Here is a 144179-nt window from a genome sequence, read left to right as displayed (position 1 = left end):
TATAGTTTCCGTCATGTTTTACTAATTGAAAAAAAAATCTGAACTTTTTCGAATTTTTTTAAATGCCTTTTTTTTAATATCCCTGTAGCTTTTTTTTAAATTGTTTTTTTCACATACCAGGCTGTATAAGGGCACATTTTTTGCTCCATAATCTGTCTTTTGTATAGGTACCATTTTGGTATTGATCTGACTTTTTAATCACTTTTTAACTTTTCTTTCTTGGATATTATAAAAATTTCAATTCTGTGGTTTAGCATTTTTTTTTACATTTACGTCATTTACCGTATGAGATATATAATGTTATATTAATAGTAGTAATCATACAATTACGCACGCATCAATACTAAATATGTTTATTTTTATTATGTTTACATGTTTTTATATAGGGAAAGGGGGTGATTTGAACTTTTAACATGGAAGGTGTTAATTTGTGTCTTTTAAACTTTTATTAAAACTTTTTTTTTTTTTACCCTTTATTAGACTTTTAGGAGGAATCATTAGATTCTTCATACAGATCAATGAACTCCATTAATCTGTGTGCTCTGCGATCCCTTGATAGAGCCCAGTCCAGCCAGGCTCTATCAATGACAGAGCCACGGACACCAGGGAACAGAGATGAGCCCTGCGGCTACCACTATAGTCGATCAACCCCCCCCCCCCTCGCACTGTGGGGGGGGGGCGATCCACCCCACTAGCCCACCAGGGAGCATTCACATGTCCCTTTAGACGCCGCTATCAGCTTTGACAGCGGCGATCTAAAGGGTTAATAGCCAGCCACATGCTGGCTATTAGCGGCGGCCCTCGGCTACTAAGAACAGCCGGGGGGCTGCAGAGTATGGAGCGGGCACGAGTTGGGAGCCCACTCCATACAGACTGCTGAGTGTCGCCGCGCTTGTCAGGTCCGGCCCTGCTTGCCCGAAGCCGGACTAAGGGCCGGAAAAATTCACCTGCCCGTACCCCAGAACTGCATGTCCCGGGCATCGGGCGATAGGAATTCCACATCCCTGGTAGATAAGCTTGAATATCTCACTTTTGTATTGTCTCAAAGACGTTCAGCTCAGGGAATCACATTGTTGCCTTGCAGCGTTGGGGTCCTGGATTCAAATTTGACCAGTGCAGCATCTGCATGGAGTTGTGGTAGAAATAACATTTTCCAAAATCCAATTTTACAGATATAACTATACTGTCGAATAGTGTTGCTCGCGAATATTCGCAATTCGAATTTTATTCGCGAATATCACATATTCGCGAATTCGCGAATATTCGCGAATATAGCACTATATATTCGTAATTACGAATATTGTTTTTTTTTTTTGTTTTTTTTCACAGTACACATCACAGTGATCATCCCTTTCTGCTTCCAGCTTATGTGGTGTAAGAAAGCTCTAATACTACTGTGTGAGACTGGTGTGCGAATTTCCGCATATGCGAAAATTTACATATGCAAATGTTCGCATATGCGAATTTTCATTTATGCACATTTATTTATATGTAAATTTTCGCATATGTTAATTTTCGCACATACGAATATTCGCATATGCGAAAATAAAACGAGAATATTACGAATATGCGAATATTCGCGAATATGACGAATATTCGTCCGTATATTCGCGAATATTCGCGAATTCGAATATGGCCTATGCCGCTCAACACTACTGTCGAATAGACAGCAATGGCTACAATCCGACAGGCAAGAGAGTTTATAGAAAGAACGTAGAACTCACCATGGGAGAATCTTCACCGCTTCTTTTTATTTTTCTAGTACAGCTGCTTCAGGCAATACAAACAGAGCTGTGTGCGGCTGATAGATGCAAGGAGAGTGAAGGTGCATGCACGGCAATCACATAGGCAACAGGCTGTTTCACGCCACACTGAGGCTTCTGCCGGCCTCAGAGGTCGGAAGAAGTGTCACTGTGACGTGAAACAACCTGTTGCCTCAATTGACTTTGTTTCTCTTGCAGTTTGTGATTTAGCAATGGCTACAAACTTTCAATGTTTATATGTTAAGAGGCAATGGATATTATATTTTTCCTCAGATTGAAATTGCTTAAGACCACAGCTGTAATATTGCTCTTGCTCGCTGCCACACATGAAGCAAAATTCCTGAAAAATTGTGCGCTCCATTCATTAGGAGAAACGTCTGTGCATTTGAAACATGGGGATGTAATGTTGGCCGGGATCTTTCAGCTCAGTTATGGAACTGCATCTGTTGAGAAGCAGGATCTGTTCTCCCCTCCAATGGACCAAGCATGTAGACTGTATGTATATCTGTGAATCTTTTTTCTTCTATTTTTTAATGACCTCCATGTAATGTTTGTCTTGTTTGCATATATCCTGTATGTTACGCCGAGCGCTCCGGGTCCCCGCTCCTCCCCGGAGCGCTCGCAACATCTTCGCTACGGCAGCGCCCCGGTCAGATCCACTGACCGGGTGCGCTGCGATACCGCCTCCAGCCGGGATGCGATTCGCGATGCGGGTGGCGCCCGCTCGCGATGCGCACCCCGGCTTCCGTACCTGACTCGCTCTCCCTCGTTCCTGTCCCGGCGCGTGCGGCCCCGCTCCCTAGGGCGCGCGCGCGCCGGGTCTCTGCGATTTAAAGGGCCACTGCGCCACTGATTGGCGCAGTGGTTCCAATTAGTGTTTTCACCTGTGCACTCCCTATGTATACCTCACTTCCCCTGCACTCCCTCGCCGGATCTTGTTGCCCTTGTGCCTAGTGAAAGCGTTCCCTTGTGTGTTCCTAGCCTGTGTTCCAGACCTCCTGCCGTTGCCCCTGACTACGATCCTTGCTGCCTGCCCCGACCTTCTGCTACGTCCGACCTTGCTTCTGTCTACTCCCTTGTACCGCGCCTATCTTCAGCAGTCAGAGAGGTTGAGCCGTTGCTAGTGGATACGACCTGGTCACTACCGCCGCAGCAAGACCATCCCGCTTTGCGGCGGGCTCTGGTGAATACCAGTAGTGACTTAGAACCGGTCCACTAGCACGGTCCACGCCAATCCCTCTCTGGCACAGAGGATCCACCTCCTGCCAGCCGGCATCGTGACAGTAGATCCGGCCATGGATCCCGCTGAAGTACCTCTGCCAGTTGTCGCTGACCTCACCACGGTGGTCGCCCAGCAGTCACAACAGATAGCGCAACAAGGCCACCAGCTGTCTCAACTGACCGTGATGCTACAGCAGCTACTACCACAGCTTCAGCAATCATCTCCTCCGCCAGCTCCTGCACCTCCTCCGCAGCGAGTGGCCGCTTCAGGCCTACGACTATCCTTGCCAGATAAATTTGATGGGGACTCTAAGTTTTGCCGTGGCTTTCTTTCACAATGTTCCCTGCACTTGGAGATGATGTCGGACCAGTTTCCTACTGAAAGGTCTAAGGTGGCTTTCGTAGTCAGCCTTCTGTCTGGAAAAGCTCTGTCATGGACCACACCGCTCTGGGACCGCAATGACCCCGTCACTGCCTCTGTACACTCCTTCTTCTCGGAAATTCGTAGTGTCTTTGAGGAACCTGCCCGGGCCTCTCTCATCAACAGGTTCAACATCCCGGTAACCAGTCTCGCCAGACCCCTCTACATCAATTGTGTTAACAATGAAAGATTGGACTGTACCATACGTTACCGCACGGAGCCCCTTCTAATGTGCATCGGACCTCATCAAGAAAAAATTGAGTTCTTGGTCCTCCCCAATTGCACTTCCGAAATTCTCCTTGGACTACCGTGGCTCCAACGCCATTCCCCAACCCTGGATTGGTCCACAGGGGAGATCAAGAGCTGGGGTATCTCTTGTTTCAAGGACTGCCTTAAACCGGTTCCCAGTACTCCCTGCCGTGACCCTGTGGTTCCCCCTGTAACCGGTCTCCCTAAGGCCTATATGGACTTTGCTGATGTGTTTTGCAAAAAACAAGCTGAGACTCTACCTCCTCACAGGCCTTATGACTGTCCTATTGACCTCCTCCCGGGCACTACTCCACCCCGGGGCAGAATTTATCCTCTGTCCGCCCCAGAGACTCTTGCTATGTCTGAGTACATCCAGGAAAATTTAAAAAAGGGGTTTATCCGCAAATCCTCCTCTCCTGCCGGAGCTGGATTTTTCTTTGTGTCCAAAAAAGATTGCTCCCTACGTCCTTGCATTGACTACCGCGGTCTTAATAAAATCACGGTAAAGAACCGCTACCCTCTACCTCTTATCTCTGAACTCTTTGATCGCCTCCAAGGTGCCCACATCTTTACCAAACTGGACTTAAGAGGTGCTTATAATCTCATCCGCATCAGGGAGGGGGATGAATGGAAAACGGCATTTAACACTAGAGATGGACACTTTGAGTATCTGGTCATGCCCTTTGGCCTGTGCAACGCCCCTGCCGTCTTCCAAGACTTTGTTAATGAAATTTTTCGTGATCTCTTATATTCCTGTGTTGTTGTGTATCTGGACGATATTCTGATTTTTTCTGCCAACCTAGAAGAACACCGCCAGCATGTCCGCATGGTTCTTCAGAGACTTCGTGACAATCAACTTTATGCCAAAATGGAGAAATGTCTGTTTGAATGTCAATCTCTTCCTTTCCTAGGATACTTGGTCTCTGGCCAGGGACTACAAATGGATCCAGACAAACTCTCTGCCGTCTTAGATTGGCCACGCCCCTCCGGACTCCGTGCTATCCAACGTTTTTTGGGGTTCGCCAATTATTACAGACAATTTATTCCACATTTTTCCACCATTGTGGCTCCTATCGTGGCTTTAACCAAAAAGAATGCCAATCCTAAGTCATGGCCTCCTCAAGCGGAAGACGCCTTTAAACGGCTCAAGTCTGCCTTTTCTTCTGCTCCCGTGCTCTCCAGACCTGACCCATCTAAACCCTTCCTATTGGAGGTTGATGCCTCCTCAGTAGGAGCTGGAGCGGTTCTTCTACAAAAAAATTCTTCCGGGCATGCTGTTACCTGTGGTTTTTTTTCTAGGACCTTCTCTCCGGCGGAGAGGAACTACTCCATCGGGGATCGAGAGCTACTGGCCATTAAATTAGCACTTGAGGAATGGAGGCATCTGCTGGAGGGATCAAAATTTCCAGTTATTATTTACACCGATCACAAGAATCTCTCCTATCTCCAGTCTGCCCAACGGCTGAATCCTCGCCAGGCCAGGTGGTCTCTGTTCTTTGCCCGGTTTAATTTTGAAATTCACTTTCGCCCTGCCGATAAGAACATTAGGGCCGATGCTCTCTCTCGTTCCTCGGATGCCTCGGAAGTAGAGCTCTCTCCGCAACACATCATTCCTCCTGACTGCCTGATCTCCACTTCTCCAGCCTCCATCAGGCAAACTCCTCCAGGGAAGACCTTCGTCTCTCCACGCCAACGCCTCGGAATCCTCAAATGGGGTCACTCCTCCCATCTCGCAGGCCATGCGGGCATCAAGAAATCCGTGCAACTCATCTCTCGTTTCTATTGGTGGCCGACTCTGGAGACGGATGTTGTTGATTTTGTGCGGGCCTGCACTGTCTGTGCCCGGGATAAGACTCCTCGCCAGAAGCCCGCTGGTCTTCTTCATCCTCTGCCTGTCCCCGAACAGCCTTGGTCTCTGATTGGTATGGACTTTATTACAGACTTACCCCCATCCCGTGGCAACACTGTTGTTTGGGTGGTCGTTGATCGATTTTCCAAGATGGCACATTTTATTCCTCTTCCTGGTCTTCCTTCAGCGCCTCTGTTGGCAAAACAATTTTTTGTACACATTTTTTGTCTTCACGGGTTGCCCACGCAGATCGTCTTGGATAGAGGCGTCCAATTCGTGTCAAAATTCTGGAGAGCTCTCTGTAAACAACTCAAGATTAAATTAAACTTTTCTTCTGCTTATCATCCTCAATCCAATGGGCAAGTAGAAAGAATTAACCAGGTCCTGGGTGATTATTTACGGCATTTTGTTTCCTCCCGCCAGGATGACTGGGCAGATCTTCTACCATGGGCCGAATTCTCGTATAACTTCAGAGTCTCTGAATCTTCTTCCAAATCCCCATTTTTCGTGGTGTACGGCCGTCACCCTCTTCCCCCCCTCCCTACTCCCTTGCCCTCTGGTTTGCCCACTGTGGATGAAATAACTCGTGATCTTTCCACCATATGGAAAGAGACCCAAAATTCTCTCTTACAGGCTTCATCACGCATGAAGAAGTTTGCTGATAAGAAAAGAAGAGCTCCCCCCATTTTTTCTCCCGGAGACAAGGTATGGCTCTCCGCTAAATATGTCCGCTTCCGTGTTCCCAGCTACAAATTGGGACCACGCTATCTTGGTCCTTTCAAAATTTTGTGCCAGATTAATCCTGTCTCTTACAAACTTCTTCTTCCTCCTTCTCTTCGTATTCCTAATGCCTTTCATGTCTCTCTTCTTAAACCACTCATCATCAACCGCTTCTCTCCCAAACTCGTTTCTCCTACTCCTGTCTCCGGTTCTTCTGATATCTTCACCGTTAAGGAGATACTGGCCTCCAAAAAGGTCAGAGGTAAAACTTTTTTTTTTGTGGACTGGGAGGGCTGTGGTCCTGAAGAGAGATCCTGGGAACCTGAGGACAATATCCTAGATAAAAGTCTGGTCCTCAGGTTCTCAGGCTCTAAGAAGAGGGGGAGACCCAAGGGGGGGGTACTGTTACGCCGAGCGCTCCGGGTCCCCGCTCCTCCCCGGAGCGCTCGCAACATCTTCGCTACGGCAGCGCCCCGGTCAGATCCACTGACCGGGTGCGCTGCGATACCGCCTCCAGCCGGGATGCGATTCGCGATGCGGGTGGCGCCCGCTCGCGATGCGCACCCCGGCTTCCGTACCTGACTCGCTCTCCCTCGTTCCTGTCCCGGCGCGCGCGGCCCCGCTCCCTAGGGCGCGCGCCGGGTCTCTGCGATTTAAAGGGCCACTGCGCCACTGATTGGCGCAGTGGTTCCAATTAGTGTTTTCACCTGTGCACTCCCTATGTATACCTCACTTCCCCTGCACTCCCTCGCCGGATCTTGTTGCCCTTGTGCCTAGTGAAAGCGTTCCCTTGTGTGTTCCTAGCCTGTGTTCCAGACCTCCTGCCGTTGCCCCTGACTACGATCCTTGCTGCCTGCCCCGACCTTCTGCTACGTCCGACCTTGCTTCTGTCTACTCCCTTGTACCGCGCCTATCTTCAGCAGTCAGAGAGGTTGAGCCGTTGCTAGTGGATACGACCTGGTCACTACCGCCGCAGCAAGACCATCCCGCTTTGCGGCGGGCTCTGGTGAATACCAGTAGTGACTTAGAACCGGTCCACTAGCACGGTCCACGCCAATCCCTCTCTGGCACAGAGGATCCACCTCCTGCCAGCCGGCATCGTGACACTGTACTCTAATGTCTACAGCTACCCACACTGCTCAAACCTAATCTCTCAATAAACTGACCAAAAGAGATAACTTATCTTGGGGGATCCTGTAGGTGGGCAGGACATACTGTAAATTAACTAAAAGCTTCATTATATGGTTGTTGGATATTTTTGGTGAGCTTGAACTGAACAAAAAATTCTGAGGATGTCCCTGTGCCGATACCGGACATTTGCGCGATACCAGACATTTGCACAATACCGGACATTTGCACAATACTGGACATTTGTACTTGTGGAAATGTCCCCAATACCCATCCTGATACCAGCTGAATGATGTCATCACGTGGCTGGCATGAGACGGTCCTGGTAACTAAATGGAGGATTTAAAGGCCTCAGCGTGGGAGCCGAGCAGAGGGGAGTGGTTTTATTTTTGAGGGGGATTACAGGGGGAGAATACTTAGAGGGTTACTCCGGTGGAATTTGTAAATTACTTCTATAAAAAATCTTAATCCTTCCAGTACTTATCAGCTGCTGTAGACTACATAGGAAGTTAAGTTGTTATTTTCTGTATGACCACAGTGCTCTCTGCTGCCACCTCTGTCCATTTCAGGAACTGTCCAGAGTAGGAGCAAATCCCCATAGCAAACCTCTCCTGCTCTGGACAGTTCCTGACATGGACAAAGGTGTCAGCAGAGATCACTATGGTCAGACAGAAAACAACTCAATTTCCTCTGTAGTATACAGCAGCTGATAAGAATTAAGATTTTTTAATAGAAGTAATTTACAAATTTGTTTAACTTTCTGGAGCCAGTTCATATGAATTTTATTTTTCCACTGGAGTACCCCTTTAACCCCTTAGGGACATTGAGGGAGATTTATCTAAACTTGTTCAGAGGAAAAGTTGCTGCAGATTTCTTCTTTCATTTTTAAAAAGGCCTCTGCAAAATAAAAAAATGCAATCTGATTGGTTGCTATGGGCAACTCAGCAACTTTTCCTCTAAACAGGTTTTGATAAATCTCCCCCATTGGGTATACATGAACACCCTAGTCCCACTCCCACTGAGCACATTTCACACAGAGCGGGTCCTGGCTGCTATCAGCTGGGACCCACGGCTCATGCTGAGCATCACAGATCTAGCCAAGGACTGACAATGACCCATTGGAGGAAGCAATACAAGTTGATTGCGACATCTAAATACACAGCGGATTACTCAGGGACCACCATTACAAAGTTGTGGGGTCTTGATTAGCTGAGAGGATGGGCGAAGGGCCCTTTTTGCTTCTATTCTGTCAAAATTGGCGCTCTCTCAGTGCAGGAAGCTATGGCAACATGTACTAATGGAGCACCTATAACAATGATCAGTGCTGTGCTATGGCACTGCATTGTTTAGTATATGCAATTGCAAGATTACATGTAATAGTCTCCTACAGGGACAAAAAATTGTGAAAAATTGCATACAAAAATAATGATAGTGAATAAGTCCCTCACCTAATGAAAGTTTGAATCACCACCCCTTTTTTCTTTTTAAAATAAAATAATGTAAACAAAAACAAACATAAAGTATGTAGTATCGCTGAGTGCGTAAATGTCTAATCTATTGAAATATAATGTTAATTAATCTGCACAGTCAATAGAGTAAACGAAAAAGAATACAAAAGTCCAGAACTGATAATATTTGGTGACTTAACCCCTTAAGGACGCAGGACGTAAATGTACGTCCTGGTGAGGTGGTACTTAACGCAACAGGACGTACATTTACGTCCTAAGCATAACCGCGGGCATCGGAGCGATGCCCAAGTCATGCGCGGCTGATCCCGGCTGCTGATCGCAGCCAGGGACCCACCGGCAATGGCCGACGCCCGCGATCTCGCGGGCGTCCGCCATTAACCCCTCAGGTGCCGGGATCAATACAGATCCCGGCATCTGCGGCAGTTCGCGATTTAAATGAACGATCTCCTGCTCTGGTCTGTGATCGAGCAGACCAGAGCAGGAGATGACCGATAATACTGATCTGTTCTATGTCCTATACATAGAACAGATCAGTATTAGCAATCATGGTATTGCTATGAATAGTCCCCTATGGGGACTATTCAAGTGTAAAAAAAAATGTAAAAAAATGTAAAAGTAAAAAAAAAGTGAAAAATCCCCTCCCCCAATAAAAAAGTAAAACGTCTGTTTTTTCCTATTTTACCCCCAAAAAGCATAAAAAACATTTTTTATAGACATATTTGGTATCACCGCGTGCGTAAATGTCCGAACTATTAAAATAAAATGTTAATGATCCCGTACGGTGAACGGCGTGAACGAAAAAAAATAAAAAAAGTCCAAAATTCCTACTTTTTTAATACATTTTATTTAAAAAAAAATTATAAAAAATGTATTAAAAGTTTTTTATATGCAAATGTGGTATCAAAAAAAAGTACAGATCATGGCGCAAAAAATGAGCCCCCATACCGCCACTTATACGGAAAAATAAAAAAGTTAGAGGTCATCAAAATAAAGGGATTATAAACGTACTAATTTGGTTAAAAATAATATAATAAAATAATGCAATAATATAAAAGTATATAATAATGGGTATCATTTTAATCGTATTGACCCTCAGAATAAAGAACACGTCATTTTTACCATAAATTGTACGGCGTGAAAACAAAACCTTCCAAAATTAGCAAAATTGCGTTTTTCGTTTTAATTTCCCCACAAAAATAGTGTTTTTTGGTTGCGCCATACATTTTATGATATAATGAGTGATGTCATTACAAAGGACAACTGGTCGCGCAAAAAAAAAAACTCATACTAGTCTGTGGATGAAAATATAAAAGAGTTATGATTTTTAGAAGGCGAGGAGGAAAAAATGAAAACGTAAAAATTAAATTGTCTGAGTCCTTAAGGCCAAAATGGGCTGAGTCCTTAAGGGGTTAATATAGCAGAATTTTTTTTTTTATAAAAAGCGGCCAAAAAGTCCCATCTAAACAAAAACGGTACAGATAAAAAAATTAGTCCTCATAGAACCCCGTATACGGAAAAAGAAGCACAAAAATTTTCATACAAAAAGTTATATCTTGTAAAAGTATTACAGTAAAACAAAACCTATATAAACTGGGTATCATTTTAATTATATTGAACCACAGAATAAAGATAATGTGTACAGAAAGTGCACTGTCTAGAAACCAAAGCCCCTAAAAATACTTCCATATTATGACCCCAACAGTGCTCACTGGAACAACAATTAGGTTGTGAAGGTCTGGAGACAGCTCTTTGCTTCTATCATGAGATGTGTCTTGTGTGAAACCTCGGCAATGAGACCTTTTTGTAGCCATCAGTTGGGACTGAACCAAGTTATATTAATTTGTTCTGACAAAGGGCTGGATTGCTTTAACCATAGGCGTGCGCACAGGGTGTGCCGGGTGTGCACAGGCACACCCTAATCACCGCGGCCCGCTGCTGCAGGACTTTTTTTTTTTCCTCACTACTAAACCCCAGCCCCACCAGACATCCCCAACATCACCAGCCGGAGGACGGGGGATAGACCGGCCGGAGCCGCAAATTAAAAAAAAAAAATGCATTTTTAAGCTTCCGGTGTGCCCTGAAAGACTTTCAGGGCACACCGGATGTTTAAAAATGCATTTTTTTTTAATTTGCGGCTCCGGCCGCTCTATCCCCCTATCCCTCTATCCGAGTGTCCATTCCTCAGCATGAGGAAGAAGTGGGCGATGGTACAAAGTGTGCAGCAGATGGGAGTGGACGCGCCCGGCCTCTGACCCCAACATGGCTGCCGCAGGTAAGAAAAGTGCACAGACCGAGGACGGGAGGGGGTGGGATGTATGATGTGTGTAATATGTATGTATGGTGTGTGTGTAATATGTATGTATGGTGTGTGTGTAATATGTATGTATGGTGTGTGTGTAATATGTATGTATGGTGTGTATTATGTATGTATTATGGATGTATGATGTATTATGTATGATGTGTGCATGTGTATATTATGTATGTATGTATGTATTATATATGTATGTATTTATGCATTATGTATGTATAATATATATATATATATATATATATATATATACACACACATAATGCATAAATACAAACATCATACATACATATATAATACATACATAATACATACATATGCACACCATACATAATACATACACAAATCCATTATATATACATACACATCATACATAAATACATCATACATAAACACATCATACATACAGAACATACAGTACATACATACCATATATATATGTTATGTATGTACTGTATGATGTATTTATGTATGATGTGTATGTATATATAATGGATTTGTGTATGTACTATGTATGGTGTGCATATGTATGTATGCATATAGTATGTATTTATGCATTATGTATGTATGTGTGTATATATATATATATATATATATATATATATATGTGTGTGTGTGTGTGTGTGTGTGTAGGTTATGCATGTATGATGTGTGTATGTATGTATGACGTATGTATACATGTATCAGAACAAAAGAAAAAAGAAAGTTTCCTCCGGCTCTTCCAAGGATAACGGTGCAGGTAGAATATTGTATCTGTATACATTAAAAATAGTGTTGAGCGGCATAGGCCATATTCGAATTCGCGAATATTCGCGAATATATGGACGAATATTCGTCATATATTCGCGAATATTCGCGTTTTATTTTCGCATATGCAAATATTCGCGTTTGCTAAAATTAACTTATGCGAAAATTTGCATATAAGAAAACCTGTGCAAGCAAATATTCGCATATACATCCCTTTCCCTTATCCCCTTACATCCTTCCCTTCAATCCCCTGGTTGGACTTGATGGACGTATGTCTTTTTTCAACCATACTAACTATGTAACTATGTAACTATGAAAATCCGCGCACCAGTCTCACACAGTAGTTTTAGAGCCTTCTTTACACCACACAAGCTGGAAGCAGAGAGGGATGATCACTGTTATGTGTACTGTGAAAAAAAAAGAAAAAAAAAAAAAAAGAAAACGAATATTCGTAATTACGAATATATAGTGCCATATTCGTGAATATTTGCGAATTTGCGAATATGCGATATTCGCGAATAAAATTCGTATTGCGAATATTCGCGAGAAACACTAATTAAAAATAGAAAAAGGTGGACATCATAAAAGAAAAGTGAAACTCCAGTGCGTTTTGGGTCATTTTTAGCGCTGTGATTTGTAGTTTTTATCGGTACCATTTTTTTTTTTTTTGCTTTTTAGATATTTTTTATGGTATTTGAATCTAATTAGTGCACTATTACGACTTTTGGGACCCCACTTCTGATTTTGCCCAGGGCCATGTTAAGCCTAAAACTTGCCCTGGATCCAATCCTCCTACACTATGCAAGCAGGAGTGTGTGTGTGTATATGTATGTATTGTAAAGGGTTTCATTCTGGGATCGTCCTTTGCCGTAGCCAAAGGACACGTTTTTCCACAATAAACCGTCAAACAGCGATCCCTTTCTGCAATTCTGGCTCCTCACCAGGTTTATTAAACGGGGTGCAGGATAAACAAAATAAACAAAACATAAAAATAACTCCTAGGCCGTCTAGCCACTCACTACACATGTAGCATGCCCTGACTAATAACTGATGGTCTTTTCCCTGCCAGTTTAAACATAATAAGTTCTGCAGCCTTATAAGACACAGTTCACATTTGAACATAAAGTCCCATTCGTACAGCCACCTGCTATATGTTACAGGAGCCGCGTCTCTCACTCCGGGAGTCCACGCTTGTGTCCTCAGCAGCCCTTGCGGTGCCCGCCTGGCACTGGACACGGTGTCTCCCCCCTCTAACAGCCACTTCTGTCTAGGGGAGAGCCCAGATTATTCGGTTTCTCATTCTTTTAAAGACCCTTCCCCTTTCTGCTGCCTCATTGATTAGTCCACAGGTGGAGATTTCTGCAGGATCAGTGTGGGAAATGCACCCTTTCCTTGCCACACTGTCACATATCCCCCCCCCCCCTCTGCTCAGACCACCGGGGATTAGCACTTGTCTTCAAAAGACAGTGCACACATGACCATGCATATGTCCTTCTCTTTGGTCGAGTTAGCTGAAGTTGGTCCACTTTCTTCAACCTTTTGAGGTGGTAGTCCAGTAGAATGGTTGCTTTAGTAACACTGTCCTTTGTGCCCAGGAATACAAAGGGGACCATTCCCTCGTCTTGGGAGCTCTTCTTATCACTCTCAACTCTCACTCTAACAACCGCTGACTGGTCGACAACCTTTTGAATTTGCCTTCCTTTCTTCCCAATGACTTTTCCCACCAAGTTTCGGGGAACCCAGATTACTTCCTCAGCCAACTCCAGGTAACTTCTTGCCTTCTTCACAGCATCTTGGTTCTCACCATACACATGACACGTACATGTATCTTTATCAAGAACAACAGCAGTCACCCCAGGGATTCTCCTTGCTTGTTGTATATTTGTGCCACGAGTGCCGATTAGTGAGCGCATCAAGTCTTTTCGTACATCAAATTGCACATGGAATCTAGACACTGACAGACATAAGCTTTCCAGATTCTTTCTGGCTTCTTTGATTCTCGATATCACAGACAATTTTGTCCGAAGACTTTGGAAATGGATGTTACCCAACATGTTCACCCTCTTAATGGTAACTTCATTGTCAGACAAGATGACCAGCTGGGCATTCTCTGAGTCATAAGACACCGAAAAGGCTTCCACTGCCTTTGAACAGTCTTTATGAGCCGATTCTTTTACGCACATCTGCTGTAAGTCTTCAGGAACTTTCAGCTTCACTTTATAGAAACTGTTCATCACAACTGGTGTTCCAAAGACTTCCTTGGAGCCTCCTACCTTCTTCATGTTGCTCAAGGCAATGCCCTGGACACTGACTGCAAACAAGGTAGTCCTTTCAGGCCTCTGCCTTCTCTCACCAAAGGCTGGACTGTAGTGTGAGCTTCTCTGGCCCCGACCATCCAAGTCTGTACCGCCTTTATTTTTCTGACCACGGACTCTGCATCCAGACTCCGGAGTTTCTTGTGAGACTTGCTTCAGCTGCTTTGTTTCTTGAGCCCTTCGCTCAGACTCTGACACTTTTACAGAAGGCATCTCCATCTCCAGCAGCTTCTTCTGCAGACTCTCGGTTTTCATTCTGAGTTCTTCATACAACCGAGCAATTTGCGCTTCAAGTCTCCCAAGTTTCTCTTTGTGCAGTTCTTCTGCAGACTGGTCACTGTTTTCTTTTAGGACCTTCATGTCCCCTTCCAGCTTTAAGTTTTTCTGCTGCTCACTCTTGAGTTCCTAGAGGAGTTCACCTTCTCTCTTTCTAGCAATTCTGTCAAGTTATTGACAGTATCTTCCAGGGACAGCAGTTGTTGTCTCATCTGCTCATTGTCTTTACTCAGTAGCTCCATCTCGGACACTTTCTGCTCATAGACTTTTAGCTGAGCCTCTTGTTTGGAGATCTGCCTTCCCAGCAAATCCAAGGTAGCTGCATGAGACTTAATGTGCATTTCATTCTGCGCCTCCAGGCTCTGCACCTTATGAGCCATTACCACTTTCTCCTTCTCGAGCTCTTCTATGGCTACCAACCTAGCCTGGTGATCACTTTGTAGAGCCCGATATGCCTCAGACAGAACATTCACCTCTTCCTCCTTGAGTGACAACTGCTGGACCAGACTCTCCAATTCGCTCTCCTTGCTGGTCACATGACCCTGGGAGCGGAACAGTTCACCCTGCAGAGCCACAAGCTCACTTTGGTGGATCTCCATATCTTTCTGCATCTGAAGATTCGCTTCTTTCTCTTTCTTCAAGTCTGCAAGCGATTTTTCTTTGTCCTCCATCAGGAAATACACCTCTTCTTCTTTTTGTGCCAATTTTGAAGAAACCATCTGTAAGGTTTCTTCAAGATTCTGGATCTGCTCTCTTTTCTTTGAGCCAACTTGATCCAGCTCTTCTCCTCCTTTAGGAGTTGTCTTCCTGTTTGCAAGGGACTTGGTCCCATGGGCCTTAGGGTAGTTCCTGGACAGTTTCTCGCTGTCTCTCTGCTCACTCGCAGACTTCTCTTTCACTTCAACATTATCTCTCCACTGTCCAGCAGAGACATCAAGGGCCTTGGGGTCTGCAACAACATCTGGTTTAATGGTTCTACCTTCCCAGTCAGGATCCATCTCTGGTCCAGATGTCACATTTCCTTCACTCAGGACTCTGTCCGTGACAGTAAGCGCAGCACCCGGCTCCACATGTACTTTCTTCAGCACTTTTGCTTTTTCCACAGCCATCACTGTAGCTTCCTTTTCGGCCACCATCTTCCCTTCTAGATGACCATGCAATTTCAGCCCCCCTTTTGGCTCATCTTTAACTTGAGGATGGAACCTATGTTCCAGAACCTGCTCCGTTTCTGATTTTACTGAAGACTCTGTTTCAGTCAGAGGCACACTCTTCACTTGAGTCTCCGGATCCTCTTGGACTTGACTCACAGTCAGTTCTTCAGCTCTCCCAGCAGTCTGGCAGACCCCTACCTGACATGTGTCTAGTGACTGCTGATACTCCCCGTCCTCAGCCTCTGCTGAGTGACTCAACTAGTGTGCGATGCAAGTCAAGTGTTGTGGGCCTATCAGGTGTACCTGCTCTAGTCACCTGACAGTCTTCCCATAATTGCTGGAAAAATTGAAAATTTGTCCTCAGTACTACATCATTCTCCAAGGAGGGCGCTATTGCAACCTTGTGACTCACTGTACCATAGGGAGTAGAAAAACAGACGTTAACAGTTTTATAACCCCAAAAATCAGCCTGTATAGACACTATGTCAGGATCTGGCTTTCTGCTAGTGGTCTTTACCAGACTTATTGCCATCCTTGGGTCTAGAATAGCCGCCATCTTTTTACCATCTACAACCAACTCACACAAGTTCTCTTTTGTCCTGTCTGACTTGATAGCAGTACACATTACTTCAGAAGACATAGGCATGAATGTTTCACACAACACAAAATCACATTGCACATGTTCAGAATTGACAGGACAGTTCATATCTACATGACCTAACTCATGCAAATTGCCTTTTGTAATATTTTCTCCCAGTGCTGCATTTAACCTTTTCTGTTCACTAGACTTTTTTAGTCCAACCTGCAGAGTGTGAACAGTCCCATCAGCCTTCATGCGGGGCGCCCCACCCTCACAGGATTTTGCACTTAGACACAGGTTGGAGACATCTTGGACAGAGTTCACACAGTCATCTAGCGAGACAACGCCAACCTTTACCTCAGCAACCTTTGTGTGCGATTTCTCTGGCACATTCTCCCCATTCCACAAAGGCCAAAAATATGGGAAGTCTCTGCCCAGTATAAACTCCACATTAAGCTCTGCATACACCTCCATAACATGGCTTACTGTCCCATAACAAGTTTCAAAGTCAATCAGAACAGTCTTACCAGTCTCTGGTCGGGTCTTCAAAAAGGATAGTATGTCCGGCATGACTCTGAATACAGCCTGGCGACAATCCAATTCCACAAACAGCGGGATACCAACTACTATCATCTCACGAGTCCTCACGTCCATCTTTTCTGACCTCCTGGCCAGAGACTTATCAGGTGTGAAGACATCTTCTTGCTGAGCTGCCGCTGATCTCTTTAAGGTGCTCACCACTCCATGCCTCTTGGCGATATCCGGTTGCCGTCCTTGTTGGTTGCTCCTAGCAATGGCCTTGCGACGTCGACCCATCTTTGCACAAAATCTTGCACAGCTCACCGCTGCTTTGACACACTTGTCAGACACTCCTGCTGTACCAACAGTCACTTGTCGGCAGGATCGTTGCCCCTAGCAACAATTCCAACATGTTGCGATCCGTTGCCCCTAGCAACGCCTTCACCACAGGCTCAGTCCTGCTCCACTTGTAACACGCACAGTTGGTTGTTCCCGGCAACAACTCCACTGCAACTTGACCACTGGTTGCTCCTAGCAACATGTGCCTGCATCCTACACCAATTGTAAAGGGTTTCATTCTGGGATCGTCCTTTGCCGTAGCCAAAGGACACATTTTTCCACAATAAACCGTCAAACAGCGAGTCCTTTCTGCAATTCTGTCTCCTCGCCAGGTTTATTAAACGGGGTGCAGGATAAACAAAATAAACAAAACATAAAAATAACTCCTAGGCCGTCTAGCCACTCACTACACATGTAGCATGCCCTGACTAATAACTGATGGTCTTTTCCCTGCCAGTTTAAACACAATAAGTCCTGCAGCCTTATAAGACACAGTTCACATTTGAACATAAAGTCCCATTCGTACAGCCACCTGCTATATGTTACAGGAGCCGCGTCTCTCACTCTGGGAGTCCACGCTTGTGTCCTCAGCAGCCCTTGCGGTGCCCGCCTGGCACTGGACACGGTGTCTCCCCCCTCTAACAGCCACTTCTGTCTAGGGGAGAGCCCAGATTATTCGGTTTCTCATTCTTTTAAAGACCCTTCCCCTTTCTGCTGCCTCATTGATTAGTCCACAGGTGGAGATTTCTGCAGGATCAGTGTGGGAAATGCACCCTTTCCTTGCCACACTGTCACATATCCCCCCCCCCCCTCTGCTCAGACCACCGGGGATTAGCACTTGTCTTCAAAAGACAGTGCACACATGACCATGCATATGTCCTTCTCTTTGGTCGAGTTAGCTGAAGTTGGTCCACTTTCTTCAACCTTTTGAGGTGGTAGTCCAGTAGAATGGTTGCTTTAGTAACACTGTCCTTTGTGCCCAGGAATACAAAGGGGACCATTCCCTCGTCTTGGGAGCTCTTCTTATCACTCTCAACTCTCACTCTAACAACCGCTGACTGGTCGACAACCTTTTGAATTTGCCTTCCTTTCTTCCCAATGACTTTTCCCACCAAGTTTCGGGGAACCCAGATTACTTCCTCAGCCAACTCCAGGTAACTTCTTGCCTTCTTCACAGCATCTTGGTTCTCACCATACACATGACACGTACATGTATCTTTATCAAGAACAACAGCAGTCACCCCAGGGATTCTCCTTGCTTGTTGTATATTTGTGCCACGAGTGCCGATTAGTGAGCGCATCAAGTCTTTTCGTACATCAAATTGCACATGGAATCTAGACACTGACAGACATAAGCTTTCCAGATTCTTTCTGGCTTCTTTGATTCTCGATATCACAGACAATTTTGTCCGAAGACTTTGGAAATGGATGTTACCCAACATGTTCACCCTCTTAATGGTAACTTCATTGTCAGACAAGATGACCAGCTGGGCATTCTCTGAGTCATAAGACACCGAAAAGGCTTCCACTGCCTTTGAACAGTCTTTATGAGCCGATTCTTTTACGCACATCTGCTGTAAGTCTTCAGGAACTTTCAGCTTCACTTTATAGAAACTGTTCATCACAACTGGTGTTCCAAAGACTTCCTTGGAGCCTCCTACCTTCTTCATGTTGCTCAAGGCAATGCCCTGGACACTGACTGCAAACAAGGTAGTCCTTTCAGGCCTCTGCCTTCTCTCACCAAAGGCTGGACTGTAGTGTGAGCTTCTCTGGCCCCGACCATCCAAGTCTGTACCGCCTTTATTTTTCTGACCACGGACTCTGCATCCAGACTCCGGAGTTTCTTGTGAGACTTGCTTCAGCTGCTTTGTTTCTTGAGCCCTTCGCTCAGACTCTGACACTTTTACAGAAGGCATCTCCATCTCCAGCAGCTTCTTCTGCAGACTCTCGGTTTTCATTCTGAGTTCTTCATACAACCGAGCAATTTGCGCTTCAAGTCTCCCAAGTTTCTCTTTGTGCAGTTCTTCTGCAGACTGGTCACTGTTTTCTTTTAGGACCTTCATGTCCCCTTCCAGCTTTAAGTTTTTCTGCTGCTCACTCTTGAGTTCCTAGAGGAGTTCACCTTCTCTCTTTCTAGCAATTCTGTCAAGTTATTGACAGTATCTTCCAGGGACAGCAGTTGTTGTCTCATCTGCTCATTGTCTTTACTCAGTAGCTCCATCTCGGACACTTTCTGCTCATAGACTTTTAGCTGAGCCTCTTGTTTGGAGATCTGCCTTCCCAGCGAATCCAAGGTAGCTGCATGAGACTTAATGTGCATTTCATTCTGCGCCTCCAGGCTCTGCACCTTATGAGCCATTACCACTTTCTCCTTCTCGAGCTCTTCTATGGCTACCAACCTAGCCTGGTGATCACTTTGTAGAGCCCGATATGCCTCAGACAGAACATTCACCTCTTCCTCCTTGAGTGACAACTGCTGGACCAGACTCTCCAATTCGCTCTCCTTGCTGGTCACATGACCCTGGGAGCGGAACAGTTCACCCTGCAGAGCCACAAGCTCACTTTGGTGGATCTCCATATCTTTCTGCATCTGAAGATTCGCTTCTTTCTCTTTCTTCAAGTCTGCAAGCGATTTTTCTTTGTCCTCCATCAGGAAATACACCTCTTCTTCTTTTTGTGCCAATTTTGAAGAAACCATCTGTAAGGTTTCTTCAAGATTCTGGATCTGCTCTCTTTTCTTTGAGCCAACTTGATCCAGCTCTTCTCCTCCTTTAGGAGTTGTCTTCCTGTTTGCAAGGGACTTGGTCCCATGGGCCTTAGGGTAGTTCCTGGACAGTTTCTCGCTGTCTCTCTGCTCACTCGCAGACTTCTCTTTCACTTCAACATTATCTCTCCACTGTCCAGCAGAGACATCAAGGGCCTTGGGGTCTGCAACAACATCTGGTTTAATGGTTCTACCTTCCCAGTCAGGATCCATCTCTGGTCCAGATGTCACATTTCCTTCACTCAGGACTCTGTCCGTGACAGTAAGCGCAGCACCCGGCTCCACATGTACTTTCTTCAGCACTTTTGCTTTTTCCACAGCCATCACTGTAGCTTCCTTTTCGGCCACCATCTTCCCTTCTAGATGACCATGCAATTTCAGCCCCCCTTTTGGCTCATCTTTAACTTGAGGATGGAACCTATGTTCCAGAACCTGCTCCGTTTCTGATTTTACTGAAGACTCTGTTTCAGTCAGAGGCACACTCTTCACTTGAGTCTCCGGATCCTCTTGGACTTGACTCACAGTCAGTTCTTCAGCTCTCCCAGCAGTCTGGCAGACCCCTACCTGACATGTGTCTAGTGACTGCTGATACTCCCCGTCCTCAGCCTCTGCTGAGTGACTCAACTAGTGTGCGATGCAAGTCAAGTGTTGTGGGCCTATCAGGTGTACCTGCTCTAGTCACCTGACAGTCTTCCCATAATTGCTGGAAAAATTGAAAATTTGTCCTCAGTACTACATCATTCTCCAAGGAGGGCGCTATTGCAACCTTGTGACTCACTGTACCATAGGGAGTAGAAAAACAGACGTTAACAGTTTTATAACCCCAAAAATCAGCCTGTATAGACACTATGTCAGGATCTGGCTTTCTGCTAGTGGTCTTTACCAGACTTATTGCCATCCTTGGGTCTAGAATAGCCGCCATCTTTTTACCATCTACAACCAACTCACACAAGTTCTCTTTTGTCCTGTCTGACTTGATAGCAGTACACATTACTTCAGAAGACATAGGCATGAATGTTTCACACAACACAAAATCACATTGCACATGTTCAGAATTGACAGGACAGTTCATATCTACATGACCTAACTCATGCAAATTGCCTTTTGTAATATTTTCTCCCAGTGCTGCATTTAACCTTTTCTGTTCACTAGACTTTTTTAGTCCAACCTGCAGAGTGTGAACAGTCCCATCAGCCTTCATGCGGGGCGCCCCACCCTCACAGGATTTTGCACTTAGACACAGGTTGGAGACATCTTGGACAGAGTTCACACAGTCATCTAGCGAGACAACGCCAACCTTTACCTCAGCAACCTTTGTGTGCGATTTCTCTGGCACATTCTCCCCATTCCACAAAGGCCAAAAATATGGGAAGTCTCTGCCCAGTATAAACTCCACATTAAGCTCTGCATACACCTCCATAACATGGCTTACTGTCCCATAACAAGTTTCAAAGTCAATCAGAACAGTCTTACCAGTCTCTGGTCGGGTCTTCAAAAAGGATAGTATGTCCGGCATGACTCTGAATACAGCCTGGCGACAATCCAATTCCACAAACAGCGGGATACCAACTACTATCATCTCACGAGTCCTCACGTCCATCTTTTCTGACCTCCTGGCCAGAGACTTATCAGGTGTGAAGACATCTTCTTGCTGAGCTGCCGCTGATCTCTTTAAGGTGCTCACCACTCCATGCCTCTTGGCGATATCCGGTTGCCGTCCTTGTTGGTTGCTCCTAGCAATGGCCTTGCGACGTCGACCCATCTTTGCACAAAATCTTGCACAGCTCACCGCTGCTTTGACACACTTGTCAGACACTCCTGCTGTACCAACAGTCACTTGTCGGCAGGATCGTTGCCCCTAGCAACAATTCCAACATGTTGCGATCCGTTGCCCCTAGCAACGCCTTCACCACAGGCTCAGTCCTGCTCCACTTGTAACACGCACAGTTGGTTGTTCCCGGCAACAACTCGACTGCAACTTGACCACTGGTTGCTCCTAGCAACATGTGCCTGCATCCTACACCAATTGTAAAGGGTTTCATTCTGGGATCGTCCTTTGCCGTAGCCAAAGGACACATTTTTCCACAATAAACCGTCAAACAGCGAGTCCTTTCTGCAATTCTGTCTCCTCGCCAGGTTTATTAAACGGGGTGCAGGATAAACAAAATAAACAAAACATAAAAATAACTCCTAGGCCGTCTAGCCACTCACTACACATGTAGCATGCCCTGACTAATAACTGATGGTCTTTTCCCTGCCAGTTTAAACACAATAAGTCCTGCAGCCTTATAAGACACAGTTCACATTTGAACATAAAGTCCCATTCGTACAGCCACCTGTTATATGTTACAGGAGCCGCGTCTCTCACTCCGGGAGTCCACGCTTGTGTCCTCAGCAGCCCTTGCTGTGCCCGCCTGGCACTGGACACGGTGTCTCCCCCCTCTAACAGCCACTTCTGTCTAGGGGAGAGCCCAGATTAGGCTGGGTTCACACTACGTTTTCTCCCATACGGGAGCGCATACGGCAGGGGGAGCTAAAACCTTGCGCTTCCGTATGCCACCGTATGCGCTCCCGTATGTCATTCATTTCAATGAGCCGGCCGGAGTGAAACGTTCGGTCCGGTCGGCTCATTTTTGCACCGTATGCGCTTTTACAACCGGACCTAAAACTGTGGTCAACCACGGTTTTAGGTCCGGTTGTAAAAGTGTATACGGCGCAAAAATGAGCCGACCGGACCGAACGTTTCACTCCGGCCAGCTCATTGAAATGAATGACATACGGGAGCGCATACAGTGGCATACGGAAGCGCGAGGTTTTAGCTCCCCCTGCCGTATGCGCTCCCGTATGGGAGAAAACGTAGTGTGAACCCACCCTTATTCGGTTTCTCATTCTTTTAAGAACCCTTCCCCTCTCTGCTGCCTCATTGATTAGTCCACAGGTGGAGATTTCTGCAGGATCAGTGTGGGAAATGCACCCTTTCCTTGCCACACTGTCACAGTATATATATATATATATATATATACATATATATATATATACATACATAAACACACACACACGCGTGTGCGGAGATAGTTTGTGCTTTAGGGTGCACACCCTAATGCAATGGGCTGCGCACGCCTATGGCTTTAACCTGTTGGGGACGGAGGGCGTAAGGGTCGGGCACGGCCTCTAACAATGGCCGGGACCTGTGGCTAATAGCGCGCGGCATTGATCGCGGTGCCGCGCGCTATTAAACGGTGTTCAAAGTTGAACGCTGTGTCTAAAGTGAGAGTAAACTAAGGCCGTTAGCTCAAGATGCTGTTCGGGATCGCTACAATGAAATCACGGCATCCCGAACAGCTGTAGGACAGCAGGAGGGTCCCTACCTTCCTCCTCACTGTCCGATCGCTGAATGACTGCTCAGTGCCAGAGATCCAGGCATGAGCAGTTCAAGCGGCAGAATGATTGATCAATGGTTTCCTATGAGAAACCATTGATCAATGTAAAAGATCAATGTGTACAGTGTTATAGCCCCCTATTGAAGCTATAACATCGCAAAAAAAGTGGAATAAAAAAAGTGAATAAAGATCATTTAACCCCTTCCCTAATAAAAGTTTGAATCACCCCCTTTTCCCATTTAACCTCTTGGGGGCGCAGGGCGTATGCATATGCCCTGCATCCCCGATCCTTAAGGACTCAGGGCGTACATGTACGCCCTGATAATTTCCGGTCCTCGCCGCTCACCGGACGGGGACCGGACCGGGATGCCTGCTGAAATCATTCAGCAGGCAACCCGTGCAAGTGCCGAGGGGGGTCCTGAGACCCCCCCATGTCGGAGATCTGCGCAAATCGCCGATCAATTCAGATCGCCGATTTGCGCAATTCTGGGCTGATCGGGTCTCTGATGACCTGATTGCCTGGAAAATAGCGATGATCGGAGCTGTCAGTGACAGCCCCGATCATCCTAAGGGATAGGAGAGAGGTGCAGGGTGCCACCTCCTCCTATCCCCTGCGATGGGCCGATCAGCGGACTGATCGGCGAATCACAGGGCAGGGGCGGAGGGAACGTTCATTTCTCCCTGCTCTGCCTTCCCTAGATGTTGGGGCAGATCGGGGGAAGATGGCGGTGAGGTGCGGGGGCCGTTGATGCGGAGGGGACCGGTGGCAGTCATGAGGGGACCAGGACCGGCAGCAGGCAAGTGGTGCGGCTGCAGTGTCAGATGCTGCAGTGAAGATTGCCTTGATCTTCAATGCAGCTTCTAGGAGTTTCAAAACTACAACTCCCAGCATGCCCAGACAGCCTTTGGCTGTCTGAGCATGCTTGGAGTTGTAGTTTTGCAACATCTGGAGGACCACAGTTTAGAGACCACTTTGCAGTGGTCTCCAAACTGTGTCCTTCCAGATGTTGCAAAACTACAACTCTAAACATGCCCAGGTATGCTGGGAGTTGTAGTTCTGTAAAATCTGTCCCTTCAGATGTTGCAGAACTACAACTCCCAGCATGCCTGGACAGTCTCAGCACTGTTTGGAGACAGTTTGGAGACCACTATATAGTGGTCTCTAAGCTATAGACCTCCAGATGTTGCAAAACAACAACTCCCAGCATGCTGAGACTGTCCTGGCATGCTGGGAGTTGTAGTTCTGCAACATCTGAAGGGACAGATGTTACAGAACTACAACTCCCACCATGTCTGGGCAGTCTGGGCATGCTGAGAGTTGTAGTTTTGCAACATCTGGAGAGCTACTGTTTGGGCACCACTGTATAGTGGTCTCCAAACTGTGCTCTTCCAGATGTTGCAAAACTACAACTCCCAGCATGCCCGTCGGCAGTCTGGGCATACTGGGAGCTGTAGTTATGAACAACTGGAGGCACACTGGTTGGGAAACATTGTCTGTTTCCTAACTCAGTGTTTCCCAACCAGTGTGCCTCCAGCTGTTGCAAAACTATAACTCCCAGCATGCACTGACAGACCATGCATGCTGGGATTTGTAGTTTTGCAACAGCTGGAGGAACACTGGTTGTGAAACACTCAGTTAGGTTGGGAAACATTGTCTGTTTCCTAACTCAGTGTCTTGCAACCAGTGTGCCTCCAGCTGTTGCATAGCCACAACCCTCAGCATGCACTGACAGCCAAAGGGCATGCTGGGAGCTGTAGTTTTTCAACAGCTAGAGGTTTGCCCCCCCCCCCCCCCCCCATTCACACAGGCGGGGGTTTACAGTTAGTCTCTCGCTGCAAGTTAGAGATGCAGGAAATTTTCAGCTGCAGCTCAAACTCCCAGTGGGAAGCTCGCAGTAATCCCCCGGCAGTCTCAATGTACCCTAAAAACACTACACTACACTAATACAAAATAAAGGGTAAAACACTACATATTCACATACCCCTACACAGTTATCCCCCCCCCCCCCAATAAAAATGAGAATCCTCTGGTGCGGCACGGTTTCTAGAACGGAGCCTCCAGCTGTTGCAAAACATCAACTCCCAATATTGCCGGACAGCCATTGACTGTCCAGGCATGCTGAGAGTTTTGCAACAGCTGGAGGCACCCTGTTTGGGAAACACTGCTCTAGGGTAATTTTGGTATCCGAGGCAAGTCTAATTCTTGCATCCAGGTCCATCTCTATGCAAATATCTAATTTAGGCCTCAAATGCGCATGGGGCTCTCTAACTCCGGAGCCCTGTCGTATTTCAAGGCAACAGTGTAGGGCCACATATGGGGTATTTCCATACTCGGGAAAAATTACCCAACAGATTTTGGGGGCTTTTTCTCCTTTTACCCCTTATGAAAAGGTAAAGTTGGGGTCTACACCAGCCTGTTAGTGTAAAAAAAAAAAAAAAAAAAATTACATTTACATTCTGGTGTTGGCCCATGCTTTTCATTTTCACAAGAAGGAAAAGTAAAAAAAGTTGTAAGGCAATTTCTCCTGAGTATGGAAATACCCCATATGTGGACGTAAAATGCCCTGTGGGCGCACAACAAGGCTCAGGAGTGAGAGCGCACCATGTACATTTGAGGCCTAAATTGGTGATTTGCACAGGGGTGACTGATTTTACAGCGGTTCTGACATAAACACAAAAAAATAAACATCGACATGTGACCCCATTTTGGAAACTAAACCCCTCACGGAATGTAACAAGGGGTATAGTGAGCCTTAACACCCCACAGGTGTTTAACAAAAATTTGTCAAAGTTGAAAGTGAAAATGAAAATTTTTATTTTCTTCACTAAATGCTGGTGTTATCCCAAATTTTTCATTTTTATAAGGTGTAATAGGATAAAAGCCCCCCAAAATGTGTAACCCCATTTTTTTTGAGTATATAAATTCCCCATGTGTGGACGTAAAGTGCTCTGCGGGCGAACTACAATGCTCAGAAGAGAAGGAGCGCCATTGGGCTTTTGGAGAGAGAATGTGTCTGGAATTGAAGGCCATGTACTTTTACAAAGCCCTCATAGTGCCAGAACAGCGGAACCCCACCATATGTGACCCCATTTTGGAAACTACACCCCTCACGGAATGTAATAAGGGGTACAGTGAGCATTTACGCCCCACAGGTGTCTGACAGATTTTTTTTAACAGTGGTCCGTGAGAATGAAAAATGTAATTTTTCATTTGCACAGCCCACTGTTCCAAAGATCTGTCAAACGCCAATGCGGTGTAAATGCTCACTGCACCCCTTATTACATTCTGTGAGGGGTTTAGTTTCCAAAATGGGGTCACATGTGGGGGGTTTCTGCTGTTCTGGCATCATGGGAGGTTTGTAAATGCACATGGCCCCCGACTTCAATTCCAGCAAAATTCTGTCTCCAAAAGTCGAATGGCGCTCCTTCTGTTCTGAGACCTGTAGTGCGCCCGCAGAGCACTTTACATCCACATATGGGGTATTTTCTTAACCAGGAGAAATTGATCTTCAAATTGTGGGGTCCATTTTCTCCTATTACACCATGTGAAAATGAAAAATTTGGAGTAACACCATCATTTTAGTGTTAAAAATCTAATTTTCCATTTTCACGTCCAATTTCAACTCAAAGTTGTCAAACAGCTGTGAGGTGTTAAAGTTCACTATACCACTTGTTACATTCCTTGAGGGGTGTGGCTTCCAAAATAGTATGCCATGTGGGGGGATTTTTGCTGTTCTGGCACCCTGGGGACTTTCTAAATGCAACATGCCCCCCAAAAACCATTTCAGCAAAATTCAATTTCAAAAAGCCAAATTTTGCTCCTTCTCTTCTGAGCACTGTAGTGCGCCAACAGAGCACTTAACGTCCACATATGGGTCGTTTTCTTAATCTGGAGAAATTATCCCTTGTGAAAAAGAAAAATTTGAAGTAACACCATCATTTTAGTGTTAAAAATTTAATTTTCCATTTTCACATCCAATTTCAACTCAAAGTTGTCAAACAGCTGTGAGGTGTTAAAGTTCACTATACCTCTTGTTACGTTCCTTGAGGGGTGTAGTTTTCAAAATAGTATGCCATGTGGGGGAATTTTTGCTGTTCTGGAACCCTGGTGACTTTCTAAATGCAACATGCCCCCCAAAAACCATTTCAGCAAAATTCAATTTCAAAAAGCCAAATTTTGCCCCTTTTCTTCTATGCATTGTAGTGCGCCAGCAGAGCACTCAATGTCCACATATGAGGCATTTTCTTAATCAGGAGAAATTGAGCTTCAAATTTTGGGGTCCATTTTCTCCTACTATCCCTTGTAAAAAAAAAGAAAAATTTGAGGTAACACCATCATTTTAGTGTTAAAAATCAAATTTCCCATTTTCACGTCCAAATTCAATGCAAAGTCGTCAAACACCTGTGGGGTGTTAAGGCTCACTATACCACTTGTTACGTTCCTTGAGGGGTGTGGCTTCCAAAATAGTATGCCATGTGGGGGGATTTTTGCTGTTCTGGCACCCTGGGGACTTTCTAAATGCAACATGCCCCCCAAAAACCATTTCAGCAAAATTCAATTTCAAAAAGCCAAATTTTGCTCCTTCTCTTCTGAGCACTGTAGTGCGCCAACAGAGCACTTAACGTCCACATATGGGGCGTTTTCTTAATCTGGAGAAATTATCCCTTGTGAAAAAGAAAAATTTGAAGTAACACCATCATTTTAGTGTTAAAAATCTAATTTTCCATTTTCACGTCCAATTTCAACTCAAAGTTGTCAAACAGCTGTGAGGTGTTAAAGTTCACTATACCTCTTGTTACGTTCCTTGAGGGGTGTAGTTTCCAAAATAGTATGCCATGTGGGGGAATTTTTGCTGTTCTGGAACCCTGGTGACTTTCTAAATGCAACATGCCCTCCAAAAACCATTTCAGCAAAATTCAATTTCAAAAAGCCAAATTTTGCCCCTTTTCTTCTAAGCATTGTAGTGCGCCAGCAGAGCACTCAATGTCCACATATGAGGCATTTTCTTAATCAGGAGAAATTGAGCTTCAAATTTTGGGGTCCATTTTCTCCTACTATCCCTTGTAAAAAAAAAGAAAAATTTGAGGTAACACCATCATTTTAGTGTTAAAAATCAAATTTTCCATTTTCACGTCCAAATTCAATGCAAAGTCGTCAAACACCTGTGGGGTGTTAAGGCTCACTATACCACTTGTTACGTTCCTTGAGGGGTGTGGCTTCCAAAATAGTATGCCATGTGGGGGGATTTTTGCTGTTCTGGCACCCTGGGGACTTTCTAAATGCAACATGCCCCCCAAAAACCATTTCAGCAAAATTCAATTTCAAAAAGCCAAATTTTGCTCCTTCTCTTCTGAGCACTGTAGTGCGCCAACAGAGCACTTAACGTCCACATATGGGGCATTTTCTTAATCTGGAGAAATTATCCCTTGTGAAAAAGAAAAATTTGAAGTAACACCATCATTTTAGTGTTAAAAATCTAATTTTCCATTTTCACGTACAATTTCAACTCAAAGTTGTCAAACAGCTGTGAGGTGTTAAAGTTCACTATACCTCTTGTTACGTTCCTTGAGGGGTGTAGTTTCCAAAATAGTATGCCATGTGGGGGAATTTTTGCTGTTCTGGAACCCTGGTGACTTTCTAAATGCAACATGCCCCCCAAAAACCATTTCAGCAAAATTCAATTTCAAAAAGCCAAATTTTGCCCCTTTTCTTCTAAGCATTGTAGTGCGCCAGCAGAGCACTCAATGTCCAAATATGAGGCATTTTCTTAATCAGGAGAAATTGAGCTTCAAATTTTGGGGTCCATTTTCTCCTACTATCCCTTGTAAAAAAAAGAAAAATTTGAGGTAACACCATCATTTTAGTGTTAAAAATCAAATTTTCCATTTTCACGTCCAAATTCAATGCAAAGTTGTCAAACACCTGTGGGGTGTTAAGGCTCACTATACCACTTGTTACATTCCTTGAGGGGTGTGGCTTCCAAAATAGTATGCCATGTGGGGGGATTTTTGCTGTTCTGGCACCCTGGGGACTTTCTAAATGCAACATGCCCCCCAAAAACCATTTCAGCAAAATTCAATTTCAAAAAGCCAAATTTTGCTCCTTCTCTTCTGAGCACTGTAGTGCGCCAACAGAGCACTTAACGTCCACATATGGGGCGTTTTCTTAATCTGGAGAAATTATCCCTTGTGAAAAAGAAAAATTTGAAGTAACACCATCATTTTAGTGTTAAAAATCTAATTTTCCATTTTCGTGTCCAATTTCAACGCAAAGTCGTCAAACACTTGTGGGGTGTTAAGGCTCACTATACCCATTGTTATGTTCCTTGAGGGGTGTAGTTTCCAAAATAGTATGCTGTGTGTTTTTTTTTTTTTTTCTTTTCTGGCACCATGGGGGCTTCCTAAATGCAACATGGGCCCCAAAAACCATGACAGCAAAAATGTTTTCAAAAATCCTTGTTACGCCGAGCGCTCCGGGTCCCCGCTCCTCCCCGGAGCGCTCGCTTCTCTCTCGCTACCGCAGCGCTCCGGGCAGCTCTACTTACCCGGTGCGCTGCGATACCGTCTCCAGCCGGGATGCGATTCGCGATGCGGGTAGCGCCCGCTCGCGATGCGCATCCCGGCTCCCGTACCTGACTCGCTCTCCGTCTGTCCTGTCCCGGCGCGCGCGGCCCCGCTCCCTAGGGCACGCGCGCGCCGGGTCTCTGCGATTTAAAGGGCCACTGCGCCGCTGATTGGCGCAGTGGTTCCAATTAGTGTGTTCACCTGTGCACTCCCTATTTATACCTCACTTCCCCTTCACTCCCTCGCCGGATCTTGTTGCCATTGTGCCAGTGAAAGCGTTTCCTTGTGTGTTCCTAGCCTGTGTTCCAGACCTCCTGCCGTTGCCCCCGACTACGATCCTTGCTGCCTGCCCCGACCTTCTGCTACGTCCGACCTTGCTTCTGTCTACTCCCTTGTACCGCGCCTATCTTCAGCAGTCAGAGAGGTTGAGCCGTTGCTAGTGGATACGACCTGGTCACTACCGCCGCAGCAAGACCATCCCGCTTTGCGGCGGGCTCTGGTGAAAACCAGTAGTGACTTAGAACCGATCCACTAGCACGGTCCACGCCAATCCCTCTCTGGCACAGAGGATCCACTACCTGCCAGCCGGCATCGTGACAGTAGATCCGGCCATGGATCCCGCTGAAGTTCCTCTGCCAGTTGTCGCCGACCTCACCACGGTGGTCGCCCAGCAGTCACAACAGATAGCGCAACAAGGCCAACAGCTGTCTCAACTGACTGTGATGCTACAGCAGCTACTACCACAGCTTCAGCAATCATCTCCTCCGCCAGCTCCTGCACCTCCTCCGCAGCGAGTGGCCGCTTCTGGTCTACGACTATCCTTGCCGGATAAATTTGATGGGGACTCTAAATTCTGCCGTGGCTTTCTTTCCCAATGTTCCCTGCACTTGGAGATGATGTCGGACCAGTTTCCTACTGAAAGGTCTAAGGTGGCTTTCGTAGTCAGCCTTCTGTCTGGAAAAGCTCTGTCATGGGCCACACCGCTCTGGGACCGCAATGACCCCGTCACTGCCTCTCTACACTCCTTCTTCTCGGAAATTCGAAGTGTCTTTGAGGAACCTGCCCGAGCCTCTTCTGCTGAGACTGCCCTGTTGAACCTGGTCCAGGGTAATTCTTCCGTTGGCGAGTACGCCGTACAATTCCGTACTCTTGCTTCAGAATTATCCTGGAATAATGAGGCCCTCTGCGCGACCTTTAAAAAAGGCCTATCCAGCAACATTAAAGATGTTCTGGCCGCACGAGAAATCCCTGCTAACCTACATGAACTCATCCATCTTGCCACTCGCATTGACATGCGTTTTTCCGAAAGGCGTCAGGAGCTCCGCCAGGATATGGACTTTGTTCGCACAAGGCGTTTTTTCTCCCCGGCTCCTCTCTCCTCTGGTCCCCTGCAATCCGTTCCTGTGCCTCCCGCCGTGGAGGCTATGCAGGTCGACCGGTCTCGCCTGACACCTCAAGAGAGGACACGACGCCGCATGGAGAATCTCTGCCTGTACTGTGCCAGTACCGAACACTTCCTGAAGGATTGTCCTATCCGTCCTCCCCGCCTGGAAAGACGTACGCTGACTCCGCACAAAGGTGAGACAGTCCTTGATGTCTACTCTGCTTCTCCACGTCTTACTGTGCCTGTGCGGATATCTGCCTCTGCCTTCTCCTTCTCTACTATGGCCTTCTTGGATTCCGGATCTGCAGGAAATTTTGTTTTGGCCTCTCTCGTCAACAGGTTCAACATCCCAGTGACCAGTCTCGCCAGACCCCTCTACATCAATTGTGTAAACAATGAAAGATTGGACTGTACCATACGTTTCCGCACGGAGCCCCTTCTAATGTGCATCGGACCTCATCACGAGAAGATTGAATTTTTGGTCCTCCCCAATTGCACTTCCGAAATCCTCCTTGGACTACCCTGGCTTCAACTCCATTCCCCAACCCTGGATTGGTCCACTGGGGAGATCAAGAGTTGGGGGCCCTCTTGTTTCAAGGACTGCCTAAAACCGGTTCCCAGTACCCCTTGCCGTGACTCTGTGGTTCCCCCTGTAACCGGTCTCCCTAAGGCCTATATGGACTTTGCGGATGTTTTTTGCAAAAAACAAGCTGAGACTCTACCTCCTCACAGGCCTTATGATTGTCCTATTGACCTCCTCCCGGGCACTACTACACCCCGGGGCAGAATCTATCCTCTGTCCGCCCCAGAGACTCTTGCTATGTCGGAGTACATCCAGGAAAATTTAAAAAAAGGCTTTATCCGTAAATCCTCCTCTCCTGCCGGAGCCGGATTTTTCTTTGTGTCCAAAAAAGATGGCTCTCTACGTCCTTGCATTGACTACCGCGGTCTTAATAAAATCACGGTAAAGAACCGCTACCCCCTACCCCTCATCTCTGAACTCTTTGATCGCCTCCAAGGTGCCCACATCTTTACCAAACTGGACTTAAGAGGTGCTTATAATCTCATCCGCATCAGAGAGGGGGATGAATGGAAAACTGCATTTAACACTAGAGATGGACACTTTGAGTATCTGGTCATGCCCTTTGGCCTGTGCAACGCCCCTGCCGTCTTCCAAGACTTTGTTAATGAAATTTTTCGTGATCTCTTATACTCCTGTGTTGTTGTATATCTGGACGATATCCTGATTTTTTCTGCCAATCTAGAAGAACACCGCCAGCATGTCCGTATCGTTCTTCAGAGACTTCGTGACAATCAACTTTATGCCAAGATAGAGAAATGTCTGTTTGAATGCCAATCTCTTCCTTTCCTAGGATACTTGGTCTCTGGCCAGGGACTACAAATGGATCCAGACAAACTCTCTGCCGTCTTAGATTGGCCACGCCCCTCCGGACTCCGTGCTATCCAACGTTTTTTGGGGTTCGCCAATTATTACAGGCAATTTATTCCACATTTTTCTACCGTTGTGGCCCCTATCGTGGCTTTAACCAAAAAAAATGCCAATCCCAAGTCTTGGCCTCCTCAAGCGGAAGACGCCTTTAAACGGCTCAAGTCTGCCTTTTCTTCGGCTCCCGTGCTCTCCAGACCTGACCCATCTAAACCCTTCCTATTGGAGGTTGATGCCTCCTCTGTAGGAGCTGGAGCGGTCCTTCTACAAAAAAATTCTTCCGGGCATGCTGTTACTTGTGGTTTTTTTTCTAGGACCTTCTCTCCGGCGGAGAGGAACTACTCCATCGGGGATCGAGAGCTTCTAGCCATTAAATTAGCACTTGAGGAATGGAGGCATCTGCTGGAGGGATCAAGATTTCCAGTTATTATTTACACCGATCACAAGAACCTCTCCTATCTCCAGTCTGCCCAACGGCTGAATCCTCGCCAGGCCAGGTGGTCTCTGTTCTTTGCCCGATTTAATTTTGAAATTCACTTTCGGCCTGCCGATAAGAACATTAGGGCCGATGCTCTCTCTCGTTCCTCGGATGCCTCGGAAGTTGAACTCTCTCCGCAACACATCATTCCTCCTGACTGCCTGATTTCCACTTCTCCAGCCTCCATCAGGCAAACTCCTCCAGGAAAGACCTTCGTCTCTCCACGCCAACGCCTCGGAATCCTCAAATGGGGTCACTCCTCCCATCTCGCAGGTCATGCAGGCATCAAGAAATCTGTGCAACTCATCTCTCGCTTCTATTGGTGGCCGACTCTGGAGACGGATGTCGTGGACTTTGTGCGAGCCTGCACTGTCTGTGCCCGGGATAAGACTCCTCGCCAGAAGCCCGCTGGTTTTCTTCATCCTCTGCCTGTCCCCGAACAGCCTTGGTCTCTGATTGGTATGGATTTTATTACAGACCTACCCCCATCCCGTGGCAACACTGTTGTTTGGGTGGTCGTTGATCGATTCTCCAAGATGGCACATTTCATCCCTCTTCCTGGTCTTCCTTCAGCGCCTCAGTTGGCTAAACAATTTTTTGTACACATTTTTCGTCTTCACGGGTTGCCCACACAGATAGTCTCGGATAGAGGTGTCCAATTCGTGTCAAAATTCTGGAGGGCTCTCTGTAAACAACTCAAGATTAAATTAAACTTTTCTTCTGCATATCATCCTCAATCCAATGGACAAGTAGAAAGAATTAACCAGGTCTTGGGTGATTATTTACGACATTTTGTTTCCTCCCGCCAGGATGATTGGGCAGATCTTCTACCATGGGCCGAATTCTCGTATAACTTTAGAGTCTCTGAATCTTCCTCCAAATCCCCATTTTTCATGGTGTACGGCCGTCACCCTCTTCCCCCCCTCCCTACTCCCTTGCCCTCTGGTTTGCCCGCTGTAGATGAAGTGACTCGTGATCTTTCCACCATATGGAAAGAGACCCAAGATTCTCTTTTACAGGCTTCATCTCGCATGAAAAAGTTTGCCGATAAGAAAAGAAGAGCTCCCCCCATTTTTGCTCCCGGAGACAAGGTATGGCTCTCCGCTAAATATGTCCGCTTTCGTGTCCCCAGTTACAAACTGGGTCCACGCTATCTTGGTCCTTTCAAAGTCTTGTGCCAAATTAATCCTGTCTCTTACAAACTTCTTCTTCCTCCTTCTCTCCGTATTCCTAATGCCTTTCATGTCTCTCTTCTTAAACCACTCATCATCAACCGTTTCTCTCCCAAATTAGTTTCTCCCACTCCTGTCTCCGGTTCTTCTGACGTCTTCTCAGTGAAAGAGATACTGGCCTCCAAGACGGTCAGAGGAAAAAGGCTCTTTTTGGTGGATTGGGAGGGCTGTGGACCTGAAGAGAGATCCTGGGAACCTGAGGACAACATCCTAGACAAAAGTCTGCTCCTCAGGTTCTCAGGATCTAAGAAGAGGGGGAGACCCAAGGGGGGGGGTACTGTTACGCCGAGCGCTCCGGGTCCCCGCTCCTCCCCGGAGCGCTCGCTTCTCTCTCGCTACCGCAGCGCTCCGGGCAGCTCTACTTACCCGGTGCGCTGCGATACCGTCTCCAGCCGGGATGCGATTCGCGATGCGGGTAGCGCCCGCTCGCGATGCGCATCCCGGCTCCCGTACCTGACTCGCTCTCCGTCTGTCCTGTCCCGGCGCGCGCGGCCCCGCTCCCTAGGGCGCGCGCGCGCCGGGTCTCTGCGATTTAAAGGGCCACTGCGCCGCTGATTGGCGCAGTGGTTCCAATTAGTGTGTTCACCTGTGCACTCCCTATTTATACCTCACTTCCCCTTCACTCCCTCGCCGGATCTTGTTGCCATTGTGCCAGTGAAAGCGTTTCCTTGTGTGTTCCTAGCCTGTGTTCCAGACCTCCTGCCGTTGCCCCCGACTACGATCCTTGCTGCCTGCCCCGACCTTCTGCTACGTCCGACCTTGCTTCTGTCTACTCCCTTGTACCGCGCCTATCTTCAGCAGTCAGAGAGGTTGAGCCGTTGCTAGTGGATACGACCTGGTCACTACCGCCGCAGCAAGACCATCCCGCTTTGCGGCGGGCTCTGGTGAAAACCAGTAGTGACTTAGAACCGATCCACTAGCACGGTCCACGCCAATCCCTCTCTGGCACAGAGGATCCACTACCTGCCAGCCGGCATCGTGACAATCCTACAGTTGCTCTTTCCCTCTTGAGCCATGTTGTGAGCCCACAGAGCACTTTATGTCAACATATGAGGTATTTATGTACTCGAGAGAAATTGGGCTACAAATTTTGGGGGGCTTTTTCTCCTTTTACCACTTTTAAAAATGAAAAAATGGGGCTACAAGAACATGTTAGTGTAAAAAACGCAGATTTTGATTTTTCTCCTCCTCTTTGCTGCAATTCTTGTGAAACACCTAAAGGGTAAACACACTTTTTGAATGTCATTTTGAAAACTTTGAGGGGTGTAGTTTCTATAATGGGGTCATTTATGGGGTATTTCTCACAGAAAGGCCCCTCAAATGCAGTTCAAATTTAACTGGTCGCTGAAAAATTCAGATTTAACTGGTCGCTGAAAATTTAAAAAATTGCTGCTATATTTTGAAGCCCTCTAATGTCTTCAAAAGTTAAAAATAGGTCAATTTTATGATGCCAACATAAAGTAGACATATTGTATTTGTGAATCAATATAAAACGTATTTGGAATATCCATTTTCCTTACAAGCAGAGAGTTTCAAAGTTAGAAAAATGCAACATTTTCAAAATTTTCATGAAATTTTGTGATTTTTCACCAAGAAAGGATGCAGGTAACAACGAAAATTTACCGCTATGTTAAAGTAGAATATGTCACGAAAAAACAATCTCGGAATCAGAATAACCGGTAAAAGCATCCCAGAGTTATTAATGCAGAAAGTGACAGTGGCCAGAATTGCAAAAAAGGGCTCAGTCCTTAAGGGGTTAAAAAAAACACTTTCTAAATAAAAATTAAAATAAACATATGTGATATCGTGAAACTGTCCGAATTATAAACATATATATCATTATTTAAACTGCACGGTCAATGGCGTACGTGCAAAAAAATCCAAAGTCCAAAATAGTGTAATTTTTGGTCACTTTTTATGTCATGAAAAAATGAATAAAAAGCTATCAAAAAGTCTGATCAATACAAAAATGGTACCCCTAAAAACTTTAGATCACGGCGCCAAAAATGAGCCCTCATACAGCCCTGTACGCGGAAAAATAAAAAAGTTTAGGGGTCAGGAAATGACAATTTTAAAAGTATAAATTTTTCTGCATGTAGTTAAAATTTTTTCCAGAAGTACAACAAAATCAAACCTATATAAGTAGGGTATCATTTTAATCGTATGGACCTACAGAATAAAGATAAGGTGTCATTTTTACCGAAAAAATTTACTGTGTAGAAAAGGTAGCCCCAAAAGTTATAAAATTGAGTTTTTTCTTAAATTTTGCGGCACAATTATTTTTTTTTCTGTTTCGCCGTATATTTTTGGGTAAAATAACTGATGTTATTACAAAGTAGAATTGGTGGCACAAAAAAATAAGCCCTCATATGGATTTTTAGGTGCAAAATTGAAAGGGCTATGATTTTTAAAAGGTAAGGAGGAAAAATCGAAAGTGCAAAAATGGGAAAACCCTCCGTCCCCAAGGGGTTAAAATTACTGGTATAATTCAGCTGTTGTCTTTGTTTCCCAGGCCTTTTTGCACCTCCCTTTCTTCATGTGTTCAGTACTTTTTCTCTGCGTCATTTTACATTATTACACATAACTTAATTTCTGAGCTCATTAATGTTGGCTTCTTTGTATGGCTTGATTACTTGGGTTGTTACCAACATCTGTGGAAAAATTCATGTCAATAGCACTTGGAAATATATTTAATGAGAAAAATTGTCACGTGTTCAATAATGTGTTGCCACCTTAGTTACTATAATACTTTTGCTGCTCACTGTATTACTTTTGTCCACTTACAGTGCCTTGCATAAAATTTACCCCCTTAGACTTTTAAACATTTTGTCATGATACAAAGAAAGCCTAAATGTGCCGCTCACAGCAACACTATGCGGGGTTAACTGGGATGCTCTCACACCCAAAGAGAGAGAATGAAATTAAATAAAGTAAAAAAGAGATTTCTCAGTCTTCAGCATATCAACTATTGCAAAATAGATGTATGATGGATCGTCCACTGACTCCAGAAACCAGTATCCAGAGGCCCTCCAGACCAGTATCTTAAATTGTTATATTTTATTCTAAAATATTAGACAATATTTGATCATGATAATAAAAAATAAATTATAAAAATACAAATAAAATTATAAGCACTAACTGCAGGGCCCTACGGCTGTGCATATAATGAGAATACAATTAGCACTGAATTCCCTAATTTGTAAACAAGTAAAGAATTGTTGTGGATACAACCAAATGTTACCAAATTGTCCAGCACATAAATCCTATGTAGTGAAGAATTGATGTTGGATATCCAGCTATAAATCCTGTAAGGAGGAGAAAATAGCAGCAACTATAAACATCCCTATGGGAGAAGAATGCTCAATATATAAATGCAAAATTCAAGTTGGCGCAATCTCATGCGGTGATTGTGTCGGCTCTTGTGCTCTGTATAGCCTGAAACAATGATTGTATCAGCAATCTTGCAGAGTTGGTGTGTATATAAATATCTGTATTATCACAATCATGCAACATATACACTTGTGCTCTGCAAATCCTGTAAGATAAGAGCATGGAAAAGTCCTGCAAAGCAAAAGCACAGCGGAGTCCGGCGCGGAGTACAAGTCCTGCAAAGTAAAATATAACGGAATCCTGCAAAGTGAAAGTGCAGCGGAGTCCAGTTAGATATAGCCGTATGCTTCTGACAAGTATCAACAGATTATTCCTGCAAACAGAAGATTTGGGCACAGCGTGCCACTCACCACTTCCACGTTAATCTGGTGACCGATAGTGTTCCGCTCTAGCTGGAGGCAGTGGAGATGTGGAGACATTGTGCGCGACCACTCACTCCTTTTGCAGGCTTTTGCAGGTATTGCTCTGTTTATTTGTGTAATAGTAGGCTCTTCTCCAATTTCTTCAAAAAACCTCAATGGCATCACTAGTGGTTTTTCTCATTGGGAATAGGGTTGACAGCTGACCGTCTACGTCAGACACCGTCGGGAGCTCGCTGGAGTGAGCGGCCACACACAGTGCGTCTCCACTGCCTCCAGCTAGAGCGGAACACTATCGGCCACTGGATTAAGTGGAAGAGGTGAGTGGCACACTGTGCCCAAATCTTCTGTTTGCAGGAATAATCTGTTGATACTTGTCAGAAGCATACGGCTATATCTAACTGGACTCCGCTGCACTTTCACTTTGCAGTATTCTGTTATATTTTACTTTGCAGGACTTGTACTCCCAGCCGCTGTGCTTTTGCTTTGCAGGACTTTTCCATGCTCTTATATTACAGGATTTGCGGATCACAATTATATATGTCGCATGAGATTGTGATAATACAGATATTTATATACACACCAACTCTGCAAGATTGTTTATATAATCATTGTTTCAGGCTATACAGAGCACGAGAGCCGACACAATCACCGCATGAGATTGCAGCAACTTGAATTGTGCATTTATATATTGAGCATTCTTCTCCCATAGGGTTGTATATAGTTGCCGCTATTTTCTCCTCCTTACTGGATTTATAGCTGGATATCCAACATCAATTCTTCACTACATATGATTTATGTGCTGGACAATTTGGTAACATTTGGTTGTATCCACAACAATTCTATACTTTAGGGTATTCAGTGCTAATTGTATTCTCATTATATGCACAGCCGTAGGGCCCTCCAGTTAGTACTTTTTATTTGTATTTTTATTATTTATTTTGTATTATCATGATCATATATGGTCTAATATTTTAGAATAAATATAAAAATTTAAGATACTGGTCTGGAGAGTCTCCCAATATATCTTCTGGAGTGAGAGAATATTACATGGAATGCACAGTTATTCACATATTCTTTACATATGTTTTATATGGAATTTGGGAAAAGGGGGGTGATTTAAACTTTTAATATGGAAGGGGTGGATGTGTTTTTTTTTTTACTCTTATTAAACTTTTTTTTTACACTTTATTAGTAGAGATCTCGCGAATTGTTCGCAGGCGAACAGTTCCAGGCGAATTTTGCATGTTCGCATCGCATCGTGAAGTTCGATCCGCCCCCTATACTTTAACATTGCAGTATACTTTGACCCTGTGAGTCAGAGTCAGCAGACACATTACAGCCAATCAGCAGTAGTCCCTCCCTTCCAGACCCTCCTACCTCTTGCAAAGGACGCCATTTTACCCTCATTCAGCATGCTGCAGGCTTAGGAAGTGGAGGGTCAGAGAAGCTGCTCCTGCTGTATAGGGAAAGTGATAGCTAGGTTGCTGCTAGGTGGTGTATTCAGGGTCCAGTTTACTCCTAAAGCACTAGTGTAACATCTGCTTTAAGGACAGCACCCAAAAAAGCCCTTTTTAGGGCTGAAAGATATCAGTCCGTCTTGCAGCAGCTTGAGGCACCCTGGTTGGGAGGGAACCGCTGGTTAAAAGGGGTACTCCAGAATCAAACTTAAGTTCCTTCAAGCAACTAATTACTACAGTATTCAAAGGGCTGAAATATATCAGTCCGTGCGTTTTGAAGCAGCTGGAGACACCCTGGTTGGGGACCACTGCTTAAAAGGGGAACTCGTCTGGCAAGCTTTTTTTCTTTAAAGCAACTAACTACTACAGTATTCAAAGGGCTGAAATATATCAGTCCGTGTGTTTTGCAACAGCTGGAGGCACCCTGGTGGGGAACACTGCATAAAAGGGGAACTCCGCTGGCAAGCTTTTTTTTCTTTAAAGCAACTAACTATTACAGTATTCAAAGGGCTGAAAGATATCAGTCTGTGTGCTTTGCAACAGCTGGAGGCACCCTGGTTGGGGACTACTGCTTAAAAGGGGAACTCCGCTGGCAACCTTAGTTGCTCATTGTCACACTAGTGCAAATCACCTTTTTTGGCTGTTAAATAAACCCAGTCGTCACTGTCAGTTCACGTCACAGTTGCCAGTTTTTTTGCCTGCAGGGCAAATTGTGTCACCCTAGTGCAAATCACATTAGGTGTGACAGTTGTGTAAATTAAAAAAAATACCTTTTTTGGCTGTTAAATAAAAGCAGTCGTCACTGTCAGTTCACATCACAGTTGCCATTTTTTTTGCCTGCAGGGCAAATTGTGTCACCCTAGTGCAAATCACATTAGGTGTGACAGTTGTGCAAATAAAAAAAAAATACTTTTTTTTGGTTGTTAAAGAAAACCAGTCGTCACTGTTCACGTCACAGTTGCCATTTTTTTTTTGCCTGCAGGGCAAATTGTGTAATCCTAGTGCAAATCACATTAGGTGTGACAGTTGTGTAAATTAAAAAAAAAATACCTTTTTTGGCTGTTAAATAAAACCAGTCATCATTGTCAGTTCACATCACAGTTGCCAGTTATTTTTGCCTGCAGGGCAAATTGTGTCACCCTAGTGCAAATCACATTAGGTGTGACAGTTGTGCAAATTAAAAACAAAAACCTTTTTTGGCTGTTAAATAAAACCAGTTGTCACTGTCAGTTCACATCCCAGTTGCCAGTTTTATTGCCTGCAGCAAATTTTGTCACCCTAGTGCAAATCACATTTGATGTGACAGTTGTGCAAATAAAAAAATATATATATTTTTTGGCTGTTAAATAAAACCAGTCTTCATTGTCAGTTCACGTCACAGTTGCCAGTTTTTTTGCCTACAGGGCAAATTGTGTCACCCTAGTGCAAATCACATTTGGTATGACACTTGTGCAAATTTTACCAAAAAAGTGACAGGCAGAGGAAGCCTACCCCGCAGGGGCCGTTGTGGTGCTGGGATTCCCTTTGGCCACGTACCCTGAACCCCCAAAGTTCTGAGGACTTAGTTGACTGGCTATCACAAGACACCCAATCTACTACCGCTTCCGCTCGGAACCTTGAAGCACCATCCTTCTCCTCTAGCTTAGCTTCAGGCACCTCTCATGCTACCACTTGCCCGCCTGCCGCCACCACCAACACTAGCACCACAGCAGCTTTACTTGATCCGTCAGAGGAGTTATTTACACATCAGTTTGAAGACATGAGTGATGCGCAACCATTATTGCCAGAGGATGTAGTTAACAGGGATATGTCTCAGTCAGGCAGCATTACACACATAGACGTACGGTGTGATTATGATGTTGTACCCGCTGCTGCTTCTTTTCTTGAGGTGTCAGATAGCGGTGAAGGTGTTGATGATGATGATGTGTCCATGGATGTCATGCGGGTGCCCGCTAGAAGAGAAGAAGAGGAGGAAAGTTCACATGGGGAGACAGAGAGGAGGAGGAGACGAATTGGAAGCAGGGGGAGGTCGTCGCAAGGAGTTATTGGCACAGTCCGAGCATGCATCAGCACCCGGGGTGAGCCAGACGGGACGCCAATCAAAGCATGCTGTTACCACCACCAGAATGCCGTCATCGCAGAGCTCAGCAGTGTGGCATTTTTTTTGTGTGTCTGCCTCTGACAACAGCGAGGCCATTTGCAACCTGTGCCAGAAAAAACTGAGTCGTGGGAAGTCCAACACCCACCTAGGCACAACTGCTTTGCGAAGGCACATGATGTCACATCACAAACGTCTATGGGATCAACACGTCAGTACAAGCAGCACACAAAGTCAAAGCCGCCATCCTCCTCCTGGTCCAGCATCTTCAGCCAGGTCAACCACTTCTGCCCTCCTTGCCCCCTCTCAACCATCTACCTCTCCGTCTCTCGCCTTGAGCAGTTCCTGCTCATCTGCCCACAGTCAGGTGTCTGTCAAGGAGATGTTTGAGCGCAAGAAGACAATGTCTCAAAGTCACCCCCTAGCCCGGCGTCTGACAGCTGGCTTGTCGGAACTGCTAGGCCACCAGCTTTTACCATACAAGCTGGTGGAGTCTGAGGCCTTTAAAAAATTTGTAGCCATTGGGACACCACAGTGGAAGGTACCCGGCAGTGGAAATTATGGCATGTCTGGCACACAGTGTAGGGGCAAGGGTCCATCTGACCACTGATACCTTGTCTGCAAAGCATGGTCAGGGCAGGTATATCACCTACACTGCGCATTGGGTAAACCTGATGACGGTTGCGAAGCATGGAATGCCTGGCTCTGCAGAGGAGTTGGTGACACCGCCATGACTTGCAGGCAGGCCTGCTGCCACGTCTTCTACTCCTCCTACTCCATCCTCTTCCATAACATCCTCGGTTGAGTCCTCTTCCACTGCTGCATCTTGCTCCACATCACCGGCACCCCCCCAGCTCCCCAGGTGCTATTCCACATCCCGGATACGGCAGTGTCACGCCATCTTGGGGTTGACTTGCCTCAAAGTGGAGAGTCACACTGTAAGGAGATCTGATCTTATCTAAGTACCCCTGGTACCGAACTTCGGTGGTTAGCTTGATTTAAGTCTTTATCTGGATCCAGGAGAATGAATCTACCAGAAATAACACGTAACAACAGTTTGTCTGGTCAAATTCACTCTAGTTTATTCAGTAGTCCGTAAGCACATAATATGGGGGGGGGGGGGGGGGTTGCACCCCTCCTTCCGTCACTCAAATATTTGGTATAATCTCTAGCCTATAATATTAGGTATACGGAGGTTTCTGAGAGAATTCATGGGAGAGACAGATGGTCGAGAAAGCCATAACACATGTAAGAATAGGAAGTCCTAATATGGTTAATTAACCTTTGCGGCTACATTCCTAGAAAAGAGATAACATTAAATGCTGACAGGATAAAGACACTGTGTGATGGATACATACAATACAGTAACCCCTTCAATCCCCTCTTAGAACCTTATATTATTTTATACTATACGGTTCTCCTTTTTTTAACTTCCTTTCTCTGTAGAGTTTTAGGTATTGCATGTATCCACTGGGTGCAGTGTCTTCATTAGCCAATGAGGGCGAGGCCTGGTAAAATGTGGCCGTGGCATTGGCGACTCCCTTTTCTAGCAACCTCCTAATACATGGTATCACACATAGAGAAAATGCAGCAATAACTATAATGATTACAAAAATTATAATGGCTAATTGTGTTAATGCATGTTTCCAGTTAGTAAACCATCCAAAATATTGATCCCAGGGATCTGTAATACCTGAGTTCTTTTTTAGTTCGGCAGACAGGTCCTCTAACTCTTTGTATTACAATAGTTACTTTACCATTGGGACCAGTGTTGTTAGGTATGAAGGTGCAGCATGATGTAGGATCCACAAGCACTTTGCACACCCCACCTTTTTCTGCCAGAATCATATCTAAGACCATTCTGTTCTGGAATGTCATAATTGAATCAGCTTGGAGCTGCTCTGCAACACCTCGTAACGCATCCCTTGTGTAGTTTACAAACCTTTGTTGATTATAGTAAATGTAATTAATCCAGTCTACATTTTTGTTCACAGTGATTATAGAAAGGATAGATTCAAAGCCCGCAGCGACTTGACTCCTGGCTTTGAACTCATCAGGGACCCCTCTTGGGACCCCTATTGTGTCTATGTATACATGTGGATCGAAGCTACCTGCAGGTGTTGACCTCTTTATCCTTTTTGTGGCAGAGTTTACGTGTTCTCCCCCTTCTGTGAATATGTGAATGTTCATAATGGCTTTAGCTAGAGCACACTCTCCTTTCCACTTGCCCTCTAGCTTGAACCTTATTTTACCATCGCCACAGATCCAGTAAATGTCACCTATTGAAAAAACTTGGTTCTGAGTGAGTGACACTTCTACAGAGCTATAACTAGCACAATATCTCTTTGTAAAGTTCTTTCTATTGACACCTTCCTTTTCTCCCCTATAGCATGTGTAATTCCCTGGGTATATGTGTATACCTGCCCCTGAGTGTGGGGTCTCTGTTAGCAAAGGGTATTTCATTTTCCAGGTCAGGTTCCGCAATCAGTGTCATTATTAGAAATTAACTGCCAGAACTCATGGAGACTTTCGCTTAGTTGGGGGTCAGGGCTGTCTGCCCCCGTTTGTACCCCTTCTTCGCCTAGTTGGGGGTCAGGGCTGTCTGCCCCCGTTTGTACCCCTTTTCCGCCTTTTTCGAGGTCAAGGCTGTCTGCCTCCGTTAGTACCTCTCTTTTCTTTAACAGCTTGATCCTTGTGGCGTGGATCCAGGTGGGTGACTGCTCTGTGAGGACTGCTGTTCTGGTGATGGCGACTACCTCGGTGGGTTCTCCGTAGATGAAGCTCCCCGGCTTCTTTCCCTTCTGGAGGGCCTTGACAATCACCTGGTCTCCTACCCGGAATGGGTGAGTTGGTTCCTGTGGAAGAGAGGGAGATTTACAAGCAACTTTTTCTTCAGTTTTACTGAGGACCTTGATCAGATTAATAACATACTCATCTCTGATCAGGTCCAAATCCCCTTCCTGTATCACTAGGGGGCGCTGTGCCCAGGGTGTAGGGAAGGGCCTACCCATTAGAATTTCAAATGGTGACAACCCTAGCTTTTTATTAGGTGTCATTCTGATCTCTGCAAGTATTATGGGCAGGATTTTTTTCCATTTTTCGAATGTTCCAGCAGTGGCCTTCCTAAGTTTGTCTTTCACTGTTCTGTTCATCCGTTCCACGACCCCTGAACTCTCTGGGTGATATGGAATATGGAATTTCCACTCCACCTGTAATAGTCTTGCTATCTCCTTGTTGAGCTTTGAGGTGAAGGCCGGCCCACGGTCTGATTCAATGACCAGAGGACAGCCCCACCTTGGGACTATCTGTTGGGTCAGGATTTTGGCTCTAGTTTTAGCATCCTCTGATTTTGTAGGAAAGACTTCTGGCCATCTGGAGAACATGTCCACTATCACTAATGCATATTCCTGTTTCCCTTTTGTTTTAGGTATATGCGTGTAATCAACCTGCAAGTGAGTGAATGGTGTAGTGGGGTAGTCAAGGTGTTGGTGAGGAATCATCAATGGGTTGTTAGGATTGTTTCTCAAACATGTGATGCATCTGTGTATGTAGTCTGTGACTAACTGCTTGGCATCAGTGATGTGGAAACATCAGTAGAGAGACTCAAGGTTGTGAAGGGAAAAGCATGTGAAGCAGCGTGAGGAATGTAGGATGTAGGATAAGCAGAGCTGAAACTGTATAAAAATGTGCAATGAAGACAGATGCGTTGTGTTTTGGTAGGCACGGCTTCCCCTCTTTGCAGATCAATCATGTTTTTGGATTTTTCTGCAAAATTGGATAGCACCAATCTTTGTGCTGACATGTGCTGTGTATGTACACCTTTAAGTAAGCCTACAACATCATGTGTGGTGTGCAGGAAGGTCAAGTGTCCCAGGGTAATAGGAGTTGTCAGTTCTACCATCATTGCACAGGCTGCAAGGGAACGCAGACATGCCAGCATCCCCTGTACAGAGGTGGACATCACCTTTGAGAAAAATGCACAAGGACGTAACTTGCCTCCATGTTCTTGTGTCAGTAACCCCGCCGTGCCTACCAAAACACAACGCATCTGTCTTCATTGCACATTTTTATACAGTTTCAGCTCTGCTTATCCTACATCCTACATTCCTCACGCTGCTTCACATGCTTTTCCCTTCACAACCTTGAGTCTCTCTACTGATGTTTCCACATCACTGATGCCAAGCAGTTAGTCACAGACTACATACACAGATGCATCACATGTTTGAGAAACAATCCTAACAACCCATTGATGATTCCTCACCAACACCTTGACTACCCCACTACACCATTCACTCACTTGCAGGTTGATTACACGCATATACCTAAAACAAAAGGGAAACAGGAATATGCATTAGTGATAGTGGACATGTTCTCCAGATGGCCAGAAGTCTTTCCTACAAAATCAGAGGATGCTAAAACTAGAGCCAAAATCCTGACCCAACAGATAGTCCCAAGGTGGGGCTGTCCTCTGGTCATTGAATCAGACCGTGGGCCGGCCTTCACCTCAAAGCTCAACAAGGAGATAGCAAGACTATTACAGGTGGAGTGGAAATTCCATATTCCATATCACCCAGAGAGTTCAGGGGTCGTGGAACGGATGAACAGAACAGTGAAAGACAAACTTAGGAAGGCCACTGCTGGAACGTTGGGAAAATGTAACATCCATATCAGAAATAGAGGGAGACATAGATGCCCCAAATTATGTATGTAACACAGAAGAAGGACGGAAAAAGATATGGAAGGAAATAAAAGAGGAAATGAACCAGGTGTTCAAACAGAAATCCTCACTGCCCGTAGCAGTTGCATGCAGACAGAAATCTGCTGAGACTGTCACTGAGTTTTGGAAGCGATTAATGGATTGTTGGAAAACTGAGGCAGGATTGGCTGTAAAGGACAATGATAACCTAATCATTTCCACATTTGTGAATAATCCGTCAGATAAACTAATCCTGATAGTAAAACAAAATGTATCCACCTGGACCTCAGATTCCATTGCTGAATTTGAGAAACATCTTTATGAGAAAGAGTCTGCAGGCTGCTTTGACGTCAAGAGAGTAACCCTCCCTACACACGCATACAGCAGTAGAGGAAGAGGGAGGGCTAGAGGAAGAGGGAGGAACAGCAGCAGATCCCACAGTGCAGGACAGCGCTACAACAGAGAGCAGGGCTCATACATAGCTAATGATTGCTGCTACAATTGTGGGAAGAGTGGACATTGGGCTAGACAGTGCCGCGCACCAAAGAAAGCTGCTCAAACACAAAATGCACAAGGACGTAACTTGCCTCCATGTTCTTGTGTCAGTAACCCCGCCATGGTTTTACAATTTTGGTGTGCAAACATGTGAAAAGGCATTTTATAGTCAGGGAGGCCAAGCCCCGGACTCGACATGAGCGAACATTTCAAATAATCAAATGCATCATACATTCCAGGAGACCATTTCACCAAATCTGGACTCTGTTCCAGAGTGGCTTGCCTCAGAACATTGTCATAGTAGGAGCAATCAGGGATCCATTGTCTACAGTAGTTTATCATACCAAGGAAGGAAAGCATTTCTTTCCTGGTGTGCGGGGTGACCAGGCCCGCAATAGACTTGACCCTTTCTGTGCTGATTCTCCTTTCTCCCTTCGTGAGGACAAACCCTAAATATTTCACCTGCGTTTTACACCATTGCATTTTCTTAAGCGCCACTTTGTGACGACATCCTGATAACCATTGTAACAGTGATAAACCATCCTGAATGCTGGCCTCCGCTGACATGCTACATAACAACAAATCATCGACATATTGCAGCAGCACAGAACCTTGGGGGGGGTACCATGGTTTTAATGTGGCTTGGAGGACTATGCTGTACACAACAGGTGAATCAGCATATCCCTGGGGCATTCTGCACCCGGTCAGTTGACGTCCGTCAAAGGAAAAAGCAAAAAGTGGTCTAGTAGCCTTATCAACTGGGATAGAAAAGAAAACATTCTTCAGATCTATCGCACTGAAATAGACAGCATCTGCAGGAATGGCAGAAAGAAGTGAATTGACATCTGGGACAATAGGAGCAATAGGCACAATGATGTTGTTTATTGCCCTCAAATCCTGTACAAAGCGGGTAGTACCATCTGCCTTTGTCACTGGATTGACGGGCGTGCTGTAGGGTGAAATCACCTCTTCCAGGATTCCTTTTTTAAGGAATTCTTCTATCATTGGCCTAAGTCCATCAAGTTATTCTCTTGAAAGGGGGTATTGTTTCTGATATACAGGTGTACTGCCTTCCCTTAGGGTAGCTTTGTATGGTGTGCAATTAATGAGCCCTGTGTCATAGTCCCCATTTGCCCACAGTGATGGGTCTATGTCCCCCAGCTCTGGGTGTTCCTGTATGTTTGTAAAAATCAGTGGAGTTACAATGGGCAAAGCATCAGAGTATATACTGATACCGTTGTATTCAACTGTGAGCTGCAATCCCAGCTTTACAAACAGATCTCTCCCAAGAAGACTCACGGGGCACTCAGGTATAATGCTGAAAGTGTGATCTGTAATGTATTCCCTGTCAATGGTCTCTACTGGCAAGGACTCTGTGCAATAGGTCTTTGTTAAAACCCCATTTATTCCCATAGAGGGCTCAGACTTTCTCAATGGTCCCTTGTACATTGAACTGTTCAACACACTATTGTCACCGTCTCTGGGGAATGGATCTGCAGCATCCATTACCTCAGTCCAGCCTGCTAAATCGTCTACCCATGGATTGATCAGGTAATAGTTTTTTGGACTAACACGGGCTACATAACATTTGCAAGTTTCCCCTGGCTCTGGTTTAGGGTACTTAGTTTTAGAGCCTTTTGCTCCCATGTTAGTATGTTTGGTTTTGGAGTGCGATCATACAATCACTGTCAGGACTGGCTGTACTGTTTGCTCACTCTCCCAAAACCCCTATCGACTAGTGCTGTTTTGAGCCACCACTTGCGTTCACCGGTCTCTGGGTCAACAGATTCTCTCCTAGCCAGAGGGGTGGGGCGTCTTGCAGCTCTCCACAACGCATGCAATTTTACACAGTCAATGATGTTAGTACAAAAAAATCACAGTGAGATTTGACCGTACACTTACCACCCGGTCAATGTCTCACACAAACAAATGATCTTATCACTTCTAAAATTTCTTATTATTACAAACTACATATATATAAGAGTTAAATCAAGCTTGTAACCTTCTGTTCCCCGAACAGCTTCTTTTAGTTTTAAGTGCACTTATCTCTGACTAAGGTGATATGGGGCTCCCGGAGCACCTCTTATAATCACCTATGACTCCCTGAGCCTTTGTCTATTGTGTCCCTGACACTCTGTGTCCCAGACACAGCAACCCCCCGAAGTTTCTACTTACTTGGATCGAGACGCTGTCAGTGCCCTCGGATCAGCCAGAGGATAAAACAGATATCCCTCATACGGATCCGGGGATGACTTTCTCGACCCCGGACTGAGCCCCCAGATTGTAAGGAGATCTGATCTTATCTAAGTACCCCTGGTACCGAACTTCGGTGGTTAGCTTGATTTAAGTCTTTATCTGGATCCAGGAGAATGAATCTACCAGAAATAACACGTAACAACAGTTTGTCTGGTCAAATTCACTCTAGTTTATTCAGTAGTCCGTAAGCACATAATATAGGGGGGGGGGGTTGCACCCCTCCTTCCGTCACTCAAATATTTGGTATAATCTCTAGCCTATAATATTAGGTATACGGAGGTTTCTGAGAGAATTCATGGGAGAGACAGATGGTCGAGAAAGCCATAACACATGTAAGAATAGGAAGTCCTAATATGGTTAATTAACCTTCGCGGCTACATTCCTAGAAAAGAGATAACATTAAATGCTGACAGGATAAAGACACTGTGTGATGGATACATACAATACAGTAACCCCTTCACACACCGCACCAGCGCTCCTGTCGGCCCTGAACGCACAGGTGGACCAGTGGCTGACTCCACACCAACTGGAGATCGGCAAGGTGGTTTGTGACAACGGAACAAATTTGTTGGCAGCATTGAGATTGGGCAAGTTGACACATGTGCCGTGCATGGCACATGTGTTTAATCTGATTGTACAACGCTTTGTGCTCAAGTACCCAGGCTTACAGGATGTCCTGAAGCAGTTCAGGAAGGTGTGTGGCCATTTCAGGCGTTCCTACACGGCCATGGCGCACTTGTCAGATATCCAGCGGCGAAACAGCATGCCAGTGAGGTGCTTGATTTGCGACAGCCCGACACGTTGGAATTCAACACTCCTAATGTTCGACCGCCTGCTCCAACAAGAAAAAGCCGTCAACGAATATTTGTATGACCAGGGTGCTAGGACATCATCTGCGGAGCTGGGAATTGTTTTGCCACATTACTGGAGGCTCATGCGCAATGCCTGTAGGCTCATGCGTCCTTTTGAGGAGGTGACAAGCCTGGTCAGTCGCACCAAAGGCACCATCAGCGACATCATACCATTTGTTTTCTTCCTGGAGCGTGCCCTGCGAAGAGTGCTGATCAGGCAGTAGATGAGCGTGAAGAGGAAGAGTTGTGGACACCATCACCACCAGAAACAGCCTTATCAGCATTGCTTGCTGGACCTGCGGCAACACTGGAAGAGGATTGTGAGGAAGAGGAGTCAGAGGAGGAATGTGGCTTTGAAGAGGAGGAGGAAGACCAAACACAGCAGGCATCCCAGGGTGCTCCTTCTCACCTATCTGGTTCCCGTGGTGTTGTACGTGGCTGGGCGGAAGAAGATTATACCTTCCCGGACATCACTGAGGATGAGGAAGGGGACATGAGTAGCTCGGCATCCGTCCTTGCGCAAATGGGGTCTTTCATGCTGTTGTGCCTGTTGAGGGACCCTCGTATAAAAAGGATGAAGGAGAACGACCTGTACTGGGTGTCCACGCAACTAAACCCCCGGTATAAATAGAAAGTGCCTGACATGTTACCGCATTACAGCAAGGCGAAAAAGATTCAGCAGGTCCAAAGTAAATTAAGAAGTATGTTGTACACAGAGTATAAGGGTCATGTCACAGCACAACAGGGATCTAACAGGGGAAGAGGTGAAAGTAATCCTCCTCCTCCTCCTCATACGCACACGCCGGCAAGGACAGGATGCTGTACAGACATGCTGTTGATGGAGGACATGGGGAGCTTTTTAAGTCCTACGCATCGCCACAGCCCTTCGGGGTCCACCATCAGAGAACGACTTGACCGACAGGTAGCAGACTACCTGGCCTTAACCGCAGATATCAACACTCTGAGGAGCGATGAACCCCTTGACTACTGGGTGTGCCGGCTTCACCGGTGGCCTGAGGTATCCCAATTTGCGCTCAAATTTCTGGCTTGTCCCGCTTCAAGTGTCGTGTCAGAAAGGACCTTCAGTGCAGCAGGAGGTATTGTCACTGAGAAGAGGAGTCGCCTTGGTCAAAAAAGTCTGGATTACCTCACCTTTCTTAAGATGAATGAGGGATGGATCCCGAAGGGACTGACACTGGGCGATACATTTGACTGAACAAGGCCTGATCAGATGAGCTTCCTTGGGCTAAAAATGGTCCACACGCTACTGTATTTGAACTCTGAATGCTGGATGACTTGCGTGACTTATCCGCCACCAACTAGGGTTCAAGCCGCAATGTTTTAGGGCACTTTCTGCATGGCTAAACAAACAGAAATTTTTCTGGCCGCTGCTACAGAAGCGGCTGCAACAATACCAAATTTTTCATCCATGTGTACATGCCTAATTTTTCTGGCCTCTGCTGCTGCACTTGTTATGGTGCTGCAATTTTTCTGGCCGCTGCTACAGAAGCGGCTGCAACAATGCCAAATTTTTCATGCATGTGTACATGCCTAATTTTTCTGATACTCTCTGCTGACATCTCTGTCCATTTTAGCAACTGTGGATATTAGATGTATGCTAATGGTGGCTCAGAGGTTAGCACTGCTGCCTTGCAGCACTGGGGCCTTGTGTTCAAACCCCACTATGTGCTACCTAAAGGGGAGCTCTAACTATGTGCTGCCTAACATGGGGGGATCTAACTATGTGCTGCCTAATATGGGAAAATCTATGTGCTGTCTAAAGGGGGATCTAACTATGTGATGCCTAAAGGGGGGCTAAAGCACCATTTAGGAATGTTAGGTGATTTATGCCCTTTATGGATTAAAACCAGACTCTGCATCAACTATGTAACTTTCCATGGGAGTTTTGCCATGGATCCCACTCCGGCACGCCACAGTCCAGGTGTTAGTCCCCTTGAAATAACTTTTAAATCACTGTGGCCAGAAAGAGTCCCTGTGGGTTTTAAAATTCGCCTGCCCATTGAAGTCAATGGCGGTTCGCCTGGTTCGCCGGCTCGCGAACTTTAGCAGAAGTTCAAGTTCACGGTTAGCGAACCAAAAATTTTCTGTTCGTGACATCACTATTTATTAGTCCTCCTAGGGGACTTTTAGGAGGACACATTAGAATTCTCATACAGATCAATGAAGTTCCATAGAACACCATTGATCTGTGTAATCCGTGCTCATTTGGTTGAGCCTGGCTCAATCAAATGAAGACAATGGACAGCAGGGAAAGAGAGATAACCTCCACAGTGGATCGCATTGTGCTGCGGGGAGGGGGGCGATCCACCCCACTGGCCCACCAGGGAGCATTTAGAGGTCCCTTTAGATGCCGCTGTCACCTTTAATAGCAGCAAACTAAAGAGTTAATAGCCGGCCGTGGCAACCACCCCATGTCAGCTTTTAACCCTGGCCCCCAGCTACAGGAATAAGCTGGGGGGCGGCTTTTATGGCGCGGGCTCGAGTCAGGAGCCTGTGCCACACACTGGTTGCCATATCCTTAGATGGCAACCGGTTAAACAGCTATACAGCGGCTGCTGAAGCAGTCAGCATTGCCGGATAGTCATTTTTGTGAGGGCCCCAACACACAGAAGCATCGTATGTTGATGCTGCCTTCAACATATGATGGGCTATGAGAGGCCATTGTATGTTGAAAGTATTGTATGTTGGGGCCATTGTATGTCTGGGACTACTGTAATAAGAGAGAGACACAAAGTAAAAATGATAAAAATGGGCTGTTTTACAATTCCGTTCTTTCAATACATTCATTATGACCTTCCGGCCACAGTGTGTTAAACTGATATATCAAAAAAGATTCTCTGTTAATCAGACGTTGGAATCTATTAGGGACATCATCCCCAATCGATTTGATAACACAAACCGTGAGACAGTCTAATTCACCTGCATGGGGCAGCGCAATGGGACGAGATACAGTGTGCTGCGTAAACCTAATATTAATATTATGACGGTGTTTGCTCATTCTTGCCCGTAGGCACTGGACCGTACGCCCTATGTATTTTATGCCACATTTACAGGTTAAAAGGTAGGTCACATAGGAGGAAGAACAATTATTTCTTTCTTCAGTGACACACATTCGTCAGTAGAACGTGAGCGAATACTAGTGATGCCACTAATAGGAATCCACTTACAGCACAGGCACCTAGATATTCCACAATGAAAGGTACCAAAACAAGTATTTTTATTTTTTGTGAAGAAAGTGGTTGTTATGGGAACAACAGAAGCATTGGTGTTTGATTTTAAATTCTTCAATCTGCTAGGTGCTAGATGATTGTGTGGAGTTTTTTTTTACAATATGTTATAGCTGGCTCCAAAACCAATTACCAGTTTTCCATAGAAATATGTACTCAACATACAATGGTTCCGGGGCTCCAGAACCAATTACCAGTTTTCCATAGAAATATGTACTCAAAATACAATGGTTCCGGGGCTCTAGAACCAATTACCAGTTTTTCATAGAGATATCTACTTAACATTCAATGGTACCAGTGCTCCAGAACCAATTACCAGTTTTCCATAGACAAATGTACACAACATACACTGGTTCCGTGGCTCGAAAACCAATTATCAGTTTTCCATACACATATGTACACAACATACAATGGTTTCAAAATATAATGGTCCTCCTGGAACCAATTAATATTGTATGTTGAGGGACCACTATATTTTAAATGAGATTATAATCATGTTATTCTGTTGTATTTAATCAACCTTACCTGTGTATTATCTGTATGTCTGATGTTCCGTCACGTCACTTCCTTTGATGACGTCCTTATTATTTTCTGTATATAATCCCTGCCTTTTTTTCATTGTTATCACGCCTGATGAAAGGGTAATTAATGCACAGAAATGCGTTGTGTGTATACAATAAAGAGAAAACCTTAGTGTTTCATATCCATGTTTCAAGAACCTGATTTACCAGCGACGCGATCCCAGCTTTAGATGTTCATTTCTTCATTCATTGCATTCCCCCAAACTGACAAGCCAGGCAAAAAACAAAACGTACTTTTTCAAGTGTATTGTAGCGCATATTTCTCCCCTCATAAGTACATAGCACTTATGTACTGTCAGAATTCGGCAGGCTGGAGGTGGATCCTCTGTGTCAGAGAGGGATTGGCGTGGACCGTACCGGTGGACCGGTTCTAAGTTGCTACTGGTATTCACCAGAGCCCGCCGCAAAGCGGGATGGTCTTGCAGCGGCGGTAGCAACCAGGTCGTATCCACCGGTTACGGCTCAACCTCTCTGACTGCTGAGATAGGCGCGGTACAAGGGATTAGGCAAGAGCAAGGTCGGACGTAGCAGAAGGTCAGGGCAGGCAGCAAGGATCGTAGTCAGGGGCAACGGCAGGAGGTCTGGAACACTGGCTTGGGACATACAAAGAACGCTTTTACTGGCACAATGGCAACAAGATCCGGCAAGGAAGGGAAGGGGAAGTGAGGTTAAATAGGGAAGTGAACAGGTGAATATACTAATTAGAACCAGGCGCCAATCAGCGGCGCACTGGCCCCTTAAATCGCAGAGAGCTGGCGCGCGCGCCCTAGGGAGCAGGGCCGCGCGCGCCGGCACAGTACAGACGGGGAACGAGTCTGGTAAGCAGGCTGTGATGCGAACCGCGAGCGGGCGCGTCCCGCATCGCGGATCGCATCCCTGCTAGGGACATTATCGCAGCGCTCCCGGACAGAAAAATGCTGTGAGTGCTCCGGGGAGGAGCGGGGACCCTGAGCGCTCGGCGTAACAGTACCCCCCCTTGGGTCTCCCCCTCTTTTTGGAACCCGAAAATGTGTGAATGAGGTCCTTGTCGAGGATGTTATCCTCGGGTTCCCACGACCTCTCCTCCAGACCGCAATTCTCCCAATCTACGAGAATTTTTTTTTTACCTCTGACCGTCTTAGACGCGAGAATTTCTTTAACCGAGAAGACATCTGAGGACCCGGAGACAGGAGTAGGAGCGACAACCTTGGGAGAGAAGCAGTTAAGGATAAGTGGTTTAAGGAGAAAAACATGAAAAGCGTAAGGAATATGGAGAGAAGGGGGAAGAAGGAGTTTGTAGGAGACAGGATTGATTTGGCACTTGATTTTAAAGGGTGCAAGATAACGTGGTCCCAGTTTATAACTGAGGACACAGAAGCGGATATACTTGGCAGAGAGCCACACTTTGTCTCCAGGAGCAAAGACAGGAGGAGTTCTTCTCTTTTTGTCGGCATGCTTCTTCATCCGGGATGAGGCCTGTAGGAGGGATTTTTGAGTCTCCTTCTAGATGGTGGAGAAGTCCCGGGTAACTTTGTCAACAGCGGGCAAACCAGAAGGCGTGGAAGTGGGGAGGGGGGGAAGAGGGTGACGGCCGTACACCACAAAGAACGGAAATTTAGCGGAGGATTCAGAGTCTTTGAAATTGTACGAGAATTCAGCCCAGGGTAGAAGATCGGCCCAATCATCCTGGCGGGAAGAAACAAAATGTTGCAAATAGTCACCAAGAACCTGGTTAACTCTCTCTACTTGCCCATTGGATTGGGGATGATAGGAAGACGAGAAATTTAATTTGATTTTTAGTTGATTACAGAGAGCTCTCCAGAATTTCGACACAAATTGAACGCCTATATCCGAGACGATATGTGTGGGAAGCCCGTGAAGACGAAAAATGTGCACAAAAAATTGTTTCGCCAACTGTGGTGCAGAAGGAAGGCCTGGAAGTGGAATAAAATGTGCCATCTTGGAGAAACGAACAACGACAACCCAAATGACTTTGTTGCCATGGGATAAAGGCAGGTCCGTTATAAAGTCCATGGCAATCTGAGACCATGGTAGCTCAGGGACAGGCAGAGGATGAAGGAGGCCGGCAGGCTTCTGGCGAGGAGTCTTGTCCCGGGCACAGACTGTACAAGCCCGAACAAAATCAGCAACATCTGCTTCCAGGGTAGGCCACCAATAAAATTGAGAGATGAGTTGGATGGACTTTTTGATGCCAGCATGGCTGGCGAGGTGCGAGGAGTGTCCCCACCTGAGGATCTTGAGGCGCTGGCGTGGAGGGACGAAAGTCTTTCCAGGAGGTGTTTGTCTGATGGAAGCTGGGGAAGAGGAGATCAGACACTCAGGAGGAACAATGTGTTGCAGGGGGGCTTCCGTTTCGGAGGCATCAGAGGAACAAGAGAGAGGGCGTCAGCCCTGATGTTTTTGTCAGCAGGGCGAAAATGAATCTCAAAGTTAAAACGGGCAAAAAACAACGACCACCTAGCCTGGCGTGAGTTCAGCCGTTGGGCAGACTGAAGATAAGAGAGATTATTGTGATCTGTGTAGATGATAATTGGGTAATTGGAACCCTCCAGCAGATGCCTCCATTCCTCGAGGGCTAGTTTTATGGCCAGCAGTTCCCGATCACCAATGGAGTAATTTTTCTCCGCCGGAGAGAAGGTCTTAGAAAAGAAACCACAAGTAATGTTATGTCCAGAAGAGTTTTTTTGTAGGAGTACAGCTCCGGCTCCCACTGAGGAGGCGTCTACCTCCAGTAAAAAGGGTTTAGATGGATCAGGTCTGGAGAGTACAGGAGCAGAAGAAAAGGCAGTTTTGAGACGGATGAATGCCTCATCCGCTTGGGGAGGCCAGGACTTAGGGTTGGCGTTTTTCTTGGTTAGGGCCAAAATTGGAGCCACAATGGTGGAAAAATGTGGAATAAATTGTCGGTAGTAATTGGCAAACCCCAAGAAGCGTTGGATAGCTCGGAGTCCGGAGGGGCACGGCCAATCTAACACGGCTGACAGTTTGTCTGGGTCCATTTGAAGTCCCTGGCCAGATACTAAATATCCTAGGAAGGGAAGAGATTGGCATTCAAAGAGACATCTCTCCATCTTGGCATATAATTGATTGTCACGGAGTCTCTGGAGCACAAGACGGACATGACGGAGGTGTTCTTCGAGGTTAGAAGAGAAAATCAAAATGTCATCCAAGTAAACCACAACACAGGTATATAACAGATCTCGAAAAATTTCATTCACAAAGTCCTGAAAGACACCAGGGGCGTTGCAGAGCCCAAAGGGCATAACCAGATATTCAAAGTGTCCGTCTCTGGTATTAAATGCGGTCTTCCACTCATCCCCTCTTTAAATTTTCTTGGATGTAATCCGACATGGCTTGTGTCTCAGGAGCTGACAGAGGATAGATCCTGCCCCGGGGTGGAGTAGTACCAGGAAGGAGATCAATAGGGCAGTCATAAGGCCTGTGAGGAGGCAAAGTCTCTGCTTGTTTTTTGCAAAAAACATCGGCATAGTCCAAATAGGCCTTGGGGAGACCTGGTATAGGAGGAGCCACAGGGGTTTGACTGGCGGGACTGGGAGCAGACGTGAGGCATTTTTTGTGGCAAGAAGCACCCCAGTTCTTGATCTCCCCGGTGGTCCAGTCAAGGGTAGGAGAATGGCGTTGGAGCCAAGGCAGTCCGAGAAGAATTTCAGAAGTGCAGTTAGAGAGGACCAGAAATTCAATTTTTTCGTGATGAGGTCCAATGCACTTAACTAACTGAAGCGATGTAGAGAGGTCTGGCGAGACTGGTCACTGGGATGTTGAACCTGTTAACGAAAGAGGCCAAAATAAAATTTCCTGCAGATCCAGAATCCAAGAAGGCCACAGCTGAGAAGGAGGAGTTAGAAGAAGAAATCCGCACAGGCACAGTAAGACGTGGAGAAGCAGAGTTCAGACCTAGAGCTGTCTCACCTTTGTGCGGAATGGGAGTGCGTCTTTCCTGACATGGAGGACGGATAGGACAATCCTTCAGGAAGTGTTCGGTACTGGCACAGTACAGGCAAATGTTCTCATTGCGGCGGCGTGTCCTCTCTTGTGGTGTCAGGTGAGACCGGTCTACTTGTATAGCCTCCACGGCAGAAGGCACAGGAACAGATTGCAGCGGACCAGAGAAGAGAGGAGCCGGGTAGAGAAACCGCCTAGTGCGAACAAAGTCCATATCCTGACGGAGCTCCTGGCGTCTTTCGGAAAAGCCCATGTCAATGCAGGTGGCCAAATGGATAAGTTCATGCAGGTTGGCAGGAATTTCTCGTGCGGCCAGCACATCTTTGATGTTACTGGATAGGCCTTTTTTGAAGGTCGCACAGAGGGCCTCGTTATTCCAAGATAATTCAGAGGCGAGGGTACGAAATTGGATGGCGTACTCGCCTACAGAAGAATTACCCTGGACCAGGTTCAGCAAGGCAGTCTCGGCAGAAGAAGCTCGGGCTGGTTCCTCGAAGACACTACGAACCTCAGTGAAGAAGGACTGTACAGTGGCAGTGGCAGGATCATTGCGGTCCCAGAGCGGTGTGGCCCATGACAGGGCCTTCCCAGACAGGAGACTAACCACGAATGCCACCTTCGACCATTCAGTTGGAAATTGGTCCGACATCATCTCCAAATGCAGGTAACATTGCGAGAGAAAACAACTGCAAAGTTTAGAGTCCCCATCGAATTTGTCCGGCAAAGATAAGCGGAGGCTGGAAGCGGCCACTCGCTGCGGAGGAGGTGCAGGAGCTGGCGGAGGAGATGGTTGCTGTAGCTGTGGTAGAAGCTGTTGTAGCATACCAGTCAGTTGAGACAGCTGATGGCCTTGTTGCGCTATCTGTTGCGGCTGCTGGGCAACCACCGTGGAAAGAGACAACTGGCAGCGGGACCTCAGCGGGATCCATGGCCGAATCTACTGTCAGGATTCGGCAGGCTGGAGGTGGATCCTCTGTGTCAGAGACGGATTGGCGTGGACCGTACCGGTGGATCGGTTCTAAGTTGCTACTGGTATTCACCAGAGCCCGCCGCAAAGCGGGATGGTCTTGCAGCGGCGGTAGCAACCAGGTCGTATCCACCGGTAACGGCTCAACCTCTCTGACTGCTGAGATAGGCGCGGTACAAGGGTATTAGGCGCGGTATTAGGCAAGAGCAAGGTCAGACGTAGCAGAAGGTCAGGGCAGGCAGCAAGGATCGTAGTCAGGGGCAACGGCAGGAGGTCTGGAACACTGGCTTTGGACATACAAAGAACGCTTTCACTTGCACAATGGCAACAAGATCCGGCAAGGAAGGGAAGGGGAAGTGAGGTTAAATAGGGAAGTGCACAGGTGAATATACTAATTAGATCCAGGCGCCAATCAGCGGCGCACTGTCCCTTTAAATCGCAGAGAGCCGGCGCGCACGCGCCCTAGGGAGCAGGGCCGTGCTCGCCGGGACAGTACAGACGAGGAACGAGTCTGGTAAGCGGGCTGGGATGCGAATCCCTGCTAGGGACATTATCGCAGCACTCCCAGTCAGCGGGTCTGACCAGGGCGCTGCGAACAGAAAAACGCTGCGAGCGCTCTGGGGAGGAGCGGGAACCCGGAGCGCTCGGCGTAACATGTACATCTAAGTGGTATACTATTTTGTTCCTGTTAAAGTATCAAGGGCCTAGATACTGTGAAAGGCAGGCCAAAAGTACTCACCGGCTTGCGTTGTACACAAATACTTTTTTAAGTGTACTGTAGCACATTTTTCTCCCCTCATAAGTGCATACCACATGCGTACATCTAAGTGGTGTACTATTTTGTTCCTGTTAAAGTCTCAAGTGCCTAGATACTCTGAAAGGACAGCCAAAAGTACACACCTGCTGCTCTTCTAGACAAATACTGTTTTAAGCGTAGTGAAGCATATTTTTCCCCCTCATATATGCACTAAGTATGTCAGGCAGAGAAGTGCCAGGACGTGCACAGAGGAGTGGAAGAGGCCTAAGTTCATCAGGCACAGGCAGAAGTTGCAGCAGATTAGGGGCGAATGGCAGCAGGAGTCGCAGTGAGAGGCCTTATCTCTTGGTATCAGCTAGCGGTCATGTCTCGACCAGCAACCCATCTGCTGTCGTCGATTGGTTAACACGGTTATCCACTTCATCACAAGTGACAACTGACACCCCCAGTCAACAGTCGGTGGGTTCCTCAAACACAACCCTCAGTTGGCATGGCCCGGGAGCAGTCCCTGTCCTCCCATTGCCTCTGTCCTATGCTCTTCCCTTCCCTACAAAAGTATCTTATGCTGTGGGTTCAGCTCCACTATTCAGTGAGGACAATCTAATAGAGGACAGTCAGCAGCTACTCCCCAGCAAAGAAGTGGAGGAGACATCAGCGCTTCCTCCGCTAGCCGGGCAAGTAGTGATGAGGAGAGTGACGTGAGAGGCTGTATTGTCAGCGTTCGGGTCCTGAAGCAGACACTGTTGTGGGAACCTGAGGAGGACATGAATGACGTGCAGACACTTGTTGAGGATGAAGCAAATCAAAATTGGGAGCTGGGTTCAGAAGGAGCATCAGGAGAAGAGGTTTGCAGGTTACCCGTGAGGCAGTAGCTGAGCCAGCAAGATGGTAGCATGGTTGGCAGTCAGCATGGTGGCAGAAGTGGAAATTCTGGAGCCAAACATGCCCGGGGGAGACCACCTGCTTCATGGCAGCCTAGTGGAACATTGGTTCCTGGAGACGGCAGGAGCAGTCAAGTAGTGTGAACTGTTGTTCGGAAAATCAGCTAAAAATCAGGTGTGGCAGCTTATCATCAAGCATCCGGAGGAGGATAACATAGCCACATGCAAGATGTGTAGGCAGAAGGTGAAGCGTGGCCAGGGTCCCAATGTTGGCACCACGGCCCTGCTTCAACATATGCTTCGCCACCGTAAAGCAGCCTGGGAGAACCGTGGCTCAGATGTAGTGGTGCAGCCTGCTGCATCACCCAGTGGCACACCCCTCCCTCTTTCAGCCAGCCAAGGCTCCACCACCTCAGCCGAAGGGAGCTGTGTGTCATACCCTCCTTCTTTCGCAACAGATGCTCCTGCTCCTCCTACTTTTAGTCAGCCATTCCGCCAACAATCCATCGGCAAAGCCATGTCCAAGAGACAACAGTATGCGCCCACTCATCCGACGGCGCAGAAGCTGTATGTGCTCCTGTCTAAGTTGCTGGTGCTGCAGTGCCCCCCTTTTCGAGTGGTGGACTCTGCAACTTTCAGAGAACTGATGGCTTGTGCTGAGACGAGGTGGAGAGTCCCAAGCCATAATTTCTTTGCAAAGAAAGCAGTACCAGCCCTACACAATTTTGTGAAAAAGAAGGTAGGCCAGTCCCTAAGCCTGTCGGTGTGTACCAAAGTGCACGGCAGCACGTCTGGAGCTGTAACTATGGTCAGGGACAATACATGTCCTTTACGGCCCACAGGGTGAATGTGGTTCCTGCATAGCCACAACAGCAACTTGGACAGGTCACGCTGCTTCCTCCTCCACGCTCCACACACATTGGTCCTGTGACAATGTGCGACTAAGCCTCTTCATCCTCCACCGTGTCCTCAGCCTTCAGTGTAATGACAAGTCTCAGTGCCCCTTCAGAATACCATGTGTGCAGGGCACGGTGGTGTCACGCTATTCTTCAAATGGTTTGCTTTGGCAAACCGAGTCACACAGGGGAGGAACTGCTAAAAGTCATTCATAAATAAATCGGAGCATGGCTTTCTCCACGAAATCTGGAAATGGGAACCATGGTTACTGACAACGAGAAGAACATTATATCTGATCTGTGAAAAGAAAGGCTGAGCTATGCGCCCTGCATGGCACATGTGTTTAAAACACTACAAAACACTGCCATTTCCCAGGAAATAGAGAGAGTTTCCTATGTGGGGATGCCCTTTTTAGGGTGAGTAACACTTGCCAAAAAGGGAATTAATAGGGCGAGAGTAGGGACTTACAGGGGAAGTTTTTACCCCCACCTGCTACAATGGACAATACGTTGTTCCCTTCCACCTTTTCGAGGAAAGTGATACTCGTCTTAAAAAGGGGCGGCCCCACATAGGAACCAATCCCTATTTCCACCTAAAAAACCCTGTGAACTGGAAGTGTTTAAAGGTGGAAATAGGGAGAGGTTCCTGTGTGGGGCCGCCCTTTTTAGGGAGAGAAACACTTGCCAAGAAGGGAATTAATGTGAGAATAGGGCCTTACAGGGGAAGTGTTTACCCCCATCAGTTACAATGGACCATACGTTGTTCCCTTCCACCTTTTAGAGGTCTTTGCATTACATTAATATTTGGTTGTGTAGGTGGCACATGGTGGTTTTTGCACACTTTTGTTTGATCTAAAAATAATTTTTGGGTCCATATATTTTATCCACAGCATATTATTAAAAGTTAAGTTTTACATAATGCATATCCTCAATACTTACTTGTGTACACTAATACTTTTACAAAAGAGACCGTTTCTTCTGCCTACCTGCCTCAGCTACTATTCTGATCCTGCCACCTGCCTGATGCCTCACATCTGATGCCAAGTTCTCCTTTTTTCAACCACCTTCGTCAACGGGTAATGGTATTGCCACCCAACCACCACTATGTCACTGGGTCACTTTCAGGACTCCTGATGCTGCTGCTGCCACCTCCGGACTGTCTCATTCTGCCACCATATTTTCTTCTCATGCTGATGCCAGCATCAAGCAGTCTCATACTCTTACCATATGTTCTCATCATGCTGCTGCCACCTTCAGGCTGTGTCTTCAGCCACTATGTGGTCTCCTCATGCTTCCGTGACCTCTAGGCTATGTCATTCATCCACTATATGGTCTCCTTATGCTGCCGCAAACTCCAGGCTTTGTCATTCAGCCACTATATGCTGCCGCCAACTCCACTCTGTGTCATTCAGCCACTATATGTGCTCCTCATGCTGCTGCCACCTCCACGCTGTGTCATTCAGCCACTATATGGTCTCCTCACTCTGCCGCCACCTCCACGCTGTGTCATTCAGCCAATATATGGTCTTCTCATGCTTCTTCCACCCCCAGGCTGTGACATTCAGCCTCTATATGGTCTCCTTATGCTGCCGCAAACTCCAGGCTTTGTCATTCAGCCACTATATGCTGCCGCCAACTCCACTCTGTGTCATTCAGCCACTATATGTGCTCCTCATGCTGCTGCCACCTCCACGCTGTGTCATTCAGCCACTATATGGTCTCCTCACTCTGCCGCCACCTCCACGCTGTGTCATTCAGCCAATATATGGTCTTCTCATGCTTCTTCCACCCCCAGGCTGTGACATTCAGCCTCTATATGGTCTCCTTATGCTGCCGCAAACTCCAGGCTGTGTCATTCAGCCACTATATGCTGCCACCAACTCCCTGCTGTGCCATTCAGACACTATGTGGTCTCCTTATCCTGTCGCCAACTCTAGGCTGTGTCATTTAGCCACTATGTGGTCTCTTCATGCTGCCACCACCTCCAGGCTGTGTCATTCAGCCACTAAATGGTATCCTCATGCTGCTGCCACCTCCAGGCTGTGTCATTCAGCCACTATATGTTTTCCTCATGTTGCCGCCACCTCCACGCTGTGTCATTCAGCCACTATATGCTGCCGCCAACTCCAGGCTGTGTCATTCAGCCACTATGTGGTCTCCTCATGCTGCCGCCAACTCCAGGCTGTGTCATTCAGCCACTATATAGTCTCCTCATGCTGCCGCAAACTCCAGGCTAAATCATTCAGCCACTATATGCTGCCGCCACCTCCACGCTGTGTCATTCAGCCACTATATGTTCTCCTCATGCTGCCGCAAACTCCAGGTTGTATTATTCAGCCACTATATGCTGCCGCCAACTCCAGGCTGTGTCATTCAGCCATTATGTGGTCTCCTCATGCTGCCGCCAACTCCGGGCTGCGTCAGTCAGCCACTATATGCTGCTACCAACTCCAGGCTGTGTAATTCAGACACTATGTAGTCTCCTCATGCTGCCGCCAACACCAGGCTGAGTCATTCAGCCACTATATGTTCTTCTCATGCTGCCGCCACCTCCATGCTATGTCATTCAGCAACTATATGGTCTCCTTATGCTTCCGCCACCTCCAGGCTGTGTCATTTAGCCCCTATATGTTCTCCCCATGCTACCGCCACCTCCAGGCTGTGTCATTCAGCCACTATGTGTTCTCCTCATGCTGCCGCCAACTTCAGGCTGTGCCATTCAGCCACTATATGTTCTCCTCATGCTGTCATCACCTCCATGTTGTGTCATTCAGCCACTATATGTTCTCCTCATGCTGCCGCCACCTCCACGCTAGGCCATTCAGCCACTATGTGGTCTCCTCATGCTTCTGCCACCACTATATGTTCTTCTCATGCTGCCACCACCTCCACACTGTGTCATTCAGCCACTATATGGTCTCCTCATGCTGCTGTCACCTCCACGATGTGTCATTTAGCCACTATATGGTCTCCTTACTACTGATGCCACCTCCAGGGTCTGTTATTGAGCCGCTCTGTGACAGTGATTCTAATAGCAATGCCTCTGATCTGCATGTCATACTGAATAACAGTATTATTTTACTAACCCAGCACACACCCTATGCGTGTTACAGCAAGGTAAAGTTTTCTACACCCCATATTGATCTCTGTAGGCCAGAAATAGCCATTTTTAATAGGGATCCATCGCAAATTAGTTCGGAACGAACCAAACTGTTTTATTTTTGCCCAGAATGCAGTAATAGGTCATTCTGTATTGACTGATTGTTTGTGTCACAATAAAAGGTATTTTCAAAAAAAAATTTAACAACCAAATTACAAAAGGTCTTCAATTTCAGAAATGTCAATAACAACATATAGAACGTTTTTGAATCTGACAGTGCCCATTTAAATTCCATTTAGTAACAGTAGCAAAATGGGCAAAAAGTACAAATGGGTAAATACTTATCCAAAGCATTGTAGTGCACGTGTTGAGAATGGTTTATACAAAATGTGGAAAAGTGATCCTCTGTGCTTACTGTCCTTGTATTCACTAATATTCTGTACATATCTGATTTATTTACAGTCCTCACATTCAATACTTGCGCCATTTCCTTGCATTTGATTTTGCTATTGAAGAAATAAACAAAAACCCAAATATTCTTCCCAACATTACCCTTGGATATGACATGTATGACACCTGCTACTTTACTCATCAGACAATGCAAGCCACAATGAGAGCTCTGTCAGGAGGTGTAAATAACTATTGGAACTACAGGTGCGGTGACAACGGCAAAATAATAGCATTTATTGGACATCTGATTCCTACTTTATCACTAGCAATGTCACAGATGCTCAGTCTATATAGATACCCACAGGTAAGAGATTTTTCTTAAAATCCTATTTTATAACATCCAGGCAATGAAGAGGTGGGGGATGGGCACTGCAACACTAATAGTAGACTTGTTTTAGCACAAATAGATAAAGATCTTGGTGAAATGTAATATGGGGTGCTAGACACTAGTAGAACCAGCAATTCCACAAAAAATATCCAAGTAGAGGAGAAAAGTATGTCTGCACTCACCATAACATAACTTTAAAATCCGGAATTTATTGCAGAAATGTCCATGTACAAAACAAACTTCACCCAGGTGCAGGGAGGGAAGGCAGCTCCAAACCTGGAGCCGGTTTGTATCACTGGAAATCAGCACCGTTTTGCGTCACAGATGCATCATCTGGTTCCTAATCCTTTGAGATTACTAACAAGGTATATATGGATAGAAGGAGGAGGAGTGACCCAACACCAGGGATATACACACCATATTAAAACAATAGTATGTAGTTTATAGTAAAAACGAAGATAGATCTTATCTTGCTATACTACAGGAATGAGCTGAGATAATTTCTTTCGTTAATACCTAGACGGCCCAACTCTTTAAGTTTAGTGATCCAATTCGCTTTGCAATGCAATCATTTGGCATCACTATTCACACCTTGCGGTTGCTGGGGGGATATGTTGCATTCCCGCAAATCGAAATTCTTCATAGTCACCTCCGTGGCATTCATCGACATGGTATTCGTCCATGTAGCACCTATTTTAGTGCGTAGATAATAAAGATGTTCATGGAATCTAATATATAGGTTTCTTTTCGTTTTGCCCACATAGAAGGGCCCGCACGTACAAATAAGGCAATAAACAATAAATTGTGATCTACAAGAAATAAATTGATTAACTTGTACCTGATAACCACTTAACTGGAAGTATTTCTTCTTTAGATTATATTTGCAATAGTTGCAGTGTCCGCAAGGAAAATTGCCATGGGGGAAAACATTTTTTAACCAATCTGAATTATGACCCATATTTTGTTGTTTGCCTTTTTTTTTTTTTTATGTAGTCGTGAATAGTTTTATTTTTTCTAAATGTTATTATAGGTTTGTTTTTTGTTGTTTCTGTGATAAGGGGGTCTTGTTCTAACATTAACCAGTTGGAGAGTATAGAATCAAAGGCGAATGACCAGGGAGTCAGGAGTTTGTCTGGCGCAGAGAGGAACCATCAGACAGCCAAGTAAAATCAATGGATTTATTAGATGCAACGCGTTTCGCTGCGCATGCCCAGCTTCATCAGGCATGACAAGGGGAGGCTGGTAACAGGTATATATACCTCCAGGAATTAACCATTAGAGTGCTTTTTGAAAAAAGTTGTTACATAGAATTACATATCCATATGACAATATATGAAAAAAATATATAAATAAATATAAACAGAAATCACAAAAATAGTAATAAGACAGCAATATGAAAGCACAATGCAATCCTATAAACATATGTATATAAATATATATAATATAATTATAATTATCGCATGTGATGTGAATGTAACACCACAAGCGACTCAAGAAATCGCACCGCTAAATCGCCGGTGCGGCATTCAACAGCACAAGTTGGATATTATTTCAAAAAATATATATGATATAAAGAGTCATGTCAATTGATTCAAGAGATAGAAAAATTATTATTTAATTGTATATCGCTACCTTATTAAAAAATAAAATAGTAAAAAATAAGTGACAGTGCGATAAACCAAACCGCAACTGATCAAAAAGGAAATGTATGAACACTACTTAGAGAATAAGATGAACTCAATTAACTAATGCGGTATTGAATACAGCAACCGGCGAAAACGCGGGGTGTGAATATTCGCACAAGAATCCGGATTAACAAACAATAAATAAATTAAAAATGCAAAAATGTTTATATGTAAAAAAGAAAGGAAAATAAACAAAACTTAGATAATAAAACATAAGGAATAAATAAATACACCGTGGGGCGCTCCAGGGTGAACAGTACAGAAGGAACAAAGAAAAAATCAAGGTATGATATTTTCAAAATTAATCCATATGGAAAGATGGGAAATTTTTAAATCCCAAATTATCAAATTATTTAACTGTATCGATACATTCATTAAAACTGTCACGATGCCGGCTGGCAGGTAGTGGATCCTCTGTGCCGGAGAGGGATTGGCGTGGACCGTGCTAGTGGATCGGTTCTAAGTCACTACTGGTTTTCACCAGAGCCCGCCGCAAAGCGGGATGGTCTTGCTGCGGCGGTAGTGACCAGGTCGTATCCACTAGCAACGGCTCAACCTCTCTGGCTGCTGAAGATAGGCGCGGTACAAGGGAGTAGACAGAAGCAAGGTCGGACGTAGCAGAAGGTCGGGGCAGGCAGCAAGGATCGTAGTCAGGGGCAACGGCAGGAGGTCTGGAACACAGGCTAGGAACACACAAGGAAACGCTTTCACTGGCACGATGGCAACAAGATCCGGCAAGGAAGTGCAGGGGAAGTGAGGTGATATAGGGAAGTGCACAGGTGATCAGACTAATTGGAACCACTGCGCCAATCAGCGGCGCAGTGGCCCTTTAAATCGCAAAGACGCGGCGCGCGCGCGCCCTAAGGAGCGGGGCCGCGCGCGCCGGGACAGGACCGACGGAGAGCGAGTCAGGTACGGGAGCCGGGGTGCGCATCGCGAGCGGGCGCTACCCGCATCGCGAATCGCATCCCGGCTGGAGGCGGTATCGCAGCGCCCCGGGTCAGTGGATCTGACCGGAGCGCTGCAGTGAGGAGAGTGTAGCGAGCGCTCCGGGGAGGAGCGGGGACCCGGAGCGCTCGGCGTAACAGTACCCCCCCCCTTGGGTCTCCCCCTCTTCTTAGAGCCTGAGAACCTGAGGAGCAGACTTTTGTCTAGGATATTGTCCTCAGGTTCCCAGGATCTCTCTTCTGGACCACAACCCTCCCAATCCACTAAAAAAAAGGTTTTCCCTCTGACCTTTTTGGATGCCAGAATCTCTTTGACGGAGAAGATGTCCGAGGAGCCGGAAACAGGAGTGGGAGGAACAGATTTGGGAGAGAAACGGTTGATGATAAGTGGTTTAAGAAGAGAAACGTGAAAGGCATTAGGAATACGAAGAGAAGGAGGAAGAAGAAGTTTGTAAGAGACAGGATTAATCTGGCACAAAATTTTGAAAGGACCAAGATAGCGTGGTCCCAACTTGTAGCTAGGGACACGGAAGCGGACATATTTAGCGGAGAGCCATACCTTGTCTCCAGGGGAAAAAATGGGAGGAGCTCTTCTTTTCTTATCCGCGAACTTCTTCATGCGTGATGAAGCCTGTAAGAGAGAATTTTGGGTCTCTCTCCATATGATGGAAAGGTCACGAGAAATTTCATCCACAGCGGGCAGACCAGAGGGCAAGGGGGTAGGGAGGGGGGGAAGAGGGTGACGGCCGTACACCACGAAAAATGGGGATTTGGAGGAAGATTCAGAGACTCTGAAGTTATACGACAATTCGGCCCATGGTAGAAGATCTGCCCAGTCATCCTGGCGGGAGGAAACAAAATGTCGTAAATAATCACCCAAGACCTGGTTAATTCTTTCTACTTGTCCATTGGATTGAGGATGATATGCAGAAGAAAAATTTAATTTAATCTTGAGTTGTTTACAGAGAGCCCTCCAAAATTTAGACACGAATTGGACGCCTCTATCCGAGACGATCTGCGTAGGCAACCCGTGAAGACGAAAAATGTGTACAAAAAATTGTTTAGCCAACTGAGGCGCTGAAGGAAGACCAGGAAGAGGGATGAAATGTGCCATTTTGGAGAATCGATCAACGACCACCCAAATAACAGTGTTGCCACGGGAAGGGGGTAAATCAGTAATAAAATCCATACCAATCAGAGACCAAGGCTGTTCGGGGACAGGCAGAGGATGAAGAAAACCAGCGGGCTTCTGGCGAGGAGTCTTATCCCGGGCACAGATAGTGCAGGCTCGCACAAAGTCCACAACATCCGTCTCCAGAGTCGGCCACCAATAGAAGCGAGAGATGAGTTGCACAGATTTCTTGATGCCCGCATGACCTGCGAGATGGGAGGAGTGACCCCATTTGAGGATTCCGAGGCGTTGGCGTGGAGAAACAAAGGTCTTTCCTGGAGGAGTTTGCCTGATGGAGGCTGGAGAAGTGGAAATGAGGCAGTCAGGAGGAATGATGTGTTGCGGAGAGAGTTCAACTTCAGAAGCATCCGAGGAACGAGAGAGAGCATCGGCCCTAATGTTCTTATCGGCAGGCCGAAAGTGAATTTCAAAATTAAATCGGGCAAAGAACAGAGACCACCTGGCCTGGCGAGGATTCAGCCGTTGGGCAGACTGAAGGTAGGAGAGGTTCTTGTGATCGGTGTAAATAATAACTGGAAATCTTGATCCCTCCAGCAGATGCCTCCATTCCTCAAGTGCTAATTTAATGGCTAGAAGCTCTCGATCCCCGATGGAGTAGTTCCTCTCCGCCGGAGAGAAGGTCCTAGAAAAAAAACCACAAGTAACAGCATGCCCGGAAGGATTTTTTTGTAGAAGGACAGCTCCAGCTCCCACTGAGGAGGCATCAACCTCCAATAGGAAGGGTTTGGATGGGTCAGGTCTGGAGAGCACGGGAGCCGAAGAAAAGGCAGACTTGAGCCGTTTAAAGGCGTCTTCCGCTTGAGGAGGCCAACACTTGGGATCGGCATTTTTTTTGGTTAAAGCCACGATAGGAGCCACAACGGTAGAAAAATGTGGAATAAATTGCCTGTAATAATTGGCGAACCCCAAAAAGCGTTGAATAGCACGGAGTCCGGAGGGGCGTGGCCAATCTAAGACGGCAGAGAGTTTGTCTGGATCCATTTGTAGTCCCTGGCCAGAGACCAAGTATCCTAGGAAAGGAAGAGATTGGCATTCAAACAGACATTTCTCTATTTTGGCATAGAGTTGATTGTCACGAAGTCTCTGAAGAACCATACGGACATGCTGGCGGTGTTCTTCTAGATTGGCAGAAAAAATCAGGATATCGTCCAGATATACAACAACACAGGAGTATAAAAGATCACGAAAAATTTCATTAACAAAGTCTTGGAAGACGGCAGGGGCGTTGCACAGGCCAAAGGGCATGACCAGATACTCAAAGTGTCCATCTCTGGTGTTAAATGCCGTTTTCCATTCATCCCCCTCTCTGATGCGGATGAGATTATAAGCACCTCTTAAGTCCAGTTTGGTAAAGATGTGGGCACCTTGGAGGCGATCAAAGAGTTCAGAGATGAGGGGTAGGGGGTAGCGGTTCTTAACCGTGATTTTATTAAGACCGCGGTAGTCAATGCAAGGACGTAGGGAGCCATCCTTTTTGGACACAAAGAAAAATCCGGCTCCGGCAGGAGAGGAGGATTTACGGATAAAGCCCTTTTTTAAATTTTCCTGGACGTATTCAGACATGGCAAGAGTCTCTGGGGCGGACAGAGGATAAATTCTGCCCTGGGGTGGAGTAGTGCCCGGGAGGAGGTCGATAGGACAATCATAAGGCCTGTGAGGAGGTAGAGTCTCAGCTTGTTTTTTGCAAAAAACATCCGCAAAGTCCATATAGGCCTTAGGGAGACCGGTTACAGGAGGAACCACAGAGTCACGGCAAGGGATACTGGGAACCGGTTTTAGGCAGTCCTTGGAACAAGAGGGCCCCCAACTCTTGATCTCCCCAGTGGACCAGTCCAGGGTTGGGGAATGAAGTTGAAGCCAGGGAAGTCCAAGGAGAATTTCAGAAGTGCAATTGGGGAGGACCAAAAGTTCAATCCTCTCGTGATGAGATCCGATGCACATTAGAAGGGGCTCCGTGCGGAAACGTATGGTACAGTCCAATCTTTCATTGTTTACACAATTGATGTAGAGGGGTCTGGCGAGACTGGTCACTGGGATGTTGAACCTGTTGACGAGAGAGGCCAAAATAAAATTTCCTGCAGATCCGGAGTCCAAGAAGGCCATAGTAGAGAAGGAGAAGGCAGAGGCAGATATCCGCACAGGCACAGTAAGACGTGGAGAAGCAGAGTAGACATCAAGGACTGTCTCACCTTTGTGCGGAGTCAGCGTACGTCTTTCCAGGCGGGGAGGACGGATAGGACAATCCTTCAGGAAGTGTTCGGTACTAGCACAGTACAGGCAGAGATTCTCCATGCGGCGTCGTGTCCTCTCTTGAGGTGTCAGGCGAGACCGGTCGACCTGCATAGCCTCCACGGCGGGAGGCACAGGAACAGATTGCAGGGGACCAGAGGAGAGAGGAGCCGAGGAGAAGAAACGCCTCGTGCGAACAGAGTCCATATCCTGGCGGAGCTCCTGACGCCTTTCGGAAAAACGCATGTCAATGCGAGTGGCTAGGTGAATGAGTTCATGTAGATTAGCAGGGATTTCTCGTGCGGCCAGAACATCTTTAATGTTGCTGGATAGGCCTTTTTTAAAGGTCGCGCAGAGGGCCTCATTATTCCAGGATAATTCTGAAGCAAGAGTACGGAATTGTACGGCATACTCGCCAACGGAAGAATTACCCTGGACCAGGTTCAACAGGGCAGTCTCAGCAGAAGAGGCTCGGGCAGGTTCCTCAAAGACACTTCGGATTTCCGAGAAGAAGGAGTGTACAGAGGCAGTGACGGGGTCATTGCGGTCCCAGAGCGGTGTGGCCCATGACAGAGCTTTTCCAGACAGAAGGCTGACTACGAAAGCCACCTTAGACCTTTCAGTGGGAAACTGGTCCGACATCATCTCCAAGTGCAGGGAACATTGGGAAAGAAAGCCACGGCAAAACTTAGAGTCCCCATCAAATTTATCCGGCAAGGATAGGCGTAGACCAGAAGCGGCCACTCGCTGCGGAGGAGGTGCAGGAGCTGGCGGAGGAGATGATTGCTGAAGCTGTGGTAGTAACTGCTGTAGCATAACGGTCAGTTGAGACAGCTGTTGGCCTTGTTGCGCTATCTGTTGTGACTGCTGGGCGACCACCGTGGTGAGGTCAGCGACAACTGGCAGAGGAACTTCAGCGGGATCCATGGCCGGATCTACTGTCACGATGCCGGCTGGCAGGTAGTGGATCCTCTGTGCCGGAGAGGGATTGGCGTGGACCGTGCTAGTGGATCGGTTCTAAGTCACTACTGGTTTTCACCAGAGCCCGCCGCAAAGCGGGATGGTCTTGCTGCGGCGGTAGTGACCAGGTCGTATCCACTAGCAACGGCTCAACCTCTCTGGCTGCTGAAGATAGGCGCGGTACAAGGGAGTAGACAGAAGCAAGGTCGGACGTAGCAGAAGGTCGGGGCAGGCAGCAAGGATCGTAGTCAGGGGCAACGGCAGGAGGTCTGGAACACAGGCTAGGAACACACAAGGAAACGCTTTCACTGGCACGATGGCAACAAGATCCGGCAAGGAAGTGCAGGGGAAGTGAGGTGATATAGGGAAGTGCACAGGTGATCAGACTAATTGGAACCACTGCGCCAATCAGCGGCGCAGTGGCCCTTTAAATCGCAAAGACCCGGCGCGCGCGCGCCCTAAGGAGCGGGGCCGCGCGCGCCGGGACAGGACCGACGGAGAGCGAGTCAGGTACGGGAGCCGGGGTGCGCATCGCGAGCGGGCGCTACCCGCATCGCGAATCGCATCCCGGCTGGAGGCGGTATCGCAGCGCCCCGGGTCAGTGGATCTGACCGGAGCGCTGCAGTGAGGAGAGTGTAGCGAGCGCTCCGGGGAGGAGCGGGGACCCGGAGCGCTCGGCGTAACAAAAACCTTGAGGGTGCAAAGTATGTAGTTTGTGAATCCAAAAGGATTCGCGATTGTTCAGTCTTTGTATTCTATTGGGTAAATGAGTGGGGATAGTTTCTAAAATAATTAATTTTAAAGTTATTAATTTTAAAGTTATTAATTTTAAAGTTAAAATTAAACTTTAAAATTAATTATTTTAGAAACTATCCCCACTCATTTACCCAATAGAATACAAAGACTGAACAATCGCGAATCCTTTTGGATTCACAAACTACATACTTTGCACCCTCAAGGTTTTAATGAATGTATCGATACAGTTAAATAATTTGATAATTTGGGATTTAAAAATTTCCCATCTTTCCATATGGATTAATTTTGAAAATATCATACCTTGATTTTTTCTTTGTTCCTTCTGTACTGTTCACCCTGGAGCGCCCCACGGTGTATTTATTTATTCCTTATGTTTTATTATCTAAGTTTTGTTTATTTTCCTTTCTTTTTTACATATAAACATTTTTGCATTTTTTATTTATTTATTGTTTGTTAATCCGGATTCTTGTACGAATATTCACACCCCGCGTTTTCGCCGGTTGCTGTATTCAATACCGCATTAGTTAATTGAGTTCATCCTATTCTCTAAGTAGTGTTCATACATTTCCTTTTTGATCAGTTGCGGTTTGGTTTATCGCACTGTCACTTATTTTTTACTATTTTATTTTTTAATAAGGTAGCGATATACAATTAAATAATAATTTTTCTATCTCTTGAATCAATTGACATGACTCTTTATATCATATATATTTTTTGAAATAATATCCAACTTGTGCTGTTGAATGCCGCACCGGCGATTTAGCGGTGCGATTTCTTGAGTCGCTTGTGGTGTTACATTCACATCACATGCGATAATTATAATTATATTATATATATTTATATACATATGTTTATAGGATTGCATTGTGCTTTCATATTGCTGTCTTATTACTATTTTTGTGATTTCTGTTTATATTTATTTATATATTTTTTTCATATATTGTCATATGGATATGTAATTCTATGTAACAACTTTTTTCAAAAAGCACTCTAATGGTTAATTCCTGGAGGTATATATACCTGTTACCAGCCTCCCCTTGTCATGCCTGATGAAGCTGCGCATGAGCAGCGAAACGCGTTGCATCTAATAAATCCATTGATTTTACTTGGCTGTCTGATGGTTCCTCTCTGCGCCAGACAAACTCCTGACTCCCTGGTCATTCTCCTTTGATTCTACACCTATCCAGGAGGGCTGCAGTGGACCTGCCTTCATATTTTCTTCTGCTCCTAACCTTGTTGTATGTGGGCGCACAACCAACTTCGGTAAGCGGCTTGGGAATCACTTTCCCCTACCCCCACCTGCAAGATCTACTGATCCCGCACATGAGGCGCCTTCCTTCCTTTCAGTTGGAGAGTATAGCATTTTTTATGATTTTATTCATAGAGCTGAATCTCTTACTGTTTATTTTTTTATTTTTTTAAATCTATTGAGAATAAGTAGTTCTTTCCTATCTCTGTGTTCTACTTTTTGAAATGCTTTTTCAATGATCGACTTAGGATTTTTCTTTCTCTTAACCCTCTTCTGCTTGTGTATAGTAGGTAGAGTTGTTACTATTAATCCTTTTTAATCTCATGAATTGTGAATATGGTATGTTGTTCTTGACATAAAACGGATGTGAACTTTGGTAATGTAATAAGGAGTTTGTAGCTGTTTTTTTTTTCTAAAACCAGAAGTATCCAAAGTTCGTCCATTAATGCATAGACTAACATCCAGAAAATGTAAGGATTTTCCACTGAATTGGCGTGCTAGATGATTTCATCCGGCAGGATTCCTACAATTTGGTTTCTTTGGACGTTGAAAGTCTGTACACCCTTGGGATGCGGGTGTACATGCAATGTCCCACTATGGGGTCCCCAGTTTCATGTGGACTAGCTAACATCTACATGGCTGTATTTGAACAGACGTATGTCCACACTCTCAGGAACCCCTTCCCTCGATGTGTGAAACTGTTCCTGAGATATGTGGACTACGTTCTGATAGTATGGGATGGTACAAAAAGAGAATTTGAAGACTTTGTTATGTATTTAAACACCAATGACATGAATATGTTATTTACTTATGAATTCGATGGTTAACCTTTACATTTTCTGGATGTTAGTCTTTGCATTAATGGACAAACTTTGGATACTTCTGGTTTTATATAAAAAAAAAAAAAAAAACAGCTAAACATTCCTTATTACATTACCAAGTTCACATCCGTTTTATGTCAAGAACAACATACCACATTCACAATTCTTCAGATTAAAAAGGATTAATAGTAACAACTCTACCTACTACAGTGGTCCTGCAACATACGATGGTAATCCGTTCCAAACGGACCATCGTTTGTTGAAACCATCATGTTGAGGGATCCGTGCAATGTAAAGTATAGGACAGTGGTCTACAACCTGCGGACCTCCAGATGTTGCAAAACTACAACACCCAGCATGCCCGGACAGCCAACGGCTGTCCGAGCATGCTGGGAGTTGTAGTTTTGCAACATCTCGAGGTCCGCAGGTTGAAGACCACTGTTAGAAGAAGTTGTACTCACCTGTCCCCGCCGCTCCGGACCGTCACCGCTCGTCACCGCTGCCCGGGATGTCGCCGTCCATTGCTGTCGCCACGTCCCCAAGGTGTCCCCGACGCTCCGGCAAGGCCTCTGCTTCCCCGGCATATGGCATCTGGGCTCTCTGTCGCCGCCATCACGTCGCCACGCACGCCGCTCCTATTGGATGACGGGACGGCGTGCGCAGCGACGAGATGACGTCGATGGAAAGCGCCAACGATGCAAGGGATCCCGAAGAGGACGCGCCGGAGCCCCGAGGACAGGTAAGTGATCGTCAGCGGACCACTCGGGGCACCGTAAACGGCTATCCGGTGGCAGCTGAAACAGTCTGCGCTGCCGGATAGCCATTTATGCGATGGCCCCGACATATAAAAGCATTGCATGTTGATGCTGCCTTCAACATGCGATGGCCTCTGAGAGTGATCGTATGCTGAAATCATCGTATGTCAGGGCCATCGTAGGTCGAGGGGTTACTGTATACACAAACAGGATTTTTCTTTCTCTTAACCCGGTTTTCAACTCTTCTGTTTGTGTATACAGTAACCCCTCGACCTACGATGGCCCCGACATACGATGATTTCAGCATACGATCACTCTCAGAGGCCATCACATGTTGAAGGCAGCATCAACATGCGATGCTTTTATATGTCGGGGCCATCGCATAAATGGCTATCCGGCAGCGCAGACTGCTTCAGCTGCCACCGGATAGCCGTTTACGGTGCCCCGAGTGGTCCGCTGACGATCACTTACCTGTCCTCGGGGCACCGTAAACGGCTATCCGGTGGCAGCTGAAGCAGTCTGCGCTGCCGGATAGCCATTTATGCGATGGCCCCGACATATAAAAGCATCGCATGTTGATGCTGCCTTCAACATGCGATGGCCTCTGAGAGTGATCGTATGCTGAAATCATCATATGTCGGGGCGATCGTAGTTCGAAGGGTTACTGTATACACAAACAGAAGAGTTGAAAACCGGGTTAAGAGAAAGAAAAATCCTAAGTCGATCATTGAAAAAGCATCTCAAAAAGCAGAATACAGAGATAGGAAAGAACTATTTATTCCCAATACATAAAAAAAAAAAATAAGAGATTAATCTTTTCTTTTGATAATAGCTCTATGAATAAAATAATAAAAAATGCTATACTCTCCAACTGGTTCATGTTAGAACAGGTTAAAATGGTTCAGAATGGTTAAAAAAAGTATACCCCATGGCAATTTTCCTTGCGTACACTGCAACTATTGCAAATATAATCTAAAGAAAAAATACTTCCAGTTAGGTGGTTACCAAGTACTAATCAATGAGAGGAGTCCTTACATGACCATTTATAGCTACTGCTGAATCTTGTACTTTGTTGTTTATTTATCTAAGCTTGTCAGTCCTAGTTACAATACCTTATACTGATTTACCCCATTGGGTTTATACTAGATATATTTCTATTAGTGTTGCTCGCGAATATTCGCAATGCAAATTTTATCGGTGAATATCGCAAATTCGCGAATTCGCAAATATTTGCGAATATAGCACTATATATTCGCAATTCCGAATATTCTTTTTTTTTATAAAAAAAATTTTTCACAGTACACATCACAGTGATCATCCCTCTCTGCTTCCAGCTTGTGTGGTATAAAGAAGGCTCTAATACTACTGTGTTAGACTGCCATGCGAATTTTCGCATATGCAAAAATTAGCATATGCAAATTTTCGCATATTCGAATTTTCGCATATGCAAATTTTAGTATATGCTAATTTTCCCATATGCAAATTTTTGCATATGCGAAAATATGCTGCGAATATTACGAATATGCAAATTCAGCGAATATATGACGAATATTCGACCATATATTCGCGAAATATTGTGAATTCCAATATGGCCTATGCCGCTCAACACTAATTTCTATTAGCATTTGTCTTTTACTTATCTAGATGACTTGCTGTATGCACATGGTAATACCAGTGCATCTATGTTTGATGTTATCATTAGTGATGAGCGGCATTGGCCATATTCGAGTTTGCGATATTTGCAAATTCTGCGTATTCATTATATTCGCATATCCGCGGAAGAAAACAGTGAGTGCGTGGGAAACTTTACTATTGGTTGCTAGGGATGTTGTTGATAACCTTTGACAAGTGTATTTGCATCATTCTAATTGGCCCACAAGTTAAAAGAAGGAATATGCGCATATGTGCATATGCGGGAAAAAATGAATATTTGTAATTTCGAATATGTAGCGAATATATTCGAAATATTCACAAATTTGCAATATTCGTGATAAAAATGTGTGCCCAACACTAGTTATCATCCCTCTCGTCCTCCACTTTTCTACCTGTACAACCCATCTACCTCTCAGTATAAGTTTTATGTATTTTTTATAATATATACTAATAAAGATTGATAAGTTTTGATAATATATACCCTGGTCTTTTTGCTTGGTGTATGTGTGGATAGACACGTAAAATTATTGCAGTGCGAAGCTAATTGGATCACTAAACTTAAAGCGTTGGGCCGTCTAGGTCTTAACAAAAGAAATTATCTCAGCTCATTCCTGTAGTATAGCAAGATAAGATACATCTTCATTTTTACTATATACTACATACTATTGTTTAAATATGTTGTGTATATCCCTGGTGTTGGGTCACTCCTCCCCCTTCTACCCATATATACCTTGTTAGTAATCTCAAAGGATTAGGAACCAGATGATGCATCTGTGATGTGAAACGGTGCTTATTTCCAGTGATTTCCAGTGATACGCTGCCTTCCCTCCCTGTACCCGGGTGAAGTTTGTTTTGTACATGGACATTTCTGCAATAAATTCCGGATTTTATAGCTATGTTGTGGTGAGTGCAGACATACTTTTCTCCTCTACTTGGATATTTTTGCCTAATTTATAACAGAAGAACAATGTTTTATTTTTCAGCCAAAAATCCACAACAATTGAGCAGGTCTTTGAAGGTTATTTGAGACTAGGACAATAAAGGGCAATTGTTGCTCTATTCCTTTTAACCCCTTAATGAAGAGCTGTTGTGCGGCTGGTCTAGGAAGCGAGCTCAGGAGCTCGCTTCATAGCTGTTCGGTCCAGGCTGCTATCAGCAGCCAAGACTCGCGGCTAATGACGAACACCGGCAATCAGGCTCTGCACTTTTCCAGCATTATCCTCCCCTTTTCCTTACAAATTTTCCAGACTCCCCCAAACACAATGCCACCAGCCGTCCCACAACGCACAAGGGGAAAAATTGCCCAGTTGCCCATAGCAACCAATCAGCTTGCATCTTTAATTTTTGACAAGGCCTTTGCAAAATGAAATAAGAAATCTGATTGGTTGCTATGGGCAACTGGGCAACTATTCCTTTGCACAGATTTTGATAAATCGCCCCCAATGTTTTCAGCTTCCCTCAAATGCCTCCAGCCCCCCCCCCCAAGCGCACACAATGCCTCCTGCATTACCCCCACACAGTGACAGAGGGGTGTACATGGGAGACAGGGGTGTAGAGGGGCATACAGGGGTGACAGAGGGGTGTAGAGGGGTGACAGAGGGGTGTACAGGATAACTGTGGGGTGTGCAGGGGTGAAAGAGGGGTTTAGAGGGGTGACAGAAGCGTATAGAGGGGTGACAGAGGAGTGTATGGGATAACAGGGGTGTCCAGGGGTTACAGAGAGGTGTAGAGGGGTGACAGAGAGGTGTAGAGGAGTGAAAGAAGGTTGGGGGTGCACTACTTGAAGCTGAGTAGGCCTGCTGCCCCTGCTCCTTCCCTCCATCCACATCATTCTGCTGAGGGACCAGGGAGAATCCAGAGTCCAGAGCTGCTCCACAGGAGAGGGAGGATATACGAGGATTGGAGCTGCAACATCACCCATCCCATCACTGCACGCAGACTTCCCTCCCGCCTGGCCTGCACGCCTGTGACTCACAGGTGCGCAGGCCTGGGCAGAAAAATCAGAAAATGTTAGCGCCATATTTCCCACCAGAATGTCTTGGCACCCTTGTTGGGAATCAATGCCTCAGTGTAATGTGTGCTGGACCCCCCTTGCACTCCCTTGCAACAGTGCACCTGAGGCGATTGCCTCACTCGCCTCATCAGAGCTACAACCCTGATTACAGAACATGCAAGTGCAAAAAAATACATACTTCAAAAAACACTAAAATTTATGATAAAAGTGTTATTAAAAATAGGTAGTCTTCACCCCCTAAAAGCGGAATAGAGAATCAGGGCTCCCGCTATGCAGTTCTACAAGATGTCTCTGATGAGGGGGAGGAGATGGCAGGAGCTAAAAAAAATCAAAAATAGAGAGAATCTTGGAGGAAGTTCAGAGATGTAATCAATCATTGGCAGATCTTCATACCCAAGTGGGCTCCCTAGTTTCAGACCTCTCCATTATAAGGGAAGAGACTAATAAAATCCGAGACCGTACTAAAGCAATGGAGAAGGTACTCCCAGTGGTGGAGAATGAAGTCTCTGTCCTTACAGAAGAGACTAAATCTCTAAGGAAAGAAGTGGGGGATTTGAACATGAAAGTTATCGATCTGGAGGACAGGTCTAGAAGATCAAACATTAGGATGGTGGGATTCCCAGAGGAGGTGGAAAATGGGGAAATTAGTTCTTTTGCTTCACTTGGCTACTAGAATTAATCGGACAACAGGACTTGTCTCCATTATTTGGCTTGGAGCACATTCAATGGGTCCCGACTAAGAGGCCACCGCCAGGTTTCCCCTCAAGGACTATTATAGCAAAATGTTTTAGTTCTAATGGTCTGAACGTTATTATCCGTAAAGTACAAGAGAAGGGCCAGATCTTTTGTAATGGGGTAAAAGTTGCAATATATCCAGATTACGCTAGGGTCACTCAGATCAAAAGGGCCTCCTTTAGAGATGTTAAGAGGCGGCTGGCCGCTGCAAAAATACAATTTTCCTTAATATTTCCTGCCAAGTTGCATGTGATGTATAAAGAAAAGATTTATTTTTTTACAGAGAGTACTGAAGTGGGGAACTGGTTGGACCAGGAGGGGATAAAATTATTAATTTTGTAGTCATAATTGTTGGTATGCCATCCAAGGTGGTTGAATTTTTTTGCTTAAGGTGATACTCCTAACCGGATGGCACTAAGGATGAATAATCTTTGAAGGTATTTTTGATAGTAGACGGGAGGAGGGGAGGGAGGGGGAGGAGTTAGGTGACGTAGGATAGAGACCAGCTAATGTTAGCGGGTCATGAGAAGGGGGGAGGGGGATTGGCGTTGCGGGGAGGGGGATTGGGACTGCCAGAAGGGGGAAACTTCTTTTTTCTTTCCTTAAATCTTTATATTTATGAGAGATAGATTAAAGATATTTTTCTGGAATGTTAGGGGAATTGCGGAGCGATGTAAGAGAGTGGCAATTTTTGACAGGGTTCAAAATTATCTGCCAGCAATTGTTTATTTGGCTGAATCCCATGTCACTAGGGAATCTGAGGGGAAAATTTCCAGAAGATGGGCCCAATTGGAGTTTCACTCCTCGGTATCTAGCTATTCAGCAGGGGTCTCTGTGTACATACATAGAGTTATCCCGGTTAAGATTTTTGTCAAAAGGATAGATCAAAGGGGTCATTATGTTTTTTTGCATGCCAGGATTTTTGATTGGGAAGTATTGATGGCATTTTTTTACGTCCCCCCCCCCCCCCCCCCCCCCACCACCATTTTCTATTCAGCCACTATTGGATTTAATTGTCTTCTCCAAAGGGAAGGAACATCTCCCTCTGTATTTGATAGGGGATTATAACTGTGTGCTGAACCCCATTCAGGATAGGTCCTCAATTAGGGTTGGAAGAGAGTCTGACATCCCCCTCTATAAATTATGTTTAGAGATGGGTTGGAAGGACCCGTGGCGTTTAATGAATCCTGATAGGAGGGTGTTTTCATGTTTCTCGGCCAACCACAAAGTGGCATCACGTATTAATGTTGTTCTTTCTAATGATAAGGGGTTGCGGTATATTGAAGGAGTTAAGAACGAAAGTAGGACCATATCAGACCACTCCCCAGTGGTCATGGAGCTTAGAATTGGGGACCGGGAAAATCAGACGGAGAGGGTTTTTAGTCTGAACCCACATTGGCTGAATTTTATAGGGAGTAAGGAGGAAATTGTGAAAGAACTATGGGAATGATGGGAATGTTGGGAGTTGAATAAGAACTCAGCCCCTTATCCGGTAGTATGGGACACTATAAAAGCAGTATTGAGGGGGATTCTATATTTTGCGCGGTAATAACTCAATTATGAATTATAGTCATAAAATTATGAATTATGAAAAAATTAAAAATTATGAAAATAATTCAAAATCTCAAAATTATGACCTGATGAATTGTAGACAAAGCTAATCAATACAATTCACATCTGAGTCCGACTATTTTCTCAGATATCAACAAGTTCATTTTATGACGGGATGACATTAACGCTTAAGGATGTAGTTTTGCAATATACAATAATACACAGGTATTATAAAGTATGCAGATTTATTGGTTATAAGATTATAAACATAAATGAGTAACAAACACAATGATATATGCAAATGAATATCAATTAGATATTAGTAAACAGTATACATGTGAGTAGTCAGTGACTTGTTACAATAAAACAAAAGCTACAAGGTTAGATATATCATATAAGAAAAAGGTTACATAGCACTCTATTCAGAGGAACCTCATGATATTAAGATGGGCAATATCTAATCATTAGAAATCAATATGGAATGCTAAATTCCCTCCCCGCCCTTTTCTAACCACTACAAATCACATGACTCCAAGAATGGGGAAATCATCTAAGATGTAAATATGGAAGAATTATGATATACTTTCCCCTCATTCTGGACTACTTTCTATACATGACTTTGGTAAGACATTAAAACAATTAGCAGAGATATATGATCTTGCTCTATATTTTATGGGGAAGAACTTAAAACAAGTTTCCTGTGTGGGAAATATATTTATAACACTTAGTTTGGCGAGTAGGAATTCTATCAATATCTAAGCAATTATTTAATGCTTTGATAGATTATGAGTCTTGATTCTTCTGCAGGTAGAATGAAGCCTCACAATATCCTAAAACTATAATCTCAATTTCAAGATAATTAATTATTTTATTTTATTAATTTATTCGCCAATCTAAATGGTATAATTCCATTCACATTTTCCCAATTAGTCTTAATTAAATGGAATACCATTTTTGTGTCTCTTACCAAAACTTTGTAAGAACCTTACTTCTGCTCTGAAGAACACTGAACGGTCCATCTCATCGTCAGGGACAGCCATTGGGTCGGTACCGTTTGATCAGTCTGGCATCTGGGATCTCACATGGCTTTCATGGCTTCCATCTTGTGGACCTCTTTTAGTGGAAGACCTCTTTGTCTTTGTCTGTCCTTTTCAGCCTACAGTCTACAGTTCAGATCAGAGTGTTCAGTCTAGTTCAGTTCAGTTCAGTTCCCAGTTGTATCCTAACATCTGGTTCACCAGACTTTTTAATTAGTTAGACGCACCCTCCTAAATTAGAATTCCCCAATGAATGCAGGTTGGGCGTGTACATATGGTAATGACTATGACATCACTATAATACCCAGAATGCATTGAGCATATCACCCATAATGCCTTTCCTGTGGTGTAATGTCAACTACCCATCCACTAGGGGGTGCTATTGCATAAGCAATTAGCATCATTACCATTAAGGGTTAACTGTCAATAATTGGTCTTAAACCAACATTCCACACTTGACGAATGGAGCCATAATTAACAATTCAGGTCTTACTTTTGACATTAATAAGTAATCAAACCCTGGATTCTAATAGACATAGAGTCTCCAATTAGACATCCTAAATTTATTGGACAGATAAGAAATACAATGGTTGATTCTCTAACACAGATGTGTGAATGTCTAGAGAATGTAACCAGACATCTTATCAGTCTCTTCTCTAAACACCATAAATAAGCTAAGTAGACATCTCTACTCCCCGACTGGCATTTATACAGAGAAGGACTCATGCTCTTATGCTATGAAACATATTAAAACATAGTGATTCATTTTTTTTGGGTGTTCAAAATGCATGACATATATAGGGCGATTCAAAGGAAAAAGAAGGCATATTGTAAGGTAGAACAGGATTTGAGAGAGAAGGTCAGAGAGGCCGAGAAGAAATATGCGGCAGAGAGATCAGAAAAGAACTTTAGGGAGTTAGAACTAGGACAAGGGAAGCTGTTAGAGTTTTATTTTGAAAAAGCACAACATAAGATTTTCTTTTCGGGACAGAGGGATTTTGTAGAAGGGGCTCGTCCAGGGAAACTTCTAGCGAATTTAGTTAGAGCCCAAAGGGAGAGGAGTGATATTTTGGCCCTATATGATGAAAATGGGACTATTCAAACTTCGCAGGAGGAGCTACAGAAGATTTCTCAACAGTATTACCAACAACTATACAGCTCAGAGGAGGTTGTAGGGGATAGTGAGATAGAGGCATATCTGGAGGATATTGAACTTTCAGCTGTGGACAAGATAAGCCTGGAGAGTCTTAATAAGCAAATTATAGTAGAAGAAAGCCTTAGAGGGCTGTTTGACTACATCAGCCTGGGGTTGGATGGCTTACCCTACTCAATATATAGGGAATATAGGAGGTTTTACTACCTATCCTCTGCATAGTTTTGGAGGAGGCTCGAAGGGGGGGGGGGGGATTGCCTCTCTCGATGCTAGAAACTAAAATAGCTCTAATTCTTAAAAAAGAGAAAGAAAGCATGAAAGTAGAATCCTACCGGCCAATATCCTTGATAAATTCAGATGCTAAGAATTTAGCCAAACTTTTGGCCAGAAGATTGTCCACCCTCCTCTCTAGTATTGTAGGAGTTGAACAAACCAGTTTTATTCTGGGGCGGTCAATTCATAGCAATTTGGAACGATCATTGGTCAATATTAGTGTTGAGCGGCATAGGCCATATTCAAATTTGCGAATATTCGCGAATATATGGACGAATATTCGTCATATATTCGCGAATATTCGCATATTCGTTATCTCCTTGTTTTATTTTCGCATATGCGAAAATTCACGTATGCGAAAATTAACATATGTGAAAATTTGCATATACAAAATTAGCATACGCAAATTTTCGCACGCCAGTCTCACACAGTAGTATTAGAGCCTTCTTTACACCACACAAGCTGGAAGCAGAGAGGGATGATCACTGTGATGTGTACTGTGAAGAAAAATAAAACAAAAAAAAACGACTATTCGTAATTACGAATATATAGCGCTATATTCGCGAAATTCGCGAATTCGCGAATATGCGATATTCGCGAATAATATTCGAATTGCGAACATTCGCGAGCAACACTAGTCAATATACAGTTGGGATCGGATCCCATCTGCTCCATCCTGTCACTTGATGCTATGAAGGCATTTGACAGGGTGGAGTGGAGATTTCTATGGAGGGTCCTTAAGAAATTTGGCATAGAGGGGGAAATGTTAGAATGGTTTAGGTTGTTATATAAGAATCCTAGGGCTAGGGTTGCAGTAAATGGGTCTCTGTCATCTCACTTGAGTATAGGACGGGGCACCAGGCAGGGATGCCCTCTCTCACCTATGTTATTTGTTCTTTTTTTGGAACCATTGGCGAGGAAGTTAAAAAAAAAGCGGAAGATTTGAGGGAATTTGGGATTAAGGGAGTAGAAGAGAAATTTTTAATGTATTCCGACGATATTCTCTTATTTTTAGAAAACGCATATACAGGGGTCCCAGCAGCAATCAGGGTCTTTCAGGATTTTGGGAGGGTTTCTGGGCTCAAAATAAATTTGGAGAAATCACCTTTAATGCCTTTGGTGACAGGTAATATTAACCCCTTAAGGACTCAGCCCATTTTGGCCTTAAGGACTCAGACAATTTAATTTTTACGTTTTCATTTTTTCCTCCTCGCCTTCTAAAAATCATAACTCTTTTATATTTTCATCCACAGACTAGTATGAGGGCTTGTTTTTTGCGCGACCAGTTGTCCTTTGTAATGACATCACTCATTATATCATAAAATGTATGGCGCAACCAAAAAACACTATTTTTGTGGGGAAATTAAAACGAAAAACGCAATTTTGCTAATTTTGGAAGGTTTTGTTTTCACACCGTACAATTTATGGTAAAAATGACGTGTGTTCTTTATTCTGAGGGTAAATACGATTAAAATGATACCCATTATTATATACTTTTATATTATTGTTGCGCTTAAAAAAAATCACAAACTTTTTAACCAAATTAGTACGTTTATAATCCCTTTATTTTGATGACCTATAACTTTTTTATTTTTCCGTATAAGCGGCGGTATGGGGGCTCATTTTTTGCGCCATGATCTGTACTTTTTTTTGATACCACATTTGTATATAAAAAACTTTTAATACATTTTTTATAATTTTTTTTTTAATAAAATGAATTAAAAAAGTAGGAATTTTGGACTTTTTTAATTTTTTTTCGTTCACGCCGTTCACCGTACGGGATCATTAACATTTTATTTTAATAGTTCGGACATTTACGCACGCGGCGATACCAAATATGTCTATAAAAAATGTTTTTTACGCTTTTTGGGGGTAAAATAGGAAAAAACGGACGTTTTACTTTTTTATTGGGGGAGGGGATTTTTCACTTTTTTTTTACTTTTACTTTTACATTTTTTTACATTTTTTTTTACACTTGAATAGTCCCCATAGGGGACTATTCATAGCAATACCATGATTGCTAATACTGATCTGTTCTATGTATAGGACATAGAACAGATCAGTATTATCGGTCATCTCCTGCTCTGGTCTGCTCGATCACAGACCAGAGCAGGAGACGCCGGGAGCCGCACGGAGGAAGGTGAGGGGACCTCCGTGCGGCGTTATGAATGATCGGATCCCCGCAGCAGCGCTGCGGGCGATCCGATCGTTCATTTTAATCGCGAACTGCCGCAGATGCCGGGATCTGTATTGATCCCGGCACCTGAGGGGTTAATGGCGGACGCCCGCGAGATCGCGGGCGTCGGCCATTGCCGGCGGGTCCCTGGCTGCGATCAGCAGCCGGGATCAGCCGCGCATGACACGGGCATCGCTCCGATGCCCGCGGTTATGCTTAGGACGTAAATGTACGTCCTGGTGCGTTAAGTACCACCTCACCAGGACGTACATTTACGTCCTGCGTCCTTAAGGGGTTAATGGACATATGGGGGTAAAGTTTTGAAAGAAGATGAGAATCGGGATTATTTAGGTATTAAATTAGCACAGGTAAAAGATTTTTTTATGCAGCTAAATCTTTATCCGTTACTGAGTAAGTTTAGGAAAAAGATAGATGCATGGGTCAAATTGCCTCTTTCAATTGCAGATAGGATTGGGTTAATTAAAATGGTAGTCCTTCCTCAGGTATTATACCTCTTGGGGGCAGCCCCTTGCTGGATTCCTGCAAAATGGTTTCGGGGATTGGAAGACCTTATGGGTAGATTGATTTGGGGGAGGGGTAGAGTATGTATGAAATATATAAGGTGGGAACATTTGGAAGGAGAAGGTGTGTACCGGAATTTAGGTTATATTTTTTGGCAAAAAAACCTCCAGAATATTAGACTTTGGGGAGAGCTATTTAAAGATTATAGAGGGCACTATGAGGGTTTTCTCAAATTTATTGAAGCTGGTCTTCCTGTGAAGAAGGATTTGGGGCATATTTCAATGATGGGGTTATTTAAGAAAATCTGGCAAGAGGTTAAAAAGAGATGTAAAATAGAGGGAAGTATAAGGAATACGGTGTTATGGGATAATATAGATTTTGTACACTTTCAACGATTGGGGAGTGATTTTTGGAAAGGTAAAGGGGTTAAATACGTTGCACAGATTTTTCAGGATGGAGAGATTAAAAAATTTGAAACACTAAAGAATGAGTTTGGATTGCGGAATGAACATAAACTTTGGTATATTTAATTGTGTGAAGCATATAGATGCACTGTTAAGTAGAAATTTAAAGTATGTTCACATACGGTGAGCAATTATATGAATTTGGAAGGAAAATAAGGAAAGGAAAATAAGAAAAGGAAGTGGGAGGATGTACTTGGTTCTATCTCTGAGGAAGAATGGGGAAGCATACTGATTAATGCTAAAAAGTGCTCAATTAACAAGAGATATCAAATTATGAAATTAAGAATAGTCTACTATTTAGATTATTCACCGTTACAGTTAAAAAAGATGAAGAGCTGGAGGGAGGCAGATTGCCCTAAGTGTGGTGGAGCAGATGCTGATCTGATTCATTTGCTATGGTTATGCCCAAATTTTAAATGTTGCCAGACTATTGGAAATAAACTCAATTTAGAGAAAGAGTGGTCAGCGACAAAAGTTCTTCTAAGTGATTTGAGTAAGGTCAGGAAGGGCCGAGAGTTATTAATTTGGATATTTATGTTGGCCAAGGTTGTGATCCTCAGAGGGCTCTTAGGCAAAAGGGGTCCAAGTGTCACCGAGTGGGAAAAGTTAGTTTTGAAAATCCGAAAGTATGAAGAATGGAGGGCCGGGGGTTCTAAGAGAAGATTAAAAAACTTTAGATCGACATGGGCGGATTGGGAAGATTAAAAATTAATTTGCTCATTTTTTTTTTCTTCTCCTCTTCTGGTGGCAGAAGTGGGGGGTGGGAGGGGGGGGGGTAATGTAATGTACTGTAATACTCTTTTTGTGAATTATGTTAATTGTATTACATTTTTTAATTGTTAAAATAAAATTTATAAAAAAAAAAAAAAAAAAAAAAAAAAAATAGGTAGTATTACATGTGACAAGGTCATCAAGGGTGGATTTAAAAGTGGGGGCAGTTTAAGTTGTAGAAATTTCTGCAACAGTCCGTTCCATAAATCTGAGTGAGGGGAACTCTGAGGACAATGCCATCCAGTAGAGTTAAAACAGTATTTGTCTACAACACCAGCAGGCTGGTACTTTTGGTTGGCCTTTCACAGTATCTGGAGCTTGTGACATCATAGCCCTGCCCCCTCTCATGATGTCAAGTCCCCGCCCCCTCAATGCAAGTCTATGGGAGGGGGCATGGCAGCCGACAAGCCCCCTCCCATAGATTTGCATTGATGGGGCGGGGTGTGACGTCATGAGGGGGGGGGGGCTATGACATCACAGGCTCCCGAAACAGTTTGTGCCAAACGCTGAGCAGCAGAGTACCCCTTTAAGACTTTAACAGGAATAAAATAGTACACCACTTAGATGAACATACATGGTATGCACTTATGAGGGAAGGACAATGCGCTCCAGTATGCTTAAAACAGTATTTGTCTACAACATCATCAGGTGTGTACTTTTGGCTGGCCTTTCACAGTATCCAGGCCCTTAAGACTTTAACAGGGACAAAATAATACACCACTTAGATGAACATACATGGTATGCACTTATGAGGGGAGGACAATGCGCTCCAGTATGCTTAAAACAGTATTTGTCTACAACACCAGCAGGTGTGTACTTTTGGCTAGCTTTTCACAGTATTTAGGCCCTTAAGACTTTAACAGGCACAAAATGGTACACCACTTAGATGTATGCACAGGTTACACTTAATAGAGGACAATATGGTTTTAGTGCTCTGCTCACCGTAACTGGTGTTACGCCGAGCGCTCCGGGTCCCCGCTCCTCCCCGGAGCGCTCGCAGCATCCTCTCATTCGCAGCGCCTCGGTCAGACCTGCTGACCGGGTGCGCTGCAATATCACTCCCAGCCGGGATGCGATTCGCGACGCGGGAGGCGCCCGCTCGTGATGCGCATCCCGGCTCCCGTACCTGACCCGTTCCCCGTCTGTCTTGTCCCGGCGCGCGCGACCCCGCTCCTTAGGGCGCGCGCGCGCCGGGTCTCTGCAATTTAAAGGGCCACTGCGCCACTGATTGGCGCAGCAGGCCTAATCAGTGTTATCACCTGTGCACTCCCTACTTATACCTGACTTCCCCTGCACTCCCTCGCTGGATCTTGTTGCCATTGTGCCAGTGAAAGCGTTTCCTTGTGTGTTCCTAGCCTGTGTTCCAGACCTCCTGCCATTGCCCCTGACTACGATCCTTGCTGCCTGCCCTGACCTTCTGCTACGTCCGACCTTGCTCTTGTCTACTCCCTTGTACCGCGCTTATCTTCAGCAGTCAGAGAGATTGAGCCGTTGCTGGTGGATACGACCTGGTTGCTACCGCCGCTGCAAGACCATCCCGCTTTGCGGCGGGCTCTGGTGAATACCAGTAGCAACTCAGAACCGGTCCACCAACACGGTCCACGCCAATCCCTCTCTGGCACAGAGGATCCACCTCCAGCCAGCCGAATCGTGACAGTAGATCCGGCCATGGATCCCGCTGAAGTCCCGCTGCCAGTTGTCGCCGACCTCACCACGGTGGTCGCCCAGCAGTCGCAACAAGGCCACCAGCTGTCTCAACTGACCGTGATGCTACAGCAGCTATTACCACAGCTCCAGCAATCTTCTCCTCCGCCAGCTCCTGCACCTCCTCCGCAGCGAGTGGCCGCTTCCAGCCTTCGATTATCCTTGCCTGATAAATTTGATGGGGACTCTAAGTTTTGCCGTGGCTTTCTTTCGCAATGTTCCCTGCACTTAGAGATGATGTCGGACCAGTTTCCTACTGAAAGGTCTAAGGTGGCTGTCACGATGCCGGCTGGCAGGAGGTGGATCCTCTGTGCCAGAGAGGGATTGGCGTGGACCGTGCTAGTGGACCGGTTCTAAGTCACTACTGGTTTTCACCAGAGCCCGCCGCAAAGCGGGATGGTCTTGCTGCGGCGGTAGTGACCAGGTCGTATCCACTAGCAACGGCTCAACCTCTCTGGCTGCTGAAGATAGGCGCGGTACAAGGGAGTAGACAGAAGCAAGGTCGGACGTAGCAGAAGGTCGGGGCAGGCAGCAAGGATCGTAGTCAGGGGCAACGGCAGGAGGTCTGGAACACAGGCTAGGAACACACAAGGAAACGCTTTCACTGGCACAATGGCAACAAGATCCGGCGAGGGAGTGAAGGGGAAGTGAGGTATAAATAGGGAGTGCACAGGTGAACACACTAATTGGAACCACTGCGCCAATCAGCGGCGCAGTGGCCCTTTAAATCGCAGAGACCCGGCGCGCGCGCGCCCTAGGGAGCGGGGCCGCGCGCGCCGGGACAGGACAGACGGAGAGCGAGTCAGGTACGGGAGCCGGGATGCGCGTCAGTAGAGCTGCCCGGAGCGCTGCGGCAGCGAGAGTGAAGCGAGCGCTCCGGGGAGGAGCGGGGACCCGGAGCGCTCGGCGTAACAGTACCCCCCCCCCTTGGGTCTCCCCCTCTTCTTAGAGCCTGAGAACCTGAGGAGCAGACTTTTGTCTAGGATATTGTCCTCAGGTTCCCAGGATCTCTCTTCAGGACCACAACCCTCCCAATCGACCAGGAAAAAGGTTTTCCCTCTGACCTTCTTGGAGGCCAGTATCTCTTTAACGGAGAAGATGTCCGAGGAGCCGGAAACAGGAGTGGGAGAAACAAACTTAGGAGAAAAACGGTTGATGATAAGTGGTTTAAGAAGAGAAACGTGAAAGGCATTAGGAATTCGAAGAGAAGGAGGAAGAAGTTTGTAAGAGACAGGATTAATCTGGCACAAGATTTTGAAAGGACCAAGATAGCGTGGTCCCAATTTGTAGCTAGGGACACGGAAGCGGACATATTTAGCGGAGAGCCATACCTTGTCTCCAGGAGAAAAAATGGGGGGAGCTCTTCTTTTTCTATCAGCAAACTTCTTCATGCGTGATGAGGCCTGTAAAAGAGAATTTTGGGTCTCTTTCCATATGGTGGAAAGATCACGAGATATTTCATCCACAGCGGGCAAACCAGAGGGCAAGGGAGTAGGGAGGGGGGGAAGAGGGTGACGGCCGTACACCACAAAAAATGGGGATTTGGAGGAGGATTCAGAGACTCTGAAGTTATACGAAAATTCGGCCCATGGTAGAAGATCTGCCCAGTCATCCTGGCGGGAGGAAACAAAATGGCGTAAATAATCACCCAGGACCTGGTTAATTCTTTCTACTTGCCCATTGGATTGAGGATGATATGCAGAGGAAAAGTTTAATTTAATCTTGAGTTGTTTACAGAGAGCCCTCCAGAATTTTGACACGAATTGGACGCCTCTATCCGAGACGATCTGCGTGGGCAACCCGTGAAGACGAAAAATGTGTACAAAAAATTGTTTTGCCAACTGAGGCGCTGAAGGAAGACCAGGAAGAGGGATGAAATGTGCCATCTTGGAGAATCGATCAACGACCACCCAAACAACAGTGTTGCCACGGGATGGGGGTAAGTCCGTAATAAAGTCCATACCAATCAGAGACCAAGGCTGTTCGGGGACAGGCAGAGGATGAAGAAGACCAGCGGGCTTCTGGCGAGGAGTCTTATCCCGGGCACAAACAGTGCAGGCTCGTACAAAATCCACAACATCCGTCTCCAGAGTCGGCCACCAATAGAAACGAGAGATGAGTTGCACGGATTTCTTGATACCCGCATGACCTGCGAGATGGGAGGAGTGACCCCATTTGAGGATTCCGAGGCGTTGGCGTGGAGAAACGAAGGTCTTCCCTGGAGGAGTTTGCCTGATGGAGGCTGGAGAAGTGGAGATCAGGCAGTCAGGGGGGATGATGTGTTGCGGAGAGAGCTCTACTTCCGAGGCATCCGAGGAACGAGAGAGAGCATCGGCCCTAATGTTCTTATCGGCAGGCCGAAAGTGAATTTCGAAATTAAATCGGGCAAAGAACAGAGACCACCTGGCCTGGCGAGGATTCAGCCGTTGGGCAGACTGGAGATAGGAGAGGTTCTTGTGATCGGTGTAAATAATAACTGGAAATCTTGATCCCTCCAACAGATGCCTCCATTCCTCAAGTGCTAATTTAATGGCTAGAAGCTCTCGGTCCCCGATGGAGTAGTTCCTCTCAGCTGGAGAGAAGGTCCTAGAAAAAAAACCACAAGTAACAGCATGCCCGGAAGAATTTTTCTGTAGAAGGACCGCTCCAGCTCCTACAGAGGAGGCATCAACCTCCAATAGGAAGGGTTTAGATGGGTCAGGTCTGGAGAGCACGGGAGCCGAAGAAAAGGCAGACTTGAGCTGTTTAAAGGCGTCTTCCGCTTGAGGAGGCCATGACTTAGGATTGGCATTCTTTTTGGTTAAAGCCACGATAGGAGCCACAATGGTGGAAAAATGTGGAATGAATTGTCTGTAATAATTGGCGAACCCCAAAAAACGTTGGATAGCACGAAGTCCGGAGGGGCGTGGCCAATCTAAGACGGCAGAGAGTTTGTCTGGATCCATTTGTAGTCCCTGGCCAGAGACCAAGTATCCTAGGAAAGGAAGAGATTGACATTCAAACAGACATTTCTCCATTTTGGCATACAGTTGATTGTCACGAAGTCTCTGAAGAACCATGCGGACATGCTGGCGGTGTTCTTCTAGGTTGGCAGAAAAAATCAGGATATCGTCCAGATATACAACAACACAGGAATATAAGAGATCACTTAAGATTTCATTAACAAAGTCTTGGAAGACGGAAGGGGCGTTGCACAGGCCAAAGGGCATGACCAGATACTCAAAGTGTCCATCTCTGGTGTTAAATGCCGTTTTCCATTCATCCCCCTCTCTGATGCGAATGAGATTATAGGCACCTCTTAAGTCCAGTTTGGTAAAGATGTGGGCACCTTGGAGGCGATCAAAGAGTTCAGAGATGAGAGGTAGGGGGTAGCGGTTTTTTACAGTGATTTTATTAAGACCGCGGTAGTCAATGCAAGGACGTAGAGAGCCATCTTTTTTGGACACAAAGAAAAATCCGGCAGGAGAGGAAGATTTGCGGATAAAGCCCTTCTTTAAATTTTCCTGGATATACTCAGACATAGCAAGAGTCTCTGGGACAGAGAGAGGATAAATTCTGCCCCGGGGTGGAGTAGTACCCGGGAGGAGGTCAATGGGACAGTCATAAGGCCTGTGAGGAGGTAAAGTCTCAGCTTGTTTTTTGCAAAAAACATCCGCAAAGTCCATATAGGCCTTAGGGAGACCGGTTACAGGAGGCACCACAGGGTCACGGCAGGGAGTACTGGGAACCGGTTTAAGACAGTCCTTAGAACAAGAGGGGCCCCAACTCTTGATCTCCCCAGTGGACCAATCCAGGGTAGGGGAGTGGTGTTGAAGCCAGGGTAGTCCAAGGAGAATTTCGGAAGTGCAATTGGGGAGGACCAAAAACTCAATTTTTTCATGGTGAGATCCGATGCACATTAGGAGGGGCTCCGTGCGGAAACGTATGGTACAGTCCAATCTTTCATTGTTAACACAATTGATGTAGAGAGGTCTGGCGAGACTGGTCAGCGGGATATTGAACCTGTTGGTGAGAGAGGCCAAAATAAAATTTCCTGCAGATCCGGAATCCAAGAAGGCCATAGTAGAGAAGGAGAAGGTAGAGGCGGATACCCGCACAGGCACAGTAAGACGCGGAGAAGCAGAGTTGACATCAAGGGCTGTCTCACCTTTGTGCGGGGTCAGCGTACGTCTTTCCAGGCGGGGAGGACGGATAGGACAATCCTTCAGGAAGTGTTCGGTACCGGCACAGTACAGGCAGAGATTCTCCATGCGGCGTCGTGTCCTCTCTTGAGGTGTCAGGCGAGACCGGTCAACCTGCATAGCCTCCACGGCGGGAGGCACAGGAACGGATTGCAGGGGACCAGAGGAGAGAGGAGCCGGGGAGAAAAAACGCCTTGTGCGAACAAAGTCCATATCCTGGCGGAGCTCCTGACGCCTTTCGGAAAAACGCCTGTCAATGCGAGTGGCTAGATGAATGAGTTCATGTAGGTTAGCAGGGATTTCTCGTGCGGCCAGAACATCTTTAATGTTGCTGGATAGGCCTTTTTTAAAGGTCGCGCAGAGGGCCTCATTATTCCAGGATAGTTCTGAAGCAAGAGTACGGAATTGTACGGCGTACTCGCCTACGGAAGAATTACCCTGGACCAGGTTCAACAGGGCAGTCTCAGCAGAAGAGGCTCGGGCAGGTTCCTCAAAGACACTTCGAATTTCCGAGAAGAAGGAGTGTACAGAGGCAGTGACGGGGTCATTGCGGTCCCAGAGCGGTGTAGCCCACGACAGAGCTTTTCCAGACAGAAGGCTGACTACGAAAGCCACCTTAGACCTTTCAGTGGGAAACTGGTCCGACATCATCTCCAAGTGCAGGGAACATTGAGAAAGGAAGCCACGGCAAAATTTAGAGTCCCCATCAAATTTATCCGGCAAGGATAGTCGTAGGCCTGAAGCGGCCACTCGCTGCGGAGGAGGTGCAGGAGCTGGCGGAGGAGATGATTGCTGAAGCTGTGGTAGTAGCTGCTGTAGCATCACGGTTAGTTGAGACAGCTGGTGGCCTTGTTGCTCTATCTGTTGTGACTGCTGGGCGACCACCGTGGTGAGGTCGGCGACAACTGGCAGAGGAACTTCAGCGGGATCCATGGCCGGATCTACTGTCACGATGCCGGCTGGCAGGAGGTGGATCCTCTGTGCCAGTGAGGGATTGGCGTGGACCGTGCTAGTGGACCGGTTCTAAGTCACTACTGGTTTTCACCAGAGCCCGCCGCAAAGCGGGATGGTCTTGCTGCGGCGGTAGTGACCAGGTCGTATCCACTAGCAACGGCTCAACCTCTCTGGCTGCTGAAGATAGGCGCGGTACAAGGGAGTAGACAGAAGCAAGGTCGGACGTAGCAGAAGGTCGGGGCAGGCAGCAAGGATCGTAGTCAGGGGCAACGGCAGGAGGTCTGGAACACAGGCTAGGAACACACAAGGAAACGCTTTCACTGGCACAATGGCAACAAGATCCGGCGAGGGAGTGAAGGGGAAGTGAGGTATAAATAGGGAGTGCACAGGTGAACACACTAATTGGAACCACTGCGCCAATCAGCGGCGCAGTGGCCCTTTAAATCGCAGAGACCCGGCGCGCGCGCGCCCTAGGGAGCGGGGCCGCGCGCGCCGGGACAGGACAGACGGAGAGCGAGTCAGGTACTGGAGCCGGGATGCGCATCGCGAGCGGGCGCCACCCGCATCGCGAATCGCATCCCGGCTGGAGACGGTATCGCAGCGCACCGGGTCAGTAGAGCTGCCCGGAGCGCTGCGGCAGCGAGAGTGTAGCGAGCGCTCCGGGGAGGAGCGGGGACCCGGAGCGCTCGGCGTAACAGTGGCTTTCGTAGTCAGCCTTCTGTCTGGGAAAGCTCTGTCATGGGCCACACCGCTCTGGGACCGCAATGACCCTGTCACTGCCTCTGTACACTCCTTCTTCACGGAGATTCGAAGTGTCTTTGAGGAACCTGCCCGAGCCTCTTCTGCTGAGACTGCCCTGCTGAACCTGGTCCAGGGTAATTCTTCTGTTGGCGAGTACGCCATCCAATTCCGTACTCTTGCCTCCGAATTATCCTGGAATAACGAGGCCCTCTGCGCGACCTTTAAAAAAGGCCTATACAGTAACATTAAAGATGTTCTGGCCGCACGAGAAATTCCTGCTAACCTGCATGAACTTATTCATCTTGCCACCCGCATTGACATGCGTTTTTCCGAAAGGCGTCAGGAGCTCCGCCAGGATATGGACTTTGTTCGCACGAGGCGGTTTCTCTCCCCGGCTCCTCTCTCCTCTGGTCCTCTGCAATCCGTTCCTGTGCCTCCCGCCGTGGAGGCTATGCAAGTTGACCGGTCTCGCTTGACACCTCAAGAGAGGACACGACGCCGCATGGAGAATCTTTGCCTGTACTGTGCCGGTACCGAACATTTCTTGAAGGATTGTCCTATCCGTCCTCCCCGCCTGGAAAGACGTACGCTGACTCCGCACAAAGGTGAAACAGCTCTTGATGTGAACTCTGCTTCTCCACGCCTTACTGTGCCTGTGCGGATATCTTCTTCTACCTTCTCCTTCTCTGCTATGGCCTTCTTGGATTCCGGATCTGCAGGAAATTTTATTTTGGCCGCTCTCATCAACAGGTTCAACATCCCGGTGACCAGTCTCGCCAGACCCCTCTACATCAATTCTGTTAACAATGAAAGATTGGACTGTACCGTGCGTTACCGCACGGAACCTCTCCTAATGTGCATCGGACCCCATCACGAAAAAGTTGAATTTTTGGTCCTCTCTAACTGCACTTCAGAAATTCTTCTTGGATTACCGTGGCTTCAACGCCATTCCCCAACCCTTGATTGGTCCACAGGAGAAATCAAGAACTGGGGTACTTCTTGTCACAAGGACTGTCTTAAACCGGTTCCCAGTACTCACAGTCATGACCCTGTGGTTCCCCCGGTATCTGGTCTTCCTAAGGCCTATCTGGACTATGCTGATGTTTTTTGCAAAAAGCAAGCAGAGACTTTGCCTCCTCACAGGCCTTATGACTGTCCTATTGACCTCCTCCCGGGTACTACTCCACCCCGGGGCAGAATCTATCCTCTGTCTGCTCCAGAAACCCAAGCCATGTCGGAGTACATCCAGGAGAATTTAAAAAAGGGGTTTATCCGCAAGTCCTCCTCTCCTGCCGGAGCTGGATTTTTTTTTGTGTCCAAAAAAGATGGCTCCCTACGCCCTTGCATTGATTACCGCGGTCTTAATAAAATCACGGTAAAAAAACGCTACCCCTTACCTCTTATCTCGGAACTCTTTGATCGCCTACAAGGCGCCCACATCTTTACCAAACTGGACTTAAGAGGTGCTTATAATCTCATCCGCATCAGGGAGGGGGACGAATGGAAGACTGCATTTAACACCAGAGATGGACACTTTGAGTATCTGGTCATGCCCTTTGGCCTGTGCAACGCCCCTGCCGTCTTCCAAGACTTTGTTAATGAAATTTTTCGTGATCTCCTATATACCTGTGTTGTGGTTTATCTGGACAATATTCTGATTTTTTCTGCCAACTTAGAAGAACACCGCCAGCATGTCCGCATGGTTCTTCAGAGACTTCGGGACAATCAACTTTATGCCAAAATGGAAAAATGTCTCTTTGAATGTCAATCTCTTCCTTTCCTAGGATACTTGGTCTCTGGCCAGGGACTACAAATGGACCCAGATAAACTATCTGCCGTGTTAGATTGGCCACGCCCCTCCGGACTCCGTGCTATCCAACGTTTTTTGGGGTTCGCCAATTATTACAGACAATTCATTCCACACTTCTCCACTATTGTGGCCCCTATCATGGCTTTAACCAAGAAAAATGCCAATCCTAAGTCCTGGTCTCCCCAAGCGGAAGACGCATTTAAACATCTCAAGTCTGCCTTTTCTTCTGCTCCCGTGCTCTCCAGACCTGACCCATCTAAACCCTTTCTATTGGAGGTAGATGCCTCCTCAGTGGGAGCTGGAGCAGTTCTTCTACAAAAAAATTCTTCCGGGCATGCTGTTACTTGTGTTTTTTTTTTCTAGGACCTTCTCTCCGGCGGAGAAAAACTACTCCATTGGTGATCGAGAACTACTGGCCATTAAATTGGCGCTTGAGGAATGGAGGCACCTGCTGGAGGGATCAAAATATCCAGTTGTTATATACACTGATCACAAGAATCTCTCCTATCTCCAGTCTGCCCAACGACTGAACCCTCGCCAGGCTAGGTGGTCGTTGTTCTTTGCCCGTTTTAACTTTGAAATCCATTTTCGCCCTGCTGACAAGAACATTAGGGCCGATGCCCTCTCTCGTTCTTCTGATGCCTCTGAAGTAGAGGCCTCTCCGCAACACATCATTCCTCCGGACTGTCTGATCTCCACTTCTCCAGCTATCATCAGGCAAACTCCTCCAGGGAAGACCTTTGTTTCTCCACGCCAGCGTCTCGGGATTCTCAAATGGGGACACTCCTCCCACCTCGCAGGCCATGCGGGCATCAAAAAATCCTTGCAACTCATCTCTCGATTTTATTGGTGGCCGACTCTGGAGACTGATGTTGTTGATTTCGTGGAGGCCTGTACTGTCTGTGCCCGGGATAAGACTCCTCGCCAGAAGCCTGCTGGTCTCCTTCATCCTCTGCCTGTTCCTGAACAGCCTTGGTCACAGATTGGTATGGACTTTATTACGGACTTGCCCTCATCCCGTGGCAACACAGTTGTTTGGGTGGTAGTTGATCGATTTTCCAAGATGGCACATTTTATTCCTCTTCCTGGTCTTCCTTCAGTGCCTCAGTTGGCAAAGCAATTTTTTATACACATTTTTCGCCTTCACTTTTTGCCCACGCATATCGTCTCGGATAGAGGCGTCCAATTCGTGTCTAAATTCTGGAGGGCCCTCTGTAAACAGCTCAAGATCAAATTAAACTTCTCTTCTTCTTATCATCCCCAATCCAAAGGGCAAGTAGAAAGAATTAATCAGGTCCTGGGTGACTATTTACGGCATTTTGTTTCCTCCCGCCAGGATGACTGGGCAGATCTTCTACCATGGGCCGAATTCTCATACAACTTCAGAGTTTCCGAATCTTCTGCTAAATCCCCATTTTTCGTGGTGTACGGCCGTCACCCTCTTCCTCCCCTCCCTACTCCCTTGCCCTCTGGTTTGCCCGCTGTGGATGAAGTGACTCGTGATCTTTCCACCATATGGAAAGAAACCCAAAATTCTCTTTTACAGGCTTCATCCCGGATGAAAAAATTTGCTGATAAAAAAAGAACTCCCCCCATTTTTGTTCCCGGAGACAAGGTATGGCTCTCCGCTAAGTATGTCCGCTTTCGTGTCCCCTGTTACAAACTGGGACCACGCTATCTTGGTCCTTTCAAAATCTTGTGCCAGATTAACCCTGTCTCTTACAAACTCCTTCTTCCTCCTTCTCTCCGTATTCCCAATGCCTTCCATGTCTCTCTCCTTAAACCACTCATCCTTAACCGCTTCTCTCCCAAAGTTGTTTCTCCCACTCCTGTTTCCGGTTCTTCTGACGTCTTCTCTGTGAAGGAGATTTTGGCCTCCAAGATTGTCAGAGGTAAAAAAAAATTTTGGGTGGATTGGGAGAACTGTGGCCCAGAGGAGAGATCTTGGGAACCTGAGGACAACATCCTAGACAAAAGTCTTATCCTCAGGTTCTCAGGCTCCAAGAAGAGGGGGAGATCCAAGGGGGGGGGGGGGGTACTGTTACGCCGAGCGCTCCGGGTCCCCGCTCCTCCCCGGAGCGCTCGCAGCATCCTCTCATTCGCAGCGCCCCGGCCAGACCTGCTGACCGGGTGCGCTGCAATATCACTCCCAGCCGGGATGCGATTCGCGACGCGGGAGACGCCCGCTCGCGATGCGCATCCCGGCTCCCATACCTGACCCGTTCCCCGTCTGTCTTGTCCCGGCGCGCGCGGCCCCGCTCCTTAGGGCGTGCGCGCGCCGGGTCTCTGCAATTTAAAGGGCCACTGCGCCACTGATTGGCGCAGCAGGCCTAATCAGTGTTATCACCTGTGCACTCCCTACTTATACCTGACTTCCCCTGCACTCCCTCGCAAGATCTTGTTGCCATTGTGCCAGTGAAAGCGTTTCCTTGTGTGTTCCTAGCCTGTGTTCCAGACCTCCTGCCGTTGCCCCTGACTACGATCCTTGCTGCCTGCCCTGACCTTCTGCTACGTCCGACCTTGCTCTTGTCTACTCCCTTGTACCGCGCTTATCTTCAGCAGTCAGAGAGGTTGAGCCGTTGCTGGTGGATACGACCTGGTTGCTACCGCCGCTGCAAGACCATCCCGCTTTGCGGCGGGCTCTGGTGAATACCAGTAGCAACTTAGAACCGGTCCACCAATACGGTCCACGCCAATCCCTCTCTGGCACAGAGGATCCACCTCCATTCAGCCGAATCGTGAAAACTGGCTGGCTACTATTAGCTTTTCAGTTGTTGTACACACCAGTGCTGCAGAATACAGTCGCTGTGTACTACACCCAAAATTGCACTTTCTCTCTCAATCTCACTCCCTTCCCTATCAGTGCTTCTAGGCAGGATTCGGGCTTGAGGTGAATCGCTTCTGTTCTGTGCAACGCACTGTGCAACACACTGCTCTCTTTCCCTCTCTGTGGTAGAACGCTGTAGTGACTGGGAGGTGAATCGCTGCAGTAAAAAGGCTTTTCTGTGCAACACGCACTGCTCTCTGTCCCTCTCTCTGTGTAACAGAACTCTGATGTGACTGGGAGATGAATCGCTGTCCGTCCCTCTCTATCTCTCTGCAATAAAAGGCTGAAGTGACTGACCGCAAGATGGCTGCCGATTATATAGGGCTGTGACATCACAGGGGTGGCTGGCTGCTGATAGGCTGCATGTAGCATGTGATTCAGGGTCGCCTCGCCTACCCTTGTTCCGACCTTCCCAGGATTCCTTGCCCCATGTCCTCACATGTCGATCCACCATTTTAGATGCCCTGGAGCCTGGACCGCACTAAATGGAGTTTAATGAAGCGATTTGCGTGATTGGCAATATTCACATTCGTTGCAAATCAAATTTTTCCTGAAATTCGTAACGAATTTGGAATCGTAAGATTCAATTTGCTCATCTCTATTGTCATCATCATTAATATCATCATCACTGTCACCTTGTGTAGCTTCTTCGTCCCCTATCCTTCCAACAGACTGCATCTCCAAATCCGCCTTATGTCCCATTCATCGTCCAACTTCTTCTCAAGTAAAAAAATCCATACTTCTGCCAGTCAGATGTGAACCCTCCTCCATCCCTTCTTCCTCAATCATCACCATGAGCTTTTGCTCTAGAAGGAATATCAGCGGCACTAATTCCACTGTTGTTCTTCATGACAAATCTTGATGCTTCTTTGGAAGGCCTGAGCATGTGACAGGGGTCTCTGATTAGACCACCACATGGTTGGTACAGGCGGTCCAAGATGTGAGTTCCACCACATTGGAACTTCGCAAATGAGGTGGTGTTGAGGAAGACTATTTTGGAGCTGTTTAAGGACATGGGCATGTTTAAAAGCATAATAAGGGCTAAACTAAACACAGAGGGGGGAATTTATCATTGTTGTCTGTGGTAGACGTGTTTCACAGTCAAATGTTTTTTAGCTGTGACATGGCCCAGAGCATACGATAAATTTGTCTGTGCAATACACAGGTGAGAAAAAATGCCTCAGCACAGTCCCTTTCAACAGTGGCTGTAAAAGTGCTGCATGCTACTGTATTGTATTGTTGGCCATCTGCTGACCCCTATAACTTTTTTATTTTTCCATACACAGGGCTGTATGAGGATGTGTAGGTATGGGGATGTATGTAGGTGTGCAGTACAGTTCCCCCACATTAGGTGTTCAGTACAGTTCCCCCACATTAGGTGTGCAGTACAGTCCCCCCACATTAGGTGTGCAGTACAGTTCCCCCACATTAGGTTGGCAGTATAGTTTCCCACATTAGGTTGGCAGTATAGTTCCCCCACATTAGGTGCAGTAAAGTTCCCCACATTAGGTGCAGTATAGTTCCCCACATTAGGTGCAGTACAGTTCCCCCACATTAGGCGCAGTACAGTTCCCCCACATTAGGGGCAGTACAGTTCCCCCACATTAGGTGCAGTATAGTCCCCCCACATTAGGTGCAGTACAGTTCCACCATATTAGGTGCAGTACAGTTCCCCCACATTAGGTGCAGTATAGTTCCCCACATTAGGTGCAGTATAGTTCCCCACATTATGTGCAGTACAGTTCCCCCACATTAGGTGCAGTACAGTTCCCCCACATTAGGTGCAGTATTGTTCCCCACATTACGTGCAGTATAGTTCCCCACATTAGGCGCAGTATAGTTCCCCCACATTAGGAGCAGTATAGTTCCCCACATTAGGTGCAGTACAGTTCCCCCACAGACATACAGCCTTCAGCCATATAGTTTATGGCTGGAGGCTGTATGCCTCTTTATTGCCCCACTTCAGTGTTCCGACCACCGCTCCTCCAGTCTGGGTCATGATCTACTGCTATGGCCTATGGGCCATAGCAGTAGGTCCCAGGAGCGGGGGTCGGAACATCGAAGATGACGTGCTGGTGAGTGGTGACTTACCACACCCGCGCGTCCTCCTCACTGCTCTGCTCCATTGTGCTGTTGCTATGGGTGCACGCACGGGACATCAGTGACGTCCCTGCGTGCACTACCTCCCGGCGGCCCTTCATTTTTAAAGTTAACGTGGGGCCGCAGAGAGGTAACCGGGGCATCCTTGTATCCTGAAAAGATTTTTCTGGACACAGGGATGCCCCAAATGTGACGGGAGGCCCTTGCAGGACGCAAGGATATTCATTGTGGGCCGCATGTTTGACACCCATGATGCTGAGGACGTAAATGTATCTCCTGGTGTGCTTAGTCCCTGCAGATCAGGACGAACATTTATGTCCAATGTCTTTAAGGGGTCAAGCCCTCTAATGTCTTCAAAAAGTAAAAAAAAAACATGTCGAATTTATGATGCCAACATGAATTTATTTGGTATGACTATTTTCCTTACAGGCAGAGAATTTTAAATGAAAAAAAAAGAAAGCTAATTTGGCATAACATTTTAGAGTTTTCTTCACAAAGTATTAACAAACATTTACCACTAGCAAAAAGTTGAATATGTCATGAAACAAAACAATCTAAAGCTATTGATACATAAAGTGACACAGGTCAGACTTGAAAAACTTGGCTATAACTTTTTTCTATCTATCTATCTATCTATCTATCTATCTATCTATCTTCTGTCTATCTATTCATATCTATCTTATCTCATCTATCATATCTATCTATCTATCTATCTATCTCATATCTATCTATCTATCTATCTCATATCTATCTATTTATCTCAAATCTATCTATCTATTTGTCTATCTATCTATATTATCTATCTATCTATCCACACAAAATAAGTTTGCTGCAGCACACTGGAGTAAATTTTCAAGTGGTTTATTCCATTCCAAAGAAAGCTACGTTTCAGCCACCCATGTGGCCTTTTTCAAGCACAAGTGAATAGTGACCAGTAGTGGTATAAATATGGTATCCAATACAATGACAATTACAGTCAATTACAGATAAGTGTACAATGATCCATACATAAATGTTACAAAGTGCATATAAACAGTGTATAACAAGTAGTTATTTATATGGCCAATATGGCGAAGGTGCCGTGTACATAAATATATACAAAAGTGTAAAAACATTAATTACATAATTATAAAACATGTGCAGACTCATAATTGCAGAGCGGAAGAGGTAAGCAGAACCGGCATCACTCACCCATCCATAACGGAGATGTCCACATGGAGTATGGCGTTCGCAAGAATCAATGTATTGTCGCCGGCAGCGCGTCACAAGCAGTGCGCTCTGTCGGACCTAAGTCAAGTGATGATCGGAGGCCAGTGATAGAGCGCCACATCAGAGTCATGTGCACCGCAGCGGTTACATGATCATGGAGACTGCGCACTAGTGATCTACTGAGTACTGTGGCCATATTAGATATGGGCAGAGGAATGGGCAAATATTACATATATATCCAAAATGTTAAAAGTGCCAACTTATAGAAAAATAAATCCGTATTGACTATGCACATTCAACGTCACAGAACAGTCATTACTGCACCGTTTCCCAAAACATCCTGTGGGACTACAACTCCCAGCACAACCTGGCATCTAGTACATGGCAGCATTGTGTGACCCTACGTCCCTCACAAGATCAACCTAATGTACCCCGGAGTGGTCGCTAGGGTGGGAGTAGACCTCACACCTGGGACGGAGAGACTTAAGTGTACTCTCGAGGGGGTGCATAATCAAGGCATACATACTGATATAAGCAATGTCCAAATAGTCGGAAAAGAGGGTACAGGTATAGAACAACTATTTTAACAAGGACCACAAAGAGATTTTTATACTCCGATCAAAACCCAAAATGACAAAATAGACACATATATATCTTTAAATTAAATTTGAATGAATGTTATAGATGGGAGTTGATAGCCGGACGCTCTCTTCCGTCACTGCAATAAAAAAAAAAGAAGAGAAAAAAGGGTAAGAAGACACATGTACCAATCAGCAAACAGTGAATCTAAATACCGGACGGCATTATTTAGCATAGTATATCTGGGATGTAATCGTGTAGTCTACATTGTGTCCGTGGGGACATAAAGATTTGAGTTTGTGTATCCACTCTAATTCACAGCATTTGAGTTTGCTTTCCTGGTCACCACCCCTCTTCAGGGGGGGGGGGGGGGGGTGATATGGTCAAGCAAAACAAATTTGAGCTCTTTTTCAGTATGATTAATTTCAACGAAATGTTTGGATACAGGAAGGTCCAATCTCTTTTTTCTCACTGTATATCTGTGGTGATTAAACCTTGTCCTGAAATCCCATGTTATCCCCCCCACATAGAGGAGGCGACATGGGCATATCAGGAAATAGACCACATGGTCTGAAGAATAATGAGGGAAGAAGATAATGTTTAAGTTTAAATACTTGATTCGTAATAGGGTTCCCTTGAGCATGTGTGCACAATTCACACACCTGCAACAAGGGACCGATCCTCTGTTCTGAACTGTGATGTATTTTTGAGTTGATTTAGTTAAAGAAATATCCGATTTAACTAGCTTATCTCGTAAATTGCCAGTTTGTCGAAATGATAATAACGGAGGATTGGCAAACTCAGCAATTTGGGGAAATCTGCGTGACAGGAGCTTCCAGTGTTTATTTAAAACACTGGAGATCCGGCCAGACAGGTTACCGTATGTGGACACGAAAACAATTCTTTGTGTATTATTCCTCTTTTTTGTCTCATCACCTGCCCAATACCATCCCTACAGTGAAGCATGGTGGGGGCAGCATCATGTCTGGAGGAAACCAGGTACTGCCCATCACCTGCCCAATACCATCCCTACAGTGATGCATACCTAGCCCTATGTGGGAGTCAGAGGAAGGTGGCTGAGAAGCAAATGTATAATATAGGAGTACTCAAAAAGAGAGTACAGCAAACTAGTAAGGGGAGTGAGAACCATAATATTAAAAATGGCATGGCGGCCATCACTCTTATAAAGTGCATATCCCTAAAGGGGATGTACTATGTGGGGAATAATATAATCAAAATATTTGCAGAGGGGAAGCACTACAGAGTAACACCTAGTCGGGGACAAGATGCTATAGAAGCATGAGTGGGAGAATGAAAAACAGGAGGGGAAACTTATTTTTTTCCCCTTTCCTTTTTAGGGGAAGGGGGAGAAAATGAGATAAAATGCAATCCGAGCCCCACTATCCACTATAACGAGATTGGGTAATCATTAATACGGGAGAGTTTCTAGTTCTATTACCCTATTATATTTGTAATTACTGTTACGCCGAGCGCTCCGGGTCCCCGCTCCTCCCCGGAGCGCTCGCTACACTCTCGCTCCCGCAGCGCCCCGGTCAGATCCACTGACCGGGTGCGCTGCGATACCGCCTCCAGCCGGGATGCGATTCGCGATGCGGGTGGCGTACGCTCGCGATGCGCACCCCGGCTCCCGTACCTGACTCGCTCTCCGTCGGTCCTGTCCCGGCGCGCGCGGCCCCGCTCCCTAGGGCGCGCGCACGCCGGGTCTCTGCGATTTAAAGGGCCACTGCGCCGCTGATTGGCGCAGTGGTTCTAATCAGTGTGTTCACCTGTGCACTCCCTATGTATACCTCACTTCCCCTGCACTCCCTCTCCGGATCTTGTTGCCATCGTGCCAGTGAAAGCGTTCCCTTGTGTGTTCCTAGCCTGTGTTCCAGACCTCCTGCCGTTGCCCCTGACTACGATCCTTGCTGCCTGCCCCGACCTTCTGCTACGTCCGACCTTGCTTCTGTCTACTCCCTTGTACCGCGCCTATCTTCAGCAGTCAGAGAGGTTGAGCCGTTGCTAGTGGATACGACCTGGTCACTACCGCCGCAGCAAGACCATCCCGCTTTGCGGCGGGCTCTGGTGAATACCAGTAGTGACTTAGAACCGGTCCACTAGCACGGTCCACGCCAATCCCTCTCTGGCACAGAGGATCCACCTCCTGCCAGCCGGCATCGTGACAGTAGATCCGGCCATGGATCCCGCTGAAGTTCCTCTGCCAGTTGTCGCCGACCTCACCACGGTGGTCGCCCAGCAGTCACAACAGATAGCGCAACAAGGCCACCAGCTGTCTCAACTGACCGTGATGCTACAGCAGCTACTACCACAGCTTCAGCAATCATCTCCTCCGCCAGCTCCTGCACCTCCTCCGCAGCGAGTGGCCGCCTCAGGCCTACGACTATCCTTGCCGGATAAATTTGATGGGGACTCTAAGTTTTGCCGTGGCTTTCTTTCACAATGTTCCCTGCACTTGGAGATGATGTCGGACCAGTTTCCTACTGAAAGGTCTAAGGTGGCTTTCGTAGTCAGCCTTCTGTCTGGAAAAGCTCTGTCATGGGCCACACCGCTCTGGGACCGCAATGACCCCGTCACTGCCTCTGTACACTCCTTCTTCTCGGAAATTCGAAGTGTCTTTGAGGAACCTGCCCGAGCCTCTTCTGCTGAGACTGCCCTGCTGAACCTGGTCCAGGGTAATTCTTCCGTTGGCGAGTACGCCGTGCAATTCCGTACTCTTGCTTCAGAACTTTCCTGGAATAATGAGGCCCTCTGCGCGACCTTTAAAAAAGGCCTATCCAGCAACATTAAAGATGTTCTGGCCGCACGAGAAATTCCTGCTAACCTACATGAACTCATTCATCTAGCCACTCGCATTGACATGCGTTTTTCCGAAAGGCGTCAGGAGCTCCGCCAGGATATGGACTTTGTTCGCACGAGGCGTTTTTTCTCCCCGGCTCCTCTCTCCTCTGGTCCTCTGCAATCCGTTCCTGTGCCTCCCGCCGTGGAGGCTATGCAAGTTGACCGGTCTCGCCTGACACCTCAAGAGAGGACACGACGCCGCATGGAGAATCTCTGCCTGTACTGTGCCGGTACCGAACACTTCCTGAAGGATTGTCCTATCCGTCCTCCCCGCCTGGAAAGACGTACGCTGACTCCGCACAAAGGTGAAACAGTCCTTGATGTCAACTCTGCTTCTCCACGTCTTACTGTGCCTGTGCGGATATCTGCCTCTACCTTCTCCTTCTCCACTAAGGCCTTCTTGGACTCCGGATCTGCAGGAAACTTTATTTTGGCCTCTCTCATCAACAGGTTCAACATCCCAGTGACCAGTCTCGCCAGACCTCTCTTCATCAATTGCGTTAACAATGAAAGATTGGACTGTGCCGTGCGTTACTGCACGGAGCCCCTCCTAATGTGCATCGGACCTCATCACGAAAAAATTGAGTTTTTGGTCCTCTCCAATTGCACTTCCGAAATTCTCCTTGGACTACCCTGGCTTCAACACCATTCCCCAACCCTGGATTGGTCCACAGGGGAGATCAAGAGTTGGGGTCCCTCTTGTTTCAAGGACTGCCTTAAACCGGTTACCAGTACTCCTTGCCGTGACCCTGTGGTTCCCCCTGTAACCGGTCTCCCTAAGGCCTATATGGACTTTGCGGATGTTTTTTGCAAAAAACAAGCTGAGACTCTACCTCCTCACAGGCCTTATGACTGTCCTATTGACCTCCTCCCGGGCACTACTCCACCCCGGGGCAGAATTTATCCTCTCTCTGCCCCAGAGACTCTTGCTATGTCTGAGTACATCCAGGAAAATTTAAAAAAGGGCTTTATCCGCAAATCCTCCTCTCCTGCCGGAGCCGGATTTTTCTTTGTGTCCAAAAAAGATGGCTCCCTACGTCCTTGCATTGACTACCGCGGTCTTAATAAAATCACGGTAAAGAACCGCTACCCTCTACCTCTCATCTCTGAACTCTTTGATCGCCTCCAAGGTGCCCACATCTTTACCAAACTGGACTTAAGAGGTGCTTATAATCTCATCCGCATCAGAGAGGGGGATGAATGGAAAACGGCATTTAACACTAGAGATGGACACTTTGAGTATCTGGTCATGCCCTTTGGCCTGTGCAACGCCCCTGCCGTCTTCCAAGACTTTGTTAATGAAATTTTTCGTGATCTCTTATATTCCTGTGTTGTTGTGTATCTGGACGATATCCTGATTTTTTCTGCCAACCTAGAAGAACACCGCCAGCATGTCCGCATGGTTCTTCAGAGACTTCGTGACAATCAACTTTATGCCAAAATGGAGAAATGTCTGTTTGAATGTCAATCTCTTCCTTTCCTAGGATACTTGGTCTCTGGCCAGGGACTACAAATGGATCCAGACAAACTCTCTGCCGTCTTAGATTGGCCACGCCCCTCCGGACTCCGTGCTATCCAACGTTTTTTGGGGTTCGCCAATTATTACAGACAATTTATTCCACATTTTTCCACCATTGTGGCTCCTATCGTGGCTTTAACCAAAAAGAATGCCAATCCTAAGTCATGGCCTCCTCAAGCGGAAGACGCCTTTAAACATCTCAAGTCTGCCTTTTCTTCAGCTCCCGTGCTCTCCAGACCTGACCCATCTAAACCCTTCCTATTGGAGGTTGATGCCTCCTCAGTAGGAGCTGGAGCGGTCCTTCTACAAAAAAATTCTTCCGGGCATGCTGTTACTTGTGGGTTTTTTTCTAAGACCTTCTCTCCGGCGGAGAGGAACTACTCCATCGGGGATCGAGAGCTACTAGCCATTAAATTAGCACTTGAGGAATGGAGGCATCTGCTGGAGGGATCAAGATTTCCAGTTATTATTTACACCGATCACAAGAACCTCTCCTATCTCCAGTCTGCCCAACGGCTGAATCCTCGCCAGGCCAGGTGGTCTCTGTTCTTTGCCCGATTTAATTTAGAAATTCACTTTCGGCCTGCCGATAAGAACATTAGGGCCGATGCTCTCTCTCGTTCCTCGGATGCCTCGGAAGTAGAGCTCTCTCCGCAACACATCATTCCTCCTGACTGCCTGATCTCCACTTCTCCAGCCTCCATCAGGCAAACTCCTCCAGGGAAGACCTTCGTCTCTCCACGACAACGCCTCGGAATCCTCAAATGGGGTCACTCCTCCCATCTCGCAGGTCATGCGGGCATCAAGAAATCCGTGCAACTCATCTCTCGTTTCTATTCGTGGCCGACTCTGGAGACGGATGTTGTGGATTTTGTGCGAGCCTGCACTGTCTGTGCCCGGGATAAGACTCCTCGCCAGAAGCCCGCTGGTCTTCTTCATCCTCTGCCTGTTCCCGAACAGCCTTGGTCTCTGATTGGTATGGACTTTATTACAGACTTACCCTCATCCCGTGGCAACACTGTTGTTTGGGTGGTCGTTGATCGATTCTCCAAGATGGCACATTTCATCCCTCTTCCTGGTCTTCCTTCTGCGCCTCAGTTGGCAAAACAATTTTTTGTACACATTTTTCGTCTTCACGGGTTGCCCACGCAGATCGTCTCGGATAGAGGCGTCCAATTCGTGTCTAAATTCTGGAGGGCTCTCTGTAAACAACTCAAGATTAAATTAAACTTTTCTTCTGCTTATCATCCTCAATCCAATGGGCAAGTAGAAAGAATTAACCAGGTCCTGGGTGATTATTTACGGCATTTTGTTTCCTCCCGCCAGGATGACTGGGCAGATCTTCTACCATGGGCCGAATTCTCGTATAACTTCAGAGTTTCTGAATCTTCTTCCAAATCCCCATTTTTCGTGGTGTACGGCCGTCACCCTCTTCCCCCCCTCCCTACTCCCTTGCCCTCTGGTGTACCCGCTGTGGATGAAATAACTCGTGATCTTTCCACCATATGGAAAGAGACCCAAAATTCTCTCTTACAGGCTTCATCACGCATGAAGAAGTTTGCTGATAAGAAAAGAAGAGCTCCCCCCATTTTTTCTCCCGGAGACAAGGTATGGCTCTCCGCTAAATATGTCCGCTTCCGTGTTCCCAGCTACAAATTGGGACCACGCTATCTTGGTCCTTTCAAAATTTTGTGCCAGATTAATCCTGTCTCTTATAAACTTCTTCTCCCTCCTTCTCTTCGTATTCCTAATGCCTTTCACGTTTCTCTTCTTAAACCACTCATCATCAACCGTTTCTCTCCTAAACTTATCTCTCCCACTCCTGTCTCCGGTTCTTCAGACATCTTTCCTGTAAAGGAGATACTGGCCTCCAAAAAGGTCAGAGGAAAAACCTTCTTTTTGGTTGACTGGGAGGGCTGTGGTCCTGAAGAGAGATCCTGGGAACCTGAGGACAATATCCTAGATAAAAATCTGGTCCTCAGGTTCTCAGGCTCCAAGAAGAGGGGGAGACCCAAGGGGGGGGGTACTGTTACGCCGAGCGCTCCGGGTCCCCGCTCCTCCCCGGAGCGCTCGCTACACTCTCGCTCCCGCAGCGCCCCGGTCAGATCCACTGACCGGGTGCGCTGCGATACCGCCTCCAGCCGGGATGCGATTCGCGATGCGGGTGGCGCCCGCTCGCGATGCACACCCCGGCTCCCGTACCTGACTCGCTCTCCGTCGGTCCTGTCCCGGCGCGCGCGGCCCCGCTCCCTAGGGCGCGCGCGCGCCGGGTCTCTGCGATTTAAAGGGCCACTGCGCCGCTGATTGGCGCAGTGGTTCTAATCAGTGTGTTCACCTGTGCACTCCCTATGTATACCTCACTTCCCCTGCACTCCCTCGCCGGATCTTGTTGCCATCGTGCCAGTGAAAGCGTTCCCTTGTGTGTTCCTAGCCTGTGTTCCAGACCTCCTGCCGTTGCCCCTGACTACGATCCTTGCTGCCTGCCCCGACCTTCTGCTACGTCCGACCTTGCTTCTGTCTACTCCCTTGTACCGCGCCTATCTTCAGCAGTCAGAGAGGTTGAGCCGTTGCTAGTGGATACGACCTGGTCACTACCGCCGCAGCAAGACCATCCCGCTTTGCGGCGGGCTCTGGTGAATACCAGTAGTGACTTAGAACCGGTCCACTAGCACGGTCCACGCCAATCCCTCTCTGGCACAGAGGATCCACCTCCTGCCAGCCGGCATCGTGACAATTACAAAACAATAAGTACATCTCATGGCACAAAATAATGAAAAAGGGAAAAGAAGGACAAAGAAGAAGTCAAGTTATACACTAAGATATAACATAAAAACAATAAGCATGCAAAATATAACTATAATAACTTGCCACAAGAAGACCATGTCAAACGATCAAAGTCGCCAATCAGCAATGAGGTTCCTGATGAGATGTTGAGCGCAGGCGTCAGACACGTTGGAGTAGAGGAGCAGAGGACACCAGATCAAGTCCAGACAAGGCAACACCAGCAGAATGTCTCCGAGCAGATGAAGGACGTCTGATGGTGGGATCTTGAAAGAAAGCAGACCAGTCCGGCAATTGTAGATCAGGAAGTTGCAAGACTTGAAGAAAATTGGGCAAGTCCTCCTGTGACCGTAAAGATACAATGACATTACCTTTTCTCACAAGAAGTGCAAAATGATAACCCCCAGCGATATGGAATGTTCCTTGCTTGAAGAATTGCCAAGAGTGATTTCAGGAGAGAGAGTTGATGTAGCATATGTTGGGAAAGATCAGGGTAGAATTGAAGTTTAACATCCAGATAGGTAATGTCCGCTAAAATCCTGGCCTTTCTCATAATATCCTCTTGAGCATAATAATAGAGCCGGCAAATGATGTCTCCAGGTGAACAAGGATCAGGATTTTTAGCACACAGTGCTCTGTGAGCCCTGTCAAAGGCAATAATTGTATCCGGAGGATTACCCAAGACTTTATTAAAAATAGATGTCAGAATGTCCTGAGGCTGAACCGTTTCTGGAAGGCCTCTAACTCTAATGTTATTGCACCTATTTATGTTTTCTTGATCATCTAGTGATTTAGTGAGAAGGTGCATATGTTTATCATGAGAGAGGACAGACATTTTAAGTTGGAGAACTTCTTTACAGAGGGATGCATGAGACGTTTCTAATGCAGCAACTTTAGCTTGTACCGCAGACACCTCTTTTTGGACTACTTTGAGATTCTTGCGCCAGGATGCTTTCAAATCCATTGCTAGATTAAATAAGTCAGTTTTAGTAGGTAATAGTGCAAGTAAGGCCACAGTTCTGGATGGGCCTGGAGCGTGGTGGCCGCTATATCAGGGTCAGGGACTGTAACAGATATTTGTTCCACAGAAGGGTTAACAAGGTCACTTTGTGAGGAGGTAGCGGCAGAACGCCTTCGTCTGACTGATGCTGTGCTCGAGTCGGAGTTGTGAGTCGGAGTCAGAGTTGTTAGGATTCGGCACGCTGGTGGTGGATCCTCTGTGTCAGTGAGGGATTGGCGTGGACCGCACCGGTGGACCGCTCTTAAGTTGCTACTGGTATTCACCAGAGCCCGCTGCAAAGCGGGATGGTCTTGCTGCGGCGGTAGCAACCAGGTCGTGTCCACCGGTAGCGGCTCAACCTCACTGACTGCTGAGACTGGCGTGGTACAGAAGGACAAGGCAAGAGCAAGGTCGGACGTAGCAGAAGGTCAGGGCAGGCAGCAAGGGTCGTAGTCGGGCAACAGCAGAAGGTCTGGAACACATGCTTGGGACATACACAAAACGCTTTCACTGGCACAAGGCAACAAGATCCGGCAATGCTGGGAAGGGAGAGTAAGGTATATATGGGCGTGGAGCAGGTGGGAGCTAATTACACTGATTGGGCCAGGCACCAATTAGTGGTGCACTGGCCCCTTAAATCCTAGAGAGCTGGCGCGCGCGCGCCCTAGAGAGCGGAGCCGCGCGCGCCAGGACATGACAGCCGGGGAACGGGACAGGTGAGCAGATTGGGATGCGACCCGCGAGCAGGCGTGTCCCGCTATGCGGATCGCATCCCCGCCGGCAGTGTCAGTGCAGCGCTCCCGGTCAGCGGGTCTGACCGGGGTGCTGCAGAGAGGAGAACGCCGCGAGCACTCCGGGCGTAACAAGAGTCACTTGTTAAAACAGATGTGAAATGTTTAGAACTTTCCAGTGATTTCTATTTTTGTGGTGCTTTAAAAAGCTTTATCTTAGAGGAAGGCCTAACGCTCCAATCTAGGGGTTCATCAGAGTAAGCAGAAGTACCCTCAGAAGAGTTGTAGATTTATGAGGATGTGTAGGGACAGATGTGGTTGCAGATGGACCTTGAACAGGAGCGCAGCATGTAGAGCAGGGCTCAGAGAAGTAACAGATTCTTGTGCCAAGGGTATAAGAAGAGGAGAGGGTTGTGTGGTCAGGGTAACATGCTCCTGAGCTTCAGGGGAGGAGGGAGCAGGAGAGCTAGGATATTCAGGTGGACAAGGGGATTGCTGCTGTGACAAGAACTGATTATTATCAGGGAGCTGGCATTGTTCAGGTCCCTGTGGGACAGTGTCCTGTACAGTCCCCCTCCTATCTGACCTTAATGCAGGTTACATTTCTGTAATGTGGCCGGTGGTGCTAAATCCTGCGTAGCAGAGGAAGGCCCCAACATACTGACTGTAGCTGTAGCGGAGGTTCGGCGCGGCAGTAAGAAGTCGGCACAGCAGAGAAAAGGTTGCGGAGGTCCCCCATTACATGCAGTGGTCTTCTTGTTACGTTTGTTCCCCATAGCAGGCTTTAAATCCCCATAGAAGAGGCCGGGATGCCGGAGCATGTGACCGCTCCTTAGCGCGCCTAGCCACGCCCCCAGCTTGTATGTATGTCTTATTTGTGTCACGATTCGGCTGGCAGGAGGTGGATCCTCTGTGCCAGAGAGGGATTGGCGTGGACCGTGCTGGTGGACCGGTTCTAAGTTGCTACTGGTATTCACCAGAGCCCGCCGCAAAGCGGGATGGTCTTGCAGCGGCGGTAGCAACCAGGTCGTATCCACCAGCAACGGCTCAACCTCTCTGACTGCTGAAGATAGGCGCGGTACAAGGGAGTAGACAAGAGCAAGGTCGGACGTAGCAGAAGGTCAGGGCAGGCAGCAAGGATCGTAGTCAGGGGCAACGGCAGAAGGTCTGGAACACAGGCTAGGAACACACAAGGGAACGCTTTCACTGGCACAATGGCAACAAGATCCGGCGAGGGAGTGCAGGGGAAGTGAGGTATAAGTAGGGAGTGCACAGGTGAGAATACTGATTAGGCCTGCTGCGCCAATCAGTGGCGCAGCGGCCCTTTAAATGTCAGAGACCCGGCGCGCGCGCGCACTAAGGAGCGGGGCCGCGCGCGCCGGGACAACACAGACGGGGAACGGGTCAGGTACGGGAGCCGAGATGCGCATCGCGAGCGGGCGCGTCCCGCATCGCGAATCGCATCCCGGCTGGGAGTAATATCGCAGCGCACCCGGTCAGCAGGTCTGACCGGGGCGCTGCGAATGAGAGAACGCTGCGAGCGCTCCGGGGAGGAGCGGGGACCCGGAGCGCTCGGGGTAACAATTTGGTTTGCTAATAAATGTTTTATTAAATGTTATTAACCTTGCTGGTTACCAAGTGAATGTTGATTTGGCGAGGATACACTGCTGGTACAAGACATTTCTATCAAAATACCTAGTACAATTATTTCATATATTTAGGCCCTATAAATTTAGCTTGTACTTCCTGCTTCAGTTTCAAATGGTCAGTGGCCATTTTAAGGACTCTAACAAAGAAAGCACATGGTAAGGGAAGGGGCATGTTTGTTTTACTCCTAAACCACAATTGGTGTAGTCAGCAGGGTTTCCACAACAAGTGGAGCTGCAGACAGGATTAGAACCCTAAAACCACAACAGACCCACACAAGTACAAACCATGTGTGCCAGCCAGGCGACCCAAACCTGGCTGTATGTAACAGGTTTCAAAAAATGTTCTACATCACTGAGAGCCGCACAAGTACAGACCAAGATGGTTTGACAGCAATATATGCACGTATGCCAAACAGTGAAAAAATTTGTATTTTATAAATTTGTAACCAGCCAGACGGCCTAGGCCTTGCTGGAGGCTGCTCCATCAAGGGTGATGGTGGTGGCACAGTGGTTGACTAGTGTGAATTGTAGCAGACTGCGTGCAGCAGGATTTTAAAGAAGAATATTTATTTCGAATTTTGCCCCAGACAGCCACAACAGACACCAGCAACCATCATGGCATAGTGGTTTACTGGAGGAAGTTGTAGTAGCCTACATACAGCAGGAGGTTAAGAAACCTGTTTTATTGGCATATTTTGCCAGCTCTGTGGCCCACACCTGGCTGTCTGGAGGTTGCACCAGCAACAGTCATGGCATAAAGGTTTACTGGAGGGAGTTTTAGTAGCCTACATACAGCAGGAGGTTAAGAAACTTTTCTTTTTTTTGAAGATTGCCAGCCAGATGGCCCTGGCCTGATTGGAAGTAGCAACAGCAAGGGTGATGGTATATAACAGGGACTGGTAGTAGACAGCGGACAGAAGGGGTTTAAAGAATTGAGGTTTGTCTGCATACAGTGGCCTACTCGCTGCCACATGATTTGAGCACAGTGGGGACTAATGGTAACTGTAGCCAGCGGACAGCAGGCAGTGGTGAAGTACAGTTAGCTGTAGCCACTAGACAGCAGGCATTGGTGGACTGGGTATACTTTTAGCATATAAGGAGTATACAGCTCACCTGTGTCAGTGCACAAATTTAAAATGCCTCCAATAGTAGAACAAAGAAAAGGTTCAGCACTCGTTAGTCCACAGTAAAATTCTTCATTTATTTAGTACAAATCTGCTGGATTTATGGATTCTATATTTTTGTACTAAATAAATGAAGAATTTTACTCCCAACAAGTGCTGAACCTTTTTCTTTGTTCTAAGTATACTTCTAGCCAGGCCTTGTGATGTCTCCCCATGTGCTGACGTAGATGCCTAATTCCTAAAGTCGGACCCTGACTGTGTCTTACTTTCTCTCTGGAGATACAGCACTGTGCCTTTTTTTCTGTGTAAGACATAATTAGGATATGTATCAATGCCAATGCATGTGCATGCAGAAATATACACTATCTTATCCATACATTATCTAATGCCAAATAAAATGCCTACAAATGCAATACTGTGGCATGTATCAAGAGATTGTGCCTCTTGACACTTGCCGGCTAATGGTTACACCTTAACCTTTGGATAAACTGCAGCGTACAGATTTGCTCTACTGATGATCCAAAAATATTTGTTTGGCATAAGCGTCATTAGTCATACCTGCCAGACAGTAATGGACGTGCTTAGGAAGGACCTGTGCTTGTCTTGGAGCTTAATGGCTATGTTGTGAGATTACCATAATGCTGAAGCTATCTGTTTGTAAACTGGATTTCCATAATTCCTTGTTTGTAAGTGTGAGGTGACTTTTCTCCCTCCCACACATCAGCCACCCCACCCAATGAAACACAAATGAGCTGTATTCTATTCAAAATACCAGTGCTTTCTAATCAGGGTCCCTCCCGCTGTTGCAAATTATTGCAGAATGATCTCTCTCCCATCCAGCAGTGGCTCCACCCATTGAAGCAGACAGGCTCCCTCTGATCACCTGACTAGTGATGTAATGTATCAAGCTGCACTGCACCCTAAGAAAACCTGAGACAACACTCATTTTGTATGCTGTTAAAAATAAACATTGTGGCAAAAATCACAGAATAATTGCAAGACCACCATCAAACACAGGTACAGGCACTATATTATGAACTACACTAACTTTACAGCCACTGTAGCACAGTGAAATAAAAAAAATCCCAGAATACCTCTTTCAAGGAAGTCTAACTCCAGATTTGGCAAAATTAAACCACTGGTATTGCTGAACAGAGGATGTTACTATGTAATGAATGTTATCATCAGTATCTTAATGTGCTGTTTGGGAAAATATTTTATATCTGATATTGAAAAGGACTCTTGGTGCACTGGGTGTGATTGTATCTGTAGGAGCTCCTCTGTGCTCGCTGGATCCCTGCTCTCTCCTTCTTCTCATCATTCTTGGTCAGGCATGGCTATAAGAGAGGATGGGAGGGGCTTGGCTGGCGTAACACTGCTCTTAGAGATACAGTTATGCCACCATATTGAAAATAGAATCAAGATACAAAAGGTATGGTTTGTTGCACAATAACATCCTCTATTTAACAATAACAACAGTGGTAGTCTCCCATTGTCTTCATAGACCTCATCATGCGATTAAAGGAGTACTTGTGCGATTAACCCCTTAAGGACCCAGCCCGTTTATACCTTAAAGGGGTACTCCCACCCTAGACATCTTATCCCCTATCCAAAGGATAGGGGATGAGATGTCTGATCGCGGGGGTCCCGCCGCTGGGGACTCCCGCATTATTGCATGCGGCACCCACCTGTTTTTTCACCGGAACCGCTGGAGGGCCTGAGTCGCGACTGCGGGAACGGAAGACCGTGACATCAGGACTCCGCCCCCGTGTGATGTCACGCCCCTCCCCTCAATGCAAGTCTATGGGAGTGGGCCGTCACGCCCCCTCCCATAGACTTAGACTTGCATTGAGGGGATGGGCGTGATGTCACACGGGGGGCAGAGTCCTGATGTCACAGACGGTAAAAAAACAGGTGGGTGCCGCATGCAAGAATGCGGGGGTCCCCAGCGGCGGGACCCCCACGATCAGACATCTTATCCCCTATTATTTGGATAGGGGATAAGATGTCTAGAGTGGGAGTACCCCTTTAAGGACTCTGCCATTTTTTTAACATCTGACCACTATCACTTTAAATATTAATAACTCTGGGATGCTCTAACTTTTCATTCTGATTCTGAGATTGTTTTTTCATGACATAGTCTACTTTATGTTAGTGGTAAAATTTTGTCGATACTTGCATCATTTCTTGGTGTAAAATTCCAAATTCAGCAGGCATCCCGGTCCGGTCCCCTGCTGGTGTGCGGCGGGGACCGAAATTCCCACGGGCGTATGTATACACCCTGGGTCCTTAAGTACCAGAAAGCCAGGGCGTATCCATACGCCCTAGGTCCTTAAGGGGTTAAAGGGATACTCCGCGTCTAGATGAAGGGGCTCGAGTATCGTGATGACACGGATCCGCCCCCTCATGATGTCACGCCCCCCCCAATGCAAGTCTTTGGGAGGGGGCGTGATGGCTGTCACGCCCCCTCGCATAGACTTGCATTGAGGGGGCGGGGTGTGAAATCACAATGGGCGGAGCCATGACATCACAAAACTCCGGCCCCTGTATCATGAGTCATCAGCCACGGAATAAACTTAGCTCCGTACAGCTGATGACTCGGGGGACTGCAGGAGAGATCCCAGAGGTTCCCAGTGGCTGGACTCTCTGCAATCAGACATCTTAACCCCTATCCAAAGGATGTCTAGGGGAAGAGTACCCTTTAAGGCTGCTTGACGACAACTGCAATTTTTTCATTAATATATTTTTTGTGTGTTATTCACAGATAAGTTATGGTGAAATTTCTAATAACAACCTCAATTTTCCATTCTTTTACCACACTGCACACGGGCCAAATGTGGTGAACAAAGCGATAATACAGTTACTGAAATACTTTGGTTGGACGTGGATTGGAATATTAACTGATACAGAATTAAAGAAAGAAAGTGAAGATTTCATGGAGGAAAGTTTGAAAAGTGGGATTTGTGTGGAATATATTTACACATCCACAGATGTCAGAGCCAAAGTCTCCAGTTATATAAAGAGGTCAAGGTCAAGTGTTATAATTATTAATTTTCCATTTAGGCACTGTGTCTTTATATTACATTTGTTACTATATGAACATTCAAAAACTATAATCCTTACAAGAGACATACTGACAAGTAAATGTATCATAGATGACAGATATCTCTCCAGAGTTAATGGAACATTATTCTTTGTTTCTCAGAAAGGAAACATTATTGGCCTAAATGAAGTGATTCACAATGCCAACCCTGTAGTTTACCCAAATAGGATTCTAAAAAGTTTATGGTTAACATATTTTAAGTGTGTGCCACCTGATAACAAATTCCGTACAATATATTGGTGCAAGAAAAACTACACATTAACATCTCTTCCTAACATGGCGTATTATGTTGAAAATCTTCGGACCACATACAGTGTTTATCTGGCAGTTTATGCTGTTGCTCACGCCTTGAACAATATGTACATGGCCAATTCTAAACATTGGAAACACAATGGATCATTTATACAGGGGATTCATCCAAAACAGGTGACTAGAGCTAATGTTATAAAGACTCATCTGCTTCAATAACATGGGACAGTATGGTCAAGTATGATGTCTGGTGTACTCATAGGAATAGATGAGTGAAACATTATTGTACAAAACATATTCAAGCCCAAATTCTTAAAATTTTCAGATATTTCGGCTAATCAAGACGGTGATAATGATGTGATTGTAGGCATAGCTGTGATGAGGGTGTGATGAGGGCAGATGGAATTACCCTAGGGGCAGATGGCATTAACCCATTGTGTTCGTGACGCTAGGGCGTGGTTTAACCTCTTTACCACCAAAGGGATATCACTGGATCCTGGGCTAGTCACAGGGCAAATAATGACTCCGACGCCAAGTTACGGAACAACAGCAACTTTACTGAGGTAGACAGGTATATGTACATTACATTGAATAACATAGGCACTTAGTACTATTTAAGTAAAAATTTGGCCCAAGGGTCACTGAATGGAGTCTGCCTGACAGGGCAGCAAGGGTACAGGGGTGCAAATCCTGTACTGTGCAACCACAAACTCTCCCTCTTAAAAACAGCTGTCCTTGGCGCCTAGTCGTGGAGGGCGGGTGAACATGGTGGTGAACTGAGACCTGGTGATAGCAGCAAACAGTTCTTGGGCATATCACAAATGTCCTTCACAGGGCTGGTGAACAAATAAACTGGGGAAGTGTCCATGTGGCATCGCTCTTAACATCCATACATGCTGCATTTTTTGAGGGTATTAATAACTGGGACAATAGTATGTACACATATGAGAATTTTTGGACTCGTAACTGCTTGCTAGAGAATAGGGATGAATTCGGATCAGGCTGCCTGAGGCTTTCTACCCGAATGCCTTTGCTAATGGGGCCCTTCTGCTATAGCTACTTCTCTCCATAACATTATACAAGTAAATACACATTTTCTTTTTCATTGTGACAACACGTTAGAATGTCACCTATATACACCGTAGCTCTGTCACTGTAAGTGTTACTTACATCTCCAGGAGAACTCTCTGGCCATAAGAGCACCCTGTACATGATGGACAGGAAAATAATTAGACATTAAATGACTATTATGGACTGGATATTTAGACTTGTTAGCTACAGTCCTGACTAGAGATGAGATAATTTCTTAAAAATTAGATTCAGACGATTCTCTGAATTTTCTGAAAAAAATTTGGTTCGGACTGAATTTATTAGCTGGAATCGCTATTAAAAATGGATATTTCTAGCATGCAGAGAGGCTCAATAGGAGTGTAGAACACTTTGCCTTGTCCTAACAAGCATAGGGACTGTGCTTTGAAATAATACTGTTATTCAGTATGACATGCAGATTACAGGCATCGCTATTAGAATCACTGCCACAGAGCGTATGGATGTGGCAGATTTTATGTAATTTTTATTTCATTTGTAATTATTTTAATTTTTTGATTACCCATTATGGCGAGCATCGAGCTGGCGGTCCTTCGCAAGACGAGATACCACATGTTCCAGCCCCTGCCTCTCATCACTCCCCTGACTGTGAAAGTGCAAATGTTTCTTTTAATCAGTTATGGTTCATTGTTATCTCTCAAACCTGTTATATTGGATTCTTGTTATAATTCCACAGGTAATATGACGTCAACTACCATAGGGCCTCAGTTTTGAAAAGATTACATAGATTTTTTTAAATTTAAGATCTATATTAGTTTAACATCCCGGCATCAGCAAGAGGAGACCATATAGTGGCTGAATGACACAGCCTGGAGTTGGCGGCAGCATGAGGAGACAATAGGGCTTCACAAAACCTAAGATTAAAAGATGAATTTTCAAATTTAAATTGAAGATTTATGGTAGCTAGTGCTACCATAAAAATGTTTAGGTAATGGAGGTGGCGGAAGCATGAGGAGACCATATAGTTTCTAAATGGCAAAGCTTGAAGTTGGCGGCAGCATGAGGAGAACATATAGTTGCTGAATGACACAGCGTGGAGGTAGCAGCAGCTTGAGGAGAACATATAGGCCCACGTTTATCATTGTCTTTAGGCTGTTTTTTTGTCTAAAAAAGAGGCAAAAAAGGAGCAAACAGGGTTTTTTGCGCCCTTTTTTTTTTGCCCCTTTTTGTTTACACATTTCTGCTGATTTTGAGTTGCAATCCACTGATTTTGGCAATAGACATGATATGGATGGGTTGTGAAATGGAGCAAAAGAGGTGCAAAGCCACTGAAAAGTCTCTAAAACTACACCAGCCCATACATGGTGTAGCTTTTTGGCGTATGTGAAGAGTGAAATTTCAGAAAATGTGACCTGCACAAGATTTATCAAATGCTCTTTGACCATTTAATAAATTTGGTGCTCCTTCACATTACCAGCACACACACAAAAAAAAAAAAAAAGCTGTAAAAAAAATGCTTCACTTACACTGCAATGATAAATGTGGGCCATAGTGGCTGAATGGCACAGCGTGGAGAAAGAGACAACCGGAAGGTGGCAGCATCAGCATCAGGAGTTGGTGGGGGTAAATCCTGGCTGATCCATGCTTGATTCATCTTAACAAAGGTCAGTCTTTCCATTTTTTCGTGGAAAGACGAATTCTCTGTGGGGTGACTTTAGCCCCCGCTGCATTAAACACCTGGTCTGATGGCACACTACTGGCCAGGCAGGACAGCTTTTCCAGGGCAAACTCTGCTAGTTGCGGCCACAAATCAATTTTGGCTGCCCAGAAGTCTAGCAGATCTTCAAGGTGTGTTGGCATGGTCATTACAAGGTCTGCCACCACCTGTTTGTTCAGGTCATGCTCCAGGTCTACCTGCTGCTGATTAGTTGCTTCACTGTGCGGGTTAAGAAAGGTACTCATCAGTAACTGTAGACTAAGGCTGCTGCTGATGGAGCTGGTACTGCTCCTGCTCCCCCACCCCTCCCCAGCAGCCATGGCAGTGGAAAGTGAGTGCAGAGGGCCTCCAAAGTCAGACCTGCGAGAGGATGGACGATGGTGCAGATAGGCATCGGCCAACTGACTATGTAGGATGTCTCTGTAGTAGGTCAGTTTGTCCTCCCTCTCAGTGGGTGTAGAAAAGGCCCACATTTTGTGCCGGAAGCAGGGTTGGTATTGCTTTCTTCACAAAGAAATGACGGCTTGGGACTCTCCACCTTGGCTTGGCACAAGCCATCAGTTCTCTGAAAGGTGCAGAGTCAACCACTTTAAAAGGGAGGGACTGCAGCACCAGCAACTTGAACAGGAGCACATTCAGCTTCTGCACCGTTGGATGAGTGGGCGCATACTGTTGCTTCTTGGACATGGCTTCACCGATGGATTTCTGGTGGAATGACTGACTCAAAGTAGGAGGAGCAGGAGCATCTAGAGAGACCGAAGGAAGTTATGACACACAGCTCCCTTCGGCTGAGGTTTTGGAGCCTTGGCTGGCTGAAAGAGGGTGCTGCTTGCTACTGGGTGATACAGCAGGCTGGACCACCACATCGAAGCCACAGTTCTCCCAGGCCACTTTATGGTGGTGCAACATATGTTGACGAAGGGCCGTGGTGACAACATTGGGCCGCTGGCCATGCTTCACCTTCTGCCGACATATCTTGCATGTTGCTATGTTATCCTCCTCCGGATGCTTGATGAAAAACTGCCACACCGCCGAGTAGCTGATTTTCCCACCAACAGTCCGCACTAATTGACTGCTACTGCTGCCATCTCCAGGAACCCCTGTTCCACTACCTCCCTGGAAGGTAGGCTGCCGCAAAGCGAGTGGTCTCCCCTGGGCACGTTTGGGTCCAGAATTTCCACTTCTGCCACCATGCTGACTGCCAACCATGCTACCACCTTGCTGGGTCAGCTGCTGCCTCATGGGCAACCTGCAACCCTCTTCTCCTGATGATGATGAAGCCCCTTCTGCACCCGGCTCCCAACTGTGATCGACTTCATAATCATCAAGTGTCTGTACGTCTTTGATGTCCTCCTCATGTTCCTCAACAGTGTCTGCTTCAGGACCATGAATGCTGGCAACACCATTTCCAACGTCACTCTCCTCATCACTACTTGCCTGCCTAGCGGAGGAAGTGGCGGATGTCTCCTTCATTTCTTGGCTGGGCAGTAGCTGCTGACTGTCCTCTATTAGATCGTCCTCAGTGAATAGTGGAGTTGAACCCACAGCATAAGATCCTTCTGTGGGGGAGGGAACAGCATAAGACAGAGGCAATGGGAGGACAGGGACTGCTCCCAGGCCATGCCAACTGAGGGTTGTGTCTGAGGAACCCACCGACTATTGGCTGGGGTATCAGATGTCACTTGTGATGAAGTGGATGACCGTGTTAACCAATCGATGACTGGTCGAGAGTTGCTGATCAAGACATGACCGCTAGCTGATACCGGGAGATCAGGCCTCTCACTGCGACTTCTGCTGCCATTCGCCCCTAGTCTGCTGCAACCTCTGCCTGTGCCTGATGAAATTAGGCCTCTGCCACTCCCCTGTGCATGTCCTGGCACTTCTCTGCCTCCCACACTTACTGTGTATATGAGGGGAGTACAATACGCTTCACTACGCATAAAACAGTACTTGTCTAGAACAGCAGCAGGTGTGTACTTTTGGCTGACCTTTTACATTAACTAGGCCCTTAAGACCTTATCAGGAACAAAATGGTACAACACTTAGATGTACTTATGTGGTATGCACTTATGATGGCAGTAGAATGCGCTCCACTACGCTTAACAGTATTTGTCTAGAACAGCAGAAGGTGTGTACTTTTCGCTGTCCTTTTACAGTATTTAGGCCCTTGAGAGTTTAATAGGTAATAAATAGTACACTACTTAGATGTACGCATGTGGTATGCACTTATGATGGGAGAAAAATGCGCAACAGTAAGTTTAAAAAAGTATAACTCAAACCGGTGAGTACTTTTGCCTGGACTTTGACAGTATCAAGGCCCTTGAGAGTTTAACAGGTACAAAATAGTACACCACTTAGATGGAGATATGTGGTATGCACTTATGAGGGGAGAAAAATGCGCTACAGTATGCTTAAAAAGGGTATTTGAGTACAACACCAACCGGTGAGTACTTTTGCCTTGTCTTTCACAATATCGAAGCTCTTGAAAGTTTAACAGGTACAAAATAGTACACCACTTATATGTAGGTATGTGGTATGCAGTTATGAGGGCAGAAAAATGTGCCACAGTACGCTTAAAAAAGTATTTGAGCACAACGCCAGCCGGTAAGTAATTTTGCCTGGCCTTTCACAGTATCTAGGCCCTTGACAGATTAACAGCGTCAAAATAGTACACTACTTCGATGTACGTATGTGGTATGCACTTATGAGGGGATAAAAATGTGCTACAGTACGCTTAAAAAAGTATATGATTACAACACTAGCTGGTGAGTACTTTTGCCTTGAATTTATCAGTATCTAGGCCCTTAATAGTATATCACTTAGATGTAGGTATGTGGTATGCACTTATAAGGGCAGAAAAATGTGCTACAGTACGCTTAAAAAAGTACTTGAGTAAAACACAAGCCGATGATTACTATTGCCTGGACTTTCACAGTATCTAGGCCCTTGAAAGTTTAACAGGTACAAAATAGTACACCACTTAGATGTAGGTATGTGGTATGCACTTATGAGGACAGAAAAATGCGCTACTGTACGCTTAAAAAAGTATTTGAGTACAACACCAGCTGGTGAGTACTTTTGTCTGGACTTTCACAGTATCTAGGCCCTTGAAAGTTTAACAGGTACAAAATAGTACACCACTTAGATGTTGGTATGTGGTATGTACTTATGAGGGAAGAAAAATGCAATACAGTACGCTTAAAAAAGTATTTGAGTACAACACCAGCCAGAGAGTACTTCTGCCTGGACTTTTACAGTATCTAGGCCTTTGAGAGTTTAACAGGTACAAAATAGTACAACACATAGATGCAGGTATGTGGTATGCACTTATGGGGGCAGAAAAATGCGCCACAGTACGCTTAAATAAGTATTTGTGCACAACAACAGCAGTACACAACAGTGCTACAGCACACAGTTGCTGTGTACTAAACCCAAAATTGTACTTTCTCTCTCAATCTCATTCCCTTCCTTATCAGTGCTTCTAGGCTTCTTTGTGCTTGAGCTGAATCGCCTCTGTTCTTCTGTGCAACACACAGATCTCTGCCATTCTCTGTAATACCTCAACAAGACCGAGAAAGTCCCCAGAGGATCTTAGGGACAACTATAAAAAAATATATCTCCTTTGGGAATTACCCCTCTAGGGATAACCCTAACTAAAGATCCACCTAAAAAATATTTAAAACTTAACCATTATTTCAATGGTAAAAAGTTGAAAATATGTGCTCAGTGGCCACTAGATGGCAGTGGTGCTTTAACATTACAACTACTGTGTACTTTTTACGTTCCTCTAATGAATTTCTTTTGAGTCTGTTACACAGACTATTATGAATGGACTGCTGAGTATGTATTATACTGTCCACAGACTAGTATAACCAGCAGACCATTTGTTGTGGAACAAAGACAAAGAGTCGCGCTGAAAAATGATTCCTCCCTCCTCTCCTAACGTTTCTCCAGCTGGGACAGTTTTTTCAAACATGTGCCTCTCTCTGTAATACAACTCTGTAGACAGTGACTGGGAGGTTAATTGCTGCAGTAAGAATTCTTTTCTCTGAAAAACGCACTGTCCAACAGAATCCTGACATGACTAGGAGGTGAAACACTGCTGGAAAAAGCTTTTCTGTGTAACACACAGCGCTGTCTGTCCTATCTCTCTGCAGTGAAAGGATGAAGTGACTAACCGGAATATGGCTGCTGATTATATAGGGCTGTGACATCACAGGGGTGACTAGCTGCTGATAGGCTGCATCCTGCATGTGAGTCAGGCTCATCCCGCCTACCCTTGTTCCCGCCTTTGAAGGATTCCTTGCCCCATGTCCTCATATGTGGATCCACCATTTTAGATGCCCTGGAGCCTGGACCGGAATAAAAAGAGTTTAATGAAATGATTTGTGCGATAGAATCGCAGCAATATTTGTATTCATTACGAATCAAAATTTTCACGAAATTCGTAATGAATTCGGATTCGTCATATTCGATTCGCTCATCTCTAGTCCTGACTTATTATATGACATTTGACTATTTAGATAAATAAATGCTATTTACATCACTAACTATATGTACATGAAATGACATTAGAAGTAATCAGGCTATACTGACTAAACATTAACCTTTTCAGGACCCATGTCGTACCAGTACGTCATGGAACCCTGGTACTTAAGGACCCATGACGTACATGTATGGCCGTGGGAATTCCGGTCCCTGCCACACAGCGGGCGGGGACTGGACCGGGGTGACTGCTGATATCAGACCCCCCCATGTCGGTGATGGCGGCAAATCGCAGGTGAATTCACACCTGCGATTTGCGCGATTCTGGGTCATACGGGTCTATGGTGACCCGGTGACCCAGAAAATAAGGGGGATCAGGGTTGTCCAAGACACCTATGATCCCCCTGAAGGGATAGGAGTGAGGTGGCAGCAGCTGCCACCCCTCCTATCCCTGCTATTGGTCATATAGACGCCGCGACCAATAGCAGATCGGGGGCGGGGGGTTTAACTTTCGGTTTCTCCGTTCTGCCCACCCACAATAGGCGGGGCAGGACGGGGAAACTGACAGGGACAGGGCACCGAAGTCCACTTACCCATCGGTGGAGGCTGCTGGACGTGATCGGCTGCGGTGATCGGCGGGCGGCATGTCGTGGGGCTGGTTCCCTGGATCCTACGGAAGCCGGTGAGTTGTCAAGCAACATCTGGAGGGCTACAGTTTGAGACAACTATACAGTGGTCTCTAAACTGTAACCCTCCAGATGTTGCAAAACTACAACTCCCTGCATGCCCAGACAGCTGTTTGGGCATGCTGGGATTTGTAGTTTTGCAACAGCTGGAGGTCTACAATTTAGAGACCACTGCACAGTGATCTCTATACTGAGGCCCTCTAGATCTTGCAAAACTACAACTCCTAGCATGCCACACAGCTGTTTGCTGTCTGGGTATGCTGTGATTTGTAGTTTTGCAACATCTGGAGGTCCACAGTTTGGAGATCACTGTGCAGTGCAAACTGCAAATTCCAGTATGCCCAAACAGCAAACAGCTGTCTCAGCATGCCGGGAGTTGTAGTTCCGTACCTCCAGCTGTTGCATAACTACATCACTTAAAGGCCCACTGGTTGGAAAATACTGAGTTAGGCAACAGAACCTAACTGAAGGTTTTCCAACCAGTGTGCCTCCAGCTGCTGCATAACTACTACTCCCAGCATGCACGGTCTGTCAGTACATGCCAGGAGTTGTAGTTTTGAAACACCTGGAGGTTTGCCCCCCCATGTGAACGTACAGGGTACATTCACACAGGCAGGTTTACAGTAAGTTTCCTGCTTCAAGTATGAGCAGGTTTACAGTGAGCTCCTAGCGGGAAGCTCACTGTAAACCTCTGCCTGTGCGAATGTACCCTAAAAACACTACAATACACTAACACATAATAAAGGGTAAAACACTACATATTCACCCCCTTACACTATTCCCCCCCCCCTCCCCAATAAAAATAAAAAAACATTTTGTATGGCAGCGTTTCCAAAATGGAGCCTCCAGCTGTAGCAAAACAACTCCCAGCATTTCCGGACAGCCACTGACTGTCCAGCTGTCCAGGCATGCTGGGAGTTTAGCAACAGCTGGAGGCACTCTGTTTGGGAATCACTGGCGTAGAATACCCCTATGTCCACCCCTATGCAATCCCTAATTTAGTCCTTAAATGCTCATGGCACTCTCTCACTTTGGAGCCCTGTCGTATTTCAAGGAAACAGTTTAGGGCCACATATGGGGTATTTCCATACTCGGGAGAAATTGCACTACAAACCATCCTATTAGTATAAAAAAATAAAAACATTTACACTAACATGCTGGGGTTGCCCCATACTTTTGATTTTCATAAGTGTTAAAAGGAAAAAATACCCCCAAAATTTGTAACGCAATTTCTCCTGAGTACGGAAATACCCCATATGTGAGCGTAAAATGCTCTGCGGGCGCACAACAAGGCTCAGGAGGGAGAGCGCACAATGTACATTTGAGGCCTAAATTGTTGATTTGCACAGGGGTGGCTGATTTTACAGTGGTTCTGATATAGACGCAAAAAAATAAATACCCACATGTGACCCCATGTTGGAAACTACACCCCTCACGGAACACAACAAGGAGTATAGTGAGCTTTAACAACCCACAGGTGTTTAATGAAAATTCTTCAAAGTTGGATGGAAAAATGAAAAAAAAAAAATAATTCACTAAGATGCTGGTGTTACCCTAAATTTTACATTTTCACAAAGGAAAATAGGAAAAAAGCCCCCCACAATTTGTAACCCCATTTCTTCTGAGTAAGAACATACCCCATATGTGGATGTAAAGTAATCTGTGGGTGAACTACAATGCTCAGAAGAGAAGGAGTGCCATTGGGCTTTTGAAGAGAAAATTTGTCCGGAATTGAAGGCCACATGTGTTTACAAAGCCCCAATAGTGCCAGAACAATGGACCCCTCCCACATGTGACCCCATTTTGGAAACTACACCCCTCACATAAGGGATACAGTGAGCATTTACTCCCCACAGGTGTCTGACAGATTTTTGGAACAGTGGTCCGTGAAAATGAAAAAGAAAAACAGCCCACTGTTCCAAAGATCTATCACACGCCAGTGGGGTGTAAATACTCACTGCACCCCTTATTAAATTCTTTGAGGGGTGTAGTTTCCAAAATGGGGCCACATGTGTGGGGGTCCACTGTTCTGGCACCACGGGGGGCTTTGTAAACGCACATGGCCCCCGACTTCTATTCCAACCAAATTCTGTCTCCAAAAGCTCAATGGCGCTCCTCCTCTTCTGAGCATTGTAGTGCGCCAGCAGATCACTTGACGTCCACACATTGGCTATTTCCATTCTCAGAAGAAATGGGGTTAAACATTTTGGGGGTCATTTTCTCCTATTACCCCTTGTAAAAATTTTACATTTGGGGAAAAACCAGCATTTTTGTGAGAAAATGTTTTTTTTTCATTTACACATCCGACTTTAACAAAAAGTCGTCAAACACCTGGGAGGTGTTAAGGCTAACCCTTGTTGCGTTCCTTGAGTGGTGTAGTTTCCAAAATATTATGCCATGTGTTTTTTTTTTTTTTGCTGTTCTGGCAGCATAGGGGCTTCCTAAATGCGACATGCCCTCCAAAAACCATTTCAGCTAAATTTGTTTTTCAAAAGACAAATGTGACTCCTTCTCTTCTGAGCATTGTAGTGCGCCAGCAGAGCACTTGACGTCCACACATGGGGTATTTCCATACTCAGAAAAGATGGGATTACAAATTTTGGGGGGCATTTTGTCCTATTATCCCTTTAAAAAAAAAAAAAAATTGGTAAAACTAGCATTTTTGTGAAAAAAAAATCATTTACACATCCAACTTTAATGAAAAGTCGTCAAACACCTGTGGGGTGTTAAGGTTCACTGGACCCCTTGTTACGTGCCTTGAGGGGTTTAGTTTCCAAAGTAATATGCCATGTGTTTTTTGTTTTTGCTGTTCTGGCACCATAGGGGCTTTCTAAATGTGACATGCCCCTCAAAAACCATTTCAGAAAAACTCACTCTCCAAAATCCCACTGTCGCTCCTTCCCTTCTGAGCCCTCTACTGCGTCCAGCGAAAACTTGACATACACATATGAGGTATATCTTTACTCGAGAGAAATTGGGTTACACATTTTAGGAAGATTTCTCTCCTTTTACCCCTTGTAAAAATTCAATAACTGGGTCTACAAGAACATGCCAGTGTAAAAAATGAAGATTTTGAATTTTCTCCTTCAATTTGCTGCTATTCCTGTGAAGCACCTAAAGGGTTAACAAACCTTTTGAATGTCCTTTTGAATACTTTGAGTGGTGCAGTTTTTAATAATGGGGTCATTTTATGGGTATTTGTAACATGAAAGCCCTTCAAATCCACTTCAAAACTGAACTGGTCCCTGATAAATTTCGATTTTGAAAATTTTGTGAAAAATTGGAAAATTGCTGCTATACTTTGAAGCCCTCTGATGTCTTCCAAAAGTAAAAACATGTCAACTTTATGATGCAAACATAAAGAAGACATATTGTATATGTGAATCAATATATAATTTATTTGGAATATTCAAGTATGTCGATGCAAGTATCGACAAAATGTTACCACTAACACAAAGTATAATATGTCACGAAAAAACTATCTCGGAATCAGAATGAAAGGTAAAAGCATCCCAGAGTTATTAATGCTTAAAGTGACAGTGGTCAGATGTGCAAAAAATGGCCGGGTCCTGCAGTGAAAATTGGCTGGGTCCTTAAGGGGTTAATATTCTATAGACTGGATAACTTTAATACAAGGATATTGTTACTCCCTATATCTTGCAAGTAACTGTCCCTGTGTGGACCTTTGGGATCTGCGCAAAGAACTCACGGAACTTCTCACTTAGCTCTTTCGGACTGGGCCGTCGGAACTGTGGGATGGGGCTTCCCTCGCAGGGGTAGAAGGTGCTCTCTCATGTATTGGATCAGACTAGGCTCATCGCCAATTAGCCACCAAGGCAGCGTTGGTGATCGGGGGCGTGCTGCAGACTTCTGGACCTTGGGGGCTTGCTCTGGACTGGGGGTAGATGGAGGGGTAGAGAAAGCGGCCTCAGCCGGGATATTCACTTCCGACTCCTCTGTATGAATCGCTTCACTGGTGACGCTCCTCTGGAAGATGCCGGTGTTCCTCCCCCCGGAATTGCTGGCCACTCTCCATTGTCCTTGGGCAGTGGGACTTTGAGATAGGCCTCTTTGACCCCGATGGAGATTCTTTGTAAACTATCCGCCAGCTCTTGAAACATGTGCGCCGTGGTGACTTTCCGTGCCTCCAACACCATCTTGGGACTCTCTGACCTCGTGCTTGTTTGCTCTGACATGTTGCTCACCTCACAGACTTCCGGCAAACTGAAGAGGTCCAGCGTTGCTGTTCCTTTTATACAGGACTTCGGGAAAATGGCCGCCGGCCATAAGTGCGTCAGCAGTGCAGCGCTGACTTCCACTCACTCAGCAACAAGGGACTGATCTTTCAGGTTTCACTTGGGATATGATACAGCAAAATGGTTTCCACACGCAGAGGCGGAACGCTGATCAGCTCGGGACATCTTCGCGCTCTGCTCCGGCATATCTTTAACCCTTTCAGGTACAGCCAGCTCTTTGTTTCTCAGCATAGCTTCGGACCGAATTTTACACATGTTCATAATTCTTTCACGGTTCACAATGGCAGATAACAGACTTTTCTTCACCTCCCCCTCTATTTCAAAGTGCCACGAAATAAGCACATTTCACTGATAAAGTCCCGTACACTTTCTGGCGCAATTTTTGTCACTGGACACCCCCCCCCCCCGATGAAGCACAGGCAAAACATACGTTGGGGTAAGAAGTGGGGAGGTCTCTTGCAGTATACATGGCGGGATGTATTATTTTCTAGCTTTTTCTCTGATCTGATGATCTTTGTTGTCCCATTTACCTGAGTTAGTACTCTATGCTGTGGTTATTCCTTATGTATACATCTCATTTTCGTTTTGTATGTACTATACCTGTGAACACATTCTCTTCCTCCTATGGACATGTATTCCCCGTATTCCATGTGATTCTGCAGTCCCTTCATTTCAACTCTTCTGTAGTTGTCATCTCAGTGCCTACATTTTTAATTTTCCATTTCTTAGTTTTTATATGTTTGTCTTGCATTCATGTTCAATAAATATTTTCTATTTTGAGTAAACATTCTAGTAATTGGACTTAGTAGATGTGGCTTGTTTTGAACACTAGTGCAGCCCCTGTTGGGATTTTGTAGTGAACTCAGGCACTGAGCAGTCATTCGGCGATCAGTCAGCGAGGAGGCAGGTAGGGGCCCTCCCGCTGTCCTGTCAGCTGTTCGGGATGCCGCGATTAGCCGCGGCTATCCCGAACAGCCCGACTGAGCTAGCCGGCCACTTTCGGTTTCGCTTTTAGCCGCGAGGCTGAGCTCTGAGCGCGCAGCTAAAGGGTTAATAGCGCGCGGCGCCGCGATCGGCGCTGCACGCTTTTAGAGGCGGGTCCCGGCTTCACTATGACGCCGGGCCCGCCGTGATATGACGCGGGGTTACTGTGTAACCCCGCGTTATATCAGGAGAGCAGGACCAAGGACGTACCTGTACGCCCTTGGTCCTTAAGGGGTTAAAGGGTACCTCTCATCAAAAAAACTTTTGATGTATTATAGATTAATGTATGCAGAATAACTTTACTATTGCATGTTATTAAAAAATATGCTTCTTTCTATTTAATTTTCCACTTTGAAGAAATGACCACTAGGGGTCTCCCTACCAGTCCTAGCAGCAAGCATTTCAGACTCATGCTGGAGTCCTAAACACTACGAGCTGCCAGTCTGCTTTGTTCACAAAGGAGAACACTCAGAGCTGCCAGCCTGCTTTGTTCACAGCCAAACAGGCTGTGAACAAAGCAGGCTGGCAGCTCTGAGTGTTTAGGACTCCAGCATGAGTCAGAAATGCTTGCTGACAGGACTGATCGGGAAAAATACAATAGAAAGAAGCATATTTTTCATTAACATGCTATTGGAAAGTCATTCAACATTCATTAATCTTAAATATATCAAAAGTTTATCTGATGAGAGGTACTCTTTAAAATCACAGAAAAGCCCATGCCTAAAAGCTATCTAAAAATACTTCTGTCACATTGGACAGGAAAAAGTGCAGCCCTAAGCACACCCATATGACCGTCACTTCCTTTTGGGGGTGCCCACCTCCTTAGTAGGTTGTTCCCAACCACGTTGCTGGAACCTACTCTTCTACAGAGCAAGACGCAGTTAAGTCCAGAACAAGAAACAAAACATAAATAACAGAATTACAAATAAAAATAAACATAACTCTACTGAAGTCGGGGAAGCCGGTAAGGACACAAAGGGTTAATAGGCAAAGAACTAGAAACAACACCCCCCAAGCCCCCAGATTGGCTCAGTCCAAACCTCCAGATTGGCCCAGGCATCACCACAGGATGCATCAGCTAAACTCAAATCAACACAAAAAGGGGGATTGGTGCTCAAAAGCTTCCAGGGGTCCTAAATCTGGTACCTGACACAATGGAATAGATGTGTGTAAAGAGTAAAGAATGGAAAAGTGTAATAAACATATTTCTATGCACATTTTTTGATCATATAAGAGATAAGTAAAAATACAGAAACAGCCTGAGGGATCGCTGCAGGGCCCTTGTGTCTCAACCCCAATAATTCTTTGTATGATAATGAAAATAAGCTTTTGAGGACAGATCCCCCTTTTTGTGTTTATTATAGACTCTATTTGTTGGGACATTTGGATGTATATATCCACTTTCGGATTCAAAAAGGAAGGTTATTTGTGCTGGCAATTCAAGTGTCCTGGCAGAATTGAAACAAGAATGTAACATCACTCAAATTATCATGGAATGCCACCAGTACCTGACCAGATGTTCCTCTCTTTCATCCACAGATATGCTCCTTTGATCACGGCCATTACTTCTTCCACCATACACTCTCTGCTTATGACTGTTTTTATGTATGGTATACTCCTTTGATCACTGCCACTACTACCACAACCATCCACACTCTGTTTATCACAGTTTTTTTTCTATGGTATGCTTCTGTGGTGTCCCGGTCCCGTATCTAATCCAGTACCTGTATGTTGTTGGGTCCCCATAGCCAGAGTCCCTAGGACGTAGGGAACCCTGTAGTATAGTTTGCCCCTAGTCGCCTCTATTACAGCTCAAATATGATAGATGTCTATAAGGTTTTTGTAAATAGAGTTAAATATATGTGAAGAAATGGTTAATTACCTGTTTCCATAGCGTTGCAGGACCTGCGGTTCATGTGACTAGGTGAACTCTATGGTATTGAGCTTCAGGACCTTTGGAGGCCCTGCTACGTCACCAATCCCATTGTAATGGTGATTGGCAGATGTTCAGACCAATCAGACTCGCCCCGCCCCCTGCCCATATAAGGGAGCAGCGGCCATGTTTTCGCTCTCTTGTTCCTGCGTCACCAAAAGAGAAGCATCTGTATTGCAGCTGTCGCAGTGAGTTAGGCCCAAGCCTTGCGGCAACTGCCGGATCAATCCAAATCTAGAGTGTAGCTATTCCCAAACACTCTGCAGTATCACCGGACCTAATAACTCCCCTAAATCCGGACGGATCTGCAAATCTCTCCCTAAATTCAGAGACTGTTTAACTAATTCAAGGTCCGCAACAACTGTCAGTCACTAAGCAACCAAAGGACTGTTTATATGAGACTATTACTGTGCTGTGGATATTGCAAATACTTCAGTAAAGTTGTTCAAGTTCAATCTCTTTGTGGACCTTCAGTCATTTCATGCACCTATCGTTACTGGGAAGGAATGGCGATAGGTCGGAACATTGATTCAGCATAATAGCCCTCAGCCTGGCGTCACAAACTCTAAGGTTAAACATTAATCCCTCATATACCGTTACCATACCACCACTTTCATACACCCCCCAAGGGCTACCACAAAGCCTTTTTGGCGTCACGAACAGGATTCGGGTGTGTGCCTACTACTAATGCCACTAGTGAAAGTTTTCTCCCCCGTAGGAAGTGAACTCTATTGATGTACTGTGATTTATACTCCGGAGTAAGAGGTTGCGCGCACGGTGCTGTGTGGTGGAAGTGCGCATGTAAAGTAAGGGGGGAGGCGAACAGTACAGCGGAGCTACAAGTTAGTGCGGGACATCCCGACGCACGTGACCCAGAGACCCCGCTCAAATTTCAACTAAAGGCTGTTGAGTTTCAGGTCACTGCTCTTAAATTTGAAATCTACGCTCTCAAGTTCCAGATTAAAGAACAACTGAGCATTTCTTTGAGATTCAAGAAGCCAAGATCCATTTAAAGGGCCAGCATAGTAAATACAGAAATGTCGGAACCTGCAGCCTCGCAGTTCCCGCCTGAACAGCAAGGGGGCGATGTGCCAGTGGCCCCACCAGTGGGGTCTCCACCCCAAGTCAGAAGAATGTTGCCGCCTTCACTAACGCTCTCGACTTCACAAGGACATACTCTACCTGTACTGCCGGCAAGACCTCCCGCACAGGATGAACAGGTCACAGTCAATCCACCTTCAATCTCTCCCTATGTGTTGGGAGCCCCAGTTGCTGCACCTGTTTTCTTGGGGAATCCTGTGCTTCCCACCTACAATGGTGACCCTTTTACACTAAGAGACTTTAAAGAAAAAATCTACAGCCTCTTTGCATTCTATGCACTTCCCCCTCATCATCAAGTACAGCTGCTTCTGAGACAACTACAGGGATCTGCCTTGGAAGAACTTAGCACCTGGCCAGAGGCCGATAAGGCCACAGTGGGACAGATTTTTGAAGGACTTTCTCAAGTGTTTGAATCTCATTCTCCCTCGGAGGTGCGCATCCGACTCTATGAACGACGACAGAAGCCAGGTGAAACCTTCCGAGCATATGCAGTGGCTTTGCAGAGCACATTAGAGGCGGTACAGAAGTTGGATGGCATCACGCCCGATCAGGGTAATCGAGTACTGATGGACCGTTTTATAGAGTGAGCACTAAACAAATGGGACAAGGCTCAACTCAGGATGCTGGCCGTGCAAAATCCCGACATGGCTTTCCCAGCTTTTAAGAGACTTGCGGTTAAAGTAATAGAGTTAGGACCTCAGACCGAGGACAGTAGGGTCCCCGCTGCTGAATCTCCGGGGGCCGCGCCCCAGCTGCCTGTCCCTGTCCAATCTGCCCCACTAACACCTTCTTCTAGTCCTTGGACAGCTGACTTACAAAACATTAAACAGGACATTGAACAGTTAGCAAAGGCCTTTAAAGAGATGGCAGTATGGCCAAATCCTTCTAGATCTGCAACACCGCCACCTAAGAAGACTGACCCTCGCCCTGCTACTCCATCTAGTATCCCTCCGGTGAGACCACCTTGGAGTCAGAGATCCGTCTGTAGCTATTGCAATAAGAATGGACACTGGAAGAGCCAATGTTGGGCTTTAAACGGGCGTCCCCTGGGGTCGAGGACCGCACCCCAGCAATAGAGATTGAAGGTCCAGAATCAACCAACGACAAGAAGGGACCGTCTATGTATGTAGCTTCTTGTCCTTATGTACAGGTGATGATCGAAGGTGTCCAGTTACAAGCTCTGATAAATACGGGGTCTCAGGTATCCACTATTCCGCAGGGGGTTTTCTATAGGTACTGGGGCCCAGAAAGGTTGTGCGATCCTCAGGAAGCGGAGTTCAGAGTAATTGCAGGAAACGGGAAACCAGTACCCAGGCATGGTTACTGGGAGCCCACGGTACAGGTGGGAAAACATGTGTTAGGGAGACAAGGGGTGATTGTCACCGATGTTAGAGATGAGGGGGCAGTCGATTTCCTTTTAGGCATGAATATTATGAGGCACTGTTTTGATGATATTGTCTGTGCACTGCATGCATCTCTCCCTCACTTATCACCCCCAGGCCAGCGAGCTGCACAACACCACCTCAAAACCCTCCAAGCAGAACAGAAGTTCGTAAATCATCAAGGGGAAATCTGTCGTGTAAGGATTCAAGATATCCAAGCCGTTGGTCTGCAGCCACAGATGGAGACAGTTATCTGGTGCCGTGCCCGCTCCGGGGTGAAGAATCTGGATTATCAAGCGCTCTTGGAAACCTTCTACTGGAAGACTTTCCCTTGGTGCGAGCTGCTAGAAGCCTGGTAACCGTACGGAATGGGAAGGTACCAGTGAGATTTATTAATCTCTCTCAAGTTGCGGTTCAGCTACCCAAGTACACCACAGTGGCTGCTCTACACCATCTAGACATCCGGGATGTGGTCTCAAAGTCACAGTTGATCCAACGAGGACTTGAGCAAAATCCTGCGGAACCTTGGTGGAACCAACTACAAATAGGAGACGAAGATACCCCTAGAGAACAGGTTTAAGGAGTCATCCAGGTGGCTAAGAAACACCAAGAAGCTTTCAGCAAATTCCCCACAGACTTTGGCAGAACCACCATGATCAAACATAGGATTCTCACTGGAGACAATCCACCCATTGAAGAGAGACATCGTCCTGTGGCCCCTGGGATGTATCAGACCATAAAGAAAATGCTCGTGGAGATGAAAGAGGCCAATGTCATCCAGGAAAGTCAGATTCCGTGGGCTGCACCTTTGGTCCTGGTGAAGAAAAAAGATGGAACTATCCGCTTCTGTGTAGATTACCGAAAATTGAACTACATAACTCATAAGGATGCCTATCCTCTCCCACGCATCGAAGAATCCTTGACTGCATTGGGGTCTGCCACCTACTTTTCCACACTGGACCTGACTAGTGGCTACTGGCAGGTGCCGATGGCAGAAGAGGACAGAGAGAAGACCGCATTTGTGACCCCTATGGGTCTCTTCGAATTTAAAAGCATGCCCTTTGGACTGTGCAATGCACCAGCTACTTTCCAACGCCTCATGGAGCGATGCTTGGGACATCTCAACTTCCAGAGTGTCCTGTTGTATTTGGATGATGTCATAGTCTACTTCCGAACATATCAAGAACACCTGGATCATCTAAAAGAAGTTTTCCAAGTCCTCATCCGACATGGACTCAAGGTTAAACCTTCCAAATTTCACTTGCTGAAGCCAAAAGTGCATTACTTGGGATATGTCGTCAGCGCTCAAGGGGTCCAGCCTGATCCAGACAAAGTGAGTGCTGTGAAGGAGTGGCCTACACCCAGGACGGTGCGAGACGACCGAAGTTTCCTGGGGTTCGCTGGGTATTACCGGCGTTTCATCCCCCATTTTGCACAAATTGCTGGACCTTTGACTGAATTGCTGAGAAGGACTGCCCGGGATAATTATAATGGGAGACTTCCCATCCAGTGGGCTGAAGAACAAGAAGATGCCTTTTGAGGCCTGAGGTATCTCCTCACGGAACCCCCCATATTGGCGTATCCTGACTATAGCCTGCTGTTCTGCTTGTATACTGACGCAAGCTTTGAAGGTCTGGGGGCAGTCTTATCACAAGTGCAAGATGGCAAGGAGAGGGTGATCGCCTATGCCAGTCGGCATCTTCGAGGTGCTGAGAAGAATGATGCTAACTATAGCTCCTTCAAGCTGGAGCTCTTGGCCCTGGTCTGGGCTATTACTGAGAAGTTTAAAGACTATATGGCTGCTACTCCCTTCACGGTCTATACTGACAACAACCCCTTGGCCCATTTGAATACTGCTAAGCTGGGAGCTCTCGAACAGCGGTGGGCCTCTCGGTTGACCAACTACGATTTCAACATTAAGTACCGCAGTGGAAAATCCAATGTTAATGCGAATGTACTTTCTCGGCAGAGAAATCGTCTGTTCCTGCACAAGGGGTTGGTCTACAGGAATTCCCTGGATCCGGTCTCAAGAGACCGCATAGACCAGATTGTGGTCCCCAGGAGGGATGCAGCCATGGTTCTGAATGCCTATCATGACCAGTCTGGACACTTCGGGATCCATAAGACAGAGATCACCGTCAGAATGAGGTTCTACTGGATTGGGATGCGAGGAGACATCGAGAAGTGGTGTGCTGAGTGCTCCGTGTGCAATGTGATAAAGAACTCCCGGCGGGACGCAAGAGCCCCTTTGCATCCCATCTGCACGGAAAGGCCGAATCAAATTGTTGCCTTGGACCATGTGAAGCTGGCCCCCACTCGATCTGGCTATTGTCATGCCCTAACAATGGTGGATCATTATTCCAAGTGGGTGGTCATGGTCCCCGTCAAGGACCTTACCGCCAAGACTGATGCTGAACTCTACTATCGACATTGGATCCAACTTCTGGGGTGTCCCGAATCGGTCCTCACGGATCGAGGGACTGCCTTTGAGGCCCAGTTGTTCCAGGAACTTTGCCGGTTGCATGATTGCAAGAAGCTCCGGACTACGGCCTACCACCCCCAAGGAAATGGGCTCTGTGTAAGGATCAATCAAGTGTTTATTCAGATGCTTAGAGCAGCCTCTGTCTCGAAGCACGAAGAGTGGCCTCAGCTGTTGCCTGAACTTCTGGAAATTTACAACAATACTGTTCACTGCTCTACGGGGTATACACCCTTTTTCTTGATGATGGGCCGACACGGCCAATTGCCGAAGGATTGAACCTTCGGGTTACAGGCACCTTTCAACAATTCTCCTCAGACTTCTCAAGGTTGGGTGTCAGAGCACCGACGAAGAATTGAGGAGGCCAAGGACATCGTTGAGAAGAAGATGGGTGAAGTTCATGAACGCCAGGAGAAAGATTATAATCGACATGCTTCAGCTCAGCCCTTGTAGCTTGGAGATAAAGTGTGTCTCAGAAAATTTCCTAGGACCCATAAACTGGACTCGTTGTGGGAGACGGAACCATACACTATTACTGACATTCCTTATCCCGAAACGGATGTGTACGAGATACAGAAAGATGGGTTCGAGCCACAGGTGGTCCACAGAAATAGGATAAAGGCGTGCCTGAAAGAAGATATGCTTGGACCACCTCCTTCTACTCCTCCTGCTACTTCTACTCCACCTCCAACAAGGCCAGTGAGAGAATATGTGCCGGGAGAAGGAATTCATCCCACTATGGATGTTCCTTTGTTCTATTCTCAGCAGCCTACCATGTATTGGGGGATACCGTTTCCAACTCCAGCCAGCCACTGCTGGTTGTCCTGCCCAGAGAAGTGTCAATGGGTGGTCCATCTAATCATTTGCCAAAGGATGTTACTCCCTGTCAACCACCATTGGTTGCCACACCAGTCATCAATCAAAAGCGAATGACCAGGGAGTCAGGAGTTTGTCTGGCGCAGAGAGGAACCATCAGACAGCCAAGTAAAATCAATGGATTTATTAGATGTAACGCGTTTCGCTGCGCATGCGCAGCTTCATCAGGCCATCTGTCCTGCTCCTTTGACCGCTCCAGATCTTGATGTCCCTACTCCATCTGCCTTCAGGGAACCCTTCAGTCCAATTGAAGATATTGGTCCTACTCCCAGCTCTCCAGCTGATCCCTCGGGGACTGAAGCTCTTGAAGAATCCTCAAGTGAAGAAACTCCTGATGAATCAGAGGTGGTGTTGCGGCGGTCTCAAAGGTCTACACAAGGCAAACTACCTATCAGGTACCAGGACTCACATTTAGTGCCTGCACACATAGTAACTTCAATGACCCTCTCCAATGCTCTACCTATCACCTTTCAGTACTCAAACTTTCTCACTTAAATGTACTACTCCAAATTTCTCATACATACATAAAATAAATATCTCACTTAAAAAAAAAACACTTTAGGGAATTGTAGCATGTTAATACCCAATTCCTGCCACTGTTAGGTACACACTTCTTTCTTTTATTCATTGCGTGTGAGAGATGTTCTGCCTAGCCAGTAGATACTCTTGCAAATACAGAAATAAAACACGTAATTCCAAGAATAACCTATTTAGGTTGTTGTGAAAGTGCTCTAGGGATAAGTAGCGTGTAGTCGATAGACCCTAGCAGCCACCCTTACTGTGACCTAGCTTAAAGCTAGCCAGTATACCTTTCGTGTGCTAACTAACAGGTAAACCTATTGTTGGCGAATAGAATGTGTGAGATAATACAAATGTCTAGTCAGCTTGAAGCTAATTGTATAGAGAGCTGTACTAATGTTTAGATAGCCTCATGTATAGAGAATTATACTAATGTTCAGTTTAGCCTCATAGAAATTGTAGAGAGAGCTAATAAAAATGTCTTAGGCAGCTATCTAATTGTCTAGTGAAGCCTAATTGTCTAGTAAGCTTGAAGTGTATCATAGGTTTGATAGAGTTGTATGGGAAGCTAGAAACTAAAGGATAAATGGCTTTAAATGTCTAGATGGTATTAAATGTCTAGATAGCATTATATGCCTAGATAAATTTCAAATTGTCTAGTCCAGATACTAGGAAAAGTATCCAGAAAATGTAAATGTGTTTAGTCTACTTAGGATGTATAGAAAAAGTATAGTTCATCCTGTTCTATATCATCCTGTTTTTAGTCCTAGTCCCTCTTTCTCAGGGGACAGACGTCGAGGCTGACTTATCTTAAGTAAGGGGGTTTGTGGTGTCCCGGTCCCATACCTAATCCGGTACCTGTATGTTGTTGGGTCCCCATAGCCACAGTCCCTAGGACGTAGGGAGCCCTGTAGTATAGTTTGCCCCTAGTCGCCTCTATTACAGCTCAAATATGATAGAAGTCTATAAGGTTTTTGTAAATAGAGTTAAATATATGAAAAGAAATGGTTAATTACCTGTTTCCATAGCGTTGCAGGACCTGCGGGTCATGTGACTAGGTGAACTCTATGGTATTGAGCTTCAGGACCTTTGGAGGCCCTGCCACGTCACCAATCCCATTGCACTATGTAATGGTGATTGGCAGATGTTCAGACCAATCAGACTCGCCCCACCCCCTGGCCATATAAGGGAGCGGTGGCCATGTTTTCGCTCTCTTGTTCCTGCTCCACCAAAGGAGAAGCATCTGTATCGCAGCCGTCGCAGTGAGTTAGGCCCAAGCCTTGCGGCAACTGCCGGATCAATCCAAATCTAGAGTGTAGCTATTTCCAAACACTCTGCAGTATCACCGGACCTAATAACTCCCCTAAATCCTGACGGATCTGCAAATCTCTCCCTAAATTCAGAGACTGTTTAACTAATTCAAGGTCCGCAACAACTGTCAGTCACTAAGCAACCAAAGGACTGTTTATATGAGACTATTACTGTGCTGTGGATATTGCAAATACTTCAGTAAAGTTGTTCAAGTTCAATCTCTCTGTGGACCTTCAGTCATTTCATGCACCTATCGTTACTGGGAAGGAGTGGCGATAGGCTGGAACATTGATTCAGCATAATAGCCCTCCGCCTGGCGTCACAAACTCTAGGGTTAAACATTAACCCCTCATATACTGTTACCATACCACCACTTTCATACACCCCACAAGGGCTAACACACTTCGGCTCCACTTTTCTTTATGATGACGTCTAATGGCCAAGATCAACCCCATCAGAGAATGCCTTAAGTTGCAGTCCTCACAACTAATCTTCACACTCGCCCATAACTCACTTTTCCCACTTTACCAAAGACAAGCTTTCCAAACTCCTTTCCACATCGTACCTCACTACCTGTGCAATGACTCAATTCCACTCCACCTCATCCCTAACCTGACTACAATATTCATCCCTGCCCTAACCCATCTCTTTAACCCCTTAAGGACTGAGCCCTTTTTCACCTTAAGGACTCAGCCATTTTTTGCAATTCTGACCACTGTCACTTTAAACATTAATAACTCTGGAATGCTTTTAGTTATCAATCTGATTCCGAGATTGTTTTTTCGTGACATATTCTACTTTAACATAGTGGTAAAATTTGTTGGTAACTTGCATCCTTTCTTGGTGAAAAATCCCCAAATTTGGTGAAAAATTAGAAAATTTTGCATTTTTCTAACTTTGAAGCTCTCTGCTTGTAAGGAAAATGGATATTCCAAATATTTTTTTTTAATTCACATATACAATATGTCTACTTTATGTTTGCATCATAAAATTGACGTGTTTTTACTTTTGGAAGACACCAGAGGGCTTCAAAGTTCAGCAGCAATTTTCCAATTTTTCACAAAATTTTTAAACTCGCTTTTTTTCAGGGACCAGTTCAGGTTTGAAGTGGATTTGAAGGGTCTTCATATTAGAAATACCCCATAAAAGACCCCATTATAAAAACTGCACCCCCCAAAGTATTCAAAATGACATTCAGTCAGCTTTTTAACCCTTTAGGTGTTTCACAGGAATAGCAGCAAAGTGAAGGAGAAAATTCACAATCTTCATTTTTTACACTCGCATGTTTTTGTAGACCCAATTTTTGAATTTTTGCAAGGGATAAAAAGGAGAAAATTTTTACTTGTATTTGAAACCCAATTTCTCTCGAGTAAGGACATACCTCATATGTCTATGTTAATTGTTCGGCGGGCGCAGTAGAGGGCTCAGAAGGGAAGGAGCGACAAATGGTTTTTGGGGGGCATGTCACATTTAGGAAGCCCCTATGGTGCCAGAACAGCAAAAAACCCCACATGGCATACCATTTTGGAAACTAGACCCCTCGGGGAACATAACAAGGGGTAAAGTGAACCTTAATACCCTACAGGTGATTCACAACTTTTGCATATGTAAAAAAAAAAAAAAAATTCCCTAAAATGCTTGGTTTCCCAAAAGTTTTACATTTTTAAAAAGGGTAATAGCAGAAAATACCCCCCAAAATTTGAAGCCCAATTTCTCCCGATTCAGATAACACCCCATATGGGGGTTAAAAGTGCTCTGCTGGCGCACTACAGGTCTCAGAAGAGAAGGAGTCACATTTGGCTTTTTTGAAGGAAATTTTGCTCTGAGGGCATGCCACATTTAGGAAGCCCCTATGGTGCCAGGACAGCAAATAAAACCCACATGGTATACCATTTTGGAAACTAGACCCCTTGGGGAAGGTAACAAGCGGTAATGTGAACCTTAATACCCCACAGGGGTTTCGCAACTTTTGCATATGTAAAAAAAAAAAAAATTACCTAAAATGCTTGGTTTCCCAAAAAATGAAAATTTTTACAAAGGGTTAAAGCAGAAAATACCCACCAAAATTTGAAGCCCAATTTCTCCCGATTCAGAAAACACCCCATATGGGGGTGAAAAGTGCTCTGCTGGCGCACTACAGGTCTCAGAAGAGAAGGAGTCACATTTGGCTTTTTTGAAGGAAATTTTGCTCTGTGGGCATGCCGCATTTAGGAAGCCCCTATGGTGCCAGGATAGCAAAAAAAAACCCACATGGCATACC

The sequence above is a fragment of the Hyla sarda genome, chromosome 6 (genome assembly GCF_029499605.1).
Source record: "Hyla sarda isolate aHylSar1 chromosome 6, aHylSar1.hap1, whole genome shotgun sequence".
Lineage (NCBI taxonomy): Eukaryota > Metazoa > Chordata > Amphibia > Anura > Hylidae > Hyla > Hyla sarda.
The sequence above is the reverse complement of the archived record's forward strand: the minus strand, read 5'-3'. Positions refer to the sequence as shown.